At 43.9% G+C, this 125,837-nt stretch overlaps 5 protein-coding genes across 8 annotated transcripts; 1 reads left to right on the top strand and 4 right to left on the bottom strand.

The window, feature by feature from the left end:
* Positions 1-18,701: 18,701 nt before the first annotated feature.
* On the bottom strand, positions 18,702-28,644 carry LOC121597546 (transmembrane protease serine 9-like). Its single transcript, XM_041923368.1, has 12 exons — positions 28,484-28,644; positions 28,257-28,298; positions 27,987-28,194; positions 27,752-27,916; positions 27,552-27,637; positions 27,068-27,468; positions 25,402-25,494; positions 24,975-25,075; positions 24,570-24,695; positions 20,335-21,240; positions 20,030-20,191; positions 18,702-19,494 (listed from the first exon to the last, which is right to left on the bottom strand). The coding sequence occupies exons 1-12, from the start codon at positions 28,581-28,583 to the stop codon at positions 19,107-19,109; spliced, it is 2,778 nt and encodes a 925-aa protein (XP_041779302.1). The 5' UTR covers positions 28,584-28,644; the 3' UTR covers positions 18,702-19,106.
* Positions 28,645-45,766: 17,122 nt separating this feature from the next.
* Positions 45,767-82,240, bottom strand: LOC121597519 (zinc transporter 2-like). Of its 3 annotated transcripts, none has more exons than XM_041923334.1 (9): positions 82,070-82,240; positions 78,328-78,621; positions 59,064-59,257; positions 54,114-54,218; positions 53,618-53,738; positions 52,004-52,183; positions 49,382-49,634; positions 46,915-47,062; positions 45,767-46,016 (listed from the first exon to the last, which is right to left on the bottom strand). In XM_041923334.1, exons 2-9 carry the CDS (start codon positions 78,360-78,362, stop codon positions 45,874-45,876), a joined length of 1,179 nt encoding a protein of 392 aa, XP_041779268.1. In that variant the 5' UTR covers positions 78,363-78,621; positions 82,070-82,240; the 3' UTR covers positions 45,767-45,873. The 3 variants fall into 3 exon arrangements, with proteins under 3 accessions (XP_041779268.1, XP_041779269.1, XP_041779270.1); XM_041923335.1 differs by having other exon boundaries at positions 81,990-82,077; XM_041923336.1 differs by lacking the exon at positions 82,070-82,240 and adding an exon at positions 81,944-82,016.
* Positions 82,241-84,950: 2,710 nt separating this feature from the next.
* On the bottom strand, positions 84,951-91,945 carry LOC121596427 (HEAT repeat-containing protein 1 homolog). Its single transcript, XM_041921369.1, has 4 exons — positions 90,648-91,945; positions 90,313-90,572; positions 85,449-90,240; positions 84,951-85,334 (listed from the first exon to the last, which is right to left on the bottom strand). Exons 1-4 carry the CDS (start codon positions 91,811-91,813, stop codon positions 85,142-85,144), a joined length of 6,411 nt encoding a protein of 2,136 aa, XP_041777303.1. The 5' UTR covers positions 91,814-91,945; the 3' UTR covers positions 84,951-85,141.
* An 8,456-nt stretch (positions 91,946-100,401) lies between these two features.
* On the top strand, positions 100,402-103,143 carry LOC121597707. Its single transcript, XM_041923710.1, has 2 exons — positions 100,402-100,502; positions 100,612-103,143. The coding sequence occupies exon 2, from the start codon at positions 100,660-100,662 to the stop codon at positions 101,497-101,499; it is 840 nt and encodes a 279-aa protein (XP_041779644.1). The 5' UTR covers positions 100,402-100,502; positions 100,612-100,659; the 3' UTR covers positions 101,500-103,143.
* Positions 103,144-103,201: 58 nt separating this feature from the next.
* Positions 103,202-125,460, bottom strand: LOC121597704. Of its 2 annotated transcripts, none has more exons than XM_041923697.1 (12): positions 125,234-125,460; positions 121,080-122,360; positions 118,935-119,067; positions 118,663-118,826; positions 116,730-117,824; positions 107,981-108,119; positions 106,563-107,914; positions 106,164-106,484; positions 105,948-106,095; positions 105,629-105,837; positions 104,581-104,764; positions 103,202-104,152 (listed from the first exon to the last, which is right to left on the bottom strand). In XM_041923697.1, the coding sequence occupies exons 2-12, from the start codon at positions 121,198-121,200 to the stop codon at positions 103,882-103,884; spliced, it is 4,137 nt and encodes a 1,378-aa protein (XP_041779631.1). In that variant the 5' UTR covers positions 121,201-122,360; positions 125,234-125,460; the 3' UTR covers positions 103,202-103,881. The 2 variants fall into 2 exon arrangements, with proteins under 2 accessions (XP_041779631.1, XP_041779630.1); XM_041923696.1 differs by having other exon boundaries at positions 125,279-125,460.
* Between the last annotated feature and the right edge of the window lie 377 nt (positions 125,461-125,837).

The following is a 125,837-nucleotide window of genomic DNA, read 5'->3' as shown; positions in this document are numbered from 1 at the left end:
AATTATGAGACGAAGAGAAAAGAGACCATGCATTAAAACAAGAAGGTTGTTTTTTTTGTTTTTTTTTTTTTAATTTCAATTACCACAATTACTTGTGCAAGCAATACAGCTTTGAATATAAGCTCTTCGACATCAATTTTAAACGTTGGTAAATACCGTAGTGCTTCGAATTACGGACATTTATTTACTTAGACATTTTTCTAATGTAATATTTTTTTCTGATTCAAATTTTATCGGCCTTACTTCTGTTTAACTCACTTTATACAAGCAAATCGCAGCTTTACAACTGAGACCGTAACGATATTTTATTCATATTCCCGATAACTTCAGGCTTATGTTTATAGTTACGGACATTTTGTTTCATATTCCAAACAGCCTTCGAATTTCGTTTCTTCCTCTACACATTTACAAACGTACTACTCTTTTTTACATAATCCACCCAACGGGGTTTGAGCGAACGAACGAACGAACGAAGTGCTGGTGTGCGATTTGACTATTTTTCTCGGTTTTAAGCAAAACTGCTAAGAATGCCTCTGATAGTGAATCAGGCCATACTAAAGGTCCGATACATTTTAAATTGATTATAGTACATGATGAGAATAATTCTAATTTAAAAGCGTTATCTCTAGCGAATGGAAATGAAGAGATTAAATAAAAACATGATGATTGTTATTAGATTATGAAGCTGTTTGTATTTCGACCCAAAACGGGTGTATGCCAATCATGTTGGTAATTCAAATTATTGAATTAGTATTGAAATCATTGTAATAAAGATTTACGTTAAAGTTACCGAATGATTTACATGGCACGGCGAGCCGAGCATGGACGAGCATTTATTGCAATAGGCTACAATATCAAAAATACGAATAGAGCACTAAATAAAAAAAATGTTTTATGATATTTAAGACGTTAAAATGAATGCATAATGTTTTATTTTTAATTCGGATCATTTATTTGTACAGTTTATTTTTTTTTACATACATATTTAGCATTCATTTCAGGATGACGGAATTTGGCTCCAAAGACTCTTTACTCTTAATGGTTAATGTATATAGCTCTTTATGCAATACTGTTGATCTTAACGTTAGTGTAAATAATCTTCTAATGATTCTTCGAGGCACATATTGACGATCAGAAGCATTAAGTTATTTATTCATATATATTTATTTACCGTTTTCACTTTCGTCATAGCTATCTGTTTGTAATTCATTATCACCATGTTTTGTATGATGTTAATTTCGGTTAGGTCCATTGTTAGCCAGTGTATTGAAAAATCGATGTACTATTTTGGCTCATCTAAACATGATCTTAAACCATTGTAATTGTTTAGAAATTTGTTGCAAAATGTTGCAAAGATTCTGGCATTAATTTATAACATGACAATATACAAAAAAACTTTGAAGCATCATAAAAATATAATCTAAACTACGTTCATACATTATTTTTAACAAACAATGATCTTCAATGACAATGTGGAAAAAGTTAAAAAAATTGTTTCGCGGCATGAAGCTATATTTTCTTGCTTGTCTAATAACGAATGTTATTAATTATGAATATAATTATTTTAATTTACAAAATCCACTTTTTATACTTTTCAGAACAGCTTTAAGTAGTCTTAGCACATATCATGACAGCATCTCTTCACATATATCAATTTACATGATGAATTTTCCAACAGTCGTTTCCTCAGAAGCAAAAATTCAATTCTTTCAAGTGCCGTCATTATTTACCACGTATATCAACGGAAACCACTTCACAAAACCGACCCAACAATCAATCGTACAAAGAATGCAGGCTCACTTTTCTAAATTTGCTTTTGCCAAAGCTTTTTTTTTGGGTAAAATTCAATTTGCAGTAAACAATATTATTTAAGAGGAGAATCATGTTCATTGAACAGATCATTTGTTTATCGGCGTTCGCTTTACATGACACGGCGAGTCGACCATGGACGAGCATTTATTGCAATGGGCTACATCTATTGACATACACACACAGACACGGATACACACGGAGGCAAACCCCGATTCGCCTCAGATACGTGTAGATAAAGGCAAGATAAAGCGATACGCTATCCCTCGATAGGCTGAGCGGGATGGACGAACTACCATTCCTCCCCGGCTGCAGCCGTTCGCACACAACGCCCACCGTGTCCAAGGCAGCAAAACTAGTGAGAAAAATCGATAAACCACACATAGTTTACGGCTCGAGCGATGTGATCGTTGTTTTGTACTTTATCGCCCTTGTTCGGCCCTTCGACTCTTCACGGACAGCACACTGTGGTTAGTGTGGATGTTAGAGGGACCGGGTCGTATCTTTGGAATGTGACCGATACCTGCCACCGTCTCTCGTTTCGGCCGAAGCCTTCTGACTTTTTTTTCCGTCCCTTACCAACACTGACCTACACTCAAGCCGGACAACCAGGGCAGGCATCAACAGGCAACAAGGTCCGGGGAAGCGTTCCATGTTTCTTAACGATTTTCCTCGCCGGTCGGACGCTGCTGGAAGCGCCAAAGCTCGCCTCAAAATAATAAATATACACTCTCGATTGCCCGAAAACTGAAAAGCTTTTTAGCCATCGAGTGGAGGTCGTGGAGCTGGGGGCGTTGTAAGCGGCCGGTGGTTTGAAGCGGCAGTGTCATAAAGGACGGTACCGCATCCATTCATCCGCATCCACACCGTGCGCTTGAATTTTCCATTTTCATCGTTTTTTTTTCCTCTTTTTGGAAGGTCCATTCTATCACACATGAGCGAAAATGGGATGAAAAACTACTTCACTTTGCAACGGCCATTGATTAGGCTCAAAAGCGGTTTCGCCAGCGGCCGTACATGGGAGTGTATGCCTCCGAGGGATCATGTATGGTGCAAATGGGCACACCAAAAAATAAATAAAAATCAAATGCCTCTCACACACACACACGAAGCAAAAGTGACCCAAAACACTTTAACTTTACTGCCCTCCCGTACTGCCTGGCGCGTTACAACATACTTTTTATTGTTTTATCGCAGGATAATACATAAATTATAAAACAGCGTCCATCATGGACCACCGTGGCGTGAAAGGCCGGCCGCCAACCGGGGCGGGGGTCCGACCACTAACACAGTTTGCAACTTATGTGCCCTACCATTCAATCAGAACGGAAAAAATCACTTAAGCTGATGTGCCCTCAAGATCAGGCCCTGGGAAAAGCGTGGATCGGTGGTGGTCGGGCTAGAACACGCCGCAGTGGATGGTGGCGATGATGACGATGATGATGATGGGCATGGTAAACATGACGCGTTCACAGCTCCACCACCACCAAAACGTGAGCCGTGGTCGAATTTTGGGCCCCTGCAAAGGCCTGACGGCTGGTACGGGACTGATTGGATTCGCTGGGAACGGGTGGGAATAAACACAGCGTGCAAACCAACGTGCAGAAGGAAGCGAATAAACAATCAACGCATATATTAGCTGAATATTTATGGCCGCAGCGAAGGCAGTACGACCCGTTCCGGTCCCTTTTTTTCCACCCAAACACCACCCCGCCAAGAAATATGGAAACGCAGAATATGATGCAGGGGCAAAACCATGCCGAGAAGCCGAGAAAACATATTTAATATGTGCCGACGCCGTGCGGCACGTGGGCGTGGGTGATGAGAATCGTTTTCGGAATGTAAAAATTTGCCAATGAAATGTGGAAATGTGGAAACTACACAGTGCCGGCGCCGGATGGAAGGAAACAAAAGGGAAACATTCACCGCTTGCAGGAGCTGGATGGAGGAAACAAAAAAAAGCTCTAGCCAACGGGAACTAACGTAACGATCGGTCGTATCGGTGCGGCAGGCGAAAGGCGAATCATCACAATCGTACGGGTTTCGGTGGTTTTCCATCCAGTTCCAGTTTTCTCGCGATGTTTCGCTAGTTTGTGTTTGTTTGTGAGCGTGGTTTATTCCTTCTTTATCCTCTCCCCTCCTCTCGCTTTCCCTGCTTTGCTTTGTTGAATACTATTATTTATTTACTATCCAGGGGTGGAAGGAAGAAATAGCTATGGTAATGATAGGTATCATTTTTCACCGTGTGATTCGATACGGACAGAATTAGGGTTATTGAGTCCGGCGGAGCGTGGTGGTAGCAGTATCATTCTACAATGGCCTCATCATCATAACGGAGCGCTGAAAGGAGGTAATTTTATTCGGGAATTTCTAGGAAGTCTATTGTTAATCGTTTTCATTTTTGCTGGCATATGGTTTCTGTCTGGCAAAGTGATGTTCTTTGTGTTTTGTAAAGGACTTTGGTTTCATTTACGAAGTTAAGCTCTTGTGGTATTATTTATAACTGTTTTAATAGTTTTTGGTAGATAAAGGCATACGGTCACTTTTGGTATTGTATGTTTTTGCGCACGAACCAATCAAAACACGTTTAAAAATAACGAAATAAAAAGTTTGCAAATACACTTTTAGATTTTTTTCGATTTTTAGATTTCGATTTGATGTTATGCAGTAACGAAGGAAAAAATTTCAAATCCCAAAAAAATCGGTACAATAAAAGGCTTTAGCTATTTGCAATAAGGCATAAGGGTTTGCTCATTATTCTAAATAAGGGCAGTTTTGAAGGTATGCAGAGAGCATTTTGTTTTAACATTTTAGTCAACTTACGTACACTGATTTAATCATGGCATTTTAGGATTTCTTCTGGTAAAATTATGAAACTTTAACTTACAAATCTTGATCATTTAGGTCGTTCTCGAGGTACAGTCATTATGTCGTGTGACCTAACAGTATGACCGCCATGGGTTCAAACACCCTTATTTACAGGCTCCTTCAAAACTAAAAGGTCACGTAGCTTAACCAAAAATATACACACAACCCAGAATGAAGGAACCTTACTAGTAGTTTATTATTATAATTTTTTAGAAGTATTTAAAAAAAATCGATTTATCCGTATGAAAAAAAAAATATTTTTTATTTTTTTCTCGTCAAATACTTAACATTGTAAAATTCGTACAAAGTACCAGGCACCTCCATATTTTTGAAACTATTATTTTTTATTTATTTTTCATTCATAAAGCTTTATTTTTCCTTACTTTATGTGACACATTTAACTTTATTATGTAACAATTTTATTTTTGATTATTTTAAAAATATTGTTTGTGAATTCGGTCTCATAAAATTGCACTGCCAAATTAGTTGATTTAATTATACTATAACTACTTACCGTTATATATTTTTAATTTAAAGTGAACATACATTTCGTTTACACAGATTTTATGTTTTCAATTGTAAAATGCTCATTTTTACAACAAGTACATATAATAACTTTTACCTGGATAACAGAGAACTAATTGTACTTGACTGCACTCCATTTCTCGTTCAAATACTCTTTACCAAACAATTCAAATAGAAGTCAAACGTAAACATTATATACTCATTCCTCCATGTTTAAAGTCTACTTAACAAGCAAATAATTGATAATAAGACATGCAAATTTGCACAAGCATTACTTAGATCAACAATTCAGCTAATGATCGACAAGAACACAATGCCATGCGCTATCCTTTGTCAATAATTACTCAGGCGGCAGATAGCACAAGCACAAAAGTTAAACAGAAGACACACATACATACAACCAAAAAGAAGACAATGCCGGTTCCTTTCCACGATTGAATGGCTTCATCCAATCACGTTAGGCGGCACGGTTTGCACGGTACGCTGTGCACCACACTTGCACACCTTGTGCACAGCACCGCACCAATTTCCATCCCATAAAACACTGCATCAATAAGCAAAATGTAATTCCAGCATCGAAAACACGCGCCCTTGTTTACCCCCCCCCTCCCCCCCCCCCCCACCAGCATCTGAGTCCCACGAAGCTTGTAAAAAAGAGCAAGACCGAACGAGAAGGCTGCAAAAAGGGAAAATGAAATAAAACACTTCCGGCATTTGGTCCTGGCTCGACTTGGTCACAGAACCATAACAGAGTCGGCATTAAAATTAGCAGATAATAACAACCGTGCCCTTCCGTTCAAGGCGCCACCTCATTCACTCCCTCTCTCTCCTTCTTTCCCCGGTGCCAAGCCGCCCAACCCCAACTCTCGGTGGATTATTTTTCAGCAAATGTTGCCAAAATCTGCCCCGATACCTTTCTGCACCATCTGCATCGGTCCCTCTCCACAGGCTCCGCGCACACACACACACGTACGATGCACACGTTCGCTCCGGTGAGTTGTTCCTTTTCCCGCCGGCAGAGTGCGGCGCTGCACGGTACCTCGGGATCGCTGTTTGGTTGGCTGGAAGGATGATAACATCATTAAATATACATTATCGTTTTCACTTCCTACCTTATGCCTACATACATAATGCCGTAATGTTGCTGCCGCCATACCGCTCATACCCCAACAGCGAACTGGATGGCAGCTGCCCCGTTCGTGCTTTGAAGTTGTTCTTGTACCTCCCTCCCTGTTCCTCACCCGCTCCATGGCCATGGATTCGATCGAGAAAAAGGAATGTTACAGGCCGCTACGCCGCTGGCAAAACCATTCCGAAGCAAGATACTCCGTTTCGGAGCGGGTTCGGGTATTGCTGTTAAGGTGCGATATACAAAAAGGCACACACACACACACACACACACACACACACACACACACACACACACACACACACACACATACCAAATACCCTTTCACCCCATTCTTCACCCAGAAGGTTCTGGCAGCGTCTTTTGTAACCGTAAAAGCATTTACCGGACCAGTTAATTCCTTCGCCGGTCGCTGGCGAGCCTCATTCGTGGGAGGGGGTGGTGCAGATTTACACCTTCTGCTTAATCCATGGCCGCAGCTGGTTCATTAAGGGCTTCTCTCATCTTTCTCACGAAGCGCCAAAGCAAGACGCGAAAAGATGGGGTCGCCCTAATTCCCCAACAAAGATACAATGGTAGAGCTCGGCGGGATTGGTTGTTCGAACTTATTCGAACGCTACAAATCGATTTCTGTTTACTGGTTTCGTTTTGTGTCCCGCACGGGATGAGACCGTTTCGTTCGGGAAGAAGACGACATCACAGAAAAAAGGCCACACAATTTATGCTCACCCTTACACCCTACCAGTCAAGCAATTGTGTATTGATCGGTGATGCTGGCAGATGGTTTAAAACTCATTTAACCGTCGTATAAACATGCTCTTACAAATTAACCAGCTTCACCTCGAGTCGCTCGCTAATGGGATCGGTTGTAACGTGTTACCTTGCAGCCAACGCTCGCAGCATAATAAACACGATCAGCAACATGAACAAGACAGTGAATTAGATTGACTTTCGCCATTGACACCGCGTGAAGCTTCCATTGTGCTTGCTCACCTTTCTCCGTGCTTGTGCGAGCGTAAAGATATCGCAAACAAGAGCATTACACAGCCACCATGACAACACAACCACTCCTTTTCGCTGCTGTGGTTGGTGGGTGGGAAACATAACGAAGAAAAAAACAAAACAAAAACAACAAACAAAACAAAAGCCTAAAGAAACTCACACCAAGGCACCGAGGGACCGCCGCAGATGCACTGATTAAGGTACAATTTATCGATGGCTTAATTAATGTCGGCAGCAGATTGGTTCGTTCTTGCAGCAGCACTGCCCCAGCCCTCCCAGTGTGCCATGTTTCTTTATATCTGGAAAATTACAAAGTGGCAGTTTTGTGCGGCGGTCAGGCAGAAAAGGAACACACGGGGAAAGAAATGCTAAAGCTCAGCGAAAAACACACTCTTTTTTTCGGTTTTCGGTGGTCAAACCATCCAATCGGTTTGGGGATTTTGTTGTTCTCCATTCGCCATTTTCTCTATTTGCGCCCTTTTTTTCCTCATCTTTTATCCCTGCGGGGTCCCGGGCTGGGGTCGTCCTGGGCCAAGAAAATAGCAATTTAATATGCGCCTCCTTCAAAACACCCAGCCCAGCAGACCGGCCCAAGCGGGGTGCTGCTGCTTCTTGGAGTGTGAGACGTAAGAAGGTATTTGGTAGATAAATTTGGCCCCAAAATGCTGATGTTTTGCGGGCTGCCTGTAAGTACCTGCAGTGCACGGGAACGGGGTGGCGACGGGCAACAGGAAACTTTGGCAAATTGGTTCTCGTTTCACGATAGGCGATCGAAATTCGGGATAGCAGGTCCCGAACAAACAATCAGCACCGAGCGAACGAATCGAAAGGGGCACGGGAAACGGGGGTGCGATGTGCTAGCAAACTGGTACAATAAAACCGGATTTTACCTCCTCCCTCCCCCGCAAAGCCGTTTGTACCGCCATCACCGTGTAAAGCATTTTCCCATCCACCATAAACACGGCCATTGCGGAGGTGAGTTTTGTTTCTCCGCCGCCGTCCTTGGCGCCCACTTGAGCGTGAACGAAAATCGCTTGTAATCGTCTTGCGGTGCGGATTATTTATTTGAGTTTGATAATAACTTTTCCCAGGGGCTGGCGCGGCTGCGAAGGTGCTGTAATTAACAAAACATACCGTTCGGTGGCGGCGTAATTGTACCGATTGGGATGGGGAAGTGGAGGGAAATAAAATCTTAAAACGAAGTCTTACCTTCCTGGTTGGTGTTGTCTGCATTGCAAAGCGAAGATATGATGTAGAAGCACTTCAACTCCATTTTTCCGGTGTATTATTTCCGATTTTGGGCCTGTTTTCTTGGATATTCTATTACTTATGTTGGGGAGTTGGTAAGCGGAAATGATTTCGTTCCTAATTGCTTTGCAGACAGCATGCAGAACACTTGCTTTACGTTAGTCTTACTGGTCATAAAATTTTATTATAATGTTGTTATTGTAACATCAGAAATATTTAATGCATTTAAAGTACATCGAACTAATTGGAAGCTTTTACTTTATAGGTTTAAAAATTCAAAATAATATTCTGTGCAGATGTTATGAAGAACAATCTTGAATGAAGAACACCCATGAAAGAATAGTTATTCGTAATAATGGTAATTTTTGGTTTTGCACCCCTTTATAACTTAAGTTCCTATCCTTAATTCTTGTATATGTTCTTGTCTCACACTGGGCCAAGGTTCTTGCCAATTCTTCATTCCAGATCTCTTTTGTGGCGTATGTCTGTATTGCTATTCCAATCCCTGTCTTGTGTAGTATGTTTATCGGTTTATATTCTCGTTGCTGCAGCAGATAGCCAGGTCAACCATGTCCAATATCAGATACGGTTTTCTATCCTTACTCCACTCCCTAAATTTTGCACGAAGATCTCTTAAACGATCTTAAAATACGAACTTAGCAAGCTTATTACTACTATACACTATACAGTCAGTCCTTGTTACAGAATAACATTCCGATCTAGTTTGCAATCGATTCTCTCTGCACTTATAGGAGCCGATGCATCCATCGAAAACACAAACAGACCGGTATATTACATGTTACTTTCAAAAATCCTCTTGACACTCAAATACGTTATATTCCAGAAAAATGCATGTGTAGTTCATTACAATACAGAATGTAGTGTATACAATATTAAATTTAACCATAAAGCACAGCAAATCTTGTTTGATATTTTTGTAGAAGTTAGTTCAAGGTTTCGGTAGCATTTCTCTGTTTTATATAGAAATTGAAGTGCAAATTATTTACCAGCTACAATATATTAAATTGTACAAAGTACAAAATGTTCAAAATAATCTCATAAAGTCGTTGCCGGTAAATATTGGCTCTAAGTTATCTATTTTTGACTCCAAGACATCTATTTTTGTCTGTAAGGCAAACATTTTTAACAAAAGTTGTTGCCTTTGAGACCAAAATGTATTAGAGGCAACAATATGTATGATTTTGTCCAAAGCTGGTACCTTAGAGAAAACAAAATAAGCAACAACGACTGTAAGTTGCATCGCATTTCGACAAAATCCATTTAATGGCGAAATAAGCTAGCTAAGGTCCATGATTTATAGCTATTATGTTTAACCAAAATCTTATTCTTCTTCTTCTTTGGCACGGGTATATTGTTAAGTTATGCCTCTCAAACAGAAAATCCTACCGGTGAAACCTTCGTAGCCTCAGTATGGAGCAGAAACACGCCTCTGTAGAATACAAATCATGTTTAATAAAATGTTTCGCAAGATGTGTCCTCCCCTGCAAAGAAAAGTTTAAAAAAAAAGTTGGAGAACTGTACAATCGCGATTCGGTCTCCACTTTTTCCTCTAATAAACAGCCTCATTGCATTGCGTAAAAGGAAAGACTCTAGTATCTGTAACACATAGCATTTTTGCTATATTCAATCAGTGTCAATCAGTGACACATGCTTACAGTACATTCTATAAAATATTAAAAATTAAAAATAAACATCTCATCTTCTTGTAAAAATATCTCGTGCTTTTTCACGTTACAAATCAGTAACAGCTTTCAAACAAAAAAATACAAAATACAAATATTTTCCATTTTTCACCACAAAATGTATAAAAAAGACGCATCTGTAGCCACTGCTCTCGTGTCATTTCTTGTGTAATCTTTCAAAATTATTTACACTCCAGACCGATCAAAAGCTGACACCGTCACCATTTTCTCATGCACACACACACGCTAGATCACACAGTGGGTGCCGACCATATGTTTTCTTGCAAGTAATGTTTTCTTTCAAGTGGCAAACCATTGCAAAAACACGAAAGCTCATTAAAGAAAGCCGCACTAAGTACACCGAGCTTTGTCATGAATAAATAATCACTGCTAATCATTCGCCGCCAAGATCCGCCGTCTGCCTGCCGAGCCGTTCGTATGAATAATTTAAACGCAAGCCCCTTTTGCCGTGCAACATCTTGCCCATCGCATTCCCGCACTGATTAGCATAATCGTATGACAGTAATCGTAAAGTAATTCTATTTGCGCGACGACGCACAACCAGCCCGAAAAGATATGGTTCTGTTCTGTGAAAAAAAAAACGTCTTGAGCAGCAGCAGCATTCGAAATGATAAAAATATGTACCAGAAACTGAAACCCTATTCCCTTGTGCGCAGTAATTACACACACTCACAAACACGCTGCCAAATCAACAACCCCACCACCACCACCAACGCCATCTCCGATCCTACCCGCGTGTGTGGGTGAACTTATGGCCATGATGTCACACCGAGGTGGCTTGTTTTCCCATCCATTTTCACACCTTTCACCACTGCTGCCTTCTGCGCTGCGCTTATCATTGGCCTACGCTGCCCTCGCTGTAGGCTCATAGAAATTTTTCGGTGGCCTAATTTTTTGGCTCGTTCACATTCAGCGCCCAGTGTCGCCTGTAAACAAACATGAACCGTCCGTGGTCGTCGTCGTCATCGTCGTCGTCGTTCGTGTCTTTCTTTGCTCTAGGGGGTCGCACACCGCAGTGCACCTCTTACACCGATCGCACGCTCGGTTTGCTTGGTTTTTTTGCTGCCTTTGCTCACCCAACCTGCCATTCAAATCCCACACTTTGACAAACTTTGGCCGAAACCGTTTTACCATCCGGGAAACGCAACGGATGTATGATGAACGCGGATGGTCATGTGGCGTGTTATCGTGTCATTCTGCCTGCTCCAAAACCGTGCGGCGCGCGCTCACACACACACACTGAAACACAAATTTTGCCGCAGGACACACTCCGTATGCTCCCCGTCAGCTCACAATCTACCCCATACTGGCTCTGTTCGACACCCGTGACCGTGAGGGCGGGTCTTTTTTTGCCTCTCTCCTCCCAAACCTCCGACAAGGCCGCCACGCCACGGACGTCATGTGGACAGGGCCCAGCCCAGGTGTCGGCCCAGGTGCCAGGCGTGCGCCGGCAGGGGTGAGCAAATCGACGTAATTATTTTCGCTCTTTCATATTCAGCGCTGGTTCCACATTTACTCCCGAGCACATGCTGCTGCCCAACGAGCACAACGCACCACCGTACAGGCGGCTCCTTTTTGTCCTGCACTCAACTTCCCAACTCTGCTGGGGAAAAATTATCAGCCACACCTTCTTAGGCCAAAAGCGGACACTTTCACCACTCCTGCACGCATCCGTCGTTGGTCCTCTCGTCACCGCCGGGGAAGGCTTTTCAAATGAATAAAAGCGCTCTTTCGCTTCCCTCCCGAGCCGTCCCAACCCCAACGGTGAACGTGCTTGCCCGATTGAAGTTACAAGTTTTTACATCTTACAACCAAGCTCCAACATACATCATACATCGTTCCAGAGCGGGTGGAAGATGCACGAAACATTCAGTCCGGGATCCCCATTACCGTTCTCTCCACGACTTACCGACTCGGCTGGCCGGCTTTCGGCACGTGAGGACACTGCGTGATGAAAACGGTGCCGTCCGAAACGCCTGATCTGTGCTGATTCGGCCAAGGGGCCCCTCGTATACCGGCCGACCCCGGTTCGCTAGCTCATCTATAATTCAGCGAAGCCTTCTATATTTCATGCCTCAATCTGCCCCTTCTTAATTTTCGACCTGCACCCGCCCAAGTTTACCCTTTTTTCGTGACCCTCCACACACACACACACGTTTGTTTTGCTTTTTTTACGTTACTTTACTACTGCTATTTTGTGCTAGTCCGTGTCTTTCATTCGGCAAAGTTATGTCCACGGTTCGCTGAGCGAAGCTTCTGAAAAGGCGTACCCGGTTCTGTACGTGTGTAACGTATGGGACGAGCTTCGCCTGCACAAACTAGACCCCGCAAGAAAAGGGGGCCGTTTGATGGGGGAGGATGGTAAGGTTAGGGCACTCAAAGGACAGAGAGCCTGCTCACCTGAATGGTGCTTCGGGTTTTACTTTCATTTTAAAGGGCCATCACACGCTGCTACCCTTTCACTCCCACAGTCCATTGCCGAGAGCTGGTCTGTTTTTAACACCGGGTTAAACGGTACGGGCACGAGGCCCCTTTTGGTCGTCGACCCGGCGCTCGGCTGGCTTGAAATCGGAACCGGCGCAGGAAAACAAATATTGAGCTCACGCACATTTTAGAATGATGAGATGAAGATTGGAATATCGAAAACAATCTCCTGCCGACCTGCCTGCATGCATCACCACCACGAGCAGCATCGGCATTCGTCTGACAGTTTCAAATCAGTAACAGCACAGCACAGCGACCGCCTTTCCCCGGTAACATAAAAGCAACAAAAAATAGACTCGCAATCGATTCGACTGCAAAAAAGGCGAGCAAAAACTTTCCACCTGCGTCTCGATGCGAGAATGCGTGCCGACCTTCGCCTCGCAGTACGCCTGCCAATTCCCGCGTGCTTTTACGATCGATCTCCGGCACTCAGCAGTAGGTTGGGTCGAGACCTGCAGCATCTTGAGTGAATTTATGCATGTGTGTGTGCGTGTACTTATTCCCCCAAACGGCAAAGGATCGACTTTGATATGTTTATTTACATCAAAACGTTTGCAGCGCACCGCTTCCCAGGCGCTTTCTCTCCTTCTTTTCTTCACCCTGTTTATTTGTTGTTGTTGCTACTTTCTCCCCCTCCAGCCCTTCCCCCGTGCAATTCCGGGTGTGTGAATTTGCAATTTTTTTTTTTTTGCCTCTTCCAGCGCACCGGGAGTGTCGGGCAGCAATCGAAGCAAGCAATGCTCGGTGCATGTTTATTGCAGATCGGATTGAAGTGGAGTGTTTATGGAGAGTCAATGATGTGTGTGTATGTGCGAGGTAGGGACGGGCGGGGTGAGTTTAGAGAGGAAGCATAAGAAGGATTACGGTCGATTGATGCTGCAGCACCGGTGGACGTGTGAGCGGACGAGCTTGTGAGTAAATATTTTGCACATATTGACGTACACGTGAGGGAAGAGGGAAAAATACACCGAAGCGAACAACACACGGATGATTGAAGTCGAATATTTACATGGAGCGCTCGAAACCCATATGGGTGAGTGATTGAATGGTGTAGAAATGCAGCATTGCTATTGATTTCTATTGCAGGAAATGTTTATGCATCATTTTGACATATTTTGGGAGATATTGGGGTAGAGGGGCGCGCATTCGACTGTGATGGATGCAATGAGTGTTATAGCAAACAGTCAATTTTTGATAGCAGAGGTTGTTAATTTTGGAATATTCAGAAATTTGATGGAATCCCACATTTTTGTGGGGGAGTAAAATAAATCCAGGGTATGCATGAAGGCTGTCTAAAAATGAAGCATTTACCAATAGATACTGGAGTTTATACAGACACCATACCATAGGCCTGGAGCTGATCCCAAGCTCGAAAATGTTTAAGAAATAATAATGAACCCAAATAAGTCCTGAAGCAGATCCGTTACTCATAACGATCCTGGAATTGTGATCGGTCCTGGAACTAATTTTAAACTCGCACTGGTCCTAGAACTGATCCCAAAATCATACCAGTTTTGGAGCTTAAATAGATCCCATACAAGCCCTGAAATTGTTCTTCAACCAAAGAAGGACTTAAAATTGATCCTACGTCTTCTGATGCAACTAATCTTGAAGTTGGTCCCGAACTCTTAATGGACGTGGAACTAATTCTGATCCGATATTGGTCTGAGGACTAATCATGAAGTCATACTGGCTCTGGAACTAAACCTAAATGCTAGTTCTGCTACAGATTCTGAAATAATTCTGATCCCGAAACTAATGCTGAACTCAAATAGATCCAAGAATATATCCTGATTCTCTACAAATCCACAAACTAATCGCGAGTCTATACCGAACTTTGAAATGGTTCCAACCCCTACCGATCTATGCAATGATCTTGAAACCATATCGATGCTGAAATTGTCCCTGAAACTCCCATAATGTCCCAGGAAGTGATGCTGAACCAATACTGTTTCTAAAACAACTATTGAGCTTATTTCAATGCAAGATCTTGCGAATCATTCCAGGTCCAAAAACCGGTACAAACTATCAAACCAAATGCCTATTGCGCCTAAAGCGAATGTGTATAGCGAGATGCTAACATTGATTTGAATGCTTTGCATACACAATTTATTAAAGCCAACCTGATTGATCCAAATTTCCATCCACAAAAAGTGCATCCCTTGGGACTAATCAGCCAAACCCTCCCATCAATACATCAATACCAGCCGCCTGCAGCATTGCACATAATTTCCACAATTATCTCGGTAGCGTGAGCTAATTATAGAGTTCACTTTGAACCACCATCACTGGACCGGCATTGATATTGATTCGTTTAATTTACAAATACCCTGGCATCCCTGGCATTATGAGTTGCCTGAAGGCATTGCTCTCGCCCCGTTTAAGGTTGAAGGCCCATTTGCCAAGCTTAAAGAATCCGCCGCCTATCTCGATGTATACCTTTCACCCTATCGATTGTACTGACCGGGACAGCCATATCGATAACATAAATATCGATTTTGGCATCACACAATACATCTGTCCGCCCCGTACGGCACGAGTTTGTCGCTCAATCATTTAGAAAGCCCGCTCAAGCAAAAGGATGCGGCCAGCCGTACCGGGGGAGGCTGAACCGTGGGACTATTTTAATTGCCAATCATGTAATTTGCTTTGATCACATTGCGCTATGATACCGTCTTAAAAGGGATGCGTCGCACCGGACGATCCAACAACAGTCGCAATTATGAATAATTTCCCTCAATTTAATTTATCATTATTATTAATGCTGCATCGGATATGGATGGGGCTATTTCTATGCATACGCCCTTTCCCGTCACATTACAGGCCGCGACCGTTTTGCGCCCCCAGACGGTGGTCCGGGCCGACTGAACATCCGCTGCCTGTTGGAACATTCTTCCGTGTTTCCATCAGCGATAACAGCGCGCGCCCGAACACAATCGAACGTCTCAATTTGCTTGACACATAGTGGCCATGAATGTTGGGGCCAGGAGCTACGGCAAACCAAACGACAATCGTACGCTTTTCAGCACGATGCAATCAGGGCGATGGCATACGACGCACGCTACCGGTTACGGGGTTGGATGGTTATCCGCAATCAACTTCACCTGACCGCACCCGCCCGAGAATTCCTGCGAAATAATTATTATCCTTTGAAATGTTAATAAAGTAACACTATCATTAACCATCGGAGCAGATTTCATTTCGAACGGCAAACGGCCCTACCACTAAATTGACTACCGGCGCGTGGTATCAGCAGAAGCAGCAGGCAGCAACATCATTCTACTCAACGTGACGGAGAGATGACGGAACGGTTTCGTTCCCGACATCCGACATCTGACCGCAGCAGCGGCGTTGCTTGGTGCGAACGTGAAAGACGGAGCGTTATCTGCTGGGATGATACGGCTAAACATCAAACAGTTAGCTCAAGTGGTTGAATAAATTAGGATTCTACTGACAGAGATTTCTACCTCGCACTCCTTCCTTCCGACCATGCTCGTCCCCCTCTGTGTCCAATAAATCAGAGAATCATGGAAGGAAAGACAATTCTCATTCGCAACCAACCGACAAACGGCAAACGGATACTCGAATTAGTTGTCGTCATAAAATTATCCCGTTAAGAAAGATGGCAGAGTATTACGCGCGGGAGAGCATGGAACCAGTTCTAGGAAGATACGGATTCTCTGATGAAGAGATTTCCTTCAAACAACGGGCGGAGAAATGAAAAGCGTCCTTAAACGCGTTTTGTCACCATGGAAGACATTGCTTGAAAATGTATTTAGGAAATATGTTTCTACCGGATGATTTGTATCGCACCAATCAACCGGCATATATAATAAAAATACAGTTATTAGTTTCGTGAATTGTATTTAAATAACAAAGAAGGTTAAACTCATTGCCAAGATAAAATAAAATATATATGATAAATAAATAAATCATTATAAAATTCAATTATAGTAGCCTTAAAATGGGTTCACAATGAATGAGTAATTACAACAATCAATCAATAACAAATAAGTGAAGTAGTAAACATCTTAAAGAAGTATCTCAATACACCCAAATACAGTATTTTATTTGTTTTTTTTTCTCTATTCTTTGTCAACACAGAATTGTGTCATCGTTGAGCGTCTGGTTGACAACCATCCTCGTTATCTGCATTGAACATCCTATTAGACCGCTTATGCTTCACTTAATCGGTGCACTCAACAGCTTTGCTCTTCTTGTTATCTTGACACTATAAAAGATTGTTCAGAGGAATTGCATTCTAGGAAAACTTGTTCTATTCCTCTGGTACCGAAAGGTAACGATATAAAAGATAGAGTTACGGATCGAGAAAGAATAGAGTAAGTGAGTGTTTAAAGCCTGTTATTCTTTTTAATAATGGAAAAAATAATTGAATTTTTAAAAACAATACAAAAAGGGTAAAAACTACCCATTTTTCAAGCTTAAAACTGTAGACATATTCAAGTTAAATTAACCTTAATAACATGTACTTTAAACCGAGATAGATAACTGAATGATAAGGGTAAATATGTAACATTAAAACCATTGCCATTAAATGTTGCCTCTAAGAACTTCTTTTGACAGCATACTTTACTGTTTACCTTTAACTATTGTATGTTGTGGTGTATTAACGGAACCGATGGAATCGCAGGTGATCTGGTCAAGAATGGAGGCGCACGACTAAAAACCAAGATTCATCTAATTGTTACTGAGGTGTGGGATAGCGAATCGATGCCTTGTGATTGGAATCTCGGCATCGTCTACCCCATATACGAGAAGGGAGACAGGTTGGACTGGAACAACTACAGGGGTATCGAAGAGATAGTCGGAAACTATCAAAGAGCATTCCGAAACAGAAAATCAACCACTCACCAGAACTTCACCCTTCGACAGATCTTGGAGAATATGGCAGAATACAGACACGACACGTAGCATCTCTTCATTGACTTCAAATCTGCATATGATAGCATAGCCAGGGTAAAACTGTATGATGCTATGAGCTCTTTTGGAATCCCGGCCAAACTGATAAGGCTAGTTAGAATGACTATGACCAACGCCACTTACCAAGTGAAGGTGGATGGAAAACTCTCAGAGCCTTTGCTATCGCCAAAGGTCTGCACCAGGAAGATAGGCTTGACTGTCTCCTATTCAACTGGACGCTAGAGAGATCCTCGACTCGAGGTTGGATACTACGGGAATCATCTTCTATAAGTCAACCCAGATCCTGACATACACTGATGATATAGACATCATTGGTCTGCGGCTCTCCTATGTAGCAGAAGCCTACCAAGGGATCGAGCAGGCGGCAGAGAATCTCGGATTGCAGATAAAAGAGGCAAAGACCAAACTGATGGTGGCAACATCAGCGAGCCTACCAATAAATAATCAGAATCTACGTAGGCGTGACGTGCAGATAGGTGAACGCAATTTTGAAGTCACCCCAGAATTCACCTATTTCGGGCCAAAGGTCAGCAACGACAATAGCAAGATCATTCTATCATTCTATAGCCTGAGAACGCAGTATACCTCAAAGAACCTTTCGCGACGGACGAAGCTGGGACTATATAGCACCTATATAGTTCCGGTAATCACATACGCTTCGGAGACATGGACTTTCTCCAAATCTGACGAAACCCCGCGGTGCCTTAGCCGCTTTCGAGGGGACAATGCTCAAAAGGATTCCTTGCCCCGGTATGTATGAAAGCACAATGAAGGAGGCCGCTGAAATTTTTCATGTATGCATCAGTAAATGATATTTTATAAATGGCCACTTATGTCACGATATTCTGATAAATTCAGCATCAGAAACCCCACTCTCAACAATCACCCTAAAAATAGCCAAATTAAACGGAACTGCTAAATAAATTGATCGGATTGTTTGGAACAGCTTGCATACAATGAAATACAAAGTGTTAAGAAAATACAAATACATAATTTTATTCCTACCAATTTGCACGTACATCCACACGCTGTGATGGAAAGGTCGGCTAAACCAAACCGAATTCCATCACCCACACGACACCACGGCCACGGTCCTGCCCACTCGAGCAATCAACAGTCTTCCACGAAAGGACACGGCTCGTTTCTCTTTGCGTGAATTGTATTGCCACGTTCAGACGCACTACCCCCATCCGCGCTAGAGTTGGTGTAACAATTTAGCAGATAATTTTCGTCACATTTGTTTACGGGCACCATGTGCGCCATGGGCGGTTTTGGACTGGGCGATTTGATACTCCCCTCGCTTTTGCAAATAGCAGTACAATTACGCTCGCCACTGGCCACCCAAAACCGCAACGCATGCAGCCCCCGTAATGCCCCTACATGTACAGACTAATCCAATTGATGTAGGACGAGATGCGCGTGGCAACGATCGGTTCACCGCCGGCACACTGCCGGTCGTAGCTGTACAGCCCGACCAGATATGGCAAATAGATGTTGTTGGTGCGCTGCAGCGTAATAAACGGATTGCCCTTGCGCCCACAGTTCGGTGCGTCGGCACCGTCCGGTCGCAGCCGGAACTCCTGCCAGCAGAGCTGATCGTTCGTCAGCTCGGTGTGCGAAGTGAACAGCTGGCAGTCCCGGTTGTGTACCACGTTCTTGTCCCGCGCCGTTAGCGATTGACCGTCGAAGTGTACCTCCTGGCCGTAGTACGGAGTGCGGTTCAGGTCGCGCCACAGGCAGGCCGGAATTGCATTTTCGTTGACGCTGGAAAAAAGGGGATGAAAAAACAAAACAAAATGTAAAGAAAGAATTTGAATTTGCGTAAAAATAACTAGAATTTAATGTGACTCGTACAAACACTGTTTAAAGTGTTGGGTAAAGGAACACATTTTCTACCAGGGAATTGTGTCCTTCGTTAATGCAATCGAACCTTCCAGCACGACCAGCCCCGTGCAACAAATCTAATCAAATATTAGCTTTGTTCCGTTCGAGCTCGGCATTGGGTATAATTTATTTAAAATCTAATTTCAAATATCATCCCTCTGCACACTCACGCTGGTGTGAACAAGGTCCGACACCATCGAAAGCTCAAATACCACCGCAACACAGTGCACAGTGCCCGTGAGCTTTGATCGTTTAGCTCTCGTCGGTGCATACCAGCACACCTTGGTACGTTCGTCGCCACACCACACCAGCAACCCCGTAGTCCGTATTATTAGCAAATGATTGAACCAACATTGATGGTGCATTCGCTTGCTTGCATTGCTAAGCCTAGTGTTTGTCCGTGCCTAGTACTTACAGTACGTCCGATTCCAGCTTCAGCACCGCAATGTCATTGTCGTGCGTTTTCGCATTGTAACTCGGGTACCGGATCGTTTCCTTCACGCGTATGATCTGTGCCGCACCGTCGTAGATTCTGGCGACATTCGTTTCGCCGACACTGACCACTTCCGGGCTGCGTCTGGAATGTTGCACCAGCAACGAGGGACAGAAATCGAGGAAAGCGTAATTAAATTATCATCGCCTGACGGTCGAGCGAAAAACGATTCCCGGGCGCCGGGATTTACAGAGAGCTCTTGAAAGCTCAGCCGCAACACACCGTACCTTCGCACACTGTTAGCACAGCCCGCCGTCGTGAGCACCGTGCTCAGGTTAATTAACGTGCCCGTGCAGTGCCAGGCGGTGGCCGTCTTGTTGACCTTCCAGCCAATCATCACCGAGTGCGGATGGGCACCGTCCTCGAGCGGCAGGGCGGTCCCCCGGTCGCCTACAAAGTCGGCGTACTTCTTGCGGAACCGCTGGTAGTTTGTTTCGCACTCGGTCAGCAGCGGCAGGTGGGCGGTCGCGATGAAGGAGTTCACCGGACAGCACACAATGGGGGCCGTCTCGTTCGTGCACACCTTCACCACATCCTTGGCGAGCGCCCGGTGCGAACAGTGGTCGATGTGGACGCACACGCCCGCCTCCCGGTCCGACGCCTCGCAGATGTAGTCCAGCGCCAGCTCCTTCTCCATCAGCACCTGCGGTACGGTCTGCACTTTGGTCGCCTTGTAGATGATCGTGTCCATCCAGTCGCGGAACGCGATCGCTCGCGAGGCAACGAGCGGCCGCCGTCCGAACCCGCAGTCCGGTGCGTACGAGCTTACGCCCACGAGATCCTCCGGGAAGGGGTTCGGGTCGTTGGGCGGGCGAATCTCGCCCAGCACCTCGTTACCGTTCCATGGTTCGCACGCACCCGGCACGAGATGATCGCCGCCCGAGCCGAAACAGAACTGGGTGGCGTTCAGCCCGCTCTTCAGTATACCGTAGCCCTTGTACGCTTCGGTACAGTTGGCGTTTGCCACGCGCTGCAGCGTGGCCGTTACGTAGCGTTCCGTGCCGTCCGCATTGCCATCCGTGCGCCCGTCATCGTTCAGGTTGTACGGTCCGATGCCGAACGTTAGGTACTCGCTTTGATCTTCCTCACCCGGTGCTCCGATGCATGACACCGCCTTCCAGTCGTATCGATTACTGCCGGGCAGTGCGCGGTGGATTGGGGCAAAGCGGCAAATTTATGTGCGGAAAAAAGGTAAAGGAAAGTTTAGGTTAAAATTTAATGCTTTGAAGTACGATGGAGCCATTCCAGAACATGGAAAGGAATGCCAAATTCACGGGGTTGTCTTGCTCCTGCTCTGTTTATCTTTAATTGAAGCTTTTGATACGAAAAAGAAAGTATCTCAGAAAGAAGACCCCTTAGAGCGGAACCTTTGTAAACCCTTTTTAGTTAATCCAACTCTGATGACTTCAGTAAACGCATCAAGACTTGATACAAAATTTTAGAATTTTCGCTTATTGCTTGAACAATCAGTTTGCAGCTAAATTGTAAAACGATAACCAATACCATTGTCGTGCAATTTCAGTTCCAATGCCAATCAAGAATCGTAAATAATTCCTTGAATATTAATTTTTAAGTTGAAAGCGATGCTATGTCATCCCATTCTTCACCAATATTTAACTCTAACATTCAATGAATCTGAATAAGAATGAGCTCATTACGGAATCCACATGCTTGTTTAGCTGTTTTTCTCTTTTATGTAGTTTATACTTAAAAGAAAACTGTACTCTTCATTAATCTGCTCTTTTTTTTTTGTTTTCATTATAAGAGTAAAGAAACAAATTTATAAAATATTGTTTAGAATTAATGAACCTTCGTTAATTACATGGACCAATAGGATTGAAACTTATTGGTTGTTATTGGGATTAAATAAGCTTCATAGGAGACGTAATGCGAATCTTTCCGGTACAACTGATCCACCATAATTGTTGGCTAGATTCAAAATAAATGTATGTCCTAGAACAGCGGTCGGCAAACTTTTGAGACAAAGGGCCAACTTTAGTAAATGATCTAAAGCCGCGGGCCAGGAGAATGTGGTTTTTCTGTTATTGTGATTTAATTATTACAATATAAAATTTTAGAAACAAAATAATTGGTTAATGATACCAAGCAATGCGATTGGTATTACAGGGTTTACCTAGCCAATCGAGCGTCGTCAAAGCGTTATCGGTCACCATAAATACTTTTTCTGGCGACGTAAACCTTCAATTGGGTACTGTGATTTCTATTCGGGCCTTGTGAAGTTTGTGGACGTCGTGTATACCAGTTTCGGCATTTTGGTCGCCAATATCTTGGCACTATTAGACAACAATCAAAGCATCGAAAGAAATCCCAGATTCATTTTGAGGTTCCAAATGAAGCTGAAATGAAGACAGAGGGACAAGTGGCTACATTACTGCGTTAGCTGGATCGGGTGATCGATGCAACCCACCAAACAGTAAAATAATACCTGGGAAACATGAATAAACACATCAGGAATTAGAAATCGCATCCGCGCAAACAATTACGCGAAAACTCAATGCAATCATTTCAGGTGAATTTCAACAGAATTTCCATATAACACCCTAGTCTGCCAACTGGTCCAACATCCGTCACCTGTGTCCCATTGATTTTTTTTCTGCAGCAAAGTGATGCAAAAACTCTACTCTAACGATTATTTTTTCTTCTAATTCCCTTTAATTATTCTCCTTAGTTTTCTATTACTCTCTTTTTTTTGCTAAGTTTATGATAGTCTCTACGCTCTACCCTTGTTTTTTTTTTCTTTTCTTTTTTGCTAGGTCAAGACTAGGTTAGTTAGGCTTAGTTTTTCATGAATTATTTTGTTTATTTGTTAGTATTTAATTAGTTTTAAGTCTATTATATTTAGCCTTGATGGCGGATATTGTATTAAATAAATGAAATGAAATGAAATGAAATTATGTAGCGAAAACTTAGGAGGAATTGACGAAAATCGAAGGTATTACTTAAATCATGCATGTCTTCGTCCACCATGGTAAAAATTCCTAACTGACTAAAGGCAATTCGCAAAGTCTTGATCTTATTTGTACAAGTAAGCTTAAATAATTCCCTTTCAATAGATGTAAATGTAAAGAAATTATCTTTCCTAGTTTTTTTTTCTACAGCCAGCCAGAAAATAGCATATTTTTCATGCAAAAGTTATGGGGATATTGACCTCGGGTTCGAACATAATGCGCGGTCCGTCATTCCATAGTTCTTTAATTTAAGTTGAAAAAGTACGATGGTATAAAATGTTATTCTATAAGATCTTCAGTAATTTGTGTACGAATCGTTTCTTCCCATCTTTCAAAATCAGTCAAATCCTTTCGCGGGCCGGATTGAAAGTTGCGGCGGGCCGCATTTGGCCCGCGGGCCGGACTTTGCCGACCGCTGTCCTAAAATGTTTCGTAACTACAACAGACCGATTAGAACTGACTATGAAAGATGCGCTTATAGCGAGAAGCGTCGTATGACTGAGATGGCTTGTAAATTTAATCTAAGTTATTTTTTTCTGTGGCTTAATCTTAGCAATGCTAACGAAACTGCTTGTTAATATTGCAGAATTCGTTAAACTTGATTTTGTTGTGCCACCATTTCTTACAGTTAGGTAAGTTTAATTTTTAATACAATTATAGGGTTGCATATTAGAATTATCAATCTCATAAACAGTCAACAGTGTCTAATTAAGAGTTTACTAAAAACAATGTCCCAGACCAATAGGCACTACCTCTTTTGCTATCTTTAATGCCACTTAACTAGAAACCAGTAAAGTAAATGATTGTGGACAGAGCCTATTAGCATCAGAAAGCATAAAATAGATTTCACCTTAATTGTTATAAATTAATAACCTTTTACAGGGTTTTTACGAGTCACTTTATCATGTAAACTGCATATTTCATTTGACATTGCTTTGTTGTATCCTTACTTAATATTTTGAAATGTAGAATTCCAAAATATTGAGGCTGTTTATGCAATTCTAGTCCAAAATTATGATCGGGTTTATGTATTAACAAATTGATACATATTTCCTTAAACTTTCGTAAGTATGCAACAAAAACAGAATGCCATTAGGTCGTCAAATTGGAAGAATGTTATGCGATTGGAATAAAAGTCAACCACTGAACGCATATACGCTTTAAGATATGTTCAAAAAATCCATCCCATCCTACCAAAGCTTGTTAAAAAACGTTAAACTCAACAATCCCACCCAACAACTACGGACTAAAGCGACCGTTTCCGACATGTTTTTAATGGGCTTCAAGCAGCGGATACATCGAAACACAGCATAAACGCCATCAATAAACCTCCCCCCGCTTGTCTCGTTTCCACACCCGCCCACCGATCAGCACACCGTTGCGGGTTGGCTGGCAAGAGCGACCAGCCAGAACAATCGAGAACAATGCACGACGGTCCGGCCGTAGAAAGGCGGAAGGCGAACGGAAATAAATATAGCAACATCACAACTCACCGGTTGTCGGTTTGCAGCCGAATCAGTGCTAGATCGTTGTAGAGTGTCTTCCTGTCGTACTCCGGGTGGAAGATTACTTCGGCTATCTTTTTCCAGTCGTTGCGATAGTTCACCACATTGACATCACTGTCTCCAGTGGTGGTGGTGGTGGTGGTGGTGGTGCCCCCAGGGTCCAGGGTTCGTGCGATCGGGTAAGCCAGTCCAGTACCGAAGAAGGCAGGATGCCAGCGGATGGATGGAAGCGGAAAACGAATGTTAGATAAAATTGTTAACATTTTCATTTGTACCCATTCTCAGTTTCCTCCCGTTCCACTCTCGAGGTTGTTGGGAAGAAGCGGAGCGAACTTGTGGCAGGGATTTGTCCGGTACCAAGATTCGGTTGCGGTCCCACGAGCTTCCACTTACACATCCTTGACGCATCGGGCAGACGTCAGTGCAAAGTCCTGTGCAACAATTGTGCAACCGCAAAGCCACTCCACGTTCTCACCATCCTTGCCCACAGCACACTGAAGTCCAGCAGCGGGGATGCACCAGCATCGAGGCGTCCGTGTTGGGGAGGTCCGCAAAAATCGTACAACGAAAAGTCGAAAAGATGCTCTCGTTAGCTCCTTACCAGAAAACGCTCAAGACTCACCGTGCTGTGTGCTGGCCGTTGCTGACAGGGACGGTACGAGCAGATGTTTGTACAGGACGCACCTGTACCTGCACTTTGCTCAGAAGGAAGGAGGTAGAGGGGGGGGGGGAGGGAGGATGTGGGAACTGCAGCCCGTCAGCGTCGTACCCACAGCCAGCAGGGGCCACCCGTGCCAGTAAATATCGTTGTTTAACTAACCTTAAATTCTTTGAATACGTGCAATTTAGCACGCAAAGGATTTGCCTCGACCGTTCCCTTCTTGCCGGTCAGATGAGTTTCCAGGGCGGTGGTCTGCAAAAGAGCACAGAGAGTCGAGTGAGCACAGCATGCACAACCACGGCGAAGTGTCTAGTGGGCGCGTGTCTAACGTGTGTATGTATCCCAGCAGCAAGAACACTGTACACACACACATACACTGGTCGGACAGCTAAGCTTAAGAAGCGTAACATAACGAGCATTAAATCTGTTAACGAAGGGATCGATTTGTTACGTATCGTTTGCTTATCGTTTGCACTGTGCGGCCCAGGGCCACAGCACCGGGAACTTCGCTGGAAGGTACGGGGCGCGTGTCTATTAAAGATCAACAGCAATTCGCTTACGTCACTGGTGCGTTCATTGAGTGTCCGTGTCTGTGTTGCTATAATTTCTCAAGCCGAAGTAAATAATTCAATTAATTACGGGAAACCCGGAGGAGGAGTTCTATTGAATCTCTTTCTTCTTTCCCCGTTGTCTTGAAACGCTTCAAATCAAACCAACTTGATTGCTGCATTGCTGTCTTGGGAGGATTGTTGTTGCCTTCACAGCAAACCGGGACACTCGACACGAAAGATGGTTGCGATCCATCCATTCATTGTCTTTTACCATTACCGTTGAAGCTAACTTGTCCCGGGCTTTAAATACAGGCTTTTATCTACACGGCTCAATTGAATTACACTAAATCTTTGTAAATGTAAATCTCGACATAGCATAGAACATTACAGCAAAGCAGTTCAAATTACATCCAACACTCATCCTCATCCTATTACAGAGAGCGCAGGATGATGGCAAGGTGTGCAACTTTCTGTTCGGCGAACTGTTCACCATCAATGAATCAGCAATCATTCTCTTCCAACAGCTCTATGTTTTTGCTGCTGGCTGAATTCTTGCTAGCTATTTTGATGAGGATTTAAATTGCAACATAATTGAGTAACTGATAGGTAGCATATTGTAGGGAACAGTATACGGACGAACAGATATGGTAAAACTTGTCTGTGTATCAAATAACTTATACATTTAAGGAATAACAAAGGGTTGTTTATCAACGGATATTAAATTATTGTTCACAGTCAAACATTGATTTAAGCCACTTGTTGTAACCGTTGTAGGGTTCCGCAGAACTGTCAGCCAAGCACATCGCGGTAAGGACAAAAGATAGATAAATAGGGCACGAACGGCAGTTTCGGCCCTTTTTAGCTAAACGAATACACCGAGCAAATACAAGCCACAAAACGCCTAAAATAAAACTAATTTTTTGACATCACTTCTAAGCCAAAAAAATTTGGTTACCTTTTGTTAGTTTCCAACACTACTCTTTTTTAAATTTCAAACTGCTCAAACACACCTGGAGTGTTTGTCTAACTAAAATTTTCATGAAAAATGAAGCAAAATGCTTACTCCATTTGTTTAAAAATGGTAAAATTAGGCAAGAATTCAATTTTAGCAACTTTCAGTGAGCACATTAGATACTTATTGCTTTGAATATTCACGAGACATTGACCACAATAACATCATAATCCACTGGAACGTTCTGATCACTGAGCTAATTTCCACTTGTGCGTCAATTTCATTCCACCACTTTCGACCAACTGCAATCACTCTGCCTTACCTTCAATTCCGGTGCAACGAGCGATGTGTCCAGCTCCCGCCGGGAGATGTGCCGAATGACGCACTCTGGCGGATGGTACACCAGCTTCGTCACGGCTTCAATCCACAGAATGTAGTGCGGAACCTTCGCATACACACCGGGCGTTGTTGCACCGCACGGCACACCGAGCGCCGACACGCCGACAACAAACGGCGTGTACCGAGAGCTGGACAACAGCTTCACCTGCAGCGGACCGCCCGTATCGCTCGGGCAGCTCTTAAGCTGCTCATCGCCCGCACACATCAGCATCCGGTTGATGCCCTTTCGGAACGCTTCCTTATTGTCGCGGTACCAAAACTTGCAGCGATCTTGATTGATCGGATTGAGCGGGGTAGTTAGAATCGGTGGCGATACTTCTGCATCTAGTAAAAGAAAGGCAAACCCAGGGCATAAAAATCAGATGCAACAAAACCTTCCAAACCCTGCTGGCGGTGCGTTTACTCACAAAAGTCCCAGCCCGCAGCCTGCAGCTTGTCGAATGTTAGGGAATCGTTCGTGTACAGGCAGGCTGGTGTGACGAAGTCGGTGACACTGAAACACAACAGCCAATGGATAAAACCGGTTAATTGGGCGCTTGTTTGCGTGCGTTCGCTTGTGCCGGCCCAGAGAGACAGACTCAAGGCACCCGTGGCGGACCCCACTTACGTCACGGATTTCTTTAGCCGAAGCAGCGCTATGTCGTGGTACGCGCTGCTAAAGTTAAACTCTGGATGGCGGATAATTTCCGCTATCTCTACCTGCTGCGCATAACGATCATCCTTGGCGCTGTACAGATCGAGATCACCCATACGTACCACGGTGGGTTCAACGCTGCAAAAGAAAAAAACGAAAGAAATCAGTTATTTCCAGCACATTCGGAACACTGCACCCGGACACTAACCCTTCATCCTGCGTGCAGTGTGCAGCGGTTAGAATAAAGTTCTCCGCTATCAGACTGCCACTGCAACGCCACTCAATGTCGTCACCACTCTTGGGCTTCCAGCCTATCGCAGCCAGATGGGCGAACTCGCGGGAGTACGATGGAAACTCTTCCAACTGCGCTGCCGGTGGTTCATCATGAGCTAGCTTTTGCAAACGCAGTGAACAATCTGCAAAGAGAAGGAGAAATTGAGCGGTTACTTTATCGCTTTGTTTTGTCTTCTTTACTTACCCTCGAGTGAACCGGAATCGGGAAGTGTATGAACGCTGAGCTCTGAAATGGAAGCCAAAAGCGAACCGATTACCGAGTAGAAAGGGGAAACGGTGGATTCACTGGTACAATCGCTGTGTTGTAACCTTGGCACTACTCCCGTTACGGATTCTTTCCAAGCGCACTTCCTCGTGTGGTGTGGTTAGACCACTGCTAACCACACACTCTTACACACACACTGAACTAACCTTCAAACGATTTGCGAAATGCCTGCACGGCCCACCGATCAGCTGACGAGACGAGCGCCAGCAACAGTCCCAGCAGCGTTATCGTTCCGCGTTCCAGCATGGTGCCCAAGCGACTGAAACGCCGGCCGTGCGAACCGTACGGAGCATAAGACGCACACAAGAACTTATGTAATGAAAAGGCCGATCGAACGCGAGCGAACGAGCGAGTGAACGAAAACCAAAATAACGCACCACACCACGAAACGCACAACAAACAACGTGTATGTGTGTGTGTGTGTCTTGATCGGGCACCGCGCAAGGTGGGAGGGTTCGTCGCTTGCTGTAGCCAGCGATCGCTCAAGTCTAACGTGCCGCGATTCCGCCGCAGTGGGTGCAGACTTCGATGCCGGCTTACTTTCACTTTTTCAAGCGACGCACAAGGGGCGGTACGATACGTTGCATTGTGTGATTGTGTTTGGTTTGTTGTGCGACATGCTGGTGGAACTTTGAGCTGCAGCTGCGCGATGTTTTTTTTCAACACACGTTGATAACACTGTACAGGAGTTACTATGATGCTTCAAAATTGTTCTGTGCGATTAACAGCTTTGTCTGTTAACTTTAGCCAACCATATCTACAATGCATGTTACCATCCAATCAGAAAACGTTAAAGATTTTAATCTAGTCTTTAGCATCATGCTTTAAAATTGTAGGTCCATATGTTCCAAAAGCTGGTGTTGCACTTTGCACACGCTGCGTCGAGTCAAAACCATCCCACGTGCTTATTCCCACGACCCCAGAAGCGCTGCAGATATCCAACGATCGCACATGATACCATGCAGGCAAACAGCATTATGCTTACAATAGCCTGCACATAGGAACAGGAAATAGGAAGCTAGGTAAATTAATAGTTCTAATCACAAACGATAGCTTGTTAGCTCAGATTAGTTCCATCTCCACCTAGTTTCACCTGCTAAACCTTCTGATCAGTACAGATGAAATGTTGAATATCTTAAGAAAAGAAAAAGAACCAACAAACAGACAAATGACAAGAAATAAAGCTGAAATAGTAAACAACAGTCAACGATAGGAGGAAGTAAAAATCATTAGTTATGATCATCATTAGTCAGTCATCATTGGCCACTCTATTAAAAAGTAGTTCTGTAGTATACTTCTTAAAAAGTTGGTCTGGTGGTACAGTCGTCAACTCATACGACTTAACAAAATGCTCGCCATTGGTTCAAACCCAGAATGGCCCGTTCCCTTATACATAGGACTTACTATGCTGATATGGGTAAATCAATAAGTCACTGAAAGCCAAGCCCACTAGTGGTACAGGCCTTGACCGACAAAGGATATTGTGTCAAAGAAGAAGAAGAAGAAGATACTTCTTAGGATTACATTTTCTCTCTTCCTTCTTCTTTCTCTTTTCTCTCTTTCTCTCTCCCTGCAGTTCTCTTTCTTTCAGTCTGGTTTACTGTGCTCCCGATCGTCAATAGCTTTTGTTTCACCTGGTCTATTGAACTCGCTGTGCTCCTTTGCACCTAGTGTGGATCTGATGATTTCCTGCCGCTGCCGCTGTCAAACCTTTGCCACTATCAGGAGAACGGGTCCATTCTTCACCTTCACTCACTATGTTTGAATACCTTGCCAAAGATGATCAGGACAATGCGTCGTTTTAACACTGATAGAGCTCGGATCCTCTGCTCGGATGGTTCGAGATTTGTGTCCATAGAGGACCTCCGGGGGGACAGTGTGCCATAGAGCTCACATTACGTACGATATCAGCAGATTATAAGGACGTACGTAGTAAGCACGATTCTCCTGCCCAATGCTTCTCTGTCCTCTCAATTGAGCCATATCACTGGCAGAGAGTATTAAGTACTAGTTAAGCGGTACAACCGAATGTTGGAATTTTTTGGAATAACTTACAATGCAACGCCAATTAGCAAAAGTGGTTGTACTTCTCAGGAATCTTAAACCACGCAAATCCATAAATGAATCAATCAAGTTCATGTATTATTTCTTTACTTTAATTTATAAGAGGGATATATTACACAATAACAATCCCTAGTGTTATGCAATGTTAGGCAACACGCATGCCGTTTAACTCTCACGAAAGTTGCAATCTTAAATGTCGTCTCAAAGTAGTAGAAAAATTCAACTAATCATTTTCCTTGAGAAACACTAACAGACTGTACAATTATTTCACAACGCTTCTTCACTTTCAAGAGTTTAAAGGATCTTCTTCTAACCAATCCATCCATCCATCACCGGATAGCTTTAATTGGTCCCCGCTTTTCTTAATTTAGTCACCACTTTGCAACGTATGTGTTACGTTTTTTTTTTCGAATGATACTGGTAATTAAAAAAATACCCTGTAATTTTAACATCGACAGGGGAAATCAATTTTCCACATGAATTATCCAGCACGCCCATGCCGGCAAACGTGTTGCCACGCAATCGTTCCTTCCTCGCCTTTGTACAGCCCGTGCACAGTGTCTTGAATTTTCCTGCATACAACCGTCACGCGGGGCGCTGTTTACAGCTCGGAATCTAATTTCAGGAAAGTGATTTTGTGCCATGTGCACAAGAAGAAAGCGGAACCGGGACCAGGCCCGGTGACGAAAGCCCGGACACAACCACCGGGTGAGGTGATACATAAAAAACATTCACACCAGCACGGTCCTCTAGGCGCACTCCGTGCGGGAACAACTAGTACACGCTCACTTCCGTTCGTGCGCTACGGAACACTGGCCGATTTCCGTCGAAAGTTCGCTGAAGTTGGAATAGTTACATAGCACCATACACCACCACAACCACACACAACGGCCCGGGAAGTAAAGAAGGGACCACTCTGCACGTGAGTGTGTGTGTGTGATGTGTCGGATCTGGTGAAGGTTTTTGAGCAACACTCCACAGTCAGATGTTGTTTCCGGTTTCCTGCTTTCTCGGTAGCGTTGGTCCGGTTTTTTACCTTTCCCACCTTCTCTCTCTCTCTCTTTCTCTCCCGCCCTTTCTTACTATACACTGAACACCACCTGGCATATCGAGCGCTAAGCGATTCTCGTGTAAAGCTCTTTTGTGAAACCGTTTTTGACGCACCGTTAACTACGCGGGAAAGAATGGAAAATATTTTGTAACAAGATGCAGAAGCAAGGATGATGAAGCCAGCGAGAAGCATTCACTATTCACCATTTTCCCTGGAACTAGCGTGTAGTGGAGCGTACTACTTCTAAAAACCCCACCGGCGGATATTGCGATGTTATACAAGGCTCTTCCTCCGGAAGGTCAGCTCCAGGTGGGAAGGAAACGGGATACGAGCGGTCACGCCCGGTCTGCTGGACGACCTCGCTGCCGCTCCGAAATACTAGCCCCGAAAATGATCAAAGTTAAAAACCGCACTGTGTTCATCAAAATAGGTCAATGAACACAAGATGCACAGTGCTGCGAGCCGGTGCCTAACCAGTCGTTTGGCAATCCTGCACCGTGTTGTGCAAAGTGCTTCTAATTTTGACGAGTGCTTACGTTTGCAATTGTTGACTTCAATGCTGGTGCAGTTTTCAGTGCGTTACATGCTGCACCAGGGACGTAGGTCAGCGTTTTGATTTTTCAACTGCCAATATGGCTTCAAACATTGCCTCTAATTGAAGATGTGTGGTTTGCTCGATTGTGCAATCGTCGTATTTTGTACAATTTTTAGATGTTACAAACGACAAAGAATCATTAATTCAAAACAGAGAAATTTTGTGAAATTTTATACATGACACCCATGTATAGCGTAACACTTTCAGGCTTAAGGAACCTTTATTTTTATTCTTTAGTAAAAATGGCTCTGTTTGGTACGGAACCCTACGTTGTGTTTTGTATTTTTTACAGATGTTCTTAATAAAGAATCGGTGGCTCTGAAAAGAGCCGATTGTGTGCTTTTTTGTGGTACCAAGCTGGGTGGTTTTGCTTGGAGTTCTGTGCCACTTGTGTGTGCCAAGGAGTTGCTGTTGAGATGCGCGAAGCGTGTTGCTTGCTGAGGATTTGAATGACAAAAAGAGAGAGTTTGGCTTTGCCGCTTTATTTATAATGCATATTTTTTAATGGTGTGCGTGATGACGAAACGATCGATGACCCGTCGAACAATTTGTAGCGATCAGCGAAGGTAGTGATGGGCCACAATCGGAACAATAGTAGTGATGTGCTACAATCGGGAACGAACATACCGGCCACCTTTTGGGAACAATTCCCAAAACTTATTCCTCGGTCTGGCACTCTAAGGCACATATCTTGGAGACTGGTCTATTCATGATTCCCAAGTCGCCTATGGAAAGTTTATGTTGTTTACGGCTGATGTTACGTTGGTTATGCAATGATGTTAAATACTCCTTGGTCCATCTAAGCCAGAAGTTTTGAGATAACTTCTGTATCAATTGATAGTGGGATAGTCGGTTAGTTGGTATATGCTGTAAATCGGCTTCAGGCAATGCCTGGGGATCCTTGAGTAATAAAAAGTGTGCTGGTGTTAAAGGTGATAAATCATTTGGATCTTGTGATAGTGGTAATAGTGGTCTTGAATTCATACATCCTTCAATTTTTGTTAATAGAGTACACATGGATTCGTATGAAAGTTGAGCTGTGCCAAGCTGCCGAACTAGATGAGTTTTAGCTACCTTAACTGCGGCTTCCCAAAGTCCACCGAAATTAGGAGCACGTGGTGGTATTAGATGCCACTGAATGTTTTCGTTAGACAAATGATTAGTTATTTTGTTATTATCTTTATGAAGTAATTGATAAATTTCATGCAATGCATTCTTTGCACCAATAAAGTTGGTACCATTATCTGAGTATATGTTTTTCGGTTTTCCTCGTCGTGATACGAATCGATCCAAGGCCATCAAAAAGTGGTGGTACTCAAGTCACCTGCGAGTTCTAAATGTACAGCCTTGGTGCTCATACAAACAAATACGCATACATATGCTTTTGGAGATGCAGCCTTGCGATGAGATGGACGCAAATAAAGTGGACCACAATAATCCACACCAACGCAGGAGAAAACTTCATTTATTGTTACACGTGATATTGGTAATTGACCAATAGGTTGGATTATTGGGGTGGGATTAGCTCTTACACAATTAAAACAAGTTCGAGTTACACTTCTAACGGCTCTCATGCCGTTCAATGGCCATATTTCTTCACGAATAGATGATAATGTCATGCTCACTCCGCCGTGCATCGTTTTCAGATGATGATCCATGATTAGAAGGCGAGTGAAAGGATGGAAAGCTGGCATGAGGATGGGATGCTTAGCATCGTGGCTCAGATCAGAATGGCGCAACCGGCCACCAACGCGTATTAATCCATCGTTATCAATAAATGGATTAAGAAGTCGAATAGAAGAAACCTTAGCTAACCCTTCATTTCTTTTTAAGGCTTGTAGTTCAACAGAGAATTCAGTAGCTTGTACCATTTTGCATAGGGCTCGTTTAGCATGTTGTATCTCCTTTACCAGTAGAACATTAAGCGATATTCTTTTATTTGATTTGCGAGTGTTGTTAATGAATCGCAAACAGAAACCAAAAATACGAAGTAATGGTTGTAGTGTAGAAAAACGTTGAAATATTGGATTTATTTCAGTCACTTGAGTTGTTAGGATAGATACCTTTCGTTCGTCCTCTACGGTTATGTTGTTATCCGGGGTTTGCAAGGGCCAAGAGCCTTTGGGTTCACGAAGCCAGGAAGGACCATGCCGCCATAGATCACTACTGAGGAATTCATTCACCGCTACTCCTCTAGATATCATATCAGCTGGGTTTTCCTTGCCAGAAACATGCTGCCATTGGAAGCCATGAGTTAGTTCTTGTATTTCAGCTACTCGATTAGCTACGAAAGTTTTCCATGTTCTAGGAGTAGCTTTTAGCCAACCAAGAGTAACAGTAGAGTCCGACCAGAAATAGCATGTGTCAAGTGGAATATCTAATGCATGTTGTACCTTTTTCAATAGTCTAGCTCCAAGTAATGCAGCAGATAATTCAAGTCGTGGAATGGTTAAAGGTTTCAATGGAGCAACTCGCGATTTTGATGTTAGTAAATTTACGCGTGCGGAACCGTGTTTGTCTTCTGTGCGTACATACACACACGCACCGTAAGCACTTTCAGAAGCGTCGGAAAAACAATGGATTTCAATTTGTTCATAGTGTGGTTGAAAAGCAAAACGGTCAATTCGAAAGTTAGTAAGTGTAGGGATTTGCTCGAGAAATTCTGCCCATGAATTTTGTAATGATGGGGAAATTGTTGAATCCCAATCCAAGTTCAATAGCCACAATTGTTGCATTAGTATTTTAGCTCGTATAGTTATAGGGGTAATCAATCCAAGTGGATCATATAGTTGTGCTATGGTTGATAGAACCTTTCGTTTGGTATAAGGGCTCTTGATTATATTAATGTTTATGTTGATACGAAATTTGTCTGACATAGGCTCCCAGCATATGCCCAAGGTTTTGATACTTTCATCTGGATCAAAATTGACGGAAGAATGGGTGGCAACAAGTTCAGGTGGTAGGTCAGCTAATACTGCTGGAGCGTTGGAACACCATTTGCGAAGGAGAAAGCCACCCTTCTGTAGCAAAGCATTCAGCTGATTGCGTAGTTCAATTGTTTCTGGGATGTTATTTGCTCCTGCTAGCAAATCATCTACGTAAACGTTTTCTTTAATCACGGAACGAGCTTTGAGATACGTATCACCTTCATCATTGGCAAGTTGTATTAGAGTGCGCGTTGCTAGGAAGGCTGAAGGAGCTAGGCCGTAGGTTACGGTTCCTAACTCATAAGTTCGAATGGGCTGAGAGCTGTCAAATCTCCACAAAATTCTCTGTAGGTGTCGATCAGTTGGATTCATAGTAACCTGCCGATACATCTTTTCGATGTCAGCTATGAGTGCTATTTCATATTTTCGAAATCTGATAATTAATGTCAATAATTCTTCCTGTACCACCGGCCCTACTAGTAAGGCATCGTTCAGTGATTTACCGGTACTGGTTTTGGCAGAGCCGTCAAACACAACTCTGACCTTGGTGGTAGAGCTAGAATCCTTCAGCACAGGATGGTGGGGAAGATAAAATGCTCCTGAACAATCTTCCCGTTCTCTTGGGACTAGAGTCATGTGCCCCAACGTTATATATTCATGCATAAACTTGTGATATTGAGCCTTGAGATGCGTATCGCTTTCTAATCGTTTTTCAAGTAGTTGAAATCTGCGCATAGCTGTGTTTTTAGAATCACCAAGCATTTGAGTGATATCAGGATGTTTTGGCATTTCAACTATATATCGACCATTGTGGTCGCGGGAGACTGTTTCTTTGAAATGGTTTTCGCATTCTCTTTCGTTGAGACTATAACTTGAATTGTGAAGTTCATCTATCTTCCAAAATCGTTCTATTTGTTCTTCAATGGTGGGATGCATGGTTACTACGTGACATGTAACTTCGTTTTGATTTTTGGATGGAATATTGCCGGTCATAATCCATCCAAACACAGTTTCAACAAGTTGGTTGTTGTTTGGTAATTTTTGTCTTCCTGGACCTAGCAATGAATAAAAATGTCCTGCCCCAATGATCATGTCAATGCGCCCTGGTGTGCTGAAGTGAGGATCAGCAAGTTGATATGAAGCAGGTACATTCCAAAAATGAGCTGGTACTGGTGTAATTGGTGTGTCACCAGCAACCTTTTTCAAAACTAGAAAGTTCATTGTTGTTGCGAAATTATTTATTCGCGATTGTACTTCCGCTTGTATTTGATACCTTGCGCTTGTTTTTGTACCATCAACTCCGACAATGGAAACGTTAACATTTTTTCGAGTTAAATGTAACTGCTGACACAATCTTTCACTAATTGCGTTTGGCTGTGAACCATTGTCCAATAAGGCTCGTGCAAAATGTTTTTGGCCATATTTGTCGACCACTTGTAGTAGTACAGTTGCGAGAAGCACGTTTTGGGGACTGTGCTCAGAACTAATTGTATGCAAAGTTGCCATGATATTTGATTCAGATGTGGTGCTTTCTGATTCAGGGTTATTATTTGTTTGCGTTTCATAGTGTAAAATAGAATGATGCTTCCTTTTACAAATTCGGCAAGAGTACTTAGAAGGGCATTGTTGAAAGAAATGTCCACTTCTCAAGCAATTGATACAAAGTTTGTTTCGTGATACAAACGCTTGACGCGTCTTACATGGCATAGCGATAAAGGATTGACACTGATGCAACGTGTGACCATCTTTTTTGCATGCAGGACAAGTGTGTGTGTTGTCCTGTTTCACACTAATTGTGTTAGTGCTCATTTTCTTGGAAAATTTATGGTTAGGTATACCCATTTTCGAATGAGATGTGGTTGGGCGGTTACCTGTCTGCAACGCTAATGCTTCAATTGTTTGAGCTCTTTTCAACAAGAAGTTTGTCATATTTGGATGAGTTGGCTGGATGTCTTGGGAATTGTGTTCTTCCCATGCTTGTAATGTTGCTTTATCCAATTTGGTAGCAAGAAGTTCCACAAAAATTGTGCTGTTGTCAGGAATGCTCTCCTCTAATTGTTTTAAGATATCGATGTGTAGCTGAAATTGGTTAGCCAATTGTCGCAAGTCTGGGGCGTGACTATTGGTTAGCTTTGGAAGCTCGAACAATGCACGTGTGTGCATTTTACGAAGATGTACTTTATTGGAATATCGATTCAAAAGAGCTTTCCAAGCCACCTGATAGTTTTCTGCTGTAATAGGAATTGGTTGTATTATTCCGGCAGCTTCCCCTTTGAGGGACGCACGCAAGTAATGAAATTTTTGGATGTTGGAAATTTCTTCAGAATTATGAACAAGTGAAACAAAGGTGTCATAAAAGGATAGCCACTCTGTGAGCTCACCACAAAATTCAGGTAATGAAATGATAGGTAGTTTAACACTTACGTTTGCTGGGCGGGTAACCTCTTCTTTTACCTGATCTGCTGTTTCCGGAATGTACCTTGTTAACGCGGCCTTTGTTTCGAAGTAAAGCTCCTCTGCTTGTGACAATAACGCTTCGTTTTCGCTGGTAGCATTTTCGGAATCGTCCCATTCCTCGCAGTCTTCCTGCACCATTTGGAAACATTCCCAAATTTTCGACAACCGATCAAGTCGGTCGGGTATTTGCTGTTGTTGTTGAGGAGTATAGTCTTTTGCAAACTGCGCAAGCCGCTGCATAGACACAATGAGGCTTTGCCGTTTGGCTTGCCTTGACTTAAGCTTGTCTGCTTTTGTCATTTTTAATGTTCACTGAGCAAACACGGTTGCTTGAGAAAAAATCACTTTACTTTTGTACTCGGAGGAGGTACACAAAATTTTGCGAAATGCACAGACAATTATTGATTGTCTTGCGAAGAATATGCGCCGCGAGATAGCGCACCAAGGATAATGCGCATGGATCACACGAATTGTGAAGCGCCTTTTGTACACTGAGTGGTACACGATTATTCGCGAGCACACACACACACACTGTGTGTCGCTTGTGAAGCGCTACGTACCGCGAATGAGTTTGAGAATGACGCGCACAGAACACACACTTTGTGGTACGCGTATTGCACCGTGGGTGGTACACGAGTATTCGCGAGCGCACACATACACACTATGTGTCGCTTTGAGAAGCGCTTCGCGCCGCGAATGAGTTTGAGAATGACGCGCACAGAACACACACTTTGTGTTACGCGTTTTGTACACTGAGTGGTACACAATTATTCGCGAGCGCACACATACACACTATGTGTCGCTTTGAGAAGCGCTTCGCGCCGCGAATGAGTTTGAGAATGACGCGCACAGAACACACACTTTGTGTTACGCGTTTTGTACACTGAGTGGTACACGAGTATTCGCGAGCGCACACATACACACTATGTGTCGCTTTGAGAAGCGCTACGCGCCGCGAATGAGTTTGAGAATGACGCGCACAGAACACACACTTTGTGGTACGCGTTTTGTACACTGAGTGGTACACAATTATTCGCGAGCGCACACATACACACTATGTGTCGCTTTGAGAAGCGATTCGCGCCGCGAATGAGTTTGAGAATGACGCGCACAGAACACACACTTTGTGGTACGCGTTTTGTACACTGAGTGGTACACGAGTATTCGCGAGCGCACACATACACACTATGTGTCGCTTTGAGAAGCGCTTCGCGCCGCGAATGAGTTTGAGAATGACGCGCACAGAACACACACTTTGTGGTACGCGTTTTGTACACTGAGTGGTACACGAGTATTCGCGAGCGCACACATACACACTATGTGTCGCTTTGAGAAGCGCTACGCGCCGCGAATGAGTTTGAGAATGACGCGCACAGAACACACACTTTGTGTTACGCGTTTTGTACACTGAGTGGTACACAATTATTCGCGAGCGCACACATACACACTATGTGTCGCTTTGAGAAGCGCAACGCGCCGCGAATGAACTTAAACGACCGCGAATGAAACAAACCGGTGTACAACTTTACACTTGGAACACACACGGTGGCCACAGAACGCACACAATTTTTCAGGATATCTAATCCTGGTCACGGCACCAAATGTTTGGTACGGAACCCTACGTTGTGTTTTGTATTTTTTACAGATGTTCTTAATAAAGAATCGGTGGCTCTGAAAAGAGCCGATTGTGTGCTTTTTTGTGGTACCAAGCTGGGTGGTTTTGCTTGGAGTTCTGTGCCACTTGTGTGTGCCAAGGAGTTGCTGTTGAGATGCGCGAAGCGTGTTGCTTGCTGAGGATTTGAATGACAAAAAGAGAGAGTTTGGCTTTGCCGCTTTATTTATAATGCATATTTTTTAATGGTGTGCGTGATGACGAAACGATCGATGACCCGTCGAACAATTTGTAGCGATCAGCGAAGGTAGTGATGGGCCACAATCGGAACAATAGTAGTGATGTGCTACAATCGGGAACGAACAGGCTCAAAGCCTTGTTATGTAATTTCAATAAAAAACGGAATGCTCCAACAGTTACATTTTATTAACTTTAAATAAAACTTAAAATCAGTTTTAACAACAAAGAAACCAGTTTTTTATCAAAAAAAAAAATAAAATAACAAAAAATATACCCCCAAGTTCTGGGTTTATGTTTTACACGTTTCATCGGAATACACGTTTAAAAGGTATGATAAGTAAATTCCAGGAAAATTTCAGTGTTACATTTTTTTTAATTAGGTGCAGGAGATAAAAAAAAATTGTTTGCGTTACGTAGCTTATGGATGATACCCGTTAAATGTGATTTTACTAGTTTTTTTGAAAAACTGTTTTGAATAGACCGACAATTTTACCGTTTTATATAATGATTTACAATAAATTGAAAAACTTTCTGAAATGAACAATGAAGAAAAATATCTGAGATCCAAATCTTTTAAATTTGTCTCAAATTTTTTTTCCATTTCTTTACACGCCCTTACAAAAGTAATGCAATATTTTAATTCGACACACACAAAAAAAAGCTATTCAATTGCACAAAAGTTCATTCAACGTGGAGCGCACTCTCAGCAAAGAAACTAATAAGCTTACATCCTTCCCGGCAAAAGTACCATCTCAACCACTGCCCCTCCCTTTGCTGACCTAAAATTCCGTCGCTACTATCAGATTGGCCGCTCTTCACTCTATTCACACGGTTGTATCTTCACCGCCTCTCACATCTATCATGCCCAAAGTCAAGAGTGCGCGGCATCATGGCATGATGCCGACCGCAACCTTGAAACATACTCCACAAACAACGACGCCCGGCACCACTACCAGCAAGGACAACCGAAAACCGAGACATAAAAAAAAGAAAGCCCACACACAGAGCTACACGATGCACTTCCGTTCCCGATGCGTCACGTTCCTCTTATTATCCTTGAACTTCTCGGGCGACCCCTTGCCATTGCCGGTAGGCGAACAGTGCAGCACGTGTGCCGCGAACGAACGCTCTCGCCCGCTCGTAGAAAATGGAATCAAATTGCTCTTCCAGCTTAGTGTTTCATCTGTCACTGTGTTGAGCTGTGCAGCACTATGCACTGGGACTACGGGATGGTTGCAACGCAAAAGAATTCCGCGACAACGCAGGCAACGATGATGTGTCGGTGTGTCGGCAATCGGGTTGCGAAAGAAGTACCATTTTCCGTGTTTCTTCAGCTTGAATAAAAGAGAGGGCACAGCACAAGTAGAATATTTGTTCGCCAACCGACCATGACAGGTGAAGTGAGTAATGGGAGACGACGAACCTGGAAAGACGCAGTTTCTACCAGCGGAAGAGTTGCCCGGAAGCGAAAGGTACTCGGTACGTACGTACACGGGGCCACTTTAGTGCATCAAAACAGTTTGCATGCTCGGCGAAGTCATTTGGAGATAGTGTTCCTGCCCATGAGTGAGATGATTTGTTTTTGTTTCATTCTGAAATGTAATAACAACGGGTTTTCTTTCTGTGTGTCAATCTAAGCATTGGTGTATAAGGCTAATTCCCTTGTGAAAAAAACCCCGCATCTTCACTATGATAAGTAGCAAACACAATAAACAGCAGAAAACGGATTGAAACTTTCAATCCACTGTTTGAGAAGGCTTATTTTCAAGCCTTGCGCTTCCAACTAAAGCCGCAATGCTTGCCGGGTGTACTGCGAACAATTCAATTGCAAGCAATCCTGTACTACACCGGCGTGCTTGCTCGGTGAAAGTTTGAAGCACACTCAAGGCTGAAGAAAAATGCCTCACTGTCAATTTACCCTGCCTGGGCACACAAGCCAGCGCAACCCATTGAGCTTCGAACATCAAACCCACGGGTCGGAATTAAACGTGTGTTAGTCGGGGAAGGGGTTCCTCTGAGCCGCCTGTTAGAGCGTGCCGAGCCGAGTTCTACATTGTTGTTTGTTTCCTTCAATTAGTCTGGCCGCTCATGCCGGAACACAGCACCAGATCTTCACAAACCCTTAATAAGTTGTTCTATGCTGCCAACTACACTTCAGTGTATCCTCCCGTATCCCCCCTATCCGACGGTGAATGCACGGAACTGCACGTGCCGTGGCAGCGTTCACGCAGGTAAAGCTCAGCGGACGTAACGTTTAAGCAGCAAGCACGCTGTTAGCTGCGGTCGGAAGAGGAATTGCAATTAATGTTTAACCTTATTAGAAACCGAGCGACCGAGCGAACATGCCGGCACGTGTGTGTGTGTGTGTGTCTATGGCTCGGATGAATAGTACCTCATCCCGACAGCGCCCAGTTTATTATGTCGCAAACGAGCAGGACGCAATGGGTGCGAACGAACAACTTTTGATTACCTGCGCTCGATGAACGCAGCGTAAGATTTTCCACTTCACACGAGTTAATCGACGGTGCTGGTTCGTCGTCCAAGTTTTCAACCCTTTTGGATGAGCACACACACACACACACGTGAGATTGATTCTGTTCGATGGAAAATTAATTTATTTCTCGTGAAGTTTCCCCCACCACCGATCGGGGCCAGCTGCATGCGCAGGGACAAATTTGCCACAGGTGCCCGACGAACTACGACGTCGCAACGTCGACGTGTCTCTCAAGCCGGGCGACGCGACTCGCAACAAATCGTCCCTATTCGCTGGAACCCTAAAACCCCTCCTCACTGGGACAACCGCAAAATGGGGCTTTGGCCCAACAATGCTCGCCCAACTTCACAGATTACTTCTGGGAATGGGTGAAATTTGCGCCGGGACATTCGGCTGCACCAAAGATGCCGCTTTGTTTTTCCCACGCCACGAAAGACACTTCGCCCCGTGGTGGCCCTTTGAAATCTTGTCCTGTCGCGAACAAACGTTCACTCCGTTTGCACCACAATTGAACACGCTTTGAACGAGGGAAGCGCAAACAACACACCCACCCAACGGGAGAGAGAGAGAGAGGGGGGGCCCGGTTCTGGGGAATTGGAATCGAAAAACAAATCGAATCCCATTGCTACACACTCACCCTTCCCGCAAAAGTACGTGCGCCCGTGCATGCAGCGATCCAGTTTTGCACCGCACGCGCCAAAGCGCCAAAAGCGTTCCTGCAGCGAGACTAATCTCGACGACGACGAATGTGTGTCGCGCTATCAAGGAATCGAATCAATTTCGTTTCCCATGACGGGGCTTCCCAAGGAAACGTGCGGAGCACCGTGGCACGTGACAGACAACGGTGATAAGTGATTTTATCGCGCGCGTGCACCACCAAGCGCACCACGGCCGATCCATCCATTGCTGCTGCCCTCCTAAATTCGTCGTCTTCGTTCGCTCTAGCGACTGACAGCAGGACGCCAGGGACGCCAGGGTGAAAGCTTTGCGCGGGGAAACTTTGTTTATCGCAGCAACAAGATGAAACGCTATCAATTTTCCTACACTTTTGCGTCGCGTTTCTTTCCGCGTTTGGCCTGTGGGGGTGAGGAAGGTGGGTTTTATTCGCATGCCGGACTGCAGGCGCGATGCCTCACGGCACACAGGAGGAGGGGCTGGAAGGGATGGGAGGACACATCGGGCGACGTAAGCAGTTTGAGTCTTACGATCAGTTCGCTTTTGTGGACGGAAACGATTGAAATGGAAACTGTTGCCACGGGCGAGCTGCTTCCTTTCTTTCCCTCCCTTGTGTCCTTCCCAACCGACGGAAGGAGCTTTATTAATCTTTTCCTTCATTGCCGACAAACTGCGCGCGCTAATAAACTTCTTCGAGTGTATTGTTGTATAGGGTTTTGAAAATAAAACGGAAAAATAAATCGCACGTGTTTGTTTTTTTATGTCTTTTGTACATTTAAGAATATATTTTAAATATTTTTTATAAATGTTTAAATATCATTTATAAAAAATATTTAAAATATATTCTTAAATGTACAAAAGACATAAAAAAACAAACACGTGCGATTTATTTTTCCGTTTTATTTTCAAAAACCCTATACAACAATACACTCGAAGAAGTTTATTAGCGCCAAGCTTTTTAGAGCATAATCAGTAAGATGTTCCATTTAAAATGGATTTTCTTTTTGTACTCAAAGCAAATTATAAATCTCAAAAATGTATATTTCTATTGTCCACAAGATTTCCAAACCAACGATTATTGTTCTGAAGAATTGTTATACATTAGGAAAGAAAAAAAAAGTAAAAAATGTGAAAAAATTTTTAATCTAGCCTACATTGGCTGCAAGAGTAGCTCAAAATAAGAAAAAAAAAATACTTTTAATTAAATTTAATGATATTCAAGTTTGATCCAAAAGTGCTTTCAAATGTTTCAATCTTTAGATATTAGTGAATCCATTTCCGGTCAAAAGTCAACATGAAAGATTCAATTCAACGCGGAGTTGTTCTCTAGTTTTCTTTTCGCTACAGTTATCCGTTTTCTCCACGCAAATAAATTTCCTTATCTTTATTTTTTTTAATTAATCTTGATTTTTTATCATTAGTTCTTCTGTAGGTTTCCGTCTTCCTTCCTCTTATCCTTCTACTTCTTTTTTTCCTCTTTTTCTTCTTCTTCTTATTCTTATTCTTATTCATACTCTTCTTATTCAAATTTTTATTCTTCTTCTTTGTCACATCAACCGTTGCCGGTCATGGCTTACCTGTACCACTAGTAGACTTAACTTTCAGCGACTTATTGATTTACCGATAGCACCAAAGTAGGTCCTACGTATGGCGGCACAACCCATTCGGGGCTTGAAATCATGGCGGCCATCTTGTTAGGTCGTATGAGTTGTCGACTATGGCACGAGACCGGCTCGAGGTTCTATTTAACTTGTTTAAATTATGAACCTGAACCAAAGTGTAGTAAAAAAAGTCGTTAAAAATAAATTAAATGAAACAAGGTCACTGATTGTTTGGAAATTAAAAAACAAATAACTTATGTTGTTCCAAAAAAACAGCAAATTTTCTGAAAACAATCGCTTTCAATAGCATGGCTCATTTTGAATGCACTCAAAATATGATTTCATTTTTCACTAGCCTAACTGCATTTGAGCGCCGTCAACAACTTTATGCAAGCCGCTGCATAATGATAACAATCCATTTGTGATGGCAATATGCAAACTTCAGCCACATTCCAACAAGAAAAAAAAAACTCGTTTACATCATTCCTCCCCAAAACAATCGCGTTCCGATTGTAAAAGCAGCGAGCAGTCGCTTAAAGAGAAAACAGTCATAAACATTCGCGATTGCCATTTTTATGAATCCTCTTCCTTGCTGCCGTCTGCCACAGCTTTTATGCAAAAAAGCGTTCCCAGCCCTTCCCCTTCCTGCTCGCTTCCACCCATCAACAATCATCCCATCTGCCGGACTCTGTGGTCCCTGCCCACTGGTAGTTAAGCAAATTGAAAATAACTACTTTTCCATTAACTTCCGCCCAACTTGCTTAACTGCGGCGGATGCCCCCTTAGTGACCCCGTTCCGCTGGCCTTCCAACGGTGGCGAAACAGCGACAAAAGAACAATCTGCAGAATGACTCAACTTACGAAACGTGTGAAGACAATCCGAATCTTATATCGCTCGGTCTCGGGGCGTCACAGTATAATCGTGGCAGTGGCGCCACCGCCAAAAGCCCCGACAGCGCGCGAAAGGAAGAAAAAAAAAACACACCACCAAAGACGAACAGTGCCGGCAGACGAACGCCAAAGACATCCTACCAGCACAAATAGGCGAAATTAATCATTCAGATTGAGAAATGAGCATTGCACATCGGCCAGCGGCGGTAGGCAGCCCGTGCTGAATACGAAATGCCAATCCCGTGCCACCAATTAGGGGCCGGGGCAAAAGTTGAAAAAGCCGACCATCCATCCGCACACCGCAACGTTCCACCACCACATGGCTGGTGGGGCTGGCCGTTTTCATCGCGCTACACCACCCGCCCTTCTCCCGTTCGTGCTAGACATTATAAATATTCAAGCACTCTCTTCGTTCGCAGGAAAAATCATGTTTCTTCAAACAAAAGGCGGAATCGGTTTCGCTCCTTCCGGGAAGTGGCGTAAGGGAATCTTTCTTCTGGGGCCGTGATGTTGTTTCCCGTAACAACTGCTGGAAAGGGTCACTTTGCCGTATCCTTGCCGAACATCAGAGAAACTGTCGGTCACTGTGGGTCAATCCCTGGTGTTTGGGTTTGTAATGATCCATTTTCCATAATGGAAGAGATTTTTTTTTCTTCGTTTTAATTTAATTCAATTTGCAGATTTCGGCCTAAGGAATGCAGAAAGAAATATCAGGAAAGATGTCTTCGTATTTAAAAAAATTACCTTTCGGTTAAATTTTGCATGATTTCTTTTACTCGCGCAATGTTCACTCGAGATGCAGCGATCAATAAGCGACGATGCTTTTTTTTACATGTTTACAATAGTTTCTTTTATTTCTCATTGATCGTCCGGTTGATGGCTTACTCTGAAACCGAGTAACGCGCTGGCTCCGCGTTACATGCTTTACACTAAACTGGATTCGAGCACTGATTGCAATCTTCCATATCCGGTTGAAATACTTCGATCTGCAGCGTCGTCTCGAAAAATTGATACTTTGCATGAACCGTTTCCGTGGCTTTATTCAGTACGAGCTCGGTGTTTGTCGTTGGCTCTGAAATGAAGGAGAATTATTTTAAAAGCGCCCATAACATCAAAATGTAGACTTATTCTAAGGTAAGTTATTAACAAAATAAAGCTTGACAGCAATATTAAATTAAAAGAAATAGCCAAAAGATTTAAAACGAGGTAATTACCTAAAACAAATGATATTCTAGGATCAATGTCAATCTAATCTTTTACGCAATAATAAGTGATTTTTCCCTAGGAAAATCTGCTTAAACTTGTGTTATTTTTAAAAGCAATAATTGGCAATGCTTGGCAATCAATCAATTTCTCTTTTAATTAGCAAACAAAATGCATTGATCCTAACTGGATTAAATCAAATTTAATCAAATATAGAAACAAATATGTTCTCTTTTTAGAACTAGTATTAAACTTTAACATGAATTCAAAATCGACATTTTGAAGGTGATGATGTGTTAAATTTTACTAGAAAACTCAACACAAATTTTACAAATTTACATAAAGAATAATATTGAAACAAACAAGTGTTCGCTAGCATCTTCATTTTCTTTGACAAAATTTATTATGCCAATGTATTAGTAAGGGAGACTGCAGCGTGATGCATTCAAGAGTTTGCTCTTAGAATTTTAATACCATACACACCAAATTAAACTTTTAATTGACCTACATTCGCAAATAGTAAACATTTTCCAATCTCTAACAGATCCCACATATTCAAGAGTAAATATCACTTAATCACTAAACACGAGACCGTTACAAAACACGGGTCTCCCACTAACCCTACCCTGCCCTATAAAAATGTCGACCCCTTTTTTTTCGCAAAAAGCATCAACTAAGTACCATCCGCCCCCCCAAAACAACCCTCACAAGCGAACCCACAAACACAATATCGCACTCGGCGCGGACGAGTGTTGCTCGTTGCTTACCGACAGCCAAATGAGCAGCGAGCGCTATCTTGTTGATACTGAGTGCCCAAATGCGCAGATTGTGTACTCTTACGACGCCCTCAATTTGCAGAAACGTTTGCATAACTTCGGTGTAATCGAGATACTTCGGGGTGCCCTCCATAAGAACCTGTGAAAGAAAAAAGGAGGGGGAAAAGAAGGGGATGTAAAAGAAGATCAGGCGCAAGAGGAAGACTATGATAATAGCGCAACCGACATATCTCGCCAACACATGAAGCTGGGTGGAAAAAGAGGGAGTTACAGATACGAGAACATTGCCACCGAGCGGGGGAAACGAACAAATAAAGTGCGTGAGTAAGTGTGAAGTGTTTTCCGGTGGGGCTGAATGGAATGAATGGAACGACGACCGCCGCCGGTGCTGATTCCAGAAAAGTGGTTAAAGAATCCTTCGCGATTGAGCACAACGAACGGAAAAGCGCAAGTGGAAAGAGTAAAAACCCTCCCCAAGTAAACGATACGGAGACCAGTAAAGAATCATAACTAGGGCCTAGCGCTGGAAATTGGCGCCGAGATGGAAAAAAAACCATGGCCAACGCGCTAACGCACCATCACCGCTCGCGGTTTTGGCCGAGCTGTTCGTGTTGGGGCGTGTTGGACTTGTGTTGGTAATGGAAATAAAATCAGTAAGTAAGTGTGCAACCTTAAATCGGTTCCCGTTTTATTGAGCCTTTCTCGCACCGACGGACCTTTCCCGATGCGGCCAGGTACTGCTGCCGAGCAGAAAGGATGTGTGCCCTAAGCTGAGGCAAAATTATGAAGCTCGAGCGGAAGCGAACCAAAACCAAGATGGTGGCTTAACTGTTTCAAATTGAAATACAATATTCATTAGGATGTTCTGCCTCTGCTTCAGCTGTGTGAGTGTGTATAATATGAGGTTAAAGTAAAGCATTGCTGAACCAGCAAAGCAGCTTTTCGACGGGTTTTTTTTTTGTTTCCACCCTCCTGTTTAAGGGCCACCGTCGTTTCGGCTTCACTGTTATCTCAATTCCGAAGGCTTACTACTAGCCGATTGATAAAATCGCTCGAACCAACAACAACAAAAAAAGCCAACCAGGAAACCAGGAAACCGGTACAGCCGATCGAAAAGTTACGAACAAATTAAGCGATCCAAAGATGCGTGTGCGCGTGTGGCGCGTGGGGGTTGGATCCCACCTAGGAAGAAAATTGAATGAACCAGTAGAAAGAGAGAGCGGCTTTTCCAATCGATTTGAATCTCAACTCAATTTACCCCTGAATGCAGTCAAATCTTTTGCCCAACTCAATCATGACAAGTTGGGAGAAAATTGCGTTGAATAAATTTGCTTGCGATAATGATACGATGGAATGTTTGATTAAGACGATCTGTTCGCTTTTGAAATATTTTGATCTGGCGAAAGATTTGCCTCATAATAAACTCCTACAAGTATACAATGGATTTTTAAACAATACGGACACTTAATGCATTTTTGAGGTGTTCTATTTTGTTTATTCTTTTCTATGTTAAATTCAATTGCTAAAAACTTCTGAATAATTCACTTAAAGGAAGCAAAAGATCCAAATTTGATAAAACATAGATTTACAATAATTTTATTCTAAACACTGCAACAAAATATGAAAAACATGAACATATACCTTCAATTCTGAAGGTTAATAATTTCCTGGAGCGACAGAGCGCTGGTCTTATAAACAAAACTGATAAGAATGGCTGTAGCGATGAACTGTCCGACAGAACATATTTATTTACCGTCACAACAGCTACAGCGTCACAACTACTAAGGATCAGACACATTTTTAATAGATCCTAGGACATCATGACAAATTAATGTAAAATTAAAAATCGGCGTATCCTGGGACTGGATAGGAAGAAATGCAATAAAAACATGATGAATGTCTAGAGTTTGAAGCAGCCGATAAATTGAACAAAAACTGTAATGTATAGAATAATGTATTATTGAAACATTCCAATTAATTGCTTAACATCATGCTTCTGCTTGCAAAATCAGCAGAGTGTTGTCAACCAACTCAGTTAAGAAACCATAAAGAAGTAGAATGTATTTGTTGGTACGCTGTCGATTGTTTTGGTCATTTGAACCATTTGCATACACTTATGACAATGTTTATGTTAGAAGACTGAAGCAAAAGTCTAAAAACTCGAATAAAACGCCACTCCAGGATTATGTACATTTTTTCACAAGTTTTCTGAAATTTAAGAGTTTGCACATAAAATGCCTTTTAACTGGATTTTAGCTCAGTGCACAAGCCATCAGTGAGAAAAGGCATCTCGGTCAAACGCTACCCAGATAGCGAGCAATTGCTTGTAATATCGTAACATCTGATGGAGACGCCTGGTGATTGGTAAAGCGGCAAACGATTAGTAAACAAAGCGGCCTGTGTCCTGACCCTTTTCAGCTGTCCATAAACCCCCCCCCCCCCTACCCGCCTCACTTACCACAATTGCATCACGCATGATGGCAAGCGTCGTGCCGAGCACCAGCACCGAAAACAGAAACGTGCAGATCGGATCGATGATGTTCCACTCGGGCTTGAAGTAAATCACCAGCGCCGCTATAAACACACCCAGGCTCTGCACAAAATCGCTCAGCACATGCACGAACGCAGCCCGCACGTTGATGTTTTGCTCCTCATGGTGTCCGCCACCGCCCCCGTGGCTGTGGCCGTGATGATGCAGCGTGGCGCCCATGCTGCCAAAAGGCGAGAAGAAAATAAAGGCATCATTAAAGTGCTGTGCAAATGTGTGTGTGTGTTTGTGAAATCCCACACGCTACGGATGGGGTTTTGCATCAGCGGAAACTCAATCCATCCGTTGTTACGGTTGCACCAACAAAGGGAATTGCTGGTGTTGCAGGTAAACCTCCTTATGCGCCTAGGAGGCGCTTGGGATGGAAAAATCTCACGTGGATTAAACTACAGAAATATGGTTAGTTGTGAATAGAAAGCGGTAAAATAGGTATCTTATAAGTAGAAATTGCAATCGTCACTATCGCAATGCTGTGTCCGTTCAACCCACTCAACAGATTATGGCACATGGTAGCGAACGGGGAAGCCCCAGGCCCACAAGAGTACTGCACGGAAGAAGACAGCATACCACTCTGCTCGCTCACTGGCATCCTCGCGATGGATACCTTTGCACTTTTGTTCCCACCAGCCAATCAATAAACTTACCTTCTGTGCAAGCGCAGAAATTCCTTCTGCTCGAAATGACTCGTTTTCCTGCGTCCAGGCGGATCAGCACCGTGTCGTGGCTGCACCTATTTCTATTCCGGCGGGGTTTTCAATCGCCCCAATTCAATTATCCACCACGAACCGCCATGGGTGACCGTTGCCAACGAATTAATGGGGTACTGCTGTACCTTTTGAAAGCGGCTTAACTGGCTTGGAAGAAACCACTCCGCCAGAGCCAGGTAAGACAGCCCGAACGATCCCGGTGGAAAATCGTTCAGCGGAAATCGGTGTAAAAACCCACCGTACCAATAAATTCCACCACGGTACATGGTAGAGTTTAAATCTAACCGTTGCGCCAACGCGCCTCAAAGGACGAATGACGGTGACCCACACACCCACACAAAACCCCAGGAGGTTACGGTGGAACTACTATCGCATCTAGTGTGCCCTGCAAGAAAACCCTACTTGCAGTGCTTCCCGTGATCGTACGCCTCGCAAGGGCGAAGAAAGAACGCCACTGCGCTGGATTAAGATGGAGGATAATACCACCCATTAATTCTACGAATGAAGGATTATCTGCCACAATCAAATGACACTGACGCAACACGGGATTACGCCGGGTCTTGTGTACTGCGCTGGAGCACTTGTTCGGCCAGCCCGCCCTTCAATGCAGTGCACGGGGCGGTGTGTACCAGCGTGCCGGAAGGCACTGCATTGCCCCCGCCCGCCGGTCAACACTACACGAGCAGATGATTACAAGTTAGTTAGTGCTAGTGAGCACCACAAAAAAAAAAACAACCGCAAAGCGCGACGGTGTTGTACCCAGTATCTGTTTCTGATACCGCAAATGATTTAATGTGATTAGCACTTGCGAACCAGATACAAAAGGGCATTGATATACGATACCCATTTGAAGGCGGGGAGGGGATGGAATGGATTGGATAGGGAGGGGGATAGTTTGGACGGATTATCGATCGTATCGTGGACCTATTTTTTCACGTATTCAAGTATTTTGGAGAAAAAAGGATAAATTAGCTGTACAATTGTACTTTCGCTCAAGTACACTTTACTACATAATAATTGATATTTGTACTTGTTTTATAGCACATGAAGAGTTCCAATCATAGTTTGAATACGATGAAGTTAATTTGCTGTGTCCTTCAAAAATGGCCACAGAAGCATTCGGTTGATTAGTTGATTGAAGTTTCATCAATAAAACCAACCCCTTCATTGCGTTTTACCAACATTTTCGTTCGATGCTTCATTTTAAACATTGAAATATACGGTTGAAATCTGACGACATCCAATTAAATACAATTTTAAAATCAATCTGCAATCCAATCTGCACAATGAGTTTGTGTTAGTAGCTGAATTAATTTAACGCGAGTTGCTGGACTAGAAGTATTTACGAAACAGTCAAAAAACACTCAAAATTTCAAGATACAAATGAAAACAGTGTTTAGAGCATCCATCCATGCCATACAGCTTAAAATATATATAATACATTAAAATTGATGGGACCAAATTTACATAAAGTTTTCCATTTGAACCATTTACACAGGAAACTCCCATGAGTTACCAATAAATAAACAACATTGATCCCCGGTTAAAATTGTGTATAACGTTGTTAACTTACTCGGAATACAGTGTAACTCAACTTTCACGCTGCCTTTAAGCATCCCTTACGATGGATATTCCAATCTTTAGATTTGCTCTCAGATTTTAGAATTCCCAACACGTGACAAATGTTGTAAAACAATTAGCTTAGCCTATCATTGTCATACAAATACAAAAGTTCGATTCCCTACCACCGCAGGAAACAAGAAGCTTTGCTTACATTCCAAAATATGACTAAAAACAATAACAAATGATGTGTTTTTCTACTCACATTATATTGACCAATATTCCCAATCCAGACGTGACCAGCATCACTTCACCATTGAGCTCAAAATCTTTGTTGATCGTTCGCAGCACTGCCAGATAGAACAGAATGGCCGTCACGACCCAAATCATCAGCACGGACAGTAAAGCACCGATTACTTCCGCACGGTACCAACCGAAGGATAGTCTGTAAAGGTAAAAGTAATGGAAAGTTAGACAGCTATAGCATATATATATATATTTTTGTTTTGCAATTCTAATGCTTTTTGCACACTTTCCAAACTGTTTTGGCATGGAAAGACGCTTTAAGGGGGACGTTGTGAAGTTGTCCTCGTTCCGAAACTTGTCCGCCGCGATTCTGGGGATGATTCTCTAGCGATGGATATTATTCACATTGAATTCCAGTAAGAATTTATCCCTGCATGATGTTTTGCAAATTGCGTACAGGGAGGCGCATAAGCGGTTGTCTACCTTTATACGCCCAGTGCCATAATCTACAGAAATGATAATTTGTACACTAACAAACAACCTTAGCTCTCGTCTTCTTTTGCTACTTATTTGGCTCAATATCCTGCTAGGCTTGGTGATCTGTGATTTATTGGTGTGCCCACAGTCAGATAAACAGTCCTGCCTTTGGTGCTCGGTACATACGGGTCTTGAACTACGGACCCGACGTGATGTTAAGTTGCCCGAGTTGACACCAGCCACGGCGAGAAGGCTTCAAAAAGTTCCGTATCATGAGTATGAGAACCGCCAAAAACCCCTATAACATTGAGATGAAAGATTTGCCAAAAATGTAACATAGTTTTCAATTGCTTAGCAACCAACAACTATGCATTATCAAAGCCAAAGCTTCGCTGCAACTTTAACGCTTAAGTAACTGTGGTGCATCATAAACTGTGCCAAAGTATTTAACTTCACCGGCAAGCGTACTTCAATTTTAAAGTTTTCCTCGATATAAACAATAAACTTTGCCCGCGCAGCTTCGCTTCATCGTGCCGAGCCGAAGATTAAATGCATCTCCGCTAGCCAACCTGCTCCTTTGATGCGAGGCATAATGTAAAACTTCTTGCCTGCTGCATCCACCGGAAGCGTGTAAGTACTGCGCCGCAAATAACGGACCCCGCTAACAGCACGCCCGTGAAACGCCACGGTCGACTCGATCCCCATTACACCCTGTACAAAAGAGCGAACGAGCGAGGAGGGCTACTTCACCCTAATTATATTACAACGAGTTGCGAGGTCACTATGGCAACAAAATCAGCCAGGCAAAAAATCTATCACTTGCCCAAGATCGCAAGGGGCGCAGTCCGCACAGGGCGTTGAGTACCACCAATCCGTTGGATAATTTTCAACCTATTTACTTTGATCCGGAGCAGCGCTGGCCACCAACAGGGTGGAACCGGAACAAGAAGCTGGTATGCTCTGAAGGGATGGTTATTAAAAGTTTTTGCCCAACCCCGCCGACAATCTTTGCCCATGCCGGAGACGGCGAAGCACCCGGACGCTGTTACGTTGTCTGGTTTGAGATACAAGAGCCACTTCGGGGCTTTTGCCCGGCCACGCAACGCTTTCTCCCATAGTTTTGCTTTCAATGGACATTCCACGCCCGTGTACCTACCGTTTCGTCGACGGTCTTGCCGCTATCCACAGGGCAAACAGGGATATCATAAAGCTGGCCAGGTCCGCCATGAGATGGGCTGCATCTGTCGCGATAGCGAGACTGTTCGAGTAAATACCACCTGGAAATGGGAGTGCAGCAGCAAACAGAAACGGAATGAGATGCGGTAGCAAGGGAAACGAAGTACGTTCGCCAGATTGCTGTTAATCAGGGCTGCGACGAACTGCATTCGGAACCTTCTTTACGTCGTTCTGTGGCAAACAATTCCGCCGTTTGCCGAACTGGGTTTCTGCAATTCAGCGTCCAACAAGTGGAAACAATAAAGCATTTCCGTCCAGCGTGCTGCCGAGCTTCATGGTCGGGTCCATCGATGGACCTTTTACTTGGCCCGTACCCGGGGCAGCATTGGAGCCCTGTTGCATACTTGACGCAAAACGGTCGTGCGCTCTTACTTGCAGCTTGAATGTGGGGCTCAAACGTTACCCCGGTTTCCTACCTATTATCTCGGCAATCATAAAAATGATGCAAAGCATGCTCGCTAACATGAGCTTCTTCCGTGCTATCTTATCGATCCCTTCCGCCCGTGGTTTGTGACAGTGCGCTGAAACGAGGAAGAGAAACAACGGAGTCAGATAAGGTCGGGTTGTGCAATGAGGGGGCTGGGTGAACAATTAGACGCCGGTAGTACGTGCATACGTGTGTTTGACACGGTGAATTACCAAGGATTATAAATCAAAGCTAAGCTACTCAAGTATGCCTATCGTACGCGATTAGCAGCGGTACTGCGTTGTGTTATGTAAAGCTTCAAAGTCGCTAGTAGTGGGGAAGTATTGCTAAACGCATAAGCTGCTCTAATGTACATAAGTTGTTTCTTTCTTCAGTCGCAACGCATTCGTACCTGTCTCGGATAATCTAGGTTGAATATTATCTGCAACATACAGGCACTAGACTAATGTAGGAACGAGAGTATGACAGAAGAATGACACGGAAAATTGTAAATATATGTAAGAAAAGAAGGCCCTAACATCCACTTCGGTCGTTATGCCAAACAAGAAGAAAGAACACTTACCTTTGTTGTACACTTATTGTTTGCATTTCAAAACAAAGATACTTAACACTACATTATAATACTAATTTCTACTATTATACTATAAGACTGTGTAGTAAATATAATGCTTCTACCATTATTCACCAATTTCTAATCATACTGCGAATATTCGTAATTTACTCTTCAAACTTAATACCAAACAATTCACGATTAATAGATTTCATTTTCTATTACTTCAATAATAATTTTTGTGCAAAAGTTATGTTCGACAACATCGGCACAAGATATTTGCATACCCTTTTTTCTAACAATTTTACAATTGCTGCAAATGTTTAGCACTGTCAAATCAAGCCACCTATCGGATAACTTGCCCCCGTATAATCGACGTTCTACTGTATATAACCAACATTTCAACTAGTATATCTTGCACACACCTTCGTTGTTTTGAAGCTTTTGGAACGTTGCGACATACAGTGGAACATCATTCTACGAATTTCAAGTTGATTTATGAAAGAAAACGTAAATTTGTTGTGATTTTTTATTATTACATTATACCTTGACAAACTCGTCCTCTTTTAATTTTTTTACCTCGTCCTCTCTAAATCATGTCTTATTCGTATAAATTTTTTTACAAACACGGTTCATGTGTTCTTTTCCAATTTTTATCTAAAGTTTTGAATTTTTCCTTCGCTAAATCCAGTATCTTGAGAAACTATGTTTGTGTTTGGTGTCCGTTTATACTGAGAGAATCCGTCATAAACGGGAGAAACTATTGATTGACGCGTTTCTACTACTGCACTACTAAATTTTGTTTTGGTTGTTCGTTTTCTGACTTTTTTTTTTCAAACAAATGGCAAGCATTAAAAACGCGAGCATCAACTTTTTGTGTGCAACTTCGTTAACTATTATTATTATTATTATTATTTATTCAATAAAGTAATCCAGCTTTCTAAACCTGAAATAAAAATAGCAGTATATCACATTTAACCTTTCTATAGCACATTACACATTAACCATTTTAATCAAAGGATCTTCTTGTTTGGCTCAACAACCGATGCCGGTCAAGGCCTGCCAACCCACTTGTGGGGTTGGCTTTCAGTGACTTATTGATTCCCCCCCCCCCCCCCCATAGCAGGATAGTCAGTCCTACGTATGGCGGCACGGTCTATTTGGGGCTTGAACCCATGACGGGCATGTTGTTACGTCGTACGAGTTGACGACTGTACCATGAGACCGGCTCAAAGGATCATTACTTCCAAAAGTTATTGAACTGAAGTCCGTGCTCAAAAGAGCCCTAGTTGTTTCTTCTATAAACTGGCTCAACTTTATACGAGGAATGCTAAATATGGATTTAATAATTTCAAAATATTTTTAAAAATCCATATGAAGTATGGGAAGACAAAAACATTTTTTTACCAACAAAAAATACCCGAGTTTATAAAAGACAACAAAATGAACATAAAAAAATAAGACCATGAGAGTCACAAAACATCAACAGACAATTGAGTTCGTAATAATGATTAAAATAACCATGAGAAAATCCTCTTTTTGTTTCTATTGCTCAATCACTTCGGCAATTAAAATTAAACACAATTACACACACACACACACACACGCATCCCCCAAACTACCCAAGCAAATGGTGAAAATTTTAATTCCTCTCCCTCCCCAGGCACCATTGCAATGCTAGTGATGGCTGGACGCTTCCACACTTGAAGCAAAAAAGAAGAAAAAATAGCTTCCAAACGGAAACAAAACAAAAAACGCGCACATTCTTTCACACACAAAAGCGCACATTTAACCGCAATCCAAAACTTCAATCACAAAGTCTCGATCGATCTGGCTCACTCTCTCTCTCTCTCTACTGCCACTTGCTATTGCTCCCTATAGTTGCCCTTAGGCCAATATGCTTCCGATACTTGCGCCACCGTGCTGCGCGCTACGTGGCCGTGTTGCTGCCGTGATTTTCTCCACTCTGCTTTGCCCTCAACTTTTGCTTCACGTCACGCTCTGTGATGGAAAATACTTTTCCGATCGTCTTACGGTTGCGATTTTCCAAACTGATTCCTTTTTATTTCCTATCGCGCAATTTTTTTTCCTCTCTCTCTCGCTCCTGTGAATTTCACTTGCCCATTTCATTTTGTACTTCCCTTTTTTTTCGTTTGCTTCCCCAAATACGAAATCTCTTCTCAAGGCAAATAACCGTTTTTGTACCCCAGGGCATTTGCCATCAGTGAGCTTGAAGCAATCGCACCGTTGTCGTTGTCGTCCTCGTCGTCGTCGTCGTCGTCGTCACCGTCTTTGTCGTCTATCGCAACCCGTCAGTCTTGGTTAGCCGGAAAAGGATTTGACGAGCGGTAAGCAACGATTTTCGAATAGCTCGTTTGGTTTTTCGATAGGGAAAGAAAGGACGCACACACCAAAAAAAAAAAATACCGGTTCGTCTACAAAATTGCATACTGTCTATCACACCGTGGCACTGTGTGGAACTTTTGCTCTGTTGCAGTTTTGAATGCGAAATGGCGCAACACACACAACGAAAAAAAAAACAGATTCAAATCCGTGAAGATAACCAGAAGCAAATTAACACCATTGTTGTCGAGTCGGCAAAGTTTAGTTGCGGAAAGTGTTTTGCGCTTCGCATTTTGTTCTACCGTTTGCCGCTGCTGTTGCTGCTGCTGCTGCGGCACACTTGGCTCAATAAGACTGGCTCCTTTAAATGTGCTTAAAATCGATCCATTTGTGGCAAGTTGTGGTGTGGATTCAGAGGAATCTTCCTCGTCCTTCTGTCGATCAGAGCTGTATTTGTATCCAATCTGTGCTAAAACCGAACCCTCCAGCCATCCTCTTTACAACCGCAACAAAACTTCAATTTACACAACTCCTATCATAGCTCGGCATTAAGTCTTTTGTAACTATTGCTTGTTGAGACGCTGCTTGCAATCCTTTGCCAGAGCCACTCACACACTCTAGTGTCTAACCGTTGAAAAGATTATGTATGGATTATATGCTTACCCAAACCAAACGGCTCAACCATCGGCTCGGAAGCCATCAAGTGAGTGGCCAAAGCACAGCTACAAATGAGGCATCATTGGGCAAGTCAGCGTGAAAGATTAACCATAGCTTAGCCCAGCCTCCGGGTACTAATAAACCACTCATGCATCGTAAAACCGGCCCCAGCCCGGGCTGTGGCCCGGTGGATGGATCGAATGCCAGCCGAACCGTGCATATTGTGAGAAGCCAGAGCACAAGCACTGTCCGTCAAGTGGACGCTTGACTAAATCGAGACAAATACAGCCCCAAGAAGTGGCCTGAGACTGACAAACAATGCGTTGGTAAATATTTGCAACCGGCGTCCGGCAGGCTGGCTGCAGCATAAGGACTCTGTGAAGCTGTGCTTCAGCTGAAGTAAAATCTATTTTTCCCATTAATCGAAATCCTAACCTCATAAGGATGCTATCTTGTACAGTGAATGTGTGTGTGTGGCTAGTGTGTTCCGTTAGGCCCGGTCGCATAGAAAGCGATGGAAAATAATAATAAAGCAATGTCAAACGCAACGACAAGAGCGTGCTGCACCTGTTTGCTCCATCGCTCCATGTCCATCAACCCAGCGACATCTTCATCGGCCATGTTATTCGCTCAAACAATAACTGTCCACTCAATAGCTTAGCGGAAGGTACAGTACGTCTTTCATTCACACTTTGGGGCAAGCATTTCCACTCCGAAGAGCAGCAAAACAATGCAAAGAAAGAATGAAAGAAGTCAACAAAACAATGGAAGCCCAAAGCCCGGACCACCCCAGGAACGATTTCTTCGAAGGCAAATACACCGACAAAGCCGGCCATTATGGCACAGGGCGATGAAAATTCAATTACCGAGCGTTTAAGAATGAAATACATTTAGACGCATTGCTGCCAACATTCCATCCACAACGGTAGATGTGAAAGGTCACCGCTTTGCAGGGTGTGTGTCATGTACCTTTTGCGTGAATGCTTCATCGTTCGGAAGGTTTTTTTTTTTTTGGACTCTCGTTCTTTTGTGGTGTATTTGAAAAAAAAGTAACAGCGACAGCTAGCAAAAACAACCACTTCTTCTGCTTTGTAGCTTTACACAAAGCGGTGCGTTGAGCTGTTCTAGAAATTTCTAAGAGATGAAAAGAAAACGGAAATAAAGAAACATTCACACAGAAGCGCGAGTACTAAAGTTATCTTTAAATATTTTGCCTTTTTTAGTTCTAACATTCTCTACTCTCTTACCATTTACTATCACGAACGAAACAATCGCGACTAACATAAATATGGAGACAGAAAGTTTAAAAAACAAAACACACACACACACACACATATACACGCATCAAAAGCTGCCCCAAAAAAGGTAAAGCTAACGGTCAACGCTTACAGTCAATCTTGCGGATGCTGAGCTCCTTCGGCAGCTCGCAGCATGAGTTGGCCAGCTGGCCGTGCACGCAGTAGATGATGGACCGCTGCTGGGGTAGTAGTGGCTGCTGCTCCGACGGGCCGGCCGGTTGCGAGGCCGCGGGCGCGAACGGTTGCTGCGAACTGGCAGACGTCCCATAGTTTTTCCGGTATTCGCTGTGAAAGAAAAAGAAGAAGAAACGCACACCAGAAGTTAGTTATGACGGTGGCACAACAATGGAGCCGAGGCTTAGCACCGCTGCTGATGCTGCGGCGTAGCATCTAGCGAATTAAAATCAAACAAAAAGATTCACTTCCTTCCTGCGTCCGGGTGCAGGAAAACGACACCCTTCCCCCCTTCCCTCTGCCGTTGCAATAACGAGCGCGGCGAAAACTGGCCAAGACGGGAAGTCAAACATGGCCATGGTTATAAATTGAAAATGAAGCTGGTTGGCCTTAGTTACGCCGTTGTTTAAGACGCTCGCTTTACACTTCGAGGGACACGAAATGAAAGAAAGAAAGGAAAAGGTGAAACGAAACGGCGAATACTACGTGCGTGCGTAAATGGCAAAAGGGAACAAATATTCTGGAGCGGGGAGCATCGGCGGGAATGGACCCAGGATTGGAAAGGTTGAGCTTTACACAAAAACAGTAAGCTCTGCACTGCAACAAAGAACGAAAACGGTGCAATCAGAGTGCAAATATGCTACAGCAGCGCGAGCCAAATAGATATGAATCTGCATCTTTCTTAGGTGGATGGAGGGCAAGATGCCCTTTTTCATCTTTTCAGATGTTTTTCAATCAATATGGCTATGCCAGATGGAAAATGGTATTTTGAATACATACCACGCAGCCCAAGAAGAATGCGACGTGTTGAAAATCAAATCGACGAAGTGGAAATGCATCGTGACGGTATTTCATTATGACATAGTCGTTGAAAATTTGGAAATTGAACTGAATCAATGCGTAACCCATAGCAGGTTTAAGTTCAATTAGTTTAAAGCATGTAGAGCTTCTATTACTCCCGTTTTATGTTAAAATGTTAACAACTAGAAAGTTAGAACTTAGAAATTAGAAGTATATATAAGTTCTTAGCGTTTTAATCGAACTTTGAACCTGTTTTGCCATAAATTGCTTAGTTATTCATTTTAGATACCGTATCAAAACTGAATCCCACCAATAAATAATCATAATCTACGTAGGCGTGATGTACAGATAGGTGAACGCACTTTTGAAGTCGTCCCAGAATTCACCTATCTGGGGTCAAAGGTCAGCAACGAAAACTGCATTGAAGCTGAGTTGCGCGCAAGGATGCTGGTTGCCAACCGGTCATTCTACAGCCTGAAAAATCAGTTCACCTCAAAGAACCTGTCGCGACGGACGAAGCTGGGACTATATAGTACCTATATAGTACCAGTACTCACATACGCCTCTGAGACATGGACACTGTCCAAATCTGACGAAAACCTCTTAGCCACGTTCGAGAGGAAGATGCTCAGAAGGATAATTGGCCCCCTATGTGTGGAAGAACAATGGAGGAGCCGCTATAATGACGAGCTATACGAGATGTATGGCGACCTCACTGTCGTACAGCGTATTAAGCTCGCCAGGCTCCGGTGGGCTGGCCATGTTGTACGCATGAAAACGGACGACCCAGCCCGTAAAGTCTTTTTAGGCCGTCCATAAGAACAGAAGAGGCGTGGTAGGTAAGTAAGTAATCAAAACTGAATATCATTAAGGCACTACCGGAGTGTCAATCAATTTGTTGACATAATCTTAAATACATAGACTTACAGGGTTTCTCAAGCCAACTCAGCATCGCAACACTATTTTTCGAACACGTTAAACGACTGTCAACATCGTACATACAATTCGAAAGCGTAAACTGTTTTCGATTTGCTAACCCTAGGGTTTGAACGCGTAAAACCCCAACTCTGGAAAATGCATGATGGGTCACAAGACAACCAACATTATCATATGGAACAGACATTTTCCGTGTTACTTGATCATTCCAATGACTTGTTCGCTGGAAATGTCTTGCTGAGATACTTCAAGTGTCTTCTTTATCGAGCAACGCCGCTATATTTTCGCCGCAAACACATTTTTTTTGTTGTTGTCAAATGTGTCCATGTTTGGCTGTCAAATGTTTCCTATTTTGTATCTAATGTAATCAAATGTCTGATAATGGAAATGAAGACTACAGAAGACCATTAAATATAATAGCGTTACTCGAAGAAGCAAATATACATTACACAAGTGGCGACATCTACAGTCAAAAGACAGGAAACTTTTAGGTAATTCTAAGTTTCTTAAACTAAGTATTTGACTAGCGAAATAATAAATAATTAACAGCTCATGACAAGCAGACATTATTCATACCAATAAACATTCTTTTAAATAGTCTGTTTGGAACTATTGAAGCAGTAGAAAGTAAACTTATTTAATGAAGAAGAATTTTATTCTAAAATATCTGTCAATGTCACCAGAGTTAGTGTAATTCTTGTTTAATCAATAATAGTTTACAGATTTTTCTCTCTTCTATTCTGGGACCATTTGGCCCCCTTTTCCCCGTTATTGAGACTGCATAAAATGGTTGCCAATATACATTACACTGTTTCATCACCGTTTTCCTGCACGTTCCGTAATCTCGTTGCTGCATCAGAAGTAAATATTAAACGTGTATGTTTCCAATTATTTTTATTTACCAACCCTGTTTTTTTACTCCTAAAAGCAACTTTCATAAAAGCTTCAATAATTTCAACCTCCACTGCCAACGCAACGGTAGGAATTTTCTGTCCTGAAAACCTTACAAAAGAACTTTACCACACGGTTGCCAAAAAATGGATTAGAAAACCGGAGAGTTTTCTGGGAAAAATGGAAACTATTTCATTCGCAAAACGGCCCGCTACAGGCTCGATCGTAAATTTGGCCACAGCATTTTTTGTGAGTGTGTGTGAGTATGTGTTGCTGTTGTTGCTAGATACACCAAACCTACAAACGAAACCTGGCAACCTGGGTTCTTTCGATCCTGACTTCATCTTCTCTCTCCTCCTCCTGGAACGCCCCCGGAATGGAGGTTCTATTCGATTCCCCAGCCCATGGTTAGAGTCCCCTATCTTTTTTTTTCCTTTTTTACAGCTCGCACCAATGGATTTGAGTGCTGCTGGGTTGGGAAATTATGTTGTTCCCGTTAGTATGCATGCATGCTTGCGTTTGGCTTCCACTTGAACGGGCGAATGAAGCACACACCTCATCCTGCTGCACACGGACCCGGGTCCCTTCCTCATCCCCAGGTTTGGCTCGGAAATGTAATGAATGCAGTTCGGCATACATTCGACAAACGATCCTCGAACCCATTCCGGGTGGTCGGATGGACAGTAATTTACTGCAGTGGCCATAAGTTTTCGCCAGCGTTTGGTGGCCGGCCTGACAACTGGGACCGACCCCGGGCAGCCGAAAAAATCCACTGCACTGAAGAGGAATTGTATCCCTCCTCCTCCTTCTACTCCTCCTCCTCCTCCTCCTCCCCTGCGACAGAATCCACGATCGAGACGTTTCTTTTTAATGAAATGACTTTGGCAGCGGATCTGCACAAACGGCCACAGCTGTGGTAATAAATGAATGAATGTAAAAATGGTGCCACTGCTAATGGTATTCCGTGCAATGCCCCAATGTGCATTGCCGTGCACCACTGTGGCACCACACAGACACACACACGCGCGCGCAGATAGACATTTTTATTTTCTACTTCTGATTATTCCATCCACCGATGCTGATGACAACGGACATTTCCAGTTTTAATTTCGTTCGTTCGTTCGTTCGTTCGTTCGCTTGCCCGTTCGCTGCACTGCATTTTCACTGCGCCCACACTCTGCATGACCAATGAACCACGACAAGGATCACGAAGGGAGATAAACAGAGAGAAAGAAAGAGAGAGAGAGGGAGATAGGCTTTCGCAATGACGGTATGTGTCTCATAAATCATTTTAAAACATTAATGAGCACATTCGTTGGTGCATCGGAAAATGGCGAAGAAATCAAATAAATCCAATTACCAAATTCAACAATCGTTTGAATTTTGATGAACTTGCAACACGCAATCACAACAAACGGGCGACTGTAGTGCACAACACAACTCGGCAATGTTTTTTTTTTTTTGCGCACTTCCCCGTATTCGACTTATCTGAGCTTGAGCATTTGGCCACAAATGACACTTTTGCATCAGCACGAGTACGACGACGCTGAGAAGCTGTCGAGCTGTCAACTATTTTAAATTTAATTTGCGTCGCCTATTTTTTTGTAGGTTCGATATTCCATGTTGTTAATTCGCATTTTTTGTGTTTGTGCTTCAGCGCATACGCACCATGGTAGGTAATTTAAACACATTAGCGAACATCAGTCAATCACTGTTGATCGATCATGGTTTGAAAACACATTCACAGGCTTGATGTAAGAGTGCAATGTTGATGTTGATAAATGGGCTCCCCTGAACTGGAATTGGCATTATTTACGGTGAGCGTATTAAAATATTAAATTAATTTTTATTTATTTTTTCAACACTTCTTACAGAAGCTACATTGTTTCATTTATTTTCTTTCATTTTAACAATTGAATAATTCCATACATTGAATAATTCCATATTTACTTGTATTTTTTGGCTTAAATATAATTTTGAATAATATTAAACAAAACGAGAGAGAAAAGGATAAATAATGTTGCATACAGTATAAAATATACTAAAACAGGGGTTTTCACGTAATTTAACTCGTAACTTTCTAATTGTAACAGTTTTATTCAACCTTATTGACATATTTCCACCTTATTGACATAAGTTTTGGAACATCTGTCAAATATTATTTTTGCTTCAGCTTTATGCAACTAAATTCATATGATGGCGTGTTTTAAATCATATGGAAGAACTGAAAAATTCAGAAAGAACAACCCTTAATAGTCTGTTTCTTAAAATTGAAATAAAATGTCAACAATTTAACTATCTTAAGAACTTTAGATGATTCTTTGTTTGATGTATTGAAATTCAGGAGGAAGAATTAAAATTGTATGGAAATGCAAACACAATGGGTGACTGAAGTTGAAAAATATATTGCGGCCGGTGAGTAATGCTGTTTGCTCTGCAAACTGTCTCAGAAAACCCCGTAAGTAGCAAACGTTGTTGTTTCACTGCACCAACAGTAAATTGGAGTTCATTGGTTCTAAAAAACTAAAAATACTAGCACATGAAAAAAACATAGTTGAGCGTGTAAAAATTCAAATTCAACATGTGTAAATAGCTGCGGTTTGATGAACAATTCAACTTTTGACATGTAAACCCCTGTAATTCCGTTTACCGTAGAAACTGGCACAAAACAACTTATAACGCTGGTCACATTGGAAACTGACTAGAAAATCCCTGTTTTTTTCCAGAACAAAATGTTAACTGACATCTATTTTATGTATTTTATGTAGAAAAATTGGGAACTAAACACTTGATTTATTTATTTTTGCTCATTGATTTGTTTTTTTAAAGAACGAAAACGAAGATTGAATTAAAGTTCAAAACTCAACGTTTAATTTGAATTTAGCAAATACTAAATGTCACCAATATTCATTACAAATTCTTCATAAGATTATATAAAAACCATGGTTTTACAGATCCTACACACCTACACAAGATTTCTAATTTTTCAAACCCACCTATATTCTAGTTGTTTATCCTTTCCCATCCCTTTTTCTACACTCGTATGACTATTACCTCTAAAAACAGCAAACACACACATACACCCAGTCCCTGAGTATCTGAATAGCCTCTACTCAACCGAAGGAGGGAGTGAAGCTTTTATGTAGCATCCACTTTCTAGCATTGGAAAGACGCTATCCACTGCCGCCAGATGAAATCTAATGCTCCCGTAATGAGGTTATGAGTCAATCCCATCAGTGTAATGATGCCCGAACGCAGTGCCCGGGCCAACAGGGGGAGGGCTAGCACCATTCAAGTGTCGAGTGCGCTTACAAATTACAGCCCTCCGAAGGATACCCAACGAACGGTGCAGGGGGGTTAGCAAGATCAGACCAACGTGCCTCCGCGCCGTGCGAGCACGGATAGCCCGGGGCAAATATAGCTGGCAGAGCTAAAATACCGAAACCCTCCATAATCAGTGTGAATGTAAAACATCAACGAGCCCTCTGGGGGGCCGTTCGGAAATGGCTTTCAAATGATTTCGCCTTCGGCAAAAAGGGTTGGCCCGGCACTCCCGACCGCTTTCAGCCGCCCGTGATGGTCTGAAAAAGGGAACGAGCTGCCAGTCAGCCAGCACATACGGATTCGGTTTAGCCGAGAGGCTGTGCCCAGGTGGGTTGGCTGGGTGTTGGTTTTTTGGGCACTCTCGGCCCGGAGTCCAGTTTTTGACCCCGAGTCTTATTAGCATTTGTTTAGGATTATCCGAATTTTATACCCTCCAATGGGTCATAAGCGTGAAGTTGGTGCGCTCTTGGGCGACTTACTTTCAAAGGACTTCGAGGTTCGAAATGGTTTGGATGGTGGCATACACACTCAACTTCTTGCAATAAGCAAATTGGTTCTTTAAAAAGCGTGAGAAGCGTGAATTTTAAAATGAGGCTATTTCAATTTAACAGCAGTATGGAGCTGAGCTGTGCAAGCCTTTCTTTAGCGGAATTAATAAAAAATAACTTCTTGTAACATATTTTTCCCCCAAAACAACACCTAATGGCACAGGGAAATCGTCGACCAGCTTGTACACCACCGTAGATAGCGCACACTTACAGATGAATAGAAACATTTGCAGATGCTCACGTTTTATGCTAATGTGTACGTAATCTCGTAAACTAGCAAACCCCATACGATGTCCTTTTTCTTTAGCGTTTCGCACGCCGACGCGTCAAAGGCGGCCACACGTGACCCAACAGCCCTCCCATCCACCAAAGTACCTAAATGGATGCTCCGGCGTTCTCCTGCTGGACGAAAAAGATTGTCAGCTCCGGCGCAGAAAAAGGGGCAAACGACGATTTGAGAACCTCTTGGAAAACTATAAACCTTTTAGTATGATGGGGAACGGTAACGATGGCTCTCCCGGGGTTCGTACGATCCTGGGTCGGTGTTGACAATGGCGACGGACTGGAACACACACCCCCACAAAAATAAAAAAAAAAAACGAATGGAAACAAAACTATTCCTTCAGATATTCATCCCGGCACGGTTTACGATGAAATGATCCATCGAAATCCCACCATTGACCGACTGTTCGAGTGGAGTCAGTTTCGCAGAAGCAATCGAGGGATAGGGGGGAAAGGGATCTCCAAGATACCCACTGCTTTGCTAAGCAAATTTATGAAAATGTAATCAATTTGTTGTAACACGCGTGGAAAGCGTGAGCCGAGTCAGATTATCCACACCGTACTCCGTTGAGCGTCCGAAGCCGATGGTAGTAGGTTAAGGACGGTAGGGATAGTTTTAGCGACCGAGTCCGGCGGTACTTTTTGCCGGCGAGAAAGGATGCGTGGAAACGTGAGATGAATGAATGCGTGTGTTTCGGGTATTGTAAGCATAGTTCGATTTGTTTCGATAGCAAACAAATAGTTTACATAGCGAAACATAGACCATAAAATGCTGTAACGGTTGGGGTAGAGTGTACATGGTTGTGCATGGTGAATGCGTATAACGTTAATCAACAAAAGCGAGATTACTGGAAAATGATAGTTTGTATCAGCGCAAAACACATCACTGGTAATATTTTTGCACAAGAGGTAGAATGCAATTACTGTTCAGCAATTAAAAGAAAATATTGAAAACATATCATACAACAGGAAACAATTATTGCTCATTGTTAGATATTTTACATGCGAGCGATATGCAGAGGTAGTTTACAACTGATCATAATATGAAGCTTATAGTTTTGTTCGCAAATATATTTAGTTCATTTACGCCTATTTATCTTTATGTTCGTATACTTAGGTTAAATTAAGCTTCGAGATGAATTAAAGAAGGGAAAATGTATCGCACTGGGACAAAATACGTTTAAAAGATGATAAGATTTCAAATACTTTTATTGTAAAAATAGCACAAACAGACATGTGAGCCATAGTTCTCTGTTCCTGGATTTAAAATGCAAATGGAAAAACAAATAATCTTACACTGAATTCTTAATAATGGCTGATATACGGAATTAATGTAATACGCATACAGCTTTTGTCTCATCCAGTTTTGAATTTTTATTTATTAATTTATCCACTCGACAAAAAATGCTTTGGTGTATGTTGATCCTTATATATGAATGTTACAACACGAAGAGTAGAAATAGGAATAGATTGAGTTACATTATGTTTGAATTCGTCTGCTGAGCAGTCTGCCTTTGAAAGATAGTATCGAGATGTTAAAATTGAACAGCGTGTAAACCTCATCCTGAGTGATCTGCTCATGGATGTTCAAGAGTCGCCTGATCAATAATTAGTGCGACGACGTGGGATCGCGAGCAGTGGGCATGGGCGTAGTGGTACCATTGGGGTGTATAATTCGAGTTGATGTAGCAGTAAAGGGCTGTTAATATTACCAGTTAGTAAACATGCTATGAATAGGAGCAATTTGACGCCTTTCCTCCAGTTGGTAATGTAAGCTCAAGCAGCATGAGACGATCCTCATAATGTGGATGCTGACTGCCAGGTTCCTATGGTAGTAAGGAAACTGCATAACGAGAGAGTTTATGTTGGATGGATTCCAGTCAATCTGATAGGCGCTAGGTCAATGGCTTCCAGACCAAGCTGGTATACTTGAGCACTGGTCTTACGATGCTGCAGTAGATAGCCTTAACACATGGAGTCCTTAAAGTCTTTTGCTATACGGATAACAAATCCGAGCAGTTGGTTGCTGCGATTGATGACTTCTTCAGTGTGACGGTCAAATAGTAGCTTTGTGTCCAACACAACACCAAGCTCCTTAACATAGTTTGCACATTGGATACAGATTCGGCCGATGCAATAGTTGTAGTGAACGACAGTGGAGATCGGTTAAATGATATCTCTTAACATGTTTCAATACATAGCTTAAGATGGTAACGGGTACACCAGTGGTAAAAGTTACTTAAGTACTACTGAAGTTCTTGGTGATTAGCGTCGTTGAGCACTGTCATAAATAGTTTGACATCACCTGCAAACATAAGGAATTTACCCGACGGGCAGTACGTATGCCAGGTTATTTACAAAGAGTGTGAAGCGTAGTGGACCCAGATTACTGCTCTGGGGTGCACCAGATAACGCGGCGAATGGGCGGGATAAGCTGTTTTGGGATTCTACAGTGTTTGTTCAATGCCAGTCAATTAGTCAAATAGTTAAAAGCCAATCTAATTAAACTGATTGTATGCTTCAATGTTGTTGTGTTCACCATAATCGTTACAGCCATGCAGTCCACTCGAATCCACAGTGAAGTGAATGTACAGCATTATTGAAAAGCTTTTTCGTTCAATAAGTTCTATAAGCCAACAATTAGTTTCGTAAATCTTGTCAACGTTACGCATCAAAACATTTGTTTGGGTAATATCCAAAGGTGAAAGTCGTATCTCCTATAACCCATCAGCAAAGGGTATACACTTGAAGAGTTTGCTTAAGTGCACAGTATTGCCAATCACTTATTTTACCTTTTAATTATTTCATTGCACTATAGATTTCACTCGTCATTGCCGTGCGGTCACGGTATTTATACGATTTGAATGTATTTAAATTCCAAGCAAACGTTAGGCTTACAGACATATGGCAAAAATGTTTGTTTAGAATTTGAAGATCGTAGCTACTTTCATTAATTCGACGGAAGATGTCTTTCGTTTTCTGAGTTCTGAGTTTTCGATTGCTCGAACATAGCTGACTACAACTAATTCGTTTACATTGCCATATTTGTCTAATTACAGTATTTTTACAAATATCACAACAAAGGCCAAATGTGCATCAGTTGCTGATTCACTGAAGTGAAATAATGTTTAAATACCGTATCCAAGAAGAAGCTCACTATGCACTAGTGCAGCTGTTTGATCAAATATTCCCGGAAATGGCAGATTGAGGTTTCAATTAATGTGACCGAATTCCTGTTTTCCCACACTGTAGCATAATTTGTGGATAATGTAACATATGATCATTGGAATTACTTATCCAGTAATCCATTCGATAAAGCATCAACCAAGCATCAGTTATTTCTATCAAAAAGGAATACCCAGAACAATGATCAAACATTCTCACCGCACGAACTCGTACTACAGAGTTCGTGTGTACTTCATTAGTATTATGGAAGCTCCGTCTCACGTCAGGGTGCATGCAGCAGCACTATGAGCACCGTGTCAATGGAATTCCGAAAAAAAAAACTTTACTAGAGCAAACACTCTCCATGTTCCAGTGCCGCCTTACCACCGTTAGTTGACAACTTCCTGTTCACACCAGCACCAACCAGCCAGTCAGCCACCTTTGCCCTCTAGAGATCGAACTGCGGGCCATGCTCAAACCATTCCAGCAGAGCCTGCAGATCTTCTTCCCCTGGACACGCTAAAACTCACGCGATAACCCGTTGACCACGGGACCACATACCAGGCGCGGGCGTTTTTGTGTGTTTCGCTCGGATCTTGTCAACAACAACAAAAACTATACTCCTCGTGAGCGAAGTACCAACCGTTAGCCTGTCTCGACCGAGTTCGCGAACTTTTAATCCATCCTCAAATCCCGCAGAGAGTTTTCCGCAAAACAACTTTGCACGCCCGGGTCAGCAAAAAAAACAGGGAAACGTCCCGGCATGACTCTCGCTCTCTTCGCGTCAAACGCTGCGACTGGTACTAGGTAGAGTGTGCCCTGTCATGTTTCGTGCTGCGTTTGTCCTAAATTAAAAATAACTTTGAAAACTTTGCACGGTTCGGCTTTCACTTCGGCAATCTGCTCCCGGCTGGCGGCGTGTCCATGATATCAGATCCTTGACGTCGCTCGGCTAAAAAGGATTCCCAGCTGACCCGCCACCACCAGCTGACAGTTGCTTCGAACCGAGAGTGAGAGAGAAAAAACTGTCCCCTTCCCCCGAAAAACCAACCGTCCGCAGTGGTAAACGTTGGATAAACGAAACCGGAAGTTGAGATCCGTTGCATTTTGGGTGCCATTTGCCGTTAGCGGTGGCCGGTGTGCTCGGCGATGTCGGGGGTGCTTCCGGGCGTCCTTTTGTTCCCAAGTGTGAACCGCTCGACAGCGAAGCGCGGCGACCCAACGCCCAAGAAAACGGGACGAAAAGTTTCATTTTCATTTACTCATTACATTACTTTGGGACTTACGATACGCGCGGGTGGAAACTTGAGACTTGCTTACCAACCTGGTGACAAAGTGGTGGTGTCGCGAAGGGAAGTGTTGCCCAGAGCGCCCCAGTTGCAGCAAAGTTGATTTCGCTTCGAGTCAACGACGAGAACACTGCGGAATTAGTTCCATCGTAGCAAGTGTGAGTACAATTTGTTGCTTGCCTGGATCCAGTTGGGGCGACCGCAGCGCCTTCAAAAAGTGCACCCGACCGAACGAGTCACTTGACTTGTAGCAGCAGCAGCAGCAGCAGCAGCAGCAGCAGCAGCAGCAGGAGGACTTTCAACGTACGTTCACTCTATATCGATACATCGAAAGTGAACGGCGGCTGAAATGAGTTCTCGGTCGACTCTGTCCCGCTTGGGGAGAACCGGAACCCGTTGCCACTAGCAAACTACTGATGCACTTCGCTTCGGAAACTGCATTTGTCCCATACGTGGGATCGCAGTGGGGGAAGGTGGTACATGAAGCAACGGGCAACTTTTGTGGCATGCAACACGAAATGCTCCACGGTTCTTCACGGTGCGCTCGCACATTTGTGGCCACGGCAACAGGGGCACACTTAATGGATACACGAAACTGTCGTAAACCATTGAAAGGACGTGTTTCGCCTCAGGGAGTTGAATGTACACATTTTTCGTGTATGTTTTCGTGGCACGGGTTGCTGTTTTTTTGCCCCGCCGTGCTATGCCTTTCCTTAGCAATGAAGTCTGTCGTGTTGTGTATCGCTTCGCCCATGTGTAACATGTGGCAAAATGGCTCTGAACAAAGACATTGTTTGTCATTATTGTAACTCGATGTGGTTGACAAAAAAAATAGCAACATCAAGAATGCGAAAGACTATCTAAAATTAATTCCATCATAATGGTGTATCGTACTGAGCTTAACATGGCTCAATAATAGCCATCCAGCAGACCTACCTTGTGTTCTGTTTTAAATTGTATGTGTATTTATGTCAATGTTTTTGTGTTTTATTAAACTTATTTTGTGGTAGCAGCGGTTAAAACATTTAAAGTTTACTGTTTTTTTTAATAAATATTTTTTATACGTAAGATCAAAAGAAAGGTTTTGTTGGTAACAGTTTTCAACAGCAACAATTCAGACTTGTCTAACTAGTCCCACAAACAACCTTTTTGTATTCTCGTATATTGATGATCAACGCCTGAAGGTATGCTATTTGAAATTCTAATGCAAGCATAGGATTATTATCATCATTAATGCCATGAGCCGGTCTCATGGTACAGTCGTCAACTCGTACGCCTTAACAACATGCCCGTCATGGGTTCAAGCCCCAAATAGACCGTGCCGCCATACGTAGGACTGACTATCCTGCTATGGGGGGAAATCAATAAGTCACTGAAAGCCAACCCACAAGTGTGTTGGCAGGCCTTGACCGGCATCGGTTGTTGAGCCAAAGAAGAAGAAGAAGAATGCTATATGACCATTTGTTACCGTCACTTTTTAGTAATCAATTGATCTGCTCAATGTTTTGACGCTTTGCTGAACACACTGAAATATTCAACACGGTTGGGTTCATGAGTGAGGTGAACTTCGAGAAGAATAATTCGATTGAAGGCACAACTCAAGCTCAAATTTACTTTCCGTGCAAATGAAACACATATTTTGGATACTTAAATACCTAAAATTGAGATACTTAGAGTTTGAAGAATTTTTACTGTAGTTTATATCAAGAAATCAAGAAGAAGCAATATTGAATACTAGGCACTTTACTGAATAATGACATAATTTCAGCAATACCAGGTACACTAATGATTTCACGTATGTCATCTTATGTCTTATGTCGCTAATGATTTCACTTCAAGTCCTTAAACAAAGTTTTTTGAAGACTTAAGCCGTTAGGCTTTTTATGCCATCAAACTTATGAAACATATTGAAACTTGTTTTTCATGATTCTACACATTGTTAACTATAAAGAGAAGAAAAGTAAAATCAAATAACTTCCCAGCATCGGCCTAACAATGGTTTTGTAACGGTTGTATTTAGAATAGTCGGCTCCCCAGGTGGCGTCATAACTCAAAAAAAAAATTAATTAAAATCCATCAATATCAATTCGTTCATAATATTATTGTGGCATAACTGTGATATTCGACTAGAAGAGGACGTTTAAGCTACTGAATGTCAAAGTGCACGGTGATACTAGCGTAGTAAAACTAGCGTGTTGTTATTATTCAAACAAATAATACGTTGCCAAGTACTGTCTAGTGAATGGATTACTCGAATTCCTCGAATAGTATCAAAATTTCTAGCAAATTAATAGTTTTCTCGATGGTTTAGCTGAATATCATGGTAATTAGATTTTGTATCTATTTTGGAATATCGGGACATTCGGCATGTCATCAACCGAAGATAATAAGATAAGATAATTATGTTTTGTGTCTATTACCTGTGAATTCTTGATATCATTAACCAAAGACATGAACAATTCGCAGAAATTCATAAAATAAGGCACAAAATCTAATTATCACAATGAACTTCAATAAACCCTTTTGCATTATAGTCTTCTTTGAAAACTTCTTAGAATTTACAATAAATGCAAATGTTATCCAATCCAATTGGTTTACTGCTAATTATCAAAACTGGTGGAATCGATTCGCTTCACAGTACTGGCCAAAGTATAAACGAACCGAACTGTCAAGCTGAATCCTTAAAGAGCAAACTCAACATATTCCGTCAATAGGCAAACTTTGCGAGAGAATTGTAATTATAATTTACTGAACGCGTGCTTAAACGTTCTGCCGCCCAACGCCAAAATCCAACCCACTTCGTATCACTTACAGACCACTGCACTTCCGTTCATCCTCCATTCATCTTCTCATCGGTTTCGTGAGCACGCTTTCGCCCATTCTGCCACCGCCAATTCAACCCTTCCGGCCTGTTCGCGACCCTCCCCGGCCCAAGCGCGTGATGCGGTAGACCCACGCCCTGAGACAGTAGTAGCACATAGTTCCAAAACTTTAATTAATACCCGTGCCGTACGGCGATGCGGTGCGGTTTTGTCGCACAAAGCGTTTGACGCAGCCGTTCGATGGCCGTTGACCGGTGCGCCGTGTTCAATAAGTTTTAATGCGCCAGCAGCACCGTTAGACAGCCGGGGGGGACACCGGGTATATGGGCGGCAAGATCACGGGGGCATCGATGACGGACGGGGTTTGTGCGGCCGCGTGTTTGGCGAGCGTGATTATGTGGTAAGACTTCTGGGCGGTGGTGGGCTGACTTTGGGAATTTGCTTTGCTCTGCGTCTATTGTCTATTTGCATGCTCTGTGTGGGTGTGTGTGTGGGTGTGTGTATGTGTTTATGTGGTCAGCAAAGTTTCAGTCGTATCCGAAATGTGGGGAGGGCCGACGACCCTTTTGCGTGCGAAAGCAGTGCCATCGAGCTGCTGCGAGAGTCCATTCGAAGGAACAGCCAGCGGCCGTGGAAGCTTCAATGGAAAGCTTCTCTTCCCGCTATCGACGAATAACGAAACTTTCTAATGACTTCTTGATGTGCAGCAGTGTTTGAAGTACTGCCCGGGAAGTACTCAAAGTGGTTGGATTAAATCGCACCGAAACCCGACCCCACGACGACTATGGGTGGTGGCCAACATATACAACAAAAAGGAGCAAAAAGCAGCAACATCAACAACCATACGTACTACTGCAGCACTTGAACAACAACAACAAAAACAACAACAACCACTACGACTACTGTAAGGTCAGTCAGGTTTAGATTATGCACCAAGCGTTCGCATATCGCTGTACCTAACCCCCAGCAGGAGCTCCGTTTGCTTGATGAGGAAAATAAAATGAAGAAAAGTTGGGTCTATTTTTTGCTGCTGTTGTTGTTCTGTTACCCTGCCAATCCCTTTCCTTCACCTGTGTGTGCATGCCGTGTGTGTGCATGCAGTTGAAGAGAGAAAAAATCATCCCAGTGGGCGTTGCATCCGTGCCGATAGATTTACGAGTTCAGCTTTTGTTTCGCAACAACCCTCCATCCACCTAACCACCGAGAGGAGAGGAGAGCTCAGTTTTGATGAACTGGTCTCCTTTAGTTTTGTTCGTTTGGTGAGGTTTTTTTTCATTCTCTCTCTCTCTCTCTCACTCTATACATGTTTAAGGTACATATCAACGAGGAAAGCTTGCTTTCTGGGCGAAGGTGTTCAAGGATGTATGGATAAGTGCATTACCTCGATGGTATTAGTGCTGCAGGCATTAGTGGCGCAGTATGGCCCGGCTACCGGTGCTGCTTCTGACGGTTGTGTTTTATTCTACAGCATAATTACAGCACGCGCATCGAGACACAGGCCGCGCGTGCTGAAGTGTTTTGGATTTTCTCCGATTCAGCTATCAGTTTGCTGCAGTTTTGCCAGTAATTAATGCCTTTGCCATTGCATTACAGGCGGTCCTCCTTTGCTTCGGTGTGAAGGTCGTGGGTGGATGTTGGCGGGTTTGTTGATCCTCTTTCATGGCAGCCTCGTAGTTAGAAGAAGCGAAATCTCTTTCCCTTTAAAGGAGCCGAAACGTAGAGGAGCGTGGTGCCGAAATGGTCGGATGGAGCGAAATATTCATATGTATTTCTATAAAATATTAAATAAGGCCGGTCTGGTGGTACAGCCGTCAACTCTAACGACTCAATAACAAGCTCATCAGAAAGCATTAAATACAACATATGATATACAACATTAACGTTTGATACCTTATTTTCTTTGCAATAAATGAATAAACGAAGAATTCAAATTTATACTCCATGTTATTATGATGGTCTAGCAAACGAACTTTAGTGTGTATTTACCAAATAGAGAAAAAAATTAAGTGTTTCCAGACTTTTTCTTCTTCACAATTTACAATTTTTTCTTCATTTGCGCTACAACCATTGTCGGTCCAGGCCTGCCTGTATCACTAGTGGACTTGGCTTACAGTGACTTATTGATTACCCATTGCAGGATAGTCAGTCCTGTCTATGAGAACACGGCTCATTCGGGCCTTGAAACCATGACGGGCATGTCTTTTAGTTATATTAGCTGATGCCTATACCACGAGATCGGTCAGTGTCTCCAAACACATAACATTTATTATGTCATTAAAAACCGTTTCAATAGTGTTAGCTATTGTAATCAATATGTCTAAAAATTGGGGCCTATTGGTCCACCTACTCAGAAGCCTTTTTGACAGAAGATGTGTATGTGTATGAAGCTGTAGACTGTAATGGCAACAATGGTTGATAGGTAGAGGTATGTTTTCAACGAGGGTTGAATTCATTAAAATAGTATCTGTAACCTAGTTGGATAGGGACCTAGGGACCGAGCATCCTGAAGAAAGGTTGTAGACCGCTCTATCGTGAGCAGAGCAGCAATAGAGTGAAAGAGCGAACCTAGTTGCCAACTAAAAATCAACAAACAACTTTGCAATAATTGGCGTTAAAAGAACATGGTTATAGTGTATAGTTATTATACTAAATAATAAATCTTTAGTATTCCAAGATAAATTTTCTTACATTTTTAAGATATACTTGTCCGATTAATGGGTAATATAAATAAATATATGAAAAGAGAACAGGCAAATGCGACTCCTAAATCTCAAGCGTGACATTTTAAGGATTTTTATAATTGTTCAGTTTTTATACAGATAATCCATTTTTTTAGATACTGCTGTTAGTTTCATTTCATAAATAAAGTTTGACTGCATCAATTACTGTCTAAACGCCTGCGTTAAGTTATTTACTTGAAGAAATACAGAGCAAAAGCATTAACATGGCCAGTTTGCCTCATGTTCCCTTACTATCGCTTGGAAAATGGTAGCCGCCGCTGCAGCTACTACTTACAATCGTTGTACAGGTAAAGGCCTTCAGGTGTGTTCCTTTTTTACTAGAGAACCACCCACCTCTCTCTGTGGGCTCAAATCGTACACCTGGCGTAGCCTTCACCAGTGGGACTGTTATATATACGCCTCGTCATAGGCGTACGATGTATGTAACACTCAGCCCAATACCATCTCTACGAGCTAATTCACTAGCCATTAATCAACGTTTCGAATCGAAAAGACGTACTCGTAGCACCAAATGCTCACTCGGTATGGAGGTCACACGCTGTCCAACTTGAGGGAGGGGAAAATACTTAAAGCAATACTGCAGTACGCTCTTCTTCTTCAAGAAGAACAGCCAGAATTCCTACAGAATCAGACAGAAATAAAATTGAATCCCATTCTTTACGGCAAACCAACGACGACACCGGTTTGAAGAACGGACCGAAGATCTTGCACAACCATCAGATTCGTCGGTTTCTGCGCGTGTGTGTGTGTGTTTTCTCCAGGTGTATAGCAAGGTTTTGAAAACGCTGTGATTGACCGATTGGCCGCATCAAACCGTACAGCTACGGACACGTTTCCCGTTCCCCACAGCTCCACTGACTAGAAAGAAACCCCAAAAAGCGCCCCAAAAGTTCAGCTCCAAAGCACGCGAGGAACGTAGGTATCTTTGTAGTAGCTGGATAGCAGCGCTTACAACGCTGTTTCGCACACTGCCGACTGCTTGCTGACTTTTAAAGTGATTGGCCACGGCAGCACCGTCAAGAATGTTTGATTAATCAATTATCAAGCTTGATAAGGATTTTCGGGCAACGAGTTGTCGAGCAACGGTGTTGGATCTCGTGCGGCTTTTCGTGCTCAGTTTTGTAGTACCTTCGTTCTGGTGGATTGATTGATTTTTGGACGCTTTAAAAATTCTGCCTCCCGTTTGCACTTTAATTCTGGGGAATGTGTTGCATTTGAGATTATTGTTTAAGTACATAATTATTTCCCAAATACAATTAATTTGACCACAAATTCTAAAGAAAAAAAACAAGATAATAATCAAAGAAATGTACACCATATTGTTGTTTCCCTTAAGAAATGAAACTTTAATTCCTTTGAATCCCATAATTGATTTCAATTCTCTTAGAGGTGTTCGCACACGAGCTTTAAAAATTTAATATCATAGAATTCATCGCAATCAATTAATTAATGCACAGAAATGTAACTGAATTTTAAAAACCCTTCTACCGAGAGTTGCGAACGCGCTTCGTAGGCATGCTAGATTTCCCTGGTTCTCCGAATTGTTGCCTCATTTCGAGAAACAGAATTTCTAATCAATTACCGATTTACACCGACCACACTGAGTGCATCCCCAATTTTCCAAACCCCTCCCCTATCTTACAACCGTTTAGCTTCTGGTGGTGCATTTGAGTAAATGGAATTTTCAAGGAATTTCTATTTATAAAACCAAACGACCCCTAGCAGACATGCTTCTCCACCCCATTACAGGTGTAGCGAGAAACCAGCCGGCTCAGCCATTAGCGCAAAAAGCCCCCTTTTGTGCCGGTAGCAGTGAAAATCAAATCATAACCGCTACCAAAGTCCGAAATCGCACGGCGTGGCGCGAACTTCCACGGCCGACCGTTCACCCAGCCCTAGCCGGCCAGGCCATGTCCGTCCGCGGCTTCCCTTTAATGAAAATCAATCACCGATACACCACCATCGCCACCGCGCACACTTGCCGCAACTATAATTCAGGCGCGCGCGCGCGCGAGCAAACGGAAACAATTTTCGCAACTTCATCCCCTCCCCCCCCCCACGATGACCCAACGCGGGCCCACGAAAATACCTCCGGTGTTCGGCGAAAAGTTTACCGACCATCAAATCTGGGAAATTTTACCTTTGACTTCTAGGGAAGCACACCCGCCGCACACGGAACCAATCGATACGGAAGGACTCAAGCGGAACCGGCGAACCCGTCCGCGATGCGGCCATTCCAGGAGCCAACATTCCGCTTCCGAACGCGCCCGGGCTTTAACTCTCGGGCTTGCCTACACTCGTTAATTAAAATTTATTTATTTACAACTATTCAAATACTGCCGCCGCCGCCGCCGCCCGATGGGTTTGGGTTTGAAAACTTACATAACCAACGGTTGCTTCTGCTGGTCCTTGTCCATGGTTAACACCGCTCTTCAGCCTTCAGCACGCCAAATCCTTCCGATGCACGATGACGTACGGGCACGTCCCGGTGTACGCGGAATTGTATGAGCAGATTATGGTCCAGTTTCGTGTGTCAAACTCACATGTGGTATACACGTACAATACAATCACTGTCACACAACAACACTCACGTATACGTTACAGTAACAGTCACAGAACAACACTAAGTATTAACGGCATAACGGCACTACACCTATCACAACTTGCTTACACTGGCTGTATGGACCGTTTGGTAGGCATGAAAATAGTTTGAAATTTAAACGTAAGAAAATTTAATTATAAGTTAAAAGGACATTCTTTTTCTATTTCACCCTCATGTGTTTAAAACACCGCTTAAATTTGGTATGTGAATTACAAATCTTACATAAAATCATTACAATAATAATAAATTGTTTATTTTATGACATCAATTTTACTCGCGTTCGATTAAAAGGAGAAAATAGGGTAACAGAGATAAATTTTGTAAATGAGATTTAAAAAAAATAGAAAAGAGGATTGTGCGTAGTCAATACTTCAATAAATCCAAAAGTACAAAAAACATGTAAAAAGAAGTGTAAAAAATGGGAATTTAGTAAACATCAATCGTTGTTGTAAAATTAATACCACAACTTAGTTTATGAAACATAAATATTTGTAAAAAAATAAAATCAGAGAACCTCGGATTGCAGATAAACGAGGCAAAGACCAAACTGATGGTGGCAACATCAGCGGGCCCGCCAACAAATAATCAGAATCTACGTAGGCGTGACGTGCAGATAGGTGAACGCACTTTTGAAGTCGTCCCACAATTCACCTATCTGGGATCAAAGGTCAGCAACGACAATAGCATGGAAGCTGAGTTGCGCGCAAGGATGCTGGCTGCCAACCGGTCATTCTTCTTCTTCTTCTTTGGCACAACAACCATTGTCGGTCAAGGCCTGCCTGTTCCACTTGTGGGCTTGGCTTTCAGTGACTAATTGATTTCCCCCCATAGCAGGATAGTCAGTCCTACGTATGGCGGCACGGTCTATTTAGGGTTTGAACCCATGACGGGCATGTTGTTGAGTCGTACGAGTTGACAACTGTACTACGAGACCGGCTCAACCGGTCATTCTACAGCCTGAAAAAGCAGTTCACCTCAAAGAACCTGTCGCGACGGACGAAGCTGGGACTATATAGTACCTATATAGTACCAGTACTCACATACGCCTCTGAGACATGGACACTGTCCAAATCTGACGAAAACCTCTTAGCCGCGTTCGAGAGGAAGATGCTCAGAAGGATAATTGGCCCCGTATGTGTGGAAGGACAATGGAGGAGCCGCTATAATGACGAGCTATACGTGATGTCCGGCGACCTCACTGTCGTACAGCGTATCAAGCTCGCCAGGCTCCGGTGAGCTGGCCATGTTATACGCATGGAAACGGACGACCCAGCCCGTAAAGTCTTTTTAGGCCGTCCACAAGGACAGAGGAGGCGTGGTAGGCCCAAATTGAGGTGGCAAGATGGCGTGGAGGCGTCCGCCATTAAGGCCGGGATAACGGACTGGCAGACGAAGGCGCGAGACCGTGAGCGGTTTCGGACACTCCTGAGGCAGGCCAAGACCGCAAAGCGGTTGTAGCGCCGGATAAGTAAGTAAGTAAGTAAATATTTGTATGAAACATACTAGTTGATACTAAACCACACGACAGCTTTCCGCAACCACAGCACAACTTTCCGTATTTAGTTTTGCTTGTCTATTGAATTTGCAACGATGCTAGAGCAGTATCTTTACTTAAACTGGTATCATATTTAATAAGATTAGTTTATTAATAAACCACAATATGCATTTAACTTTCCAAACAAGTCATATTAATTTCTAGGTCAAGATCGAAACAAAATGAGTATACGATAGCTAATAATGAAAATATCTAGGAAAAAGTTAGGAAGACGTTGAAATTAAGTATGAATTATAATTTTTAATTCTTTATTTTTATTATTTTTGATTTTTTACAATGAACGAGAATGACATCTCCATATTACGAAAAATGTTAATTTTCTGTTTTTTTTTTTATTTTTAATTCTTGAAGTTTCCTAACATTGCCACACAAAAACTAAATTATGATAAGAAGCCAGAACAAACAATAGGAAAAGTTAAACCAAACTTAGCGCAAAAGCTGCAAAATATATTTTTAAATTAAACAAATAAGAGCCAAACAAAGGAAAACTTGAACGATAAAAAAACCAAGATTAGTAAAAAAAAACATGAAAATAGCGCTCAGGCCATCATGTAATAATGACAATAGAACAAAGTGCAATATTTATCAAATCCTAACAGCCTATTTGTGGACATGGTTGTGTCTAAATTTGTTTTATTTGAATTGTGAGTGAAAGTATGATTCTCAAACCCAACATTTAATGTCCTCTGCGGATCCAGATGGGCAACGAATCATGTTCGGCGCCCAGGATATAAGCCGATCGCCCTAATAACTCTAATAACTGCAAATAACGTGGTCGATAAGCCGTAAACAAATGAGCTAAATAAATCCCAACAAGAGCTTAATCTGTGTTTTTTACAACACGATACAACGTCACTTTTCACTTTATCACGGTATTACACACTCACACACTGCACACATTTTCAATCCAAAATCTCAGTATCACCGGACCGCTGAAACAGTAGCGAAACGGTTCGCAGCAAAAATTATGACCATCTTTGTTTATACCACATTTAGTAGAATTCGCACTCACTACCACACTCCCAAAAAAAACGAAAGCTCAACGCAGTAGCGTTATTTACGGGCAATAAATTGCTAAACAGTAATAAATATTTAAATATCACAACCGCATAAGTAATGACTGCAACTGAGTCACCTATCGTTTCCCGCTTCCACCAAGCAATTCTTACGTCTTTTTCCCAACTTAACACACACACTCAGAAGGGCCGGTCGGAACCGGAACCAAACACCGGGAAAGAAAAGAAACCAAACAAAAAAAGAAAAGCAAACAATTGACCAGTCCAAAGCTAAGAAAGGCACAAAAAACGACATTCCTCACGTACACTGAAACACAGGGGGCAACAACAAAAAAAAAAAACGATGGACGCGGACGCACAGTGGTTCCAGAAAATTTAGGAGCCATCCAGTTCCTTTAGCGGGCCCCGGCTCCAGGTGAGAAAGATAGATCGTGAAGCCCCGGGGGCGGAAATATATTAGTTAGGTCCCTTCTGGCCATGCTGGCAGCGGCCGACTCGGTCAACCCGAGTGTGATAGTGTGTTTTATTGTGTTACTTGCACTTTCGGAAATATTAATCTATTTTTAATGGCCCCCGAAGAACGGTTACACCTAGCCGCGGCCACACACTCGGGCACTCTATTGCGCGCACTCTCTTTCACTCTTTCGTGTGTCCTTTTGCGGGCAGGCAAAGCATAGTAAAACACACCAGAGCGTGCATAATTTTGTTCCGAGTCCGAGAAAGGACACACACACGCAGTTTTACGACGGGACGGGGCTAGAAATTGATCTAATTCACTTCACAGCACTGACTTAAAGAAAGATGCCAAAAAACGGTCCCCCCCACCTCCAATTTGTCACTTTAGATCGGCATAGAACCGAAGCATCTTAACCTTAACCCAGGGATGACAATTCCCTTCCTTTTCGCAGCACTTTATCGACTGGTTGTTAGGCAGCAGTGTATAGAACCTACATGTTTTCTTCACTCTTGTTACAGTTTGTAAACTTTTGAACACAAACAAACGGGCTGTTATCAACAACACACGGGTACACTAGAATCTGGCCACATTTCGCTCCGCACAGCCGCGCAGTAACAACGGTTCGTTCCGGCCCGGGTGCAGCAGCGTAACTGAGCCGCTTAAAATGATATCGCACAATCCTGTACTACGGACTGAACGGACCGGTACAGCTTCCCAACCAACAACACCACCACCACCAAACCCTTCACACACCTAGACGCGCTTGGGACGGAGAGACAGAATAGTGGTCAAATTTCTAAACCATGTCAATATTTACAGCTGTGGCCTTACGATACTTTGCTTCATTAGTATGGGTGTTTCTTCCCGTAGTGTGAAGCTACTACGGCTGAGTTGTGTTATCGTAAAGCAAATCAACAGTAGACTCCGTGCAAGTACGTTGATCGCATAGTTCGCTTTGGGCCCTGGGGACATGATCACCGTCAACGACGTCTCTTAGACCAGACAAGAACACCAACACAACTCCTGCCCGTCCCGAACTAGGCTTTGCATTGAAGAGCTTGGACAGGTGAGAAGGTGGCAAACGGACAGGTGTATGGTTTACTCATTTTATTTCCCCGCTACGTCTAATCGTATAGCCCTGGTTGTTATCTGGATAGCGAAGGTGCAATGCATTCTTTCGCCACCGTCAAAGATCACCGTCTCATCGCTCGGTGTAAACACACGTTAGCTCATCATTACGATGAGCTTAAATTGGTGCAGAAACAAAATATGTGATCACACACATTTCGCAGCTAACGGACAGGGGTTTGTGTTTGACAAAACATTGGTACCGAGTGAAATTACACGCGTTCCTTCAAACCGGGAGAATCGCTGGGGTAGACATCGTAGATAGATGTGAGATAGATTTTATCTTATTGTGCTTCCGAGTGAGTAATGCGAGCAGGGTTTCCCGAGATTATATGCAATTGATTTGTACTACGTTCAATTAATTGGAAGATTCAGTTGTTTAGTGTTGATGTTGTTTCCCCGAACTTTGTTGATTGGTTTGTTCATTTTTCGGTTTCTATTTTATTTTTTAATTTTAGTTCTCTTTTTTGTACTTAATAAGCTCAATTTCATACTTCAGTTTATCAGTTGTTTATTTCTGATTGGATTCTTCACCCTTAAATCACTCCGTTCTTCCATTATCCATTCCATTAAATCATTATTTCTTTTACACTTTTTTTGGGTAGTTCCTTTGTTATTCTTTTTAAATTCTTTATTAGTTCTTTACCTTTCCAGTTCTTTATATTTCTAGTTATATATATTTTTCCTGTTTGTTTCTTTAAGTTTTTGTTTTCAATTCTTCAGTCTTTCAGGTATTTTCGCTCTCTTTTCTAGCTCTATAATTAGTTGTTTTGTTTATTAGTGGTCTTGTTTTTAGTTAGTTAGTGTATTAGAGTTCAATTCTTTTTTATTTTATTCTTGAGTTCTGTAGTTTGTTCTTGTCGGAAATGTATTTTAGTCGTCTAAACTTAATCCATTTTTGCTAAACAACTTCTACAGGTCCCTATCGTATGAACTTCTACAGGTGTTCATGAAGATATTTAGGGTTTAAAAATAGTAAAACATGATTTAAAGAATAATAATGAATGATTTGGGAAGTGATGTAGTTGTGATCAACATTGCAAACGAATCCTTTGTTTTCATATCTCTACTCTCATAACTCATTTCTAATGACAATGAAATCAAGAAATGAAATCACGTCCACTCTTGTTGGTATCAGCGCGGCTTTAAGCTACGAGATACGTGAGCTGTTCCCGGCACTCATAGGAACGAAAAATGAAAAAGCTTCGCAAAATTGCAGGAAAACGTAGAACATTTATTAATTAATTTACAATGCAATGCAATTTAACATACAGAAACTGTAAATAGCTGTTCGCTGAAACGCTAACATAAATTACAATACAGTAGAATAGCAGTGTACGCGTGAAATGCAATTTTGTATCGCAGCAGGGGCTGTATGTTAATCATTCAGATAACATTTTTAATTGTTCTGCCAAGCACCGTACAGCGATATTCCGTACATAATGTGCAACTTTGAACACACCATACAAACGAACAGCAGCAATAATGAATTGGGACTTAAACTGCTCGAGTCGCTTAAGAATAATGAACAAATGAACTGCTAGAAAAAATTAAATATTCTCCGTCTACTAGAACCTTAAGATTCATAATTCGAACAAAGGGGAGTTATTTGAAAGTGCATACAAGTATCATATTTGTAAACATTAAAATTAACTTAAAACTAGTCATTTGCGAGCGATTTCATGAAATGGCGCAGTAGTAAATATCTACCAATGCATACGCAATTACGTTAGTAAAATCGAGATAGTGAAATGACTTGTAATTAGAGCACTGTTTTCCGGCTCAGTTTTCAATGTGAATAGCATGATTCGAAACTTTCAAGATGTTTTTCAACAGCTGTAATTATTTGTGACAGCTGAGCTTTTCAAAATACTTTGAGCGATTGTTGAATAATGCCGTTCACATTAGAAACTGACCCGGAAATCAGTGTGATGAGTACAGATAAAGTTTTTATAACAGTGTTAAGCTCGTTTGGTGCAAGAAAAAGGGAATTTACATGATGGCATTGGGTAACGGAGTAAAAACAATAAAATTTCTATTTAATTTAATTTGATGTTGAATGTTTCAATTCCAAAAGAGATTTCAATCAGCTTTAATGTTTTATAAATCCGCGGATAATTAACACACCTGTCTCGACCCGAATGCAAGTTGAAAATTAAATACTTACTTACCGTCTGTCGTCCCGCTACTTCATCCCGTTGCACTTCTTTACACTCTAATTTCTCATCCTTATCCGAGGACGCAAATCTTCTCAGCGTAGCAACAACTTCGTTTCTCTCATGCTTTAGAATTTTAATCGATTCTTTATTATATCTTGACTTTTCTCGCACTGCAACGCAAAGTAAAACGTTTCGCCCTTTCGCGCCAGAAGTGACGGTGGTACTTCTCGTCTGACCTCGCCCGACAGGTCTCCCCTCCATCCCCAAATACATCTTTTTCTAGAAGTATTTCTGCAAATCTTCACCTGTCGCACGGCCAATTTCACGGCATGAATGGTGCACCGCTTTCTCAACGTCCTCATTATCGTCCTCCATCAGTTCCGCCAGGAATGGAATCGTTTCCGGCAGCAGCGGCGCGTAGCTTTCGCCCAGCTTGCGCGCTATTTCCGTGCACGCCTCGAGCGCGAACAATCTACCGGCGGGAAAGAAATCACACACAAACGAAGAAAAGGAGATATAATAAAGACGGTAATGATTATTGCGCCCACACTAAAGCGTACCACCCCGGTCCGTGCTTCCCGCTTACCTCACTTGCGCGTCGTTGTTGCGCGTTTTCATCAGCACCTGATAATTGAGCTGGCGCCACAGCGAATCATCCATCACAGCCACCGCCATCTGGGCGAGACAGTCGATCACCAGCGTGCGCACTTCCGGCTCCCGCACTATCAGCCCGTTCTCCAGGTGGTCCGAAACCGGCCCGAGCAGCATGTCGAACCGTACCGCGTTGATAAAGTTCTGATTGTCGTACAGCACGATGCTGTACAGCGTCTTCAGCACGTACCGCAGCAGGGTGACGTTTTTCGACTCCACCTCAAAGTGCAGCTCGCTCACCGCGTCGTCGCCCCCATCGCCGCCGTGCTCGCCAACCTTCGCACTGTTCGTTGCGTTCAGCAGCTTCACCGCGATCGCGACCAGATCGCTGGCGAACAGCACGAACAGCGACTTGAGCGCTTCCGCCACGTGGCAGCACAGGTTGAAGAACGTGATCGCGCGATCGTTGCTAGACGATTCGCGGATCGACCACTCAAACACCTGGTAGAACAGCGGCCGGAACGTACTCTCCGACAGCTTCAGAATCAGCACCACGAACGCCTTGATAACGTGCGCCTCGGCCGCATCAATCGCGTCCAGCGTGTACGTATCGGTGGCCGAATTGTAGCACCGGAACTGTAGCGCCGTCAGGAACAGCTCCGTCACCTCGCTCCGGATCGCGTCGAAGCTGCTGGACTTCATCTTCCCGAACATGGTGGAGAGCAGCCCCATCAGGGGGCCGATCGCGCTCAGCTCCCCTTCGCCGATCAGCGTGTGGTAGCATTCCTCGATCGCCGGCAGCAGCACGCGCGGCGTTAGCGTCGTCGTAAGACTGTCCCAGATCAACACCAGCCGGGACAGCATGTTGCCCAACCGGGGGTCCTTCTTCTGCTCGATCATCGCGTACAGCCGGGCCAGCCCCACCAGCATGGAGCGCAGGTAGGGCGAGATGAAGCGGGCCAGCGTGTCGACAATCTTCACCGTCAGCAGCACGATGCTCGAGGTGAGTATGTCGAACGGTTCGCCCGACTGCAGCTGCGCGTGCAGAAACTTGCTCACCATCGGCATAAACTTGGGCAGGAAGTTGATCGAGTACGGGCCGAGGTGGCTGCACAGCTCGCCGATGCACAGGATCAGCGAGGACAGTATCTGCGTGTTTGGGTTCCGCTTGTAGCCGTGCAGCTCCTCCATCAGCGCGGCCAGCACCGACTGCACCTTCTTCGTGTCGTACTGCGTCAGTATCTTGGACAGGTGGCGCACCGCAATGTAGCTCAGCTGCACGATCACCATCCGCTCGAACGCGGTGCCGACCACGTGCTGCTCCTCGTACAGGCCCTGCACCAGCTCGACCAGTGGATCGAACAGCTTGAGCAGCCCCGGATAGTGGCTGTCGTTGAAGTAGTCCTGCTTGTACTGCAGCTTGTTGTTCAGCAGCTCGATCACCTTGCGCCGCACCATCAGGAAGCGATGCTTCAGCAGTCCATGCACCACGATGATCAGCGTGTCGGCCGAAAGCAGCGAGATGGTGCTCTCCAGTATGTCGTAGCAGTTGTTCAGCATCGCGCGCCAGTACAGCGGTATCTTCTCGTCCGAACCGTCCTCCTTCAGCTTGTCCAGCATCTTCGACACCGCATTCACGTACGTCAGAATGCCCACGATCAGGTTCTGGTAGTACTTCTTCATGCCGAGCGTTTCCTCCTCGTTCAGCTGGGCGATCTTGTTGATCACAAACACCGTCGACAGCAACCCACCGACAAACTGCACCAGCGAGTACTTAAAGTGCTTCAGCTGTCTCCCCGTGTGCGTTTTCACGTTAAAGATCGACCCATCCACCACATCCAGCTCCATCGGGCCCAAGTCGCTCTTGCGCTTCTCAATCTCCATCGGCAGATCGCGCAGATAGTCGACCAGGTACGTGCACGTCTGTATGATGACCGTCGGTTCGAACTCGCGCGCAATCAGCAGCGCCACCTCCATGCGCTTGGACAGTTCGCTGCCCGCCAGCTCCGCGTCCGCCCGCGATTTGGCCGGATTGCGTCGCTCCGCCTTCTGGCCGCCCTTCATCACGTCCGACTCGATCAGCACGCCCAGAAACACCCACAGATACTCGGCCGGCCCGAGCGTTTGCAGCAGCTTCACGTACAGCAGGATGCGCCGATGCTCCGGCACGTCCAGTATGATGTCGGAGAAGATTTTCAGTATCGGCACCACCTGCTCCATCTGGGCGGCGGTAGGCGCAGCCGACACCTCAGCTCCCTCCCCACCACTACCACCACCACCACCACCGAGCGCAATCGTCGGTATGATCGTTTCGATGATCTTCGAGATGATCTGGAAGCTGTACGCATCGTCCTGCCGCACGATCGACGACCCGACGAAGGTGAAGATTTCCATCATATTGTGCAGCACCTGGTCGGGCACGTAGCGGGCCACGTGCGCGAGCAGCAGCAGCGCGTGATGGTGCGTCTGCGGGTTCTGCGTCCCCCGGATGCACTGCACAATCTGCTCCACCTTGAACGTGCCGCTAGCGTTCGCAAACGGTGCCGGCCCGCCGGCTGGGCTCTCGTGCTCCACCTTCTGGATGCAGTGCAGCAGCAGCGCCAGGACAATCTGCTTCACGTACTCCACCGCCGACTGCTCCTCAAAGTCCAGACAGTACTTCAGGCACTCGAACAGCTTCGGCACGAGCAGCTGCGCATTGGCGAGCTTTCGCTTGTTCTGCAAATGCTCCAGCAGCGTCACGCCACACTTCCACACGGTCGAGCTGAGCACGCGCTCGGACGGTGCGATCGCAATCGATTTGCGCCCCTTGCCCGGCTGCTTCCCGGTCGCGTCGTCCCGCGCCCGCCCGTCGTACATGGCGCACAGCATGTCGACCACCACCTCCGCATCGATCGCGCTGCTCTTGAACAGCTTCCCGGTGGCGGCGTTCATTTCCGGATGCTCGGACAGCGTCGTGGCCGCTACGACACACTGCAGCACCTCCTTGGCGTACGCTTTCGGCAGCGTTTCGAAAACTTCGCCCGCGAGCGCTTCAATCATAGCGATGGCGGGTGTGCAAAGTTTCCGTTCCGAGGCCAGGCAGAGCGGTTTGTCGCACCGAATGGCGAGCGTTACCAGCCGCTGGCAGATCGCACTGCCCGGCAGATGCTCCACCATGTCCAGATTGAAGCGTGTCAGCAGCAGCTGCACCACCCGCGACTCGTACGCATCGAACACGGGCTGGGCGGCGGCGGCGTTCACGCGCTCGATGATGCTGACACCCTTCGAAGCGCAGCTCAGCAGCACGTGCGGATCGTCCAGCAGCTTCAGCAAGTCCACGATGCCGCACACGATGTACGTCGGTGTGCTCGGGTCGACGATGCGCGCCACGAAGCTTTCCATCACCGGCTGCAGCGGGTGCTCGCCGCCATCCTCTTCCTCCAGCGAAAAGATCGCAAACACTACCAGCGCCAGCTGCTCGCCGTCCATCGTGAGCTCTTCGCGCCGTTTGTACATGCGCTTCACGAAGCCGTTGAACGCTTTCGAAAGCCCGTTGCGCTTGCGCAGCGCAACGATCAGCTGGAGCGTGCGCATGGTGCATTCGCGCACCACCGCCGAGCCGGACGTGAGCGACAGGAGCACGTTTATCAGTGCGCTTTCCGTGACCGTGCAGCCCTCACCTTCCTCCCGGCTCACCTGCTCCAGCAGCGTGTTCAGCAAGCGCTGGCAACGGATCTGCAGCTTCGTGTTGATCGCAAAGTTGCCCGTGTCATCCTTCGAACCCGGCTCGATCAGGTGGGCGGTGTAAAAGTGGGACAGAAACTCTATCCGATCCACCAGCTGCGGGTACAGCCGCGAGAGGTAGCTTTTCAGCAGCTCGCCAAAGATGGACCGCACCGGCCCGTGCTTCGGATCGATCGTGCAGTACTGTTCGAGCAGTACGGCGAAAATGCGCAGCCGCAGCTTCAGCGAGACACACTGCCGCCCGAAATTCATCTCCCCGATCGGCTCGAACCGGACGCGTTCGAGGATGTACCGGATCGGCACGGTAAGCAGATCCTGCGGCAGCTGATTATCCTGCAGACACTGAATGTCCGACGTCGGTGCGTACCGGAAGCGATGGTTTTGCAGCTGCCGTACCGCATAGTCCAGCACACGGTCCGCCTGGTCGACGGTGCACGGGGTGGGCAGTGCGGACGACAGCAGCAATATGTTGAAGCACATCTGCACCGGATTGGTGCACTGGCCGGCCTCGAGCAGCGTGCTCAGCATCAGTTCGCAGTTCTCCTCATTGCCGTAGAACCGTGCGACCAGGTACTGCTTCGCAAAGCCCGTCGACAGCAGCGCTTTGGCGTTTCTCTGCCCGACGGGATCGTTTCCAATTGGAAAGAGCAACGGGTACAGTGCAATAATGATCTGATTTACATTCCCCCGCCCGTACACCACCCTATCGGTCAGCAGTTCGATTACGCGCGGCGTTACTTTGGCCCACCGTGTCTGATTGGCCGCACACTTGAGCACCAGCTGGCTCAGCCGGCCAATCAGCTCGTCCGTCCCGACCACCACGATCAGCTCTTGCGGAGCAATCTTTAGCAGCTCCTCAATCACCTCGCAGCTACTGTCCGCCAGCCGCTCCCGCACACTGTCCCGCAGCAGATCAACCTGCCCTGTGCTTTTCAGCTTCATCGCGCGCAGGTTTTCCACCAAATACTGGACCGCGTGCGCCCGCCGGTCGGCATCGTAATGGAAAAGGCTTTCGAACACGTTCGTTTCGTTCTCGTCGTACGATGCCTGCAGCAGGAAGCCTAAAAAAGAGGACGAGCAAGCAAGAATAGAAACAAATTGCAACGAAACACAAGAGCGTGCAACACACTTACCCAGCACGTTGCGCAGCGCGTTCCGTTTCTTGGGCGAGTACTGCTCCTGGCCCTTCATGATGCGCTTCACGACCTTGTCGAACGCTCCCGGGTACTGGCGCTCGAAGCTTTTCAGATACTCCGAGTACCACTGGGTCACGTGCTGGTCCCTGCTCACAAAATCGTCCTCCTCCTCGCTGTCCAGCTCGATCGTTTCGTCGCTGTTGGCGGCCACTTTCTTCTCCGGCACGTCCTTGTGGAAGTATGAGTCCAGCACACATCTGCAACGAAACGATTCAAGCGAATTAAAACGCGATTGCCAGGAGAGCTGCTTCCAAACGAATGCTTCCACTTACTGTACGATCACTTCCGCCTCCACCTCAGTGAGCTGAATTTCCAGCATCAGCTGCTCGCAGAACCCGCTGTACAGCTTGAGCGCACCCTTGGTGCAGCAGATTTCGTTCAGACACTTCTCCAGCAGCTTCCGGTACAGCAGGAGCACATCGACACCGTCCGCCTTGACGGTGCACAGGGTCGGTGCGAGCCATTTGCAGCGTCGGATCTCGCCCATCAGCTCCCTCGACAGCGTAGCCAAGCGTTCGTGCTGCGTCTGGAAGATCAGCACCAGCAGCATGGTCGCTTCGGCCGTCAGGGCCGGCAGCTGCACCGCTATCACCCGCCGGGCCAGATAGTCGACCGTCAGCTGGGCCAGGCTCGTCTTCATCACCAGCTGCCCGACGATCATGAACGAACCGGCGGCGAAATCGATCGCCCGCGACGCCAGCCCCTTGCCGACGGTGTGCAGCACGGCAGTGACGTGGTTTTCCGACACCGTCTCCGCACTGTGCAGCATTCCCAGCGCGGTGGTGCAGTAAAACGCGAAGGTGGCCTGCAGGGCGTTAGCCCTCCCGGCCAGCTCCTCAACCGCCCCGGTGAGGAAGCTTCCGTACTGCTGCAGAAACCCCGGATGGCTCACGCAGTGATCGATGATGGTGCGCTTGGCCGGTGGTACGCCCGATTTGCCCACGGCCGCCAGAAACGCTAGCCGGTCGTTCACCTCCTCGATCTGCATCGTTTGCACGCAGCGCACGAAGATGCGCGTCTCGTGAAACGGCAGAATGAGATGCACGAACAGCTCGCGATTGTACTTGTGGATCTCGAAGCGACGGATCAACCACTCCAGACACTTGTGCGCCGGTTGCAGCATAAAGTACGGCGAGAGGTGGTAGAAAAACCGCCGGATGTTGCCATCGAGCTGCTCGTTCACCTCGCGGTTTTCGACGGAGCGTTGCAGATCCATCGCACGCTTGTCGAACAGCGTGTCCTCGAACTGCGCGAACGCGCCATGCATTTGGGTAAGCTCCTCCAGCCCGCTCACACCGATGTCGTAAATTACTTCCCGATCCTTGGAGGCGGCTTCCTTCGCGTCGAACAGAATCGAGGCCGTGCGGCGCGCGTCCACCGGGGCGGACGTTTGCGGTGCGGCCAAGCGTTGTAGCTGTGCTGCTAGCCCGGTAGCCATCGTTGCAGTACGATTGGGACTATATTACAATAAAAGACCGCCAATTACACCTTTCTTTTTTAATTGAACTAAACTCACTGCCGGACTACATGCGGCACATTCCAAACACGTGCTATTTGTTTATGTTGTGCTATGACGTTTCCACCAGACGGCGAAAGCTGACAGTTGACGATACAGCCCAAGAAACAAAATAAGCACAATGGGAAAATGGCTCGTTAAAATTGAACTCACAACATTTAAACAATTTCGACCAATTATTGGACTAAGTTTTGGCTTCCAAATTTTTTATATCAAAAGTCAACAACCAGGTCGAAAGATTATTCACTTCAGACGATTTCAACTTCATGAAGGGCAACAAATCGTCTCGTGTGCCAGTGGCGAATAATATCGTCAAACTTTTTAAAAAGCTCAAAATATGTTAACAAATTATTAGAAGTGAATTTAAAAAAATCTATCATAGAAACATACTTAAAGTACAAAATACATGCGTTATTAACATATATCTTTATTCGAGAAAAAAACCCGACATAAAGGGTAACAATCTTGCATGCGGCAAACAACGTAAGATTCCATTCAGAGTAATAAAATTGAGCCCACCTTAGAATGGTAAAAAATATTAAATCAAAATAGCACCCATATCATCACGGGTAATTTTTTAGGTAAAAGTAAATGATATAAACTTTAACACGTTACAATATCAGTCGTCTCACATAAAAAGAGAGGAAAACTTTGGGAAAACCGTGGGACACTTACCGAGCCCAAATAAACGACAATGTTGAGAACTCGACACTCAAAATTAAATCAACTATTTTATCGAACAGTTTTTTAAATCTTCAACCGCCAACCGTGATATTGAAATTCAAATTTAAATGATTTTCTTTAACGATCAATTCTCAGAAACACCATAAATGGCATTTTCTTTTTAATCTGGAACGTTAACTGACACATTTTTTGGGTTTCAAATGAGCAAACTGCTCAAAACCGCGTGTTGCCTATTGGTAGAGTAAAGCCCGAGCAAACAAAAAGCTTCGGGGCGATAAGCAAAAAAAACTATCCTTAAAACAGCGTAAGTATAGGAAATTAATCACGCATCTGGTAAAGGTTGAAAAAAATACAACAAATATCGCAAGCTAGGAGAAATACCAACGTAGAAAAATTCTGAACGTTCATGCAGCCTGTGGTGATTACAATATCGAGCAGAACGGCTATTCCGGATCGGATTAACTCGTACCGATTGGATACCAATCCCGACCGATCGGGCGGCTGTCAAACGGAGGATGACGAACAAGATTATTCATGTATGGAAGCCATCGAGAGCAGACGCGATCTACGGTACCACAAATTGGCGACGAGGAGAAAGTTAAAATAAATTGAAGTGAAGTGAATTAGAAAGTGTTAAAAGAAAGGTTTGCAAATAAATGTGATAGTTGTGAAACCCGTTCAAGTAAATGTGTATTGTGTTATTTGTATTGTTTCGATGGTTGATCGCAGGAGAGCGGCAGCCGGGTAGAGAGGGTTGCCGGAGAGCAACAAACAGGAAAGAAATGCCGGAGCGCATGTAACGGGAAAGAAACGATTGGAAAACAGCGGAAAACAATTGAGAAAGGCCGGAGAGCTATATATATATATATATATATATATATATTAGAAACTGTCGGAGAACAGGGAATAATAGAAAATGGCCGGAGAGCCATTGTTGAAAAAACTGCCGGAGAGCAGGGGGGGAACCCAAGTGCCACAAATCCACTAAACGACCACTAAACGGCTTCTAAACGACTCAAGTTCTCTACCTAAACGGAATATAGAAAGACTTCGTTTAGCAGACGCCAAACGACTCATGCATTCTAAAAATAGCAAAAAAGCTGGTGGCGCTATCTGTTGGTGGGATACCCCAACCAGTTGAGCTTCATCGCTTGGAGGAGAGCTTTCTCATTTCCTCTGTACTGTTGTATGGTTTCGCATTGAAGTTATGCATCGCTAGAACTAGAACGGCGATACGATTGTTTAAATACTAAACTCCAACGGAAACCACCAGCACTGAAGCAAGTGAGATTTGAGCAATGGTCATTGGTGTTGATACCCACGTATCTAACCACACGACCATTTATATAGATTTTTGCTTAGAAAGTTAGAAGGCTATATAGGTCATAATAAAATGCAACTTGTCGAAATACATTGCAAGAAAAGGATAGCAATATAATGATGAGTTGTAATACGCCATCTATTGATCAAACCAATGAAGCTGTGGAGCTTTCATTTTTTTTTCTATGGATATTCAATTTTCCAGTCGTTTAAGCTTAATCTGTGGCGCTTGGGAAACAGGATGAATAGAAGAAAATGGAGGCAGGATAAAAGAGATACAATGGTAACCACGTTTTATATTACAGGAAAATGGACCAGTGGAATGTTTCACCGTTTCTTTTCAAGGCAATGGAGAGAAATGCCATTAGAAATGAATGGATGAAATACCGTCGAAATTTCGAGTACATCATTGCAGCAACGGAAGAAAAGGATCGGGCAAGGATCAAAAACATTTTTCTTGCGAAAGCCGGGCCGGACGTGCAGGAAGTTTTTGCATCGATCACAGGCGCGGAGATAGAGGAAGCTGGTGGAGAGGAAGTGGACCCGTATTTAGCAGCGATAGAGAAGCTAAATAATTATTTTTGTCCTAAACAGCATGATGTTTTCGAGAGGAATAGATTTTGGACGCTGAAACCGGAGCAGGCGGAATCTGTGGAGGAATTCGCTTTCCGTTGCCACAGCCTGGCCCAAAAATGCGTGTTCGGGAAGACCGAAGAAGAAGCGAGGTCGATCAGTGTAATAGATAAAGTTATACTGTTTGCACCATCAGAACTGAAGGAGAGACTATTGTCACAGAAATCTCTGGATTGGGATCAAACGATGCAAATGATAAATTCGTTTGAATCCGTGAAGCGACAGGCTCGAGCGTTGTCAGCTCCCGAGAGGGATAGCGTAAAGAGCTGGAACACAGCAACCGAAGTGAACAGGGTAGGAACACAGAAGGAGGAATGTTCTCGGTGTGGAAAAAGGGACCATACGGGAACTGACCCACAATGTCCGGCAAAGAACCGTGAGTGTTACAAGTGTAAGAAGTTAGGTCATTTCGGGGTCAAATGTAAGGCACCGCAAGACAGGAAACGTCGGTATGACACATTTGTACAGGGTGGGAAACGGCCAAGAGTGGAAAGAGTACATGCCATAGAGAATACAGAACATGAAACATATGAAAATTTTATTTATAATATCAGCGACGGTGAAGAGATGCTGTGGGTTAAAGTAGGAGGGATAAAAATGCAGCTGCTAGTTGACTCAGGCTGCAACAAAAACATCCTATCGGAGAAAGCTTGGGAGTATATTAAGGCATGCCAAGCGCAAAGATGGGGTGAGACGGAAGAATGTGGGGAAACGTTCCTTCCCTATGGGGATAGACCAAAACCACTGACAGTCTTGCGGAAGTTTTTCGCAAAAGTGGAAATACAAGATAAAGGGAAAATCATAGAAGTATCGGCAAGTTTCTATGTTATAAAAGGAGGCCGACAATCGTTATTAGGTAAAACAACAGCTATAGAACTAGGAGTGTTATTCGTTGGACTGCCTAGCACGCATGGGATAAGAGCGATTGAAGGGGGGAAACAACAACCATTCCCAAAGATAAAAGGAGTAGAAGTAAAGATACCAATAGACCGTGATGTGCAACCGATTTGCCAACACCCTAGAAGACCACCTATAGCTCTATTAACAAAAATTGAAGAGAAAATCCAAGACCTGCTAGATAAGGATATTATTGAGCCAGTAGAAGGAGGGTGTGAATGGGTGTCGCCGTTAGTTCCTATCATTAAGGACAATGGTGAATTACGCCTATGCGTCGATATGCGCCGTGCAAATAACGCTATAATGAGGGAACGACATTTAATGCCAACGATTGAAGATTTTTTACCGCGGTTCACGACTGCTAAAATATTCAGTCGTTTGGACATAAAGGAGGCATTCCATCAAGTTGAGCTACATGAGAAAAGCAGGTATATCACGACATTCATAACGCATATAGGATTGTTCCGGTACAAACGGTTAATGTTTGGAATTGTTGTAGCGCCGGAAGTTTTCCAACGCATTATGGAACAAATTTTGGCAAAATTTACTAAAAATGCTGTTAACTACATAGATGATATATTGATCTATGCGGAGTCAGAAAAGATACACGATAAGGTGTTAGAAGATGTATTGCGTGTATTAGAAGAGAAAGGAATTTTGCTTAATGAAGAGAAATGTCTGTTTAGGGTCCCAGTGGTTGAATTTTTGGGACATAAAATTTCAAACCAAGGTATAGAACCGGGCCAAGGAAAAGTAGAAGCCATAAAGAAATTTCGGGCACCTTCATCCACGGAAGAAGTTCGAAGTTTCCTTGGTTTAATAACATACCTTAGCAAATTCCTACCTAATTTAGCAACCATAACAGCACCGTTACGCCAGTTGACACATACAGGGGTAGCATTCTCGTGGGGTGAAAAAGAGGACAAGGCATTTAATAAGTTGAAGGGCATGGTAGCGGATACTAGGAACTTGCAGTTTTTTGACAATCATATGAGGACACGTGTAATAGCTGACGCATCACCTGTTGGTCTGGGAGCGGTGCTTGTCCAGTTCGCAGGATCTCAAGATAATGATCCAAGACCTATAGCGTACGCGAGTAAAAGCCTCACGGCTACCGAACGCCGTTATTGTCAAACGGAAAAGGAAGCATTAGGTTTGGTTTGGGCGGTAGAAAGATTCTCACCTTATTTGCTGGGACGCACTTTTGAGCTAGAAACGGACCATAAGCCATTAGAAGTTATATTTAAGCCCGAGTCAAGACCATGTGCGCGAATAGAACGATGGCTACTTAGACTACAATCATTCAAATTCGTAGTTAAGTACCGGAAAGGGAAAGGGAATATTGCGGACCCATTATCCCGATTGTTGCCTGACAAAGAAGAATACTCTTTTGATGAAGAGAGCAAATTTTTAGTTGGCGCAATCATGCAGTCAGCAGCGATCGATATACAGGAATTGGAAGAAGTAGTGAAAAAGGACGACGAACTGGAAAAATTGAGAAATAGTTTACAAACGAATGTTTGGGTAGAACCAGACATAAAAGCTTACGTACCATTCAAGGATGAGCTGGGAACGTTAGGTGAAATGTTAGTTAGGGGAAACAAACTGATTGTTCCAATACCACTTCGATCCCGGATGTTGGAACTAGCACACGAAGGACATCCGGGAGAATCAGTTATGAAGCGACGTTTAAGAAACCGGGTATGGTGGCCAGGCATGGATCAGGAGGTAGTTAAAAAGGTGGCTGCATGTGAAGGGTGTCGGTTAGTAGAAGCGCCAGGGAAGCCAGAACCAATGGTACGACGCTCATTACCTTTGAGGCCATGGGTAGACGTGGCTTTAGACTTCCTAGGCCCGATGCCATGTGGAACGTATCTATTAGTGGTGATAGATTATTTCAGCCGTTATAAAGAGGTTGAAATTATGAATAGGATAACAGCGAAGGAGACAGTGGGAAGATTGGAAAAAATTTGCACACGGTTAGGCTATCCTAGAACGATCACGCTCGATAATGCGAAACAATTGATTGGAACAGAGTTGGATGATTTTAGTAGAGAACATGGGATCTATTTGAATCATTCCACACCCTATTGGCCACAGGAGAATGGGTTGGTCGAACGTCAAAATAGATCATTACTTAAAAGACTGAAAATCAGCGCAGCTTTAGGGCGAGATTGGAAGAAGGATCTAAACGAATACCTCATGATGTATTACACCACTCCTCATTCCACGACTGGGAAGACACCAACGGAGTTAATGTTTGGCAGGACCATAAGGTCGAAAATTCCATCAGTGGAAGACATAGAAACATGGGTCGCACGAGAAGAAATTATAGACCAGGACAAATCAAAGAAGTGGCTAAGTAAGGAACATGAGGATAAGAAAAGGAATGCGAAACAATCTTCGATAGCCGAGGGTGACACAGTTCTGGCAAAGAATCTAAACCCAGGCAACAAACTCCAAACGACTTTTGGACCTAAAGAATTTTTAGTAGTTGAAAAAGAAGGTGCTAGAGCTACCATAGTAGACCCAGAAAGTAGTAAAATCTACAAAAGAAACACAGCTCACTTAAAGAAGATAGAGGGAAAGATTAACGCGCAGGAAACAGACAAAGAATCTAAAAAATGTACAGAAACAGAAGGGACCGAAGACAGCAATGAACTGGAGAGGAATCGAACACAACGTACAAGAAAGGCCCCGGCTAGATTAGAGGATTTCATAGTAGGGTGAAGGGATATAACATGGAAACAATATGAAATAATTAATTCGGATAGACAATTATAGGAATACGGGTAGATCATAAGCCAATAAATAAAACGGAAAAAAACGAGTGATGTGGTGATTACAATATCGAGCAGAACGGCTATTCCGGATCGGATTAACTCGTACCGATTGGATACCAATCCCGACCGATCGGGCGGCTGTCAAACGGAGGATGACGAACAAGATTATTCATGTATGGAAGCCATCGAGAGCAGACGCGATCTACGGTACCACACAGCCGAACAAACTTTGAGCAGAATAAGAATTAATTTTATAACACACTTTAGCATAGGAGATTTGAGACATCCTTCAAATGTAGCAATCTAAAATAAATTCTAGCGAAGGAAAACAAGAAGGAAACAATAAAACAAATGCACGTTCGCCTAACGTATGTTTGCTGTGCAATGAACAGTGTTACGACGGCGAACGGATCTGTGGGCCACGCGAAGGATGCGGCCTTCTAAGTCAAACCCGCTCGGGTAACAGCGATCTTCTCAACCGTTCAACACCAATAATTAACCTTCCCGCTAGTTGCTCTCTCAAGTAATTTGAGAAGCCTATGCCGCAGAAGGGGGTGAAGAGGGATGAGAGATTTCTTTCTGATCCGAATATGCAAAATTAAAAAAGACGAGGTTTCTTAGAGTTACAAAATCCGAATGGTTTCTTTATTCAATGTTCGGTCCCTTTTATACCCCTGGAAGCCCATACTATTTTAGGGTGTTAGTTTATCCTTTCCGCGGATAATTAGTACATAAGTGTACGTACTCGTGAGTGCCGCATGTTAGTGTTTGTGAGGCATTTTTATTCTGCTTTTACACGTAGCGTTGCCGGTTTCTAGATTAAGGTGATCGCGCACCATGTGAAATTACAGTTTGAGACATTTTGAATAATCGCACGCGTAACAAACAGCATCCGCTAAACATCCAAATGCAAAACCTATATAAATAAGGAAAAGAAGCGTCTTACAGAATCATGCCATGTACGATTGCACATACACACACGGCACAGCAATAAACCAGCCAAGCGTGCCCAAAAAAGACCGAGGTAACAAAATCTATGCGAAATAAAGGATAAAACGGGCAAACATTTACAACATCGGTTCTCTCGTAAAAAGAAGGAGACGAACGTTAAGGGCACGAAGAGAAAAAAAAAAACTACCACGATAAAACGAAAGAGCGTGAAAAGAAAAATAGAATATAAGGAATTTTTCAATTGTTTATAAACACTAGGAATTAAGATCTCAAACCGTAAAGATCAAGTGTGTCTGTGTTGGAAAATCTTTTTTTTTAATGTTTAAAAAGTGGTACTGATACGGGTACGAAGGTATAATTTTTTTTCCGTAAATTCAAGAGAGCGTGGAAAGAAAAATAGAATATGAAGAATTTTCGAATTGTTTACAAACACTTGCAATTCAGATCGTAGACCGTAAAGATCACGTGTGTCAGTGTAGGAAAATCTTTCTTTAAAAATGTTTGAAAGGTGGTACTGCCAGTGCGTTGGCAACGGTCTCGTTCAGCCGAGCCAATAAGGTCTTGCAAACGCCTCGAAGTTTTATAGACGGATAAAGCGCAGAATGAAATATAAGACAGAGTTTTAGTTTTAAATCATCACTTACTATTCAGTTTTCAAACCATACGGTCACACTATAATTCGTGTTGAATTATTTCCTTCTACATTTAAAAAAAAATAAGTTCAGTCTGCGACGAAGCTGATGAGCATAATAAGTAAACTCCTAGCTCTGCTGTTAAAATACATTTTACATAAAAACCTTCAATGCTTGAAACATAAATTCGATCTAACCGTCCAAATTGACATACAGCGACAACGTCGCGCGCGACAAAAAGTAGCTCAATTTTGCAAACAGAGCTACTCATCGCGCGCGACAATTTTGCTTCATCCGAAATAATCGAATTATCTACTTTGTTTACAAGCCAGATTAATGCCAAACGCAAAAAATAGATTTGAACACATTTTAACCTATTTTTGTGTGTTTTCAATTAAAAAAACAAGTTGTTTGACTGAGTCAAATGAATACTTTGATCTACACCGAGTGAAATTTTGAGCAATTTTTCGTCGCGCGCGACGCTGTCGCTCTATGTCTATTTGGACGGTAACGTCAATTTTGAATTTCGCGTCAGATTTGCACTTTGGGAAACACCGACAGTTTGTTTAGCACCTGGAAAATACCGACAGCTTCAGTGTGACAGGTGAAGTGTTTACAAATCGCGTATGCGGGTCACTGCGTTCGCCATTGCTGTATCAGCAAGAACGCGAAGTTCATCAAATATTTCAGCAGTTTCTGTTGCATTGCACGGTAATTGTTGCTTATTTTACACTTTTCCTATTTAACTGTGTCTGCCCTGTTTACTAGCCCGCATAAACGATTTTACTTTTATTTTGTTCCATCCCAAACTGCGCCACAGTTCCGTGCCGTTCATCTCGCCCGTCCGCATTCGACAGCCACCACCAAAATGATCGACCGTACCTCTGCAGAGGAAGAGATCAGTCGGGCGATCAACAGTGCGATGGGCTACACGATGAACGCGACCGAGTACTTCAACGGTTTGGACAATGGTTCGTTCACGTCAACCGTGGCGGGTGCCAGCGCCACGAAACCGATGGGCCGTGGACGTGGCGTCGTCGACGTATCGCACAGCCGGCTGGAGGAAATCCGTCTAGCCGCACGCATCAGTCGTCTCCAGGCGCAAAACTACCCGATGGGGCATCTGCCAACGACGCGTGAAATATTGGCCGGAGATCGGGCGGCAGAAATCACCGCCGGTCTGCGTACGCTCGGTATCCACAGTACGGACAGCCAGCTCAGCAGCCGTACTACCATACCGACCGTTGTCAAGGAAAAGATACGCGTCGACGGGAAGGTGCCTTTGATCCTGGACGGTGATTTGTTCCATCAGCGCTACTGCTCGGAAGAGGAGGATGAAGATGACGAGTCACAAAGTGCGTCACCGAAACCGTCCGAAGACATGAAATACGATCCATCGAAACCGCTCACCGTGCTGTTTCCGACGATTGTCGAATTTCGACAGCCGATACCCGACCCGGAATCGAGCGGAAGTGAGCTGAACACGAGCGTCACAAGTTCCGCCAGCTCCAGTTCCTCGAAAAACAGCTCAAGACGAGGTAAGAAAAAGAAGTGGACCAAAGTGCCGGTAGACATGGTACTGTCCTCCTCCAAGCATATCGGGCGTGAGGATGGGGATGTTGTTTGCGGTGGTCCTCCGCTGCCGCCCCACAGCAGCTACCGAAGTCGTACCGTGTACAGTGCGGAAGGGATGCGAAACATCAAATGAGAAGGGCACTGTGGGTGAGCCTTTTTTAATGGAGCCTGTTCCAGTTTGTTTACAGAAATACTAGAGTAATAGATTTTAGAATAATGCCGATAGCAAGAGATAGCGCAGAGGAAACGGAATAGGATATGTTCAGCGATTTATTCGGCGATCGCGTGTAGGAAAAGGGTTTTATAAAATAACTGCGCAATATTATTAAACATTATGATGGTCCCTGATACACAGTTAGGCAACATCCGAAGTGGTTTTCAAGGTGATTGTTGTTTAAAGCAAGCCCCAAAATAGCGTGTAAATGGGTAAAGAAGCGAATCGATGTCTTGTGATTAGAATTTTGGCATCGTTTGTCGATAAGAAGGTGGATTAGGTTGATACACAGGCTTACAGGTAAAAAAAAATGAACATCCATAGAGAACTTTTTCATACAACTCAAGCAAACAGCAAGCATGAATTCGATGTTGGGATGTGTCGATTGCAAGAATATAACATGCCTGATATATACAGGCTTCTCAGGCGCGTTTTCATACATCATGAGTTATAATGTCCATCAAATTCAGGCCTTATTGGACAATCAGGCACAATACCAGGACACTGTTATTAGTGAAGCCGATCAAATAACCATAAAATTCACACCATTATAAGAATCCATGCAAAGAATGCCAACATTCAGCCATATAAAGGGAAAATTCACTGTCAGTACAGAACATTTATAATAGGCCAACCAATTGGGGGATTTAAATTGTGACAGTTCCGTAGTACAATCGTCAACTCATACGACTTAACAACATACACTTCATGGGTTCAATCCTCATATGGACCGTCTTCCCTTAGCAAGGACTAAACTAACTATAAAATACGAAAGCCTCTATACGGTCCGACAAGAAATTACTCCAAATAGAAGCAGAAGAGAGGAACCAGGGCAGTGCTCCATGTGAAACCGAGCAAAAGATTAAAAATTTCATATCATAACAAGAATTCGATGCAACCATTCAGCCATCCACACAGTGCAGAACTATTATAGCAATACCTCTTAGTTGGGAATTAAATTGGAAAATAGGCCATCTTCAGGATTGAATCAACAACACCCTTCTACAGACTAAAAGGGGGCGGTCCCGTGGTACAGTCGTCAACTCGCACAACTTAACAACATACCCATCTTAGGTTCTCAAGCTCACCTTCCTCCCCTTGTAACAAGGACCCTAACTATCCGACTGCGTAGTACTGAATAAGACTCAAAAGCGCCTGTATAGGCCGGACATGTCCACGTATGGCGTTACGAGAAATAGAAGAGGAAGTTCATGTAAAAACCGAACCATTTTTTCATGTTCAATTAAACACTTTTTACAAAAAACGTCCAGTAAACCTGAGTGCGCAAAGGCCCAGCCATGACCGACATTACGACCTAACGCCAAGCAGTCAATCATGTAAAATCACAGAGAGTTTATATAAACGTTAAGCAACGAACGAACCAAGTTCGGACTGTGATTCGATTCTTCCACGTCACATTAGGCACTCTTCTAGTTGCTTTGAAACGGTCCCAAATGAATTGTCTGAAAATAATTGTTTCTGAATTATATTATTATTGCCATGAAAATGTAATGCGTCCAGCTAAATTCGTTAAAAAATGCATATCACAACTCCGGTGAAAGCGTTATACTTGTCACAAAACCTCCCTCCTAAGAATCGATTTTGAAGCCCGTTTGTAAGGTTTGCTGTTTGAAACTGTCGACTAAATTTATTGTAAGAAATGTACGATCATCCACTAAAAACTACCATTTTCTTTTACGCGTTACAATAAATACGTTAAAATGTCCACGCATGCTTAATGCAATCGAATGCCGCGTCCGCTCCGTTCGTCTATCACAAGCCCAGCCCCAACGGAGCTGGTTGTAATGGAATCTGCTCTTTTCGGTTTCCGTTTTAGTACCTCACATAAGCTGCTTTAAAAAAAATCCAATTCGAAGCACAATAAGAATATTAGCTGTTGGACGAAACTGGTTGGATCTCTCCAAAATAGAATAGAGCTTTCAGACGAACGGGGTCTGACCGGGCGGTACGCTAAAAGATTAATAGCTAACGCTTCTAAGACCTAACTCCTAACTTCCTCAGTACAGCAACGTGTACCGAGTGTTTTTGTGTCCTTCCCTGCGCCTGTCGCAAATGGGTCGCCTTACCTTCAAGCATCACCAGACAGACCCCCTTTTGGACAGCTCTTACCCTAATAACCTAACGCTACCATTACTTTCCAAGTACTACTACACTTTAGTCGCTCGTTCGCGGTGCCCCATGGAACACGGTTTGGCCGAAGGGGAATGGGGGTTGGGGAAGGGTTGAAGGTTCGTTCGTTATGAGTATGTTTGCGGGTGTGTCTTCCTGCAGGGCGCTCTCTCAGCACTTGTCCTTCTTGCAGTCGATCACGTGGTTGCTGATCTCGGTCGCGTTCGGCGGTCCCTTCTCGTACAGGTAGGTGACGGGCCACAGTTCGGCCGGTGCGGTCACCCCGTCCCCGTCCAGGTGTCTCAGTCCTCCCGGCTTCGGTGGTGGCTGATAGATTTCACCCTTTTTATTCGTGTCTTGATAACGCGTATCGTGCTGTTTCTTGGGGAAGTACTTATCGCTGCACTTGCGCCACTGATCTGGGGCATCACCCACGAAGCACCTGTGTGGGGTTTTTATGGGGAGGGGAGATAGGGCGAGATGGGGCCAGAAAGAGTAGTGTTTAGTGAGTAAGGCTGAAAGGAAGGACCACTTTTATGGAGCGGCGCAATGCAAACCAGATACAACAGGACAAGGTACACACTAAGAGACACGAGGTAGACTACGTGTATACTAAGGTTTGTTTTTTGTTTTGTTTTGTAGGGTACAACACATACACATAATGATTTGGAAAACAGAACATTGAGTAACAAATTAAGGTAAGTTACAATAAACACATGAAATTAACAATGATTTCGTAAACACACGTGCCCGTGTACCGAGAGCGGACGCTTGTCGTGGTGCGCTGTGTTACAATAACCCGCATCGGGCTGTTCCCGGGGTCTTTTTGAAGGAACGGTGGGTTTTTGTTGTTGTTGTAGTAGTCCTTACCAGGGATAGTCGAACCCATGCGAGTAGCCGCAAGGATGCTCGGTCTTACAGCAGTAATCCCACGAACCAATCTCACCACCCTCGATCTCGCAGGAGTAAAATCCTGTGATCTTGTTTCGCTCGCACTTGGTACCGAGGCGGCAGGGTTTCCCCGACACGGTATACTGGCGCCGACTTCCATCACCTTTATTGGAGCGAATTGAGGGGGGCGGGAAGGGGTGGTAGGAGGAGGAGGTTTTGATAATAACAGACAATGAACACAGATATAACGTTATGTTTGCTTTTTTGTGTTTGTGTGTGTTTTACAGAGGTACAACAATGTGAAGGTTTTGCAGAAAATGAGTGTGCGTGTTTGGAGGTGTTGCTGGAGACAGAAGAGTCTGATGAGTGATGGTGATGGAGTACCACACGCACACATGAGCGACTCGAAGGTTGATGGCAAGGTTAAGCAGTACACACTACACTTGGATGGATGAAGAAGTATCGGAAGATATGCAAGCATGAGCACGATCGTGATCGAGAGGAGCATCACGTCCACTAACGACTAATGAGCTGGGTAAGCAACTAAGTAGCACTAAGCCTTGCTCTACTATTAGCTAGTAAATGTCTGAAGCTGAGCTTAGCGATGAAGATGGTCTAGATGCGTTTGTGTTAGCATTAAAGCGTGACCCCATCATCTCATCCCGGCTCTATCCGGTTGAAGTGGGCGCCACTTTCGGGGCGCTACTACCGCGTCTACTAAAAGCATGCGACGACGATCGTGCATCACTACCGTCTGCGGTGCCGCCTGCCGTCCGGTTGGCGGGATGAAGCAGTATGATGAAGCTGGAATTGGTGGAGTTAGTGGTCGGAGTGCGGTCGATGGTACGATTGGTGGCAGTGTTGGTAGTAGTGAGCATGATGTTGTCGGTGTTCTTGTCTCGGTCGTCCCGGTGACGGTCGACATTGGTGTTGGTGGTGGTAAGGGTGGTGGTATTGGTGCTGGTAGTGGTGATGATGCCATTGGTGCGATTGCGAGCACCAGCCCGACCGTTACGGCCCCCATTACCCGGTTCGCGCAGGACGTCTATCCGGCGGTCGTGATTCGCCCGAGTGCCACCGCTAATCGTCGTTATCTTGTCCCGGCACGTGTAGTCGAACGGGTTCCACGCGAACAGCCAAAAGTCCCGATCGTTCGTGTGCGCATAGTGCACGCCCAGCTTCAGCTCGCTCTGGTCCAGGTCCGACATCTCGCAGTTGTACGTTGACGCTTGGGCGCTACAGAAACGAGTCAGTCAAAAGCGGTTTAGTTTTTTTAAGGCGGGGACTCAACATTGATGCTAAGCACAGTTTAATTGCCCTCAACCGGGGAAGAAAGTGCTGCTTACCTAAAGCTGAACGAGAGGCACTTGAAATGGGTTGCCTCGCGCAAGCGGACGCACTCGTTTTTGCAGTCAAGCTCGGTGTTTACCGACGTGACCTTCTTAATAGCGGAAGAAAGCAGCTTGGCCGGAGATCCATACCCAAGGTAGCAGACTGGAATGAGCAAACAAGAGCAAAGCGTGTAAAATCGTTCCTCCAGATCCCAAAGCTACCACACTTACACTTCTTGCTGTGCTTATCGTCAATGATGGGCTGAATCTCGCAACCCTGCCCATAGCTGGCCCGCTCGAACACGTCGAAGCTTTCGTCCGGCACCAGATGCCGGTCCTTGTCCATATCCCGCACCGGCCAATCGGAAAGCTGACAATTGTCAATTACCGCATTGACCGCGTTCGGCCCGAAGCTGTATGTAAAGGCACGGCACGTAAACTTGGCCGCCTTGATGCACTCCAGCTCACACTCACCGATCGAGCGAACGGTGAGCGAGTCGCGCACGATCGATTTGAAGAATCGCGCCGAATCTATCACCCTTATAAAGCACTCTGGAAAAGAAAACGGAATAGAGTATAGATAAAGAGCTACAATTGCAGAAGATCTTCTTCCGAAAGGTCCCAACTTACGGGCATTATAGTCCCGCCTGGGATGGTTCAGCTCGGGATGGCAAGTCTTCGCATCATCGCTCATCGAGTAGATGTCATAGTCCCGGTCCGGTTCCAGGTCGGCGTAAAAGTCAAGCAAATTGAACGGCCGATCACACAGCAGACAGTTTTCACGCGACACTGCCGAATAGCGGTAGCTGAACGTGTGACACCGGAACCGCGTCTCCGAGTAGCACATCCGCTCGCACTCGATCACGGTCGGTGTGTTGAGGGCGTACTTCACCACACCCTTGTGCAGTCGGAAACCTTCACTCGACTTTACCGAACACTCTTCGTGGCTGGGCCGGCGTATCCACTGCTGTGGACCAAAGCCGGACGGTCGGTGATGCTCCACCGCGTACGGATGCTGCAGCAGATGATGATCTTCCTCGTAGCCATACTTGCTGCCACCGTAGCTCCAGACATTATTGTCATCAAAGTGATGATCGTTGCGCAGCTCGAAGTAGTTGAACGATGGGCTGTCGTAGCGTTTGATTTCATTCCGTAGGCCCCAGTAGTCCGAGATGGATTTGTACGAGTCGACGTTAAACGACGGCCCGTACGAGCCACCGTAAATGCCACCGTTTTTGTGTATGTTCTGCCCGATCAGGTACGGTATGAAGGTGCTCGGCTTGCTGCCATACTGTTGCACGGTAGCTACGTGCGATGGTGGGCCTGGTGGTGCCGGGTGTCCTGCTGGTGGATCACGATCTTCGTACGGATGGCGTGGACGATGCGCCGGGCGGATGTCTTCATGGTGAAGTGGTCTCGGGTAGTCGGGGCGCGTTTCGTACGGTTTGAAGAAACCATGATCTAATGTACCGTAGCGATCGATGTCACTGCCACCGTACGATGGTGGTTTGTAGGGCGGTGGGGCTGGTCGGTAGGAGTCGAGCGGGGCTGATGCTGGCGGTGGTAGCGGTGGAGGCGGAGGATAGTAACTGGAAGATGGACTGTAACGCTCAAACTCCGGTCTGCTTGGGTACATCGGTGGTCGGTACTTGTCGAGCGCTGTGATGACCGACGGTTTGTACCGGTGGTCCTCCTCGTACGCATGATGCTCGGATGGGTAGGGTTTGTAGCTTTCTGGATGGTGCGGCCGGTACGTCGTGGGTCGTACAAACTCCAACGTCGGTCGGAACGGTTTCAGCATACAATCCTTACAGCTCGGCCGACAGTTGGAGCTGGCACTACGATCGCGCTCGTAGTAGTCGTAGTCGGCATCCCGAATTAGGTTGGAGTCACGCTGATGCGGGCTGGAGTACAGATCGATCTGAGAAAGCGGTTGATCGATCAGCTCACAATCGCCCTGTCCACGGCCGGTAGGATCCAGCCTATTGTTGTTAGAAAACAAACCAATTTAATCTCTTATCACTGTGAAACTCTTGAAGATGACCTACCGATAGTTGAAGCCTTCGCACGAGAAGCGCCTCTCGTCACCGCATTCGCGCTGACAGTCCTCCACTCGCTCGCAGATCAGCGTCCGCCTTACCCAGTGCGGGGCGACCCGTTTGCCGGCCAACACCCGACGATAGCACGCTGGTGGGAGAAGATAGAAGCAAAACGTCAAAATTGGCACGAATTAGCTGCAAGCTTCATCAACTTCCCGCGGAAGGTTAACTGAGGATGCTAGAATTACTCCCAAGAAGCTTGTACCAGATTTTTCTTTCCGATTTGCGACCGGTGATCATGTATGATCGCTTGGAAATCATCATTATGATCATTACTATCGCCATTACACCATCTAAATGTGTCTGACGGAAGATGTACACGGTCAGCCGAGGGGGAAGGCTTTAACGGGCCACCGAGTTTTAGGTCACACAGCTAGTGAGCTAGGCCCAGTAATTCATGGCCAAGATCACCAAGAAGAGTGTTTTGGGGCGTTCATAAAAAAACGCATTGTATTCATAAGACATTCCGAAACAATGCATAACAAGAAATGTGAGAGCACACACACAGCTTGAGATAAACTTGAGGTAGTTATGATCGTTGATGTGACGGCTCTGCCCAAACTGTGACCTCATCTCATGGAGCTCGGAGATGTGGTGTTTTTAATGCAGCCTTAATTGAAAAGAACCCGGAAACGACACAACCCTTCACGACGGGAAGTGACTGTATTTCCTCTTTTGGGTTTTGTTTTATGTTCGACGCATTCGAAGTGTTTGAGAATAGAATAATTCGCTGATGGCAGTTGGCACGCTTTTGTGCGATTTGAAGATGCTACCGGGAGAGATAAAGTTATGCCAACAGCAATACACATGTCTTGTAGTTTGTGGTTGCGAAAAAACCTAGTCTCCATCGCCTCGTGTCATGCATCGTTGACGACCTCCTCTCTTGGAAGGTTCAACTTTGTTGCGTTTTTTTGGCTATTCTTGCTACCTCTTGGATGCTGTTCATACACGGGTGGCTAGAATTTATTGGCCACAATTTGGGAGGGAGTAACGCCTAGCGCCCGTACACGCGATGCCACGTATGTGCTGTCGTGCAATGTCGCAATGGTGCACACTCGGTTCTGCAGGTTCGGTTGCAACAATGCAATTTCGTTGCATGCATCTCCGACCGATGGGGGTGGTAGAGCGCACACAATGGGCGTATTGAATTCGCGCTCATGTTATTCATGTACGGGTACGCAAAACGGTATGGCAACGGTTTTGTTAGCCCGATTTTTGGACCACCCGGCCGGTTTGAAGTTTCTGTTCGTTCTCGGGCGATGGCGGTGGGTCGGTACAAAAACCACAAAAAGGGTTCTTGCGCGATCGATTGTTTTTGTGCATCTTGTCATGTTTGCTTTTCTTGCTTGTCGCCGTAGCCATTCTTCTTTGGTCAGAGAAAAATGGTACTTGCTTACACCGCTGCCTATGCGAAACAATTGGGGAATAATCAGCCAATCAATCAAAACACACGGTCTGCCACGGTTGTACAGATTTTAATGACGATTTCAACACCTTGCTTCGCCCTTTGCAGGAGGTTCAGAGCGTGTGTTTGAGCAGTGTCAAATGCCAACATGAAATATACTTTTTTATTGCATTAAGTCATGTTTTTGACTTGTCTAAATCTTCTTTGGAGACCAATATGTTCTCGTTCTTTCAAAAGGGCCTCATTAGAACATACAGACTTGAGGCAGTTTTTAACAAAATATAACTTAACAACACACATAATCTGCGATCAAAAGTTGCGCAGAGCAAAGTGTGAACGATTATAGCCAAGTTTGCAGGATTTACTATCATTACGGTAACTCCAAATTGTTGTAGACCATAGATTTTGTGCTAGATAAGAAGCATACGCATTCTAGTGGTGTCAAAGTGGCAGATTGTTACACTAGTCATTTGATGAAGAAGTTAAGTTAGATTTTGAACTTATCATATAAGATGCAACATTATAAAAGGCTAACATTCACGAATCTTCATTTCTCAGTTGGAACAATAATTCTATTTTCCTGGAATAGTCTATTTTCCTACCCCGATTTGGCTTCAGGAGCTTTAGTCTTATTTCGTAACAGTTCTTTCAAACCTCGAACAGACATCTGGCTCTAAAAATATAAAACCATTTTCATGACTCAGCAGAGAAATCTATTATTTTGAACAAATATCTATAAATCTGGGTCTATTTTTTCTATTTTTTGCCACTTTTGACTTGGAATGTTTTACCATTCTGTTTATATTTTTCACGCGTTGCGTCATTCCGTCATTTTGTTCAGGTCCAAATTTGTCAAATTGTGTCCAACAAAAGAGGATTCCAATTTGCTGATCGTCCAAAAGATGTCGAAGAAAATTGCTTAGGTGGCAGGAAGTAATTTTGCTACAGTTTATTGTGGCAAAAATACCTTTACAGTTTGGTTTTAATAGATGGAAGACGAGAAGCATATTTGAAATGAGACGAAAGACTAGAAAACCAGATTTCAGACGATAATTTTCGAATAAGAATGTCATTCCAGAGCCGATTACCACTGACCAGAGATAGTTCATAAAACATTTATTTCGAATTGAACACTTGCAACGTGTTTGATCAATTTCGCAAAAATAATTATGTGGCAATTTTGGGATCCTCCAGCAGTTAATACTTTAACTCGCAATTGTTATTGGGATTTGGGTATATTGTGGGTATATTGCGCAATTGGGAATATTGTGTAGTCAGGCGTCTTTGCCAATATTCAAGGAGGATTCTATGGCTTGAAAGAAGAAAAAAAAACATAAATCAAGAATATTTTGATAGATCTAAAAATTATGCTATTTTCTGAAAGTTTGTCGATTAATTGATATTAAAATTATCGTAGGAAAGTGTCAATTGATCAAGTTATTCGAAGATATATATGTCACATGTTTAAGGAACTTGTTTTTGGGTTTCAAAGGATTTAAGGATGTATATATGAAGAATTTATCATCGATATCTGATTTCAACAATTGGCATTCGCAAAATACAGGGTTTCCCACGATTTATTGGTTGGTTCCCATCAATTTTTGGTGGGTTCACATATTTTTTTGGTGCGTTCCCACGATTTTTTGGTCGTTTCCCAGAATTTTTTGGTCCAATTCTATTGATATCCAATCGGAAAATACCAATAAATTATGGGAATGAACCAAAAATCTATGGGATGGAAATGGGAACTGACCAATAATACGTGGGAAACCCTATAAAGAGTTTGGTGTTGAAGTTGGGCATGCTACCGGTATAATTCCGTCAGAATTGCAACATTCCTTTTTAAATAAATTGAAAGTGTAAAATAGTTAGACTGTAATTGCTCGTAAGGACATTTCACATCACCACTGTCCAGTTTAAATCTGTATTTTGACACCTGTTTAAGGTCAAACAAATCTTATTCTTTGTTTTGCAAGCAAAGAAGAATATTTTTTTAGTTTGAAAACGATGAAATTTTGTTCTACGGACTCCTTGCGCTAAGAAACATGAGATATTTCAATTATAAACCTCATTTATTAATAAGTTATGAAATGGTAATTATTTTTGTATCGCACGCCATGCCGTTGTGAACAATGTAATTGAAAACCTCTGAGATTAATCCAAACGCTAGAAATGAAGTATTGAAGGACATTAAAGCATTGAGCCATTAAAAATCAAACAAATTTCGCTAACCTTTTGCATCTTCCACAATGATGATCGTCGATGTAATGTACTCCGGTATCAACCCCGATATGGTGAGACAGATTATCAGTGCCTTTGAAACGTCGAACACCATTATCACAGATCGAGACGGGGTGCGTGCACACAATTCGACACCTTACAGAAGCAGGCCGTTCGCTGTAACGATCACAGATCACGGATTCACGCTAGATCAGCACCAGCTGCACTTTACTGCACCACATTTGCATACGCACTGCGGGCCAGCATCCAGCAGCACAGCTACGGCACAATCAAACTATGATTCGTATTCTATGCACCAATCGAATAGAACGACCTGTGTGCGGTAGATGCAATTGCTTGACGGGCGATAAGCTGGACAAACGGTTTCACCACACAACGAGGATGTCGATTGTCCACTGAGTTTGATTTTTTTAGTATATAAATGCAGCACTTGGTACACTGTGCGATGGATGCATCACGTTTAATATCCGGTGCACACAGCCCAATCACAACTATCAGTCTGGATCTGTAACTGACCACTACAAGTGGAGCTTCTACGCAGCTCCTTCCCTAGCAGGCTAACACAAACGCAAGAAGCTGCGCAAACCACAAACGGCTGCTATGTAGAGAAGCGATGCGAACGTCTCCACCGCTTATACGAAACTGTGCAACCACCTTTGCGGGCGTTGAGTGAAGTTTAGGATTTTCGCGAAGCAAATCTGGCGCAAAAAAGGGCCCTTCTCCTCCCGGCCGCCCCCCCCCCCACCCCGGCCGCAATTTAGAATGGTGAAAATGGCGTTGTGTGGTGGGGATCGAATCGTTCCGATCGTTCCGATCGTGTGGCGGGGTAGCACACAGCGTGCCACGGTAGCACGCCAGTTCCCACCCTGGGTGGTGGAAAATTGGACGAACAAAAACAGCATCGCGGGGACGGGTGGAATTCAGCTTTCTGACAGCTTCAAAAGCTGCACGGGCGTGCGAAAGAGATGCCTAAGCAGCGGCGAGTTAGGTGCTTGGCGCGTTAATTAAATTTGTACCAAAAACCACACACATCAAGGTAAATTTTGTTGTGAATGTATGAATCTCTCTCGCTCTGTTTCTCTAATACTGATCGTGCGTTAATCTCTTTTACATTTTTTTGTTTCTACCTTTCTCTCTCTCTCTTGCCGCCGAAAAGGCATTGAAGGTCTTTGCCGAATCGGTTCGGTTAACCGTAAATTTGAATTTTTTCCATGTTTCATACGATCGAGTGGTTTGTTTTTCATGTGTTTTGTTTTCATACCAACCATGGAGACATTGAATAATTAATTTTCCTGCACTCGTTCATAGTGACGTTCATCGCTACCCCATTGTGGCCTAGCCGGCGTCAAACTGTGCGTTTCAAATTCAACATGTCAGCATGACAGTTATGGTTGAGGAGGCTCAAGATGTGGCTTCGGAAATCGATTACCTTCTCGATGAGGCGTCAGGCGTCCATAGACACTATAATTTGTCATTTGCTAATGACTGATTTGAGCAAAAGATTACACATTCGACGTCTTAAAAAATGAGCATTTTATGTCTAAACATTAATAATGATCACACTACAAGTTGCGATCTTTTCTGCTCATCGTACGCTCTGTGGATGATCTTCAGACATCTCCAATAGTTAAAATCTTTCAACTAATTTGGTAATAAATATTACAAAGCTTATATGTCAACACCCTTCATAGTGGCTCGCACCATCTACTCTACCCCCCCGGCAGAGGCCGGATGCCCTGTCGCCCTCACTAGTCACACCGAAAGCTCGCTGGCTAAGCGGGGCGAACCATTTGCGTGCGTGGTTTGCGTGCGCGTGGTAATGAAAACACGAGGAAGATACCCATCTGTATCGGAACTGTTAGAGGTTAATGATGGCGGGTAGGTATGTACATATGCATGCTTTTTTTGTACCACATCTCGATCATGCTCGGACGGGGCAGGGCAAACGAGGAGCTAAATTATGCTAATTTGTACTATTTTGGGTGAAGGTCCATTGTTTTGTCTCACCAGCGTTGGTGTGCCTTTTTTTTGTAAGTGCACATACATACAGCTAAAATGTGTTAGAACAGCCAGTCTTTGGTTTGAAATGTAACACAAAATGATAGAAATTCGTTTATTTTTAGCACACTTTAACCTAACAAAAATGTGCTGATCATTGTGCAGCAAAGGATCGTCACTGGCCGGGTGGCCATTGTTTCTCCTTGCTCCCGGATGTAGAGTTTATCAACCTGTTGTGTGTCTTTCAAGCAGATCCGCGGGCGAACAGAGTCTCTAATAGAGCCGCTTCAGTCGCCACCCAAAGTAATGACCCTTTGTGGCCGTAGGACGCACACTAGGACGCTAAGACAACAAAGAACATTGCACGCTTGATGCGTACCCCGTGCGCCTCCGGACATTGGCCACAGGTGAAGCAATCCGTGGAAAGCGCGAAAATCTCGCTAAGCTAGAAGACGAAGCAGAAGAAGAAACACCAGCCAGGTTGACTTTTCCGGTTCACACAGCGCGTACTGTAAGTGTCGTAAGCGAAAACCGGCATCACGCTGCACTGGCTGGCTGGCAATCGTTCGTTTGGTGCATGCAAGATGCGAGACACGCTCGTGTGCCGCTGCTCGGGAGAGACTTCAAATTTATGTTTCATTGCGGCTCATAAACTCATCAAACAAAACACAAACACATATGAGCCCCGAACGGTCAGCTGTTGGGTCGAGAGGTCGAGAGCGATCAAACACTGTCGACTGCATTTCTTGCTAGATGCAAATGATGCACCGTTGAGAAGAAAGAAAGAGGAGCTAACAAGCTTCCCTTTAGTAACGTAATAGTATTATCTGACTGATGATGAAAGTATAAGAAAACGCTAGATGAAACTGTTGTCTCGCAATTCGCTCTGAGGCCGGTGTGACGTGATGCGGAAGTACAACGAGCCCTTCAATCCCTGAGTATGCATATTTTACTTTCGTTTGTAGAAGCGATCAGTTTCTTTGTGCTAGTTATATACTAGCCTAGACCTAAAAGAGGTCTGCGATGACTCTTTTCGTAAAAAAACCAAATTGAAATAGGAAATGACCCTTCATATACTCAAACATCCTCACGATCTCACAAATGGTCACCATGTTTCACTCCAACGCTCATTTTCCCTTCAATTCACATCTTCTCACCTCAACACCCTCCACTGAATGCTACCCAACTTCATAATTATGTCATAATTGAATAGATGTGCTCTTCCTGTCCCGAACTAGTGTACTTCGCTCGGCCAGCCCTTCACTACGCTACTATGCAGGTGTTGGATGTGCACCGGTTTTCTTCGATCGTGCAGGGTGTGAACTCTAGCTCATACCGACCACCGGTAATGGTAGCGCAGCAATTACCCTGCTTAATGGCAATGAAATGTGTGTATTCTGGAGTGTTTGTGTATGTGACTGTGGTGTGCTGCTCTGCATCGGCGTTGTGTCAAGCGTGATGCCCTTGCTCTGTTTTGCAGCCAACGGTGTACCGAGTTGCATTGTTGTAGAACTTTTCGTGTTTGGTGGGTGTCTAATAGGCATGGCGATGTTTTGGACAATTTGAGTAAACACTTTGTTAATTCGATAGTGATATACTAAAACTATAAATTATTCAAAATGTTAATAATTAAATTGATAAACCCGGTTACATTCAGCTCAATGTTCAGGGAAAAAGATCAGTATGTTCTAATTATTAAGTAAATGATTAATTGCAGTGTATAGTTTTTATATATTTTAGCTTTGGACTTAATTTGAGTCAAATAATTATGCTTCTATTCACAAAAATATATCAACCTAATGTCTGATGGTCATTATTTGCGATATTGATTGCTATCAGGACACTGAGAGCTCTCTCATTCGACTCCAAAAAGTTCCTTTATGTCTTCTCAAAGTAGCTTAATCACGATAAAAGTTGTAATTGGAGATAAGGAAAAGAATCGACAAGACTACGAAATAGATTATTGTGTTTTAATATTTTTACCATTTTTGTCCACAACGATCTTGTTAAACTGTTGGGCAATATGAATGAATAAATGAATAAATGATCTGTTAGCTAGACTTTTGAGATGAACATGCCTATTTTATTTTATTAAACAGGTTACTCTCTATAAGAATCTACAAAATGAACTTCAAAGAAGACATTTCCGATCAGAAATTCAGCCAATTTGACGAGCCAATAACATCTGTATAATATTGTATCAAGGGCTCCTAGCTTTACAACTTAATAGGAATTTAGAAACCCCAGCTAAGTTCGTAAGATCAATAGGATCTAACACTTGTTAACTCCAATTTTTACAGAGCCCCTCATGCAAGAATAATTTACTTAAATATTGACTTTAAATCATAAGGACTTCATAATGTCGCCTTAAGGATCATCAATTCTTTTAAGAATTGTCTTGAATAGGCATCAGATTACAACCTCTTTTATCTGTCCAACGCTAAAGCTGGTAATGAACTCAAAAGCTCACCACCGCTGCCCCATTCAAAGTCACTTCCGTTTGGTCCAATTCATCGTACCTCTGCGTGCAGACCTGTTTGTGGGTCACTTTGCACCTGATCGAGTGAGCACGGCAAACCGATCGGCTGTGCAGCATCGAACCCGCACACACTGTAATATCGCATGCGATGCAAACATTAATCAAACAACGAACCCCCTGAGCCCGTATACTCCACCATGCACCATCACACATGTGCAACATGGCGCGACAAATGTCACTTTGTAGACAGATGGATGAGATTTTTCAAACCACGTGGTCCGGGTAGGGCGACTCCCGCGGTCAAGTGGTGAGAAATGGGGGAACGAATGTCGCACCGGTACGGTCCAGTGCGCTTAAAGCGATGTTCAGCAGAACAGAACATCGGAACCCGGTGTGTGGTAATTATTCTATCCGTTGTATGCGCCCAACAAGTAGCATCATAATTGTGCAATCGGTGATCAGTGGTCGCGGTGTGTATGTCGCGGTGCTGTACATTTAAATGTTTTTTGTTTTCTTCTATGGAGCTACGATCTTTGTACACCTTGAATAAAAAAGAGGATAAAGCAGTGACTTACGGCGTTTGGAAATGGTGAGTGGATGTAGATCGAGCTTATCCTCGTGCACGTTGTATCCTGCCCCTGCTGATGGACCAGACTGAGCTACTGGAGGGGCTGGAGCCGGACGTACCACACCGTACCCCGATGGGCCGGAACTAGGTCCTTGTGCCGAGGGTCGTACCGGTTGCCCACCGTACCCGCTAGTTCCCGGTGAGGATGGTCGATGTATTTGCCCTCCATCATTTCCATAGCCATTCGATGGACGATGGCCCGAAGGATTGTGAGCACCATTGTTGTTGTAATCACTACCACCAGCATCACCTCCACCAGTGCTTGGCCTTTGCACAACTCCACCATATCCAGAGCCACCGGACGGTCCTGCCGGCGGTGTACTTCCGGCCGGAGCCGAAGGTCTCGTCCCAAAGCTTGTACCACCGTACTCTGGCCGCAAATAATTGTTGTCCAGCGTTGGCACATTCTGGGCGTAAATCTCCGGATAGCCATTCTTATCGTTCGGCAGTGGGTAGTGCGTTTCGTACAGCATTGGGAATTGGTAAGGATAGTTGGCGGGTTTCGAGGGACCACTACCACCACCGTACGTGGGCCGATAGTCTGGCGGGTACTTGGTGGCCCCTTCACGATCGGGCATTGTTGCACCGGGCTGGGTTGGTGGTAGTCGTTCCCCAGTCACCAGACTGTACTGTGGGCCGGCGGCTGTACTTGTTGGAAGGTATGGGTTACCTCCATTGCCACCACCACCTCCGCTGGACGGGTTCGAGTGATCTTTCGTGGTGTAGAACTCTTCGGCCGGTGCCGTTGTTTCGGGCAGTGTTTCACCGTTCGTTTGGCCGTATCCGGTCGTACCCGGTGCGGTTGTACCGTACTCGCTGGTAGGTCGTGAGGTGTCTACAAACCCACCGTTCGCAGTGGTTGGGGCGTCGATGCCGGCGGATGATACGGGTGGACCGAACACCGGTGGACCAGGACGTTCAATGATGCCTGGCGGAGGAAAACCTCCACCGCTCGGTGGTTGTGGTGCAGATGGTGGTGGTGGAGGCTGTCGCTGCGGACCACCGCCGGGCTGGAGTTCACCATTGGGGAAGATACCCAGGCCTAAAATCAAGGAACAAAGTTTTAGTATACTCTTTCGGAAGGATATTTACTGTTTTATGTTATGAAAGAAACTTTGAAAAAGTCAAGTAAGTTAAACTGTGATTCTTATAGAGGCATTCAAGATGATGCATGATATGAACTATCAAGTTTCCCAGGTTTTACATTTAGTACATCTTTGAGCGTATATTAAATCGATAGCTCTAAAAATTATCTTCGATTTGAACAAATTTTAAATGGTTGTTTGCAGAATTGTATAGCTTTTCTTCAATATTTAAGACTATTGAATGTCTCCGCTGACCAGATGCTTTGTAGTTTACAAAAGATGATGTAATCATTTAGTTTGGTTCTCACTGTCATTGCCGCCTAATTTTGCCTTCAAGTCTTCAATTTTAATCTCTAAGACTTACAGGGTTTCCCACGATTTATTGGTTGGTTCCCATCAATTTTTGATTGGTTCCCATATTTTTTTGGTGCGTTCCTACGGTTTTTTGGCCATGTCCTAGAATTTTTTGGTCCAATTCTATTGATATCCAATCGGAAAATACCAATAAATTCTGGGAATGAACCAAAAATCTATGGAATATGATCAAAAAATCTGGGTAACGCACCAAAAAATCATGAGAATTGACCAATAAATTGTGGGAAACCCTGTAATCCTATAACATCGAGTATCAATGTCTTTTTCTAATACTGCAACTCTTTTAAGGCACCAATTGTTGACTTGATGTTGAGAATAAAATCATTGTCTCTGATTTCTATATGACCAGCTTTCCTCTGTTGTCATACTATTGAATTCCTATTAGAATTGCTACACTAATAGATTATTAATACTTCTTACCTCCTGGTTTGGGCGGCGGGTTGGTGGGTCCATCTAAAAAACAGTTGTACTTGCGCGCGTACAGATCAAAGTCCGGATCGAAGATGGTACCGACCGGGCGCGATTTCGTCGCGTCAATTGTGTTCGCCGACAGCTGGCACGTACCATTGCCCCGGCCGGAAATGCTGCAAAATTGAAAACGGCACACGAGTAACCACACAAAACAGACAAAAATGGCACAATTAGACAAAGATTAGGCAGCTGCAAACGGTGCGCTTTTACACTTCACCTACCCGAAAGCGAACGTTTGACATTCCTTGTCGTTGAGGCAGAGCGTTTCGCAGATCTTCAGCGAGTTGGTGTCCGAGTTGCGGAACGTTTTCTCGAACGGCAGCATCGCACCGAGCGCTATCCGCTCGAAACAATCTACAATTTGACATGGTAGAGGAGAGAAGAAAACAAATGCAAAGAATGGAGAGGGTACGAGGGAAGGAAATGATTGTAATTAGCTCGTCAAAGTGCATCATGCGTGCGCAATTAAAGCTCTTCAATAATCGATGGAAAACGTGCGGGGTTTACAGAGGAAAAAAAAGGTATACAAGTAGAGTAATTATGGGTTAAACTATGCTCTTTCGAAGCACCGACAGGTAACAAGGTCCATAGAAGCACGAATATTTCTTCTCATCACTATTAAGTTGTACTCGAAACGAAAAAGTCTTTTCTTCTAAGCGTAGATACACACCCTAAAAAAAACCTAAGTATAAACAAACTATTGACGCACATTCCGCACGGAATCGAATTGAACCCTCCCCGCCTGGCGAATTATTATGCAATCGAATTGAATTCCCATTCCGATCATTGTTCACCTGCCACCGACGCTGCCACCGGATGTCCACCATTGTTAGGGCGCCCGCAACACCGGGGCACACGCCAAACGCACTACATAAGCAGACGGTGTTTTGTTGCCGTTTTGGGGTGTTGGTTGTAGTGCTCCGGACGATACTAAATGCGTACCCTAATGGTAGTGATTGTGCCGGTAATACGGGTGCTTCTGCTGCTTCTACGCCACGTTAGTACGTACGTGGTTGGGCAAGAGTTAATGAATCAGAACGGTGGTGCTAAACGGTGCAGCGATAGGACGCGTGGAACCATCGAAAAGTGAAAGTGGCCCACCGAGCGGCGTTCTATGTTGTAATGGGCGCATTGTGTTTATGTTTACAGATGTCAATTACATGGTGCGCAGATGTTATGGATACAAATGTTTGCTTGCAGAACGTTAGTCGTGGGTAAGGAGGTTGATTTTAGTAGTATTAAAATTTTGGTACTGTGGCCCTCAAAATTTGGGATATGAAATCGTATGATCCATTTTCTTAATCAGACCTTTTAGGATGCTCTCATTATCTACTTTTTAGAAGACATTGTTTACTTTTAGTATGAGATAGTTTTGAGCATTTCAATTTTTAAAAACTTTGATGCTTTTTAATTTTTTTAAGAAGACTTTTATTTGTTTGTTTGTTTATTTTATTACGGCATGGCCGTATAAACCCCTTTCGAGGATAAACTTTTACATTGATATTGAGATTAAAAAACTACACAAAATATATTTATAATCATACTTTTGCTACATTTTAAGGGAAGAAATAGGGATCTACGCAACTGTAGGTATAGATTGTAGATGAAAAAACTATATTTTATGATTCTTGATCACTTGAAAATAGAATCCTATCTCAAAGGAATCTTTTAGATGGTACAAGTTGTTTCCATTGTAAAAACTGCATTAAGTGCATTTTATTTCCTATTTCCATAATCAATACTAGATCTAGGGAAGGTTTTGAATGAAGGGATGTTAATGTAAGTCGTTAGAAAATGTTAGAGAATAAGAATTTTACTTCCTTTTAGGGTGATTTTTATCAGAATCAAGCAATTTCTATAGCCACAATACTTTTAATTTCGTCCTTTACTACTCTAAAATAAGGAAAAGGTTATTCTAAAGGTTAAGCTTAATATTTTAATATGATTTTTATTATTTAAAAATCCTAAAATGGATGCAAACAACGATAACAAAATCTATGTTTTTTTCTTCATTTGATCGTTAATATCTGCTTATAGATGCTAATAGATCTGCTAATAAGCCTTAAGACGTGCTAAGCAGAAGGGAAGTATTTAATTTTTGTGTAAATTTGGAATGTAAGTTAAAATTGAAATGTTGTTTTAGATATATTCGTAATTTAGTAATAGTAATAGTAACATTAGTAATTTAGTAATATAATGCCAACATAGTTCTATGAAGTATAGATAAACATAGTGGAATCAATTAGATTTGTTAATTTCCCGATATAAATACTTAAAAATCGATTCTATACTTTCTTTTATTACTGTGAGCATTTTTAATCCACCAGCAGTGCACTTGTCCCGAAACGATGTCAAACCAAACTTACCGTGCTGTGGCTGTACGAGCCGATTATCGATCTGGATGGCTGTAGCGAAAGTCACCGCTAGCAGCAACAATCGCAGCTGATAGCCGACGATGACTGCCACTTTCCTTTCCATTTCCGTCATTGCCCAATTGTGCTCGATTCTTCTGCTGCGCTTCGATGATGATAATGAGGTAGGCCAAAAATGGATCAACCAGTCGGCAGGCACTGCGCTCCCGGGCCACCTGCACACACCTGCTCACATAGACAACCTCTCCCTGTCCGTTGATGCCCACAGTGGGATCCCAAGGAGGCTGTGCTGGAGGCTAGACGGCCGCCGCTCGGCGTTGTGTGTTGTTGTGCTATTTTAGATAGTTCTGTTTTGCTGGTTTCCTTGCGATTTCACAACTTAGTCGTACGGGCACGCGCAAAAGTCGCGAACTTTCGGGACACGGGCTGGTAGGGCCCTTGGCTTACTACAAAAGACTCTTTTAATTGCTTCCTTTCGGCAATTCGAAACGGTTCCTCCCCTGCTGCGTGCCTGATAACGGTTCCAGTCCCATTAATCTTGCTTCGGCACTGCTCACACGCACACGTGAAAACTGTCCACGAAAGTCTTTCTTTTTTTGGAGGTGGGTAACCTTTTATGCCAAAAACCGGGTCGGTTGGGGGAAAAGAGTTTTTGAGATTTTTTTCACTGTTTTGTGCTAGCTGCCCTTGTTTATGTTTTCCGCACGGTCAAACCACTTTGGCACACTGACCACCCTGGACTCGGTACGCGGGATCAAGGTCAGGTACGGTGCAGTAGCCGGAGCGAGCGTGTTCCGGATATTACTGTACGACGTTTGCGTCCGGTTATGGGGTCGTGATGGGTACGATTTCTACGATTAGGCCCACAATATCTGCACGAAACAAAAAGCGGCACGCAGCGTTCTCTAAGACACACGGCAAATGGTCTTAACAACTGCCCAATTCCCGTTAGGCCTATGGGTGATCACATTTCCAGATTGCCAACTTGGCGCTCCTCTGCTTACCTTTCGCTGGCAAATCTCACCGTTGAGACATCGGGACGGATGGGTGGTAATTATGATTTTAATTTACTCACTATCTACGACTCTATCTGTTTTTATCTCTCTTTTTGTTGTTGTAGCTGCTGTTGATGTTTGCTCGTAGCAAGCAAAACGTGGTCGCATTCAAACGATGTCACCGGGCGATAGACGACGAACCCGTTCCTGTCGTCGGCATTACGCCTGTCCCGGTCGCAGTTCGTTTGCTTCAATTTTGTTCGCAATACCGTTGCAAGAGCTGTGGATGAGGCGGGAAACAGAACGGGAGACTAAGTAATGGAAAATCTTGGGTGGTTTCAATTAACACGCTGTGCTTTGGGGGTGAAAGATGGAACAGCAGAAGGAAGGCGGAGTAGCAGAAAAAAGTGATTTAATTAAAACCGGAGTAAGGTAAAGGACCTTTTTGTTCCCTTCTGAGCTGGAAGTTGCTTTGCAGTAGCACATGTAATTGGATGTTTTAATTTAGAAACTATTGTCCTAATTCTATATCAACGCTCTTCTTTTTTTCGGTTGTGGGAAACCCTTCCAAGTCAACGCTCTTAAAGCAGCTTACGGGCTACGGGTAGCCCTTCATAATTGTTTGCAAATGGGATCGTGCGAACTCTTGTCGATCCTATCCCATGACGAATTGACGTGGTGGCGATGGTGATAGGTTGTAAAACAGCGCACTAAAATGAGGCCATCACGAGACGTTTCGACGTCACCGCGAACACCGAAACCGGACTAGGGCTGAACTCCCAACTTTGGCAGGATTTGGAAGGGTTTGGACAGAATCGACTTCCCTCATTTCAGCGTGATGGCTTAGTTGTGGTTCGCGAAACAGTAATACAAAGAGAGAAAACCCAACAAAACAGAGACCGCCCGAAACTTGGAGTGCCATCGAACGAGGAAACATTTGGAGGTCAGACATCTCTTTTGATATGTTAAAATTTGATGGATTGTATTTGTTTTTATTCCTCCTCTTCCACAAGCGCTGGCGACGATTTTCGTTGTTTTATGTGGCGATCGAAGCAAGGGGGATATAGGATTACGAATTCATTATGACAGGTTTGCGGGCTGAACCGGTCAATTATGGCATGGATTTAGAGTACTGCTGAAGGGCATATACTGGGAGGCTTTGTTACGATCAGCGTACGGTCGCATCCGTATTGAGGGATATAAACGAGGAATTGACGAGGTTGAACTCTTTGTTCCTTTGAAATTTGTTTGTGAAAAATTGTTTCTCTTCCCTGTTTTGTTCAGCAGGATATTATTGGGTTAAGAATAAATGATAATCTATTACATTCCATCAACTATTCAAGCTAATCAACTCCTACAAGGTAGTTTTTACGATAAATTGATATGCAATTCACATCTTGTTAATATTAACTTCTACGAATCTCAAAAGTGATTCATATACTTGTTAGAAATTCTAAACATTTGTTCATTATTTCTTCTGATATTAAGATAGCTTTCAATAAAGCTAGTTTTTAAAATATATTTTGAATAAATAGTGTATGAACTAGAGTTTTTTTTTATCTGAATGTTATGCTTCATCCTTTTCAATCAAATCTTCCATTTCTTCAAGATTTCCCGTTATTGTACCGACAGTGAGATATAAAAAATAGATACTCCTGTCTGGAACATGATTTGAATATATTTATACTCTAATTTCTGCAAATTATTGCGCATCGATGGCAAAATGCCAGCCACAACTTCTAGTTTATGTATCGCAAGCGCTTCAATTACCGGCCCATATTGAATCACTTGCACCTGACCTCCAACCTACGAATCTATTTCACTCGAATCGTCCCCATTCACAACCTGCTGATTTCTAATTTCTAGAATGTCCAAACTCTTTCCTAATCCTGTCAAGGTTATTCTACACGATTCCACACAACAGCATATTCCACCGTCCAGCATTGACCCCAATGTGGAAGAGAAAATTTCTCAACACTTCCAAAAACGCTGGGACGCGGCTCGAAATGTTTGAAAAATTTTCACTGCCAACCATTACGAAACGGTGTCTTAATTCTTCCGTTTCTCGTAAAAAATAGTACAGAAGCTAACAACGGTTCGTGTGCCCCCTGTCTCTGTGTGTGTGCACCATTGCGTTTGTGTTACGTGTGATGCGCTAGCAACAGAGAATTCCCTCCACCTTCGCTTCCCCACCCGGGGATTCGAACGGTTGCGGTTCTGGCCGGGTGAAACGAACGAGCTCGCGCTCGCTTGTTGTCGTCCAATGCTTCTAATTATCATGTGAATAATTGTCGTTAAATTCGAGCAGGGTGTTGCGGTGGCTTCTGTGTGTTGCCTCTCTGCAATCTCGCTCCATGCCTCCGTACGCAGAGGGGTGGGCGCAAATGCAGAGGCAAGGTCAATAAAACCTTCCCATCTCGATCGAGCCCGTGCCCGGGTCGGTCGTACGGGAGCGGTTGGCGGATAAGCAGAGCGAACGTACGGGCATTCTCATTTAAATCGGTTGTTCTGCTGGCGAATTGTTTTACATTTCAAAGCACATTTTCAGCTACTGCTGCTGATGCATCCCTGTACGTTGTAGCACCCTAAAATGTCCGATCGAGTGGAGTTTTGCCAATCGTTTGCTGTTTTTATAGCTTTTGCGACACTTTGGCAAGAGGTTTTAGAACATCAGAGAATTTGTTTTACAATCTGATTTTATGACTCAATACTTCAAAATTGACCTAAAATATTCTACAAAATAAAAAAAACTCTTAGATTTGTTCTAATTGTGTATCTCTAAACTGTAAATTACCAGATACATACAAACTGTAGGACAAAAAGGACCTTTACAATCACTAAAACACTCAAATGTCCACTCACAACGCCTTCACCATTGCACATACAGCGATTTACAATAGACAAGTTTCGCAACATACGGAACTAGTGCACTCGTTCGGGCAATCGCATAGCAACACATTCACCACAGTAACATACGATGCCGCAAAGATTGTTATTCAAATGTGCACCCACATTTGGCCGTGCTCTACCAAATCCCATAAATCTTGACCCACAGTGTTCCCTCGGGAGTTTGTCCAGTGGTTTTTTTCGGGAACAATTTTTCCCACGCCCGTAACACGTATTAGATTAGTAGAGCGCTTCGTTCTTAGTCACCTGTTTTTTACTTCATCTATGCACAAAACACACACTAATGCTTACTCTGTTCACTGAACCGCACTGTGTACTGCACACCCGGAGAGAAGCACCAGTAACAGAAGCAGCAGCAGCAGCAGCAGCAAAACACTGATCTAATCCGCAATGCCAACTAAAACTCACGCGTCTCCGGTGCGTCCGCGCGCTAGCGAATGACGAAAACGACTGAATTATTCGGACGCCGTCCGGGGTGATTTTATTTTTATATTTTAACATAATTTCCACCCCAACGCCTGCCGCCGGCGTTGCGCGCACACGCCAACAGCAGAGCGCTTTCGGTCGATGCTTTCGGGTCGGTTCCGATTCGCGCGCGCGCGCGCAAAACTCGGTGTGGACTCGGTACTGTGCGCACCACGCTTGTCGTACCGGTAGGGGCGTGCGCACATTTTGTTCCCGTAGGCGAATGTGTTCTGCGGGGCGGTGGAATGTGGGATCGTTTTTTTTTTTGGTGAAGGAGGAGCAGGAGCTTTTGCTGGAGCATTTTTTAAACTTTTTGAATTTATATTTTGGTTCAACTGATTTTTTAAAGAAACTAATATTTTTTTAAATATAAAAACTGGCAGTT

The sequence above is a fragment of the Anopheles merus genome, chromosome 3R (assembly GCF_017562075.2).
Source record: "Anopheles merus strain MAF chromosome 3R, AmerM5.1, whole genome shotgun sequence".
Lineage (NCBI taxonomy): Eukaryota > Metazoa > Arthropoda > Insecta > Diptera > Culicidae > Anopheles > Anopheles merus.
Note: the sequence above shows the minus strand (reverse complement) of the source record. Positions and strands in the feature narration are given on the sequence as shown.

What these genes read in the sequence shown, in the direction of transcription:
- LOC121597704 (XM_041923697.1), bottom strand. Translation starts at nt 121,200, where the DNA reads ATGACGGAAATGGAAAGGAAAGTGGCAGTCATCGTCGGCTATCAGCTG. An exon ending in ACTCACCATTTCCAAACGCC is followed by an intron (nt 108,120 to 116,729) that starts GTAAGTCACTGC and finishes TTCTCCCACCAG; the next exon opens with CGTGCTATCGTCGGGTGTTG. An exon ending in CGATAAGCACAGCAAGAAGT is followed by an intron (nt 106,096 to 106,163) that starts GTAAGTGTGGTA and finishes TGCTCATTCCAG; the next exon opens with TCTGCTACCTTGGGTATGGA.
- LOC121597519 (XM_041923334.1), bottom strand. Translation starts at nt 78,362, where the DNA reads ATGGACAAGGACCAGCAGAAGCAACCGTTGGTTAT. An exon ending in CAGCATCCGCAAGATTGACT is followed by an intron (nt 54,219 to 59,063) that starts GTAAGCGTTGAC and finishes TCCTCGTTTCAG; the next exon opens with CGCACTGTCACAAACCACGG. An exon ending in GGAATATTGGTCAATATAAT is followed by an intron (nt 49,635 to 52,003) that starts GTGAGTAGAAAA and finishes GCCTTTTGGCAG; the next exon opens with CATGGGCGCCACGCTGCATC.
- LOC121597546 (XM_041923368.1), bottom strand. Translation starts at nt 28,583, where the DNA reads ATGCTGGAACGCGGAACGATAACGCTGCTGGGACTGTTGCTGGCGCTC. An exon ending in ATTTCGCAAATCGTTTGAAG is followed by an intron (nt 28,299 to 28,483) that starts GTTAGTTCAGTG and finishes CTTCCATTTCAG; the next exon opens with AGCTCAGCGTTCATACACTT. An exon ending in GCCCGATGCGTCAAGGATGT is followed by an intron (nt 24,696 to 24,974) that starts GTAAGTGGAAGC and finishes CACTGGAGACAG; the next exon opens with TGATGTCAATGTGGTGAACT.
- LOC121596427 (XM_041921369.1), bottom strand. Translation starts at nt 91,813, where the DNA reads ATGGCTACCGGGCTAGCAGCACAGCTACAACGCTTGGCCGCACCGCAA. An exon ending in CGCGCTGCGCAACGTGCTGG is followed by an intron (nt 90,241 to 90,312) that starts GTAAGTGTGTTG and finishes CCTCTTTTTTAG; the next exon opens with GCTTCCTGCTGCAGGCATCG. An exon ending in AACAACGACGCGCAAGTGAG is followed by an intron (nt 85,335 to 85,448) that starts GTAAGCGGGAAG and finishes TCCCGCCGGTAG; the next exon opens with ATTGTTCGCGCTCGAGGCGT.
- LOC121597707 (XM_041923710.1), top strand. Translation starts at nt 100,660, where the DNA reads ATGATCGACCGTACCTCTGCAGAGGAAGAGATCAGTCGGGCGATCAAC.